Source organism: Lissotriton vulgaris, chromosome 7, assembly GCF_964263255.1.
Source record: "Lissotriton vulgaris chromosome 7, aLisVul1.2, whole genome shotgun sequence".
Classification (NCBI taxonomy): Eukaryota; Metazoa; Chordata; class Amphibia; order Caudata; family Salamandridae; genus Lissotriton; species Lissotriton vulgaris.
Window position 1 is genome coordinate 221,665,884 of NC_141695.1, and position 144,179 is coordinate 221,810,062.

Consider the following 144,179-nt stretch of genomic DNA (forward strand, 5'->3'; position numbering starts at 1 on the left):
ATTAGGAATAGAGCTGCTAGTTGCTACAGATTTATTTGTAGCAATTTCTTTACATGAAGAAATAGTGGGTTTTGGTTTTGTTACAGTATCTGGGACTGAGGTGATCTTAGTTTTTGAAGTTGTAGATTTGCTAATACTTGTCTTGGAACCTACATTAGTTTTTGGGCCAACACTAAAAACTTTTTTACTGTAGGCTGTTAGTTCCTCTAGCTGTTTTTCAATACGGGCAAGCCTGGATTCGATTGGCGACATAAAGATGCTTAGGAGGTCACCAAATCTTTCAATTAGTTGGTCGTTTGCTATGTTTGCATCGGGCTTGTCCACATGCACATGGGGGGTCTCCTGAGAGTCTTCGCTTACTATCTCTACGGATGGACTTATGCTGTTGGCATTTAAGCGCGTATTTGTGCCTTTCCTAAGTTGTCCTTTTTTTGCATTGCGTTTTCTAACAGTAGGGGTGATGGGTTGGGCCGTTTGTTTTGTTTGCTTTCGGATTGCACCCTCTTGCCCGCCTCTTGAGTGTGTCTCACTATTTTCCACTACCTTTTCTGGTGTGAGATCAATGTTTAGTTCTGGGGTCCTTTCTAGTTCTCTGCTTGAATCTGGATCGGAGTCAATTAGGGGATTTGATGCTGATAGGTTAACCTCGTTAGGTATAGTATGGAGGTCAACTCGGGTTTCGCGAGTACAGCCTGTATGTGGATTTTTAGAGCTAACTGGGGTTCTAGCTGATGTAATGCTCCCGAGGGAAGATCGTTTTGCAATTGCTAGGTCTTGCGAGACCCTACGCTCAAGGAGCGAGATGCTAAGTTCAATTGCGTCGTTAGTCCTTGTTATGAAGTTGTCTATTGGTCCAATCACAGGTACCCCTCCAGCGGCTGTCTAACTTCTACTACCTCTGGTAGACATACTGAAATGAATATGATTAACTCAATTGGGACGAATGTTACAGGGACCCAGTGGCCACAGGGCGCTGTGGTACGGGGCCAGCAGCCTTCTGGTATCCCAAAATATAAAATAAGTAAAAACCAAAAAAGCAGTAAGAAGCCCTAAAAGGTGGAGGAATACAGTTGTTATGGGAGTGCACCCGACCCGACCTCTTCGACCTCTGAGGGCCTCAGAGGGCCCGCCCTTTGGCCGGGCTTTGCCCCGGGTGCACCCGCGCGCTCCCCCGCAGCGTGTAGCTGGTGTGATTATATTGTGTTACAAAGGCGACCAAGGGGCGGGGCTAGCAGGGGGCGTAGACCAGCTGACAGGGGTCAGGCAGGGACTCCTGGGAGAGCGAGTCCCTGCAGCGCAACACCCCTGCTACGATGAGTCCTCTCACCCCAGGCACACTCGTGGCCTCAGGCAGTGGTCCTGTGGCAATCCACAAGCCGCGCAGCGGCACTGGCGAAGCGGGTGCGGCAAGTCGTTGTTGCAGAGGCTGCAGAGGGTTTGAAGAAAACAGCGTCCCAAGGCTGCAGAGGGGTCGAAGAAAACAGCATCCCAAGTAAGGTCTCCTCAGCGGTTTTTAGATTCCTGCTTTGGCCAGGGAGTGTAGTTTACTTTGTAGTTAGTGCCGTCCAGGGGGCGGGGCTAGCAAGGTGCGCAGACCAGCTGACAGGGGTCAGGCAGGGACTCCTGGGAGAGCGAGTCCCTGCAGCGCAACACCCCTGCTACGATGAGTCCTCTCACCCCAGGCACACTCGTGGTCTCAGGCAGTGGTCCTGCGGCAATCCACAAGCCGCGCAGTGGCACCCGGAAAGCGGGTGCGGCAAGTCATTGTTGCAGAGGCTGCAGAGGGGTTGAAGAAAACAGCGTCCCAAGGCTGCAGAGGGGTCGAAGAAAACAGCGTCTCTCCTCACTCCCCACGGGGTTTGAGCTGCGACACTCCGAGAGTAGCAGTGCGCGCTACAAATGCCATAACATAACTTAACAGTATAAAACTTGTAAAGCGCACAAATACCACCGGTCTCTTAGCGCTTATATTAGGGTTATGATACCATGTTGCAACAGATATTACTAAATTGAGTAAGTCAAACTCTTCCAAAAGCTTGCTTAAAGAAGAACAATTCCAGTCTCTTCCCAAAGGGGAGGAGAGCAGTTTCTCTACTCAATTTTTCTGGCAAAGCCCTTTGCTGCACAGCTTGCCCTGCACACCTAAAGATGTTAGGAACAATACGCAATTTAACGCGTCCTTTTAAATAAAAACACACACATCAACAGATATGAATCAGTGAATCTGATAGATAAAAATCAATAAAAATACATTGAAAGACCTTTATTACCATTATATGGATAGAGTGTTCTTTGGAATGGGATAATGGGGCAAAAGAGAAAGGATTAAAAGAAGGAGCAGACGATTATGTAATCAGAAGAAAAACACAATAGTAATGCTCAGTCCTCAAATTATTTGCAGTTTGGCCTACTTTCCAATCTTTCCATCTATTGGTTTAGGTTATTCTTAAATTGTCACCCATTAAACCACATATGCCCCAATTGGATTTTAAGAGGTAAGCAGAGTGGCAGAATTAGAAGAATACTAAAAAAGCCTTGAGGTTTCTTCTTCAATTCTCTTTGTTGAATTTTCATTGGAACAGCTTTAATGTATGCATTACTTAATTTATCAGCACTATTACGGTTGTACAGAGAAGCAAATTAATTGGCCATATTTATAAAAATATTGTTTACAGTTGGGCAGTGTTTATTAGGGGGAAAAATCGTTTACAACGAAACTTTTACCAAGCACTACCATTACAACGCAGGAATTACAACGAAAGCTGTTACAACGACTTTCGCTGGAGGGCGCTGTTGGATAGGGAATAGTTTAATTTTCTATCCAACACCTTCCCTACTATCCACGGGGACTGGAGTTGGAATAGAAAATTAAACTATTCCACTATCCAGCGCTCCACAATGCAAGTCGTTGTAATGAATTGCATTGTAATACCTTCGTTGTAAAGGCATGCATGGTAAAAGCATGCCTTGAAACGTCATACAACCGATTAGGGGATACTGCTATTTTTGTCACTATTCAGTCCAGGTTTGACCTATGTCCTTCACTCTTATTCATGGGTGTCAGATTATAATATGCAAGCCTTTGATAGCCCCAGGTGTTGCTACTGGTTTGTGTGTATTCTGTCCAACATGTCTGCTTTTGAGATTAAAGGATTAGACACTTGAACAGTAGAAAGTGTTACCATTGGATAGCTTCTCTGTGAGGTCCTGCTGATGCAGATTTGTTTTGCAGAAAAGCTCTGAGCAGGAGCAACATGAATCTTTGGCTTATCTGCAATGCATCTTCATTGGATCGGCTTGGAAGGTTGGTCCTGGTCCTCTGGAGTTCTTGATACCAAGTCCCAGGTGTCTGGAAATGTTAGGAGAAGTAGATTTTGGTACCAGCCAAGGGTCCAGGGCCTTTAGTACAGAAATTGGAGAGCTAAACTCACTCCAGCAGCAGGGTCCAAGGCAGGTCAAATTGAAGCTGGTTGCCTGGGCAGTTGCATACAAAGGCCTCTTGTAGCTTTTTGTGTCCCTGTAGCTTGAAAAGAAGATCAGGCTTATGACCATTGGAGTCCACTTCTTTATCCTGGTTAAAGAAAGTTTTCTAAGGAGGCTACTGTGGATGCCACACTCCTGGACCCTATTTAATCAATAGAGTAATAGCTCAAAGGGTCAAATGTACTCACTTTTGCACCACTTCCTGTGGTCCGTACTGCAAACAGTCCCTCAATGTGCTTAACTCCAAGATGAAGAAAACATTCTCCCTTTGTGCTAAACCTGTGTACCCATCCCAGGAAAATGGACAATCTATCCTCTGTGGTCATTCCAAACTAGTTCTGAAGGCATCTCTTCTCCCACTGGGATTGGTACCTGCCAGACTGGGGGAACAATGAAGGGACCTAGCCTGGTTTCAGCTATCATCTGCCAGTGACAAGGTAGGACCCTCTGAAGTTAATAACGTTCTTGGGCACAGTCCAAATGGTCATCCTGCCAGAGGAACAAGAAAAGGATAATCTTTAAAAATGCATAACTCGGGTTCTATGTATTCGAATTTAGTCGTTTTGGTCTTTTTTTGTTCAATAAATCAAGCTCTAATCTTCTAACCAGGTGTGGATTATTTTGTGTGGTGCTTTTCACTGTACTACTGTTATAAGTGTTGCACACAAACTTTACACATTGCCTCTTAAGTTGGGCCTACCTGCTCTGTGCCAAGCTACCAGAGGGTAAGCACAGGTTAATTTAGGGAGTGTTTCTGACTTATCCTGACTAGAATGGTGGTCCCTACTTGGGCAAGGTGCATACCTCTGCACACTCAAGACCCCATTTGTAACACCCTTGGTACACTTTTGCACCATATACTAGGGACATATAAATCAGCTGAATATGCCAATTAGGTGTATTCCAATTTCATCATGTTGAAAAGGGGGGGGACAGGCAATTTACCTCTAGTTAGCAGGGGTAAACCACTCAGAATGCTACATCCAACAAAAAAGAGTCAAGGTACAATTCTGGCAGTACACCACACAAAAGGTGGCAATTTCTACATTGTCCCACACCCCCCAGCAGAATCTGGGTAGAACTACCTACCACCACAGGATTTTTCAACGCTAAAGTGGAAAAATCTGAAAAAAACGTCAGCATTGATGTGGTGACTCCCAAGGCGATGTTCAATCGTAAAATCACACCCTGTAGGGAGATGGACCATCTCAAAAGTTTAGAATATTCACCATGAATTTGCATCAGCCATCTGAGGGGTCTGTGCTCCTTCTGAACATGGGCATTAGTCCCAAACAGATACAGTCACAGATACAGTCTCAGGGTCTTCTGTGCCAAGAGAACTACAAATGCTTCCTTTTCAGTTGCACTTCATCTTTGTTTTCTGGGTAGTAGCCACCTGCTGATGAAGGCTACATGTTGGTGTATGCCATCATCATTTAGCTGTGAAATAACAGCCCCAATACCACACTCTGAACTGAAGCATCTATCTTCAAAAGGGATTCTTTGCTGATGTCAGGCGTCTTTACACATGGTTTCAGGGTGTCAATTGCCTTTAGGCACACCTCCATTCAGATCATCTTTTTGGGCTGCTTATTGGAAGTCAGCCAAGTCAAGGGGCAACGATGCCATAAACCTTGACAAAACTTCTGGATTATCCAGTAAAGACTAGAAAGGATTTCACTGGTGTCAGGGTCTTGTGAGGTCCTATGCCATAATAGTCTGGATCTTTGATTGGAGAGATTGTTCATGGCTCCCACCAACTCGGTTAGCCCAAGCACACAAATGAGCCCGGCCCCAGGTGGCACTCACTGGCCTTGATACTCAGGCCTGCCTGTTGCTGAGCCTGGAGTACTTCTTTGAAGCTGTACGGGTAGTTGCCCCAGCTAGAACAGAAGAAAGTAATGTCATCCAAGGTGGCTGCACTGACATTTCCAGCTCAGATAGGGCCCAGTTGACCAAGCCCTGAAAGGTGGCAAGGACATTCTTCAACCCAAATGACATAACTCTGAACTGGAAATACCTCTCTTGTGTGGAGAATACTGACCTCTCCTTGGCCTCTTCGGTTATTGCAGTCTGCCACTACTCTAATGTAAAATCTAAGGTACAGAAGCTACTTAGCTGCCCCAAACTGGTCAATGAGCTCATCACCTCTGGGTATGGGATGAGCAACAGCTTGATGAAAGAACTGAGGTCCTTGCAGTCCACTCAGACTCTAATTTCTGGGATGGTGCCAGGGGTTTGGGGGGTGGGGGGCGGGGGGGCAGACTTTGGGACCAAAACAACCAGCTGGACCAGGGACTACAGACGGTTCAGCTCATTCACCCCCAGCTCCAGCATCATCAAACCCTCATATTTGATACTGGGGTTGACCTTATCAGGATGTCTTATCAGACAGTCATTCTGTCCCCTGTATCAATGTCATGGGCACACCAGATGGTGACCCAAGAGGTAGAAAGAGAAGGGAGCCAAACTGTTGCAGTAACTGGTGACAGTTTCTCTGCTGCTCTGGGGTCAGTGTGGGGAAAAGAACAACTCCCTCGACTGACAAATCCTGCTCCTCGGAGGACAGAAGGACTGGGAGGGGTTCCTTTGCTTCCTCTTCCCCAACATCTGTCACCATGAGCACTGTGAATTCAGATGTCTCAAAGTGTGGTTTCAATCTATTGACATGCAGGACCCCTAAGGGGTTCTTGAGTGTCTAAAGCTCCACTATGTGTGGCCTCACTCTTTTTGTCCTTGATCTTATAGGCCCCTTTCACCAGCACTGTAAAGTTATGGGCTACACTCGGTCTATTATCCACTCTTTTTGGCCAGGTTGGTACTTCACTAGAGTGGCCTGCTGTTCTTACCACTGTTTCATAATTTCCTAGCAGGCCTCTATATTTGCCTCTTTCATGAAGAGCCTCGTCTGAGTTCTGAGGGCTAGCATGTAGCTTACAACATCTTGTGGGGTTTACTTGGGATCTTGCTCCCACCCCTCCTTCACAAGCCTGAGAGGTCATCTAACAAGGTTTCCAAACGGAAGCTTAAAGAGGCAAAAGCCCACTCCCTTCTAGGGTACTTCCCTGTAGGCAAAGAGCATACATGGTAACAGAACGCCCCACTCATGTCTCAGAGGCTCTAATAAGCCCATCATCATACTTGTCGATGTCTTGTTGAATCTTTCAAAAAGCCCATTTGTTTGTAGGTGGTATGGTGTGGAGAACTTGGAGGATACCCCACACTCATCCGACATGGCCTTTATGAAAGCAAACATGAAGTTGATGCCCCTGGCCATCATAGAAGTAGTCACTGACCTCAGGGTTATGGCTTTAGGATTTTGGGTAGCATGACCTAACCAGACCAGGATAAACCTTTTCCCTAAGGCTGTCCTAGGGTCTAGAGGCCCAACAATATCTAAATCGACCCTATCAAAGGGTGTTCCCACCACAGGGGAAGGTTGCTGGGGGAACCTCGTGCTTTACTCCTGACTTACCACCACTAGTGTGGCAGGTGATACAGGATCTGCAGTACATATCTGATTCAGTCCTCCACTGGGGCCAATAAAAGTGGGTCACTCAGCGGTCAAGGTTTTTGGCCTTTTCCAGATGTCCTGCTAGGGTATCCAATGAGCCAACTCCAGTAGGAAGGCCCTATAGCACTGGGGGACCACCAACATTCTGGTTTGCAGTGGCTCAGTGACCTTAGGCTCACTCTACAGCCCATTCTCCAACTAAATGTGGTGAACACCAGAGGTGTCGCCATTGGCCTGGGCCTCGGTCTACCACTGTAAACCTTCAAGATTGGTGCACTCCCTCTTGCAGAATTCTGCCTGGGACTGTTCCTTTCTTTGGCTCCCCCCCTGAGGTGTTGATCCAGAGGGCAGCTTCTTTCCGAGGCTCTCGGGCATAATGAGCCAAGTGTCTAACAAATGCTGGCGCAACTCTGTACAGAAATTACTCAAGATGTGCTTTCTCAACACCAAATTGTATAGCCCATTATAATCATTACTTTGCTGCCTTTACCTACCCATCCAACATTTTACTTGAAGAAACTACAAAGTCTACACATGACACGTGTTAATAGTTCTTACAATCTCTGGACCTCAAGTGATACTTTACAGGGGTGAAACCAAACTTACAGATAAAGGCTTCTTTAGTGGAGGCATACTTCATCTGGTCTGCTACTTCAGAGATTGCAATGTGTCTAACCACTGCCAATCACTCTGGGTAGCATTCCAATCCATCATCATGCAAATCTTCTCTTGAGCATTATTGTGTGCTAGACTGAGGCACACTACACAGATTTCTAGTACCCCCGGGTGCACTTCACCCCATGCTTTCCAGCTGCATTTCACCTTGTGCCCATAGTTGGTCATCACTGTGTGCTCCACTAATGAGTACTAGACACTGCTTCTTTGAGGTACACTTCTGGTACTCCCATGGCACACCTCACCCAGTGCTCTTCTGCTTGCAACACTACACATCCTTGTTGGCCTCATCACATGATCTGCTAAGACACACTACACACAGCTCCTGTGAGGTATATCTCTAGTGCTCCCCTGGTGCAATCTACCCGTGCTCTTCTGATACAATGCACTTTGTGTCCACTGTTGTGCATCATCGGGTGCTCCATTAAAGCTGTCCACTGGCCTGGATCCTGCATCACGTGGTGATTTATGACTGCTGGTCTGTGTGCTTTGCTGTCTATATCTTTGTAGGTTGGTGTGTATTAGGGTATGTTGCTTTGTTAGACCTTGGGTAAATAGGGGGGCTGTAGGTGTGCTGATGTGTGTCCAAATGCGCCTACCTATATGGTGTGTACCTCTTTCTACAAAAGATAAATGCATTGGCTTTGGTTATGCTCGTTATTATTTGAATTTCAAAGAGCTATATTCTCTTGACGTGCATGAATGTGAACTGGAAAGAAAACTATTTCTGAGTAGGTAATGAAGGAATAAGGGACATTTGGAGCATAATAATTGCGTGGCGTGTCAATGCAAACTCTTATTTCATGTAAGTAGGTGTAAGAAATTGGTTTATTGTTTAAGTGGGATCGAAGCCCTGACCAGACAACAACCACAAACCTTGTCAGGGAAACCACAAAAGTCATTAAATTCACCTGTACTTAACCCCTGGCTCAAAAGCAGCCAGGCTTAACTTGTAGGCAACATGTAGTCTTTATGGGGCACCACACAAACAGAAATCAAGGAAAAACTTAACATTAGAAAAATCCCAAACCAGTTTAATTTAGAAAGGTTGAGTACATTTTAATCGATGAAATGGCACCAACATCTATTAAATCCAATCAGTAGAACAGGAGTTATCATAGTTTTAAGTTTTTAGTGCAAAATAGAGTCTACATTATTAAAGCACCAACCGTGGATATCTGGTCGTTCCAGACCGGGGGAAAGTCAATGGTTAAGGCCGACCACAAAGGAGCGTGTGTTCGATACAGTGGGACTGGATTTGGCTTACATTCTGACTTAGAATAGATTTTAAAGAAAAGTTGCTGAGAAGGTAGAAGTTGAATGGGACAAGATACAGCAGCGGCTCCTCAACTATGGCAGAGGAGCGTCACCCCTAACCCCGCAAGCAGCCTCAAAACGTGAAAAATAAAACGATAATAAAAAAAAGGTTTATTATTGTTTTCTTTTTCAAGTTCTAAGGGCTGAGTCTTGGGGGCAGGGCCATCGTGAGACAATCACGGAGAGGAAGTGAGGGGCACTACCGTCTGTGTGCATGTGGGTTTGGCCGACAGTCTCAGGACGGCCAAACTGTCCTCAACATTGAGATGTCTACAACCCGAGCTGCGTTGCCGGGTTGGGGACAGCAGGCACAGGCTCCCAGTATCTCTGGGAGCTCAAATCCAGGGTGCTCAGGCGAATCCTGACGCTGCTGTCATGCTGCCAGCAGTATGAGAGCAGCGTCTGGTTTGGCCGCAGCGCAGGGGAGTTGAGAGCCTGTGCTGCAGTGGAGCTAGAGAGGAGCAGAAGAGCAGCAATGCGGCGTGCGGGCAGGTATGTTATTTTTGTTTCTTTGGGTTTTTGTATCCTTTCTTCGGCCCCCACCACCTGCTACACAGCCCTGACACCAGCCGCTTTTGGCAAGACAGCAGGTGGTGTCTAAGGAGGAGGCTTCTTCATCAGGAAACTACTGGGCTAAGTCAAAATTTCCAGCACAATGAAACTGCAGGCTATAGGGAATGATGGCTGCACGATAGCTCCAGCTAAACAAGATTTGCAGCTGCGGAGTAAAACGTAGTGGGAGCTTTCTCGAAGCTAGGCCGACCAGCAATGCACCTTAGGCAGATTGGATGGTATGAAGGCCCCAGTCTTCTGTCAGTTCTCAGGCCAGTTTTTGGTGAAAATGTTTTTACGTTACAAGTTTTTGGAGGAGTACCACCAACACCACAACCAAGGGCCCTGGACTTGGGGGGCACCACTTAGGAATCACTCCAGCAGGGGCCATGTGCAGGGTTCAAGGCCCTGTGTCTCACAGAGGAAGCCACCAACTAAGGGTGACTTATATGTATTCAAAAGGAAGGATTAGGCCTTGCAAAAGGTTTATTTTACCAGGTCTAATTGGTAGTTTAAAACTGCACTAAAGGCTGCAATGGCAGGCCCGAGACCATTAGTGCTGAGGCCCACTAGTAGCATTTAGTTTATAGGCACTAGGCACATGTAGTACCACTTTACTAGGGGCTTACAAGTAAATTAAGTGTGCCAATCAGGTGTAGGCTAATTATACCATGTTTTAGGAAGAATACACAAACACTTTAGCACTGGTAAGCAGTGGTCAAGTGCACAGAGTCAATTCAATTCATGAAGCTTTATTCGGATCATAGAATACAATGACCATAAAAGCTCATAAGCAAAATGCATGGGACAATACAATACGATTTAAAAAGGTAGATAATAAAAACAAGGCAGGCTAAAAGAAAGAAATTTTTAAAACAGCATGCTATTTCTCATCTGGATTGATTTGGAGATAAAAGTGGCTATATAAAAACATTTATCAGGAGAATTCATATTATAAACTAACTTCATCGCATCCTCCACATTTCTAACACCATATTTTACAAAAATCGGTTTCAGGTAGGCCACCCTAACATGCAAGAAGAGAGTACAAATTAACATTAAGTGCAAAGTGCTTTGCTTGGAATGCCCATCACATGGGCACGGCCCAACAGGTTGCTTCTTAGGTCGGGGAAAAGCAACCAAAACATGAGCCGTACCAAATCTTAGTCTGGTTAAGACAAACCTGTGGGCAGGTCTAGTTACCATACTCAAGTATAGCTGTGGTAAATCACCTTCAATGTATTGTAGAGACGGACTGTAGTGAGGCGGCTGTTAGCTTCCAGGTGTTTCTGTGCTCTGTACTGCAAAAAGATGTTTTTCATGTGTACTTTAGTGATATTCCCTGCAGAACATGGTTCTGCTAGTACATTGAGCCCAAAAATATTCCTGAAGCTGTCTAGAACATACTTAAGCCACGGTATTTTGGTATAATTGTCTAGGTCAAGGCAATCCTTGATGACACTTTGGTTAAAAGCCGTTTCATCTTTCCCCCAGATCGCACGCCATATCATCAGAGGTCTCAACGAGATGAGGTCGCTTAAATAGGGGACATCCAATTCTCTATGAATCAGTTAATTTGGGGCTGAAGTAGGTAGACAAAGGAGTCTTTTGAGGAAATTATTTTCTTCTCTTTGTACTACATCTACATTAGTATAACCCCATATCCCAGCTCCATATAATGCGATTGAGACACTCCTAGCCTTGTAAATTGACAACATATCTCTAATCCGTCTATCGCCGATCTTAGATGCGAACTTGAAGACACCGTGGGCACACTTTACCATTTTGGACCTGACCTTTGAAAGTTCTTCTGACCAGCTATTTTTGTGCGTAAAAGTGACACCCAGGTAACAGAAAGTTTCCACCTGCTGCACTTTCACCCCTTCAATAAAAAAGGCGTTCCTTTTATTACAGTTGGCTCCACAAGTCATGACAAGAGTTTTACTCTTATTATTCATCAGCTTTCTCTCACTGATGAAATCAGAGAACTTGTCCATCAAACGTTGTAGACCTATAGGGGTCCTTGAGAGAAGCACAGCGTCATCTGCATAAAGCAGTACTGACACACTTACTCCATTGACCCGTGGGGCATCAGCTTGGACTTTGTTCAAAACAGCATCCATAGCATTAATGAAAAGGGTAAACAACAGGGGGCAAGGACGCAACCCTGTTGAATACCACGTTTTACGTTAAAATTAGGGGTGCACTCTCCATTTGTCCCATAGCGTATACACGTTTGCATCTTTTCGTAAAGTCTTGCTAAAAAAAAAGATAATGGGTTCCGGTGCACCCATTTCTAATAGGACTGGCCACAAGATTGAATGATTAACTAGATCAAAAGCGCTACTCAAATTGGCAAAACAGAGATACAAAGTACCTTGCTTTGCCGAAGTGTACTTGCCAATTAAAAGTTCTAAAATCAGGCACTGATCTTGTGTCCCTCGGCCCTTCCTAAAACCATACTGTGAGCTTGCGAGGATCCCTTCATCTTCTTCCCAAACTTCCAACCTGGACAATAACACTCTACTTATAACCTTCACCGACGAGTCTAACAGACTGATCGGGCGATAGTTACTAGATACTGACCTATCTCCCTTTTTATAAATTGGGACGATAATAGAGTCAGCCCAGGTGGGTGGAATCATAGTTTCTACAGCCGCATTAAGGACCAGAGTGAGGATAGGTCCCCACATTAGTGGAACGGCCCGATACACATCAATGGGGACTCCGTCAGGCCCTTGTGCCTTGCCCCCCTGGCTGGCCCTGATACACCCTTCAACTTCTCCCAGTGAGATATCCAATGGGAGTATAGGCCAACGGTTATGTTTTTCTACGGTGAGACCATTGGCATTAAATATAGCCGAGAAGTGAGACACCCAGGCCTCACTGCTAACATTGGATACAAGATATGGTGCTTTGTCCTCCTTTAAAAAAGGTGAATTGACAGTTGACCAAAACAGGCAACAATCAGAGGTTTCTGCAGCATGGGATAAGTTATCCCATGCTTCCTGTTGCAGCTCCCTTTTCCTTTTAGAAAGAGCCGTTTTATAGTCCTTTCTCAGGAGTGAAACTTCATTTTGATCCCTCGGTCTTTGTGATGAGGCACGTTTGAGTTGTACATGGAGTGCCGTACATACGTGATCAAACCAGCCCTTATTGCGTGTGGAGTTTCCTGTTCTACATCCTGTAAATATAGTATTAATAATTTTACTGATATTAACAAAATTATTTACAATGGCAACAGGCGCACTACCTGCTGCCAAAATATCCTCAATATCAGTCAAAGATCTAGAGATAATTACAGGTAAGACTACACTGGATTTTTCGTCTCTCCATCTCAACCTTATCCCATTGGGTCTATGCGGCTCAATATTAACTAAAGTTCTTAGCACATCCTGACTTCTGCATTGAAAGGAGTCAATTCTTAATACAATACAATTGTGGTCGCTTAAACTAGAATCCTCAATTACCAGAGTACTACAGTGTGATAAGATATTTGAGGAGACCATTACATGGTCTATGTTTGAATTAGTGTTCCTTCCGGTATACGTAGGTATAATATGGCCACTATTATTCAACGCTGGCTCTATTAGCTCCAAATCAAAAGTCGCCATAATATTATTAATAGTCGCCCCGTAGGTATTATGTGGGAAGTGATAAGTATTTTCGCCATTATTATTTAGCATCCCGCATGCCTTAGTGGACGATAATGGACAGGTAGGGTAATTAAAATCACCTAACCAGATGAAAGTAAAAATGCATTTGGCTTCATTTACAAGCTTCATGAGTGTGTTACCCAATTCCTCAATAACCTTGTGCCGTGAGTTATCAAAAATGTTGTTATAAAAATTAATCAAAAGCAAATCTAAGCCTTCTTTTTGATGTATCCATAGAATTTGAGAATGATTTCCTATGATTATATGTTTGACAACAGTCAACAATAAGTCCACAGATAGTAATAGGAGCAGGCCGCCCTTTGCCCGACCATGCCGTGACTCTAGAGCCTCTAAGCTATAACACACATATCCATCTAGGTTGGGTCTGGTGGTACATCAAGTTTCTTGGAAACATAATATGTCGTATTTCCTAATCAAGTCCAACCAACCCAACTTTTCATTTTTAGAGGCCCAGCCGGCTGTATTCCAACTAATGATAGATGTACCCCCAATAGAACAGCTAATCGGTAGATCCAAGACATTACCAAGATTATCAACAGCCAAACGGGGTGCAGCCACATCAGGACCGGCATTAATAACCTCAATACATTTGGGTAACTGGGCGTTCGCCATACTCTTTACAACAACTGTGGATTCAACCTCATTACGAACGTATATATCACCATTAACTCCTCGTTCCTCCACACATAACCTTATTCCATTGTAACTGTCATCCTGGTTGATTACCGTAGAACAAGGGCAAGGCCTACCATCCTTAGGTAGTCAATCGTTTAGATCCAGTATACTTGATGTGCCCAAAACCTGATATCTGTTCTGGGTCGGGATTTCAAAATTTGGATTACTTGAAGTACCCAGAGCCTGATATCTATTTTGACCTAGGGTTATGGGGAGTGTGCAGTTATTGGTTTTGGGGACCCCGCTGCGATTGATAGAGTGAGGCCCCTTGCTGAGATGGTTGTAAAAATAACCCAAAGGATGCACACAAACACCATTCTCCCCTGGTTTCAAGGAAGCTGCTCTAAGTATTTTTTTGTTTTTTGAAAATCTGTTTATTAGCATAGTAGGTAAAGCAGTTACAGAAATTTCCAGTCCCATTAGGAAGCAGGGTAATACATGCGTGCGCCTGCTTAGAACATATAATTGCATTGTTATCTTGATTTTTCATTTTGTTGATGACCATAACCGTCACAATTTAGACAAACCCCGGTCAATGCAATCCCACCCTCCTCCCTCAAACAACCCACCCGACACTCTCACAACGTGCATATAACTGAATGTTCGTTAAACTAGGTCACCCATGGTGCAGTAACATGTAGCTTCATCTATCTGTACACACAGGTGGAACGAGACAAAGGCCAGTGGTTTAGGTACCCTCGCACCTCATCGTAGCGCACCACAGTCAGTGACAGTGCATGAAAGTCTGGCTAAGGACACATTTATTCTACATTCGGCGAGTCACATGTATCCCCGTCATCCCCAGTTTCAAACGTTCCCAAAGTGGCAAACCAGTCCAGCGAGATTGGCGTTTTCCGCAGACCCCTGTGTTCCTCTAGCTGCAGTGCCTCTCCCTCTGCCTTACCCCACCGTACTACCTCCGCTTTCCACAGTTCAGGGTTGGGAGGTTTGGGTGACTTCCACCTCATCATGATGGCACGCTTCGCCAGCAACAGGGCCAGGTCCGAGAAACGTGTCGCCACGGTTCTGGTGCGTTGTGAGGGTCCCAGCCCCAGTAATGTGTTTTCTAGTGTAGGAGATCGGGACAGCACACCCGCTCTCTCGAGAGATTCATGGACCGTGGTCCAGTAATATCCTAGTTTGGGGCATTGCCACAGCATGTGTATCAGTGATGCGTCTTCGGTGTCACATTGGGGGCAGTTGCTTTTCGCATCAGGGAACATCACATGTATGCGGTGCGGAGTCAGGTAGGCTCTATGTAGCAGCATCAATTGAATGAACTTAAACTTGGGGTTCCTAGCTACCTTTTTGGGAAACTGAAGTATACGCTCCCACTCTTTGTCTCCCAGGGGCCTACCAATATCTCCCTCCCATGTCTCCCGGAGTGGCGACAGAGTGAGTGCCCTACCCTTCTTGATGCTAGCAGTGAGCCATCTTGTCAGGTGGGCGCCCCTTGCCCATTAGGTAGTGCATCGTGATGAGAGGGTTTGTAACAGGCTCCTGGCCCTCAGGTGACCACTTATGTGTTATGTAATGGCGAAGGCCAGCGTGTAGAAGGAATGTACCTCTAGGAACGCCATGGGTGGTTCTAAAGTCTTCAAAGGACAACAGGTGCCCCTCCGCAAACAGGTCATCTACATGCGACACTCCTGCGTCATGCCATTGCGTTAGCGAGTTCGCCGTAAGTGTTCCCGAGCCCAGCGGGATGCCCAAAAGCGGGATCGTGGGGGTATAAGATGATTTAGGGGATGTGTACTTTAATGCCTTCCGCCAGTAAGTTATCGCTAGTCTGAGGAGTGGTGGGGCATCTCTCGGTATATCCGAGTTGGGCAGAAGTAATGTGTGTATTCTCCCCATTTCATGTTCCTCATCCGTCATATTGATCTCCTGAAGATTGTGACCCGCCACCCAGAAGGCCAGCCATTGTAGCTGACACGCATAGTTGTAAGTTCTAAAGTCCGGCAGGCCCATACCGCCGGCGTCAGAGGGGAGCTGCAGCTTGGACAAACCTATACGTCTGCGGCCGTGCCCCCATACAAGTTCGGTGAGTAGAGTGTCAAGAGTCTTAAATGTCGCTGCTGGGATCAGGTACGGTAAATTGGTGAAGTGGTAGAGAAGACGGGGGAGCATCACCATCTTAGATATCGCTGCTCTGCCAGGTATTGAGAGTGGCAGCGTTAGCCAGAATTATATCTGCGATTTCAGTGCTCTGATGGCCCTCCCAAGGTTGCCGTCTATCATCGTGTCAGCTTCCCTATAAATCTGCATCCCCAGGTATCTGAAGGTGGTTTCTGCCATCTGGAATTCGTGGGGGGCGAAGGGTAGGGGGGTAGTCAGGCCCGTGGTTGCAAACGTGAACCCATAGGACTTGGATTCGCTTATGGTCAGGCCAGAGATTGTCCTAAAGTCCTCAAAGACCTGGGAAACAGGGCTCAAGTCGCCCCTCAAGTCTCGGAGATATAATATAATATCATCCGCGTAAGCGGACACAATATGCGCCGTCCCATGCCTTAGAATGCCATGTCGGGGGGCCATCAACCGAAGTTTACAGAGCATAGGCTCGAGGGCGAGGACAAAGAGGAGGGGGGAAAGCGGGCAGCCCTGCCTGGTGCCCCGTGCTATAGCTATAGGAGCTGATATATGGCTGGAGGTGCGCACTCTAGCTGTGGGGATGGTGTACAGCAATCTGACCCAGGCGAGGAATTCGGGTGGAATCCCAAATTTAGACAACGCGGCAAACATATAGTCCCACCTAAGGGAATCAAACGCTTGCTTCAAATCCAGGGATATGCAGCCTTCGGAGCTCGTGTCCTCCCGGTCTCCGAGCATAAGATCGGCCAACCGCCTGAGGTTCATGGCCGTGTTGCGGCCCGGAACAAAACCACATTGATCCGAGTGGATCAGCTGTGGTACGTATTGCACGAGCCTCGATGCCAGCACCTTGCTCAATATCTTGGAGTCAGTATTGAGAAGGGACAGGGGTCTGTAGTCGGCCATCTGAAGCCCTTCTTTAGCAGGCTTCAAGAGGGACGTGATTAATGCCTGCATAGACGATTGTGGCAGGGCGGTTGTCCGCAGTGCTTCCAAATAAACAGTGTGTAACCGTGGGGCCAGAAGGTCTATGTATGATGCATAAAAGTCGGCCGGTAGGCCATCTGTTCCAGGGGTCTTGCCCTTTGGGAGAGCTCGTATTGCCTGCCTGATTTCAGCTATTGTAATGGTACGCTTCAGGTCTTTGGTTTGCCTGTCAGTGAGTTGAGGTAGGTCCAAGTCCCTCGTGAAGGCCTCGAATGCAACCTCGGAAAGGGGCTGTGGGGGGCTGTATAGCGTGGTGTAATATTCCTTGAACGCCGTGTTGATCCCGATTTGGGTGGTAGTTGGGCTGCCCGTCTGGTCTAAGATTTTCAGGATAGGGTGGTTAACTGGGGAATCTCGTAAGAGGCGGGCTAGAAGGGGACCAGCTCTATCTGCTTGTGTATGCTGCCTATTCGTGTATTCTCTATAGTCTAGAAGCCTCAGGTCTTCCAGCAGCTCTGCATGTCTAATGTGAGCCTCCTGCAGTGGTGTGAAGGGTGCATTTGTGCCGGCAGCTTCATTCTCTAGGGACGCTAACGAGCCCTCCACCTCCTTCAGCTGATTGATTACCTCCCGTTTCCTGCCCACTCCAGCGGCCATTGCTGCCCCCCTCAGGCAAACTTTTAAAGCGTCCCATTCCACTTGTCGGGTGCTGGTTGTGTTCACATTTGTGGAGAAGTAGGTTACTATAGCGTCAGACAGGGAGGCCCGGAATACCGAGTCTTCAAGGAGGTCTGGAGATAGTCTCCAAGTTGGGATGGGGCCAGCCGCCTGCCCCACTGCCAGGTGAGTTCTACGTAGCTGTGATCGGATAGGGTTTTCCCCATATGTTGGGTCTGGACAATTGAATCCGCTATGGAGCGGGAGCAGAAAATATGGTCGATTCTGGTGTGAAGCTGGTGTGGTGGGGAGAAAAAAGTATATTCCCTCTCCTGTGAATGTGTGCTGCGCCATGCGTCTGTCAGGTCCCAGCCCTCAGCCCATCTCGTAAGAGCATCCGCCTGTTTCCTACTCTCAGTTGCCTGTAAAGGGGGATGTGACCTATTCAATGTAACATCAAGCACAGCATTGAAATCACCCCCAATGAACCAGCGATGATCAGCCCATTACGCAAGTACCCCGTTCACTGTTAACAAGAACTCCGATTGATTTGAGTTCGGCGAGTACACACATCCAAATACAATAGCATCCCCGTCCAACAGCCCCCGCACAAATACATATTGACCCTCATTATTGATTCTTTGCTCCAACATCTGGAAGGGGACAGAGCCGCGGAACCAGATCGCCGCTTCCCTTGAGAACGCAGAATAGGAGGTAGCAAAGAGTTGCCCCCTCCATTTCTTGCGCAGTTTCACAGTTTCAGCAGCGTTCAAATGTGTCTCTTGCAGGCAAGCAATCTGTGTCCCCCTGCGGTTAAGCTGAGCCAATATTCTATGACGTTTCTGTACTGCTCCCATGCCACGTACGTTCCAGGTGCACAGTTGGTAATTATTAAGCGGCCCCATAACCATCTGTGAGGTGTGGCCTAGTGAAACAACCGGGTACCCATGTTAGTTCTGCTTTCCGATAAGGTGAGAGTGTCGTGAAAACATGTAATCCCTGAACAAGAAGGTCCCCAAGCCAACGTGCCCGGGAGCCAAACCATGGTGCCCAATGTGGGCACAAGTCCGTAACGTTCGTGTGCATACCGGGGGGTGGCAGGCCTCTGTCGACTGTCACTGAACGGCCTGCATGGGCTTGTTAGCCCTCAACAAAGTGCGTCCCCCATGCAACCCACCGTATACGAAAAAAGGGGGGGAGGTTCAGGTATACATTACCACCCGGAGGGGATCATACTCGCAGCAGATCAGAACTCCTCTGCCATCTGGGCTGTAATCTTCGGAAACAGCGGCAAGCTGTCTACTGATCCGGACACCTCCGTGTGGGTGTCGGTGGTGGCTGTGTGTCTGTCTCCAAGTGCTTCCGCGTCGTGAGCTGCCAGTGCCTCTTCTGTTAGCCGCTGTTGCGGAGTTGATGACGAGTGGCCTTCCATTCGATTACTAGGAGGGTGCGCCTTCGCTGGGGTTCCGTGGAAAGAGTGATGTCACGGGCTGGGAGTGTTGTTCCGTCGGTCCGGAGGGTCTCTGTGGTCGCTGTGGTCGCCGCCGTGGCGATCCTCAAACGGGTCCTGTGAGGTCGGTGGCGTCAGAGTGACTTCCATCCACTCCTCTGCCTCCTCCGGTGAGTCGAAGAAGTGAGATTTATTGTCATGCAGAATTTTAAGCCGAGCGGGGAACAGAAGTGCATATTTCATATTCCTGTCTCTTAATTTGCGTTTTACACCCATGAAGGTGGACCTGGCGCGCTGTACAGTGGGCGTGAAATCCGGGTAGACCGAAATGTTCTCATCTTCAAAGCGTATCGGTGCCTTCTCCCTGGCCGCACGCAGGACAGTGTCTCGATCTCTGTAGTGGAGGAGGCGCGCGATCAGGGGACGAGGAGGCGCCCCCGGTTTGGGGGGCCGTGGCGGCATCCTATGCGCCCGTTCCACGCTGTACAGGGTAGTGAGGTCTTCTTGGCCCACTAGTTTCCGTAGCCAGTCCTCCACAAATTGGGTGGGGTCCGTGGGGTCCCTCCCCTCACTTCTCTCCAGAATGCCCAGGATGCGGACGTTGTTGCGGCGCGCTCGTCCTTCGGCATCGTCCACCCTATCCCAGAGTTGTTTAAGCTGTTTCTCCACGCCCTCCAACTTCGTGGAGTGTTCCGTCTGCTGTGGTACTAGGTCATTCAGCGCTATCTTCTGCTCCGCTACCCGTTCCGCCAACTTGTTATGGTCAGCCCTCAATAGTGACAGGCCAGTCGCCATATTGTCTATGCGCGATTCCAGGGCTTCGCGCGTCATGCATATTTCATTGAGGATAAGGTCCAACTTTGCGTCCTGAGATCCTTTTCCAGTCGGTGGAATGATGTCCACATAGGAGGAGGCCAGCGGGTCCTCGGAGCCCATGGACTGCAAGTCCGCCGCAGCGCCCTGGTCCTGAGTCTTGCCCCTGTGTCTGCCCATTGATCTCGTTAGCAGGGTGGCGCTGTAAAGGGCACTGCAGACTGCCGCTGCCCACTCAAGTGTCCACTCAGAATGCCGGACCGTGTCCGTCGAGGGTTCAAGTTGTGGCGGTCAAAGGTGGTAGCTGTGTAGACCCCAGGATTAGCTGTTATTTGGAGGTATGGCGTTCCACCGGGGGGCCCCGCGGGCAGGTGTGACCCCGGCTTTCCAGAGGGCAGATGAAGGGAGACAGTTGGGCCTCGGCAATTACCAAGCGAGTCGTGAATCCCAGCAGGAGCGCGACAGATGACAGGACTGGAGTGTGGTGGCAGGGCTGCAATGCGCGCGTCGCACTCCCTCACCGTTGGTCGGGTCGGCAGCCTGGGTAGTCGGGGTCCGCTGTCCGCTGCGAGGTGCGCTGACCCCAGCTGTGCGCCACCCCATGTCGGGTCTCCGCTCCGCTCCGGATCCGCCAACTGGTAAGTGTGGGGGCAAGCAAGATGCCTCCGTACAGACCCAGGGACACTGTCCGTCCCGGCGTGGAGACAAGATGGCGCCGGCGAAAATGTGCCTCAGGTCCGTGATGCCCGGGGAGGTCCGGGGGAAGCCGGGCCCACAGCGCCGGCGTCAGGTGTCTGGCACCGCCCACCCCGCAGTCCCGGCCAGCGCGAAGGGAACAGGCGTACCGCTGACTTTGCGGGCGGGCGGCGAGCTGGTAAGCCGGTCAGGGGATGCTCTCGTGTACTCCGCAGGCCGCACAGCAGGGTGGCCGGGCAGGGCTCAGCAGAAGAGAGGGAGGCAGCAGGGTCGCAGATGGATTAGGGCGCCTCGTCGTGTTCCGTGATCTCGGCTGGTGTCTGCAACTTCGCTCAGTGTGGGGTCCCGATCGGACCGCGCCAGCAGCTCTGGGCAGGCCGGGTAGGCTATCTACTCGAGCCCAGGGCTTCTCAGCGTCCAGTAGGCCGCGGCCGGCGTCGATGTTGCAATGCTCATGGGAGGCGGGCCGAGTGGAGAAACACCGCTCCGCTTCAAGCAGTACACCCCCGGGGGCCTCCGGCACAGAAATCAGGTGGGTTGCAGATAGGGTTTTCAGGATAACTTGCTAGTATTAAGGGCTACGGACGGAGCTCGAGAACTACACGTCCACCATCTTCGGCTCCAGGCCACGCCCCCGAAGCTGCTCTAAGTAGCACGGTTGTGACATGTTGAGGGTGCTTACAATTAACAATGACGCAATCTCCCGTACAAGTGTTCCTTGCATTTCCTATCCAGGATACCCTTCTAGTTGAAAGTATTTGATCGGAATAGTTTGTAGGGAACCCACAATGCCTGTTTAACCAAGAGACGGTTTTGTTTTTAAGGGAGTCATGTGACTCCTGGGGGGAATAAATGGAATTAGATTCCAGAGGCGGGACATTAGAGAGGACAACAACATAAGGTACACAGTCTGGTGGGAGATTAGTGGAACGTGTTCTTTTAAAGGGTGGGGCTCGACCATGGGCTGAGGCTAGGGGTGGGGGTAAAGCTGGCTCTCCCACTACCCTAGCTGCAGGGACTGCTTTATCTTTAACTTGCTGTCCACCCAGTGAGTGCGATGCACCTGAATTGCAGAAATCAGACCTTCCCTCAGACTGCTTCTGTACAATGCTGCTAGATGGTACACCCCTCTCTGTTACCCTAATGCTCTCATTACAGCAGGTAAGAGTACCCAATAGGCCACCTAATCTAGACACTTCAGCAGTCAATAATTCAATCTTGTCTACTAAAGGCTTAACAACCATGTTAAACTTATCTTCTATCATATTAGCTAATAGGTCATAGTGTTCTAAGTTTATATTAGCTCCGGTATTACTAGACAAAGTCGTAGTCTCCTTATGTGGTGCCAGGCTCTTAGATGCAGTTTCAGATCTTTTCTTATGGGAAGTCCCCCCCCGCTTAATCTGAGCCTTTCTACAGTTCCTTACAGTTCTCTTGACTGGGGAACTCCGTATTGAAGTATCAGAAGGGACATCAACCAAATCCATTGTTAGTACATCCTGGGGTGGGGCCAATACAACTGGTAGATCCTCCACTGGAACATCAGCTACGCAGGGGGTGTCCAGAGACGTAACAGGACAGTCAACAGGCTGCGCAGGTAATGGTGGAAGAGGGCTATCCAGGCCCAGTGACTTCCTTTGGTCATTGTTGATTTTACTTACAACTTTGACGAGGTAATTGTCCATAATGGATTTATTTTTGGACATTGTCCAAGTTCTCCGGATGGTAACAGTGGCCAAATGTACAGGCAACTAACTCAGGCTTATTGCTTAGACTCCACACAAGGCATACATCACCCTAGGTAACTTGAGCGTTTAAAATCGTATGTGTTCAGAGTGTCTTACCCGGAGGGCAGAATTTCAGCAATCAAGGGGGGCAGCCCGCCCCATCCCTGGTTGTCCCCGGACGGCCACAGACGGCCCGCCCTCTTCCCGGGCTCAGCCCGGCGCAGCCCGCGCGCATCCCGCGGGGCGGGAGGCACTCGGTGCTCTTATGGCGCTTCCGGGCGCGGGATGATGTGTCACGCCCTCTCCGGGGCTGCTGGGAGCGGTAGTCCGCTGGCGCTTGGCGGTGGAAATGAGCCTCCGGGCGCGGGAAATGCGATAAGTTTGCCTGGTGCCGTTCCCCTCACTGCGGCGTCAGGCTCTGCAAATGCCCCCAAGAGTGCTCGGTGCTCGGTGCTCTTATGGCGCCTCTGGGCGCAGGATGATGTGTTACGCCCTCTCCGGGGCTGCTGGGAGCGGTAGTCCGCTGGCGCTTGGCGGTGGAAATGCGCCTCCGGGCGCGGGAAATGTGGTAAGTTCGCCTGGTGCCGTTCCCCTCACGGCGGCGTCAGGCTCTGCAAATGCACAGAGTCAAAATGCAAACAAAAACGAATTTCAGGAAATAAGAGGGGTAAAGCTAAACGTTTGAGGGAAGACCACACCAAGTATGTCAGGTCTAACGGTACACATGAGGAGTTAGTGCGCCATATTCAGCTCCATTGGGATTCTGCAATTCTGCAGCGTTTTCTGCATCATTATGGCTTTGCCGCTTTTGCCACATAATCCATCATCTGCTGTGTAATCTTCACATTTCAACCCACATTTTTCATTTCCTGCTCAAGCAGATGAAAAGTTACTAAAATATGATGACGTGCCCCCGCGCAGTGGGAGGTTCTTGGCAAAGGTCGACTGGTCACCTTTCAATTGATTATTGCTATATTTGATTGTTAAACTGATACTTGAGAGGTGAAATATTGCCTAGACAGTGTGGCCATGAGCTAAAATCACACATCAATGACGTACTACTGTCACAAAATGCAACGCATTATATCCATTATTTGCGTTTTCGTGCCATATAATTTGGTCCTCATCTGCAGCATGAATGCAGTGGTCACGGCCATATCAAAGGGAACCCGCATTTCCGCGTTGATCACGTGCACGAGTCGGTGCTGTGAGGTCTCTGGCATGTTTGAAGTTATATGAACCCCCCTTGCAGAATTGTCCTGCTGTTCTTTTTAGCTCAGACGTTTAAAGGGGGTGCTATAAAAAAATGATGTTTGTTCTCAAATATCGACGAGAGGCGTGCAGGCTGCCGAAGATCTGCAGAGGGATCCACCCTCCGTACCCACCTTGGCTACAGCACCGCGAGGCCCCCCGGAAGCTGCCCGCTTCACCCACCTCGGCTGCTGCGGCTCCGAGCTCTCTGCCCCCTCCACGTGTCAGAGGCGGGGGACTTCCAGAGAGCAGCCATGCGGTCTCTTCATAGGCGGAGAGTGCGCAGGAAGAGGGGGTCGCGGAAACTAGAGAGGAAACAAGTTAGTAGGTCAGACGAACAGCAGGCAGGTTGGCGCGTTGCTGCATCTCATGGAGTCCCGGCTCAGCTTGACGCCCCTGTTGCTGCTGCTCTGCGCCGGTAAGTGCCCGGTGGGGTGGTACTTCCGACGGGTGTCTTGAGGTGGGGAAGGGACTGATCTATGACCGCTCTTGGACACCCCTATAACATGCAGACAGACGATGAGAGGTGTTTTCCAGCTCACTCATTTAGCGTCTGATCACGCATCCTTATTTGTAGGGTTACCAACTGAGGCAAATTCTGGACAGGACTGTAAAAAATTCAGGACAAAGGGTCAAAAGTCAGGACAAAAACTCAAGACTAAAAGTCAGTTTTACAGACACATCATACCCCACTATTCTATCAATGCATTTATTTACTACTTTCTATATAGTACTATTTATGCACTATGGTCTTTATGTGATTGCACTGGTTTAAGGGCACATATCTCCTACACACTGTCATAATTTCCCCTCTAAAACACTTTCTTTTAAGCTGTACCAAGTTCATTGCTCCGCTTCCCTATGTTAATAGTTAAAGCAGCTGCAACTGGGCAGGGGCCTGGGGGTGGACAGTTTATTATGGGTTTGTTTGTTACAAAGAACATTTTTCAAATAGTGCGATAACTATTCATAAATAGACCAGTACCGTTCTTCTGTAATTGGATAATGGAATACATACCTGGCTACTATCATGCTATGTCCATCGACTGTGGTTTTTGCATTTGTCACCCCAGTGTGCTGGGTATGCTCAGACGTGAGTCCCAGGCTCTCCACACCACTGGAGTCATGCTATCCAGGCTGATGAAGGCTGATAGCCAGAAACCGGTCCTTGGATGCTTGATTCCGGTCTGGGAAAGACATGGCTTGGCAGTTCGGGCTGGACTGTTCCCATGAGGCACAGTGTCAAGGCTGATTTGCATATGGCCATGTCTGAACTGGGGTGGTGGTGGAGTGCAAAAAAACGATGGATTTAGGCCCAGCTCTCTGTACTGGGGTGAATGTATGACATTGTTCTGCATTCTGTCCATCAACTGTTGTTTTTGCATGTAATCTCTTGTGGATTACAACAATAAAATCTTTTTTTAAAACATATGGTAGTGTTTCATTTTAGTGCATTAGGCCACAGCATTGCATTGGTATTTTATCTGAAATTAAAGTTTCTAAACATGAACCTCAAAACATTTATTAACCCTCCCTCTTGACTACACCAGGAGTGAACTGAGTGAGCCAATTATCTGGTGCCCCTTACATCATGACCAATATTATTGTTATGAATGGTGGAACATTCCAGGCTAATAAAACACACAAGTGATTTTTTTTGTTTGTTCACAGTCCATCTTAAATGGAATTACTTGAACCTGCTCTAAAATGTCACTATTAAGTACATTAGACACATGAAGTAAATTGATTTGACTAAGATCACACAACTTAGCTGTGCAGGAAATCCGGGATTTGAACCCAGGCTTCCTGGTAATACATAGTGCACTTAAGTCACTGACTGAATAATGTATTTTTGCAATCCCCTTTAAAACCAGAAGACAGTGTTTTGTACAATTCTGTAAAATGAATAGAATACTAAGTTAAATAAATACAGTTGACCGATTAATCTGACAAAATATCTAATTAATAAAAGGTCCATAATGAAAATAAGGGAAGGCAGGACACCATATGCTAATGTCACTGACTCTGTAGACATTATATAGCTATTCTAGATATGGCGAACCACTGAAACTTTGAGCCTGAAGCCTGGCTCTAGCTCAGCTCAACGTCCTGTTAGAACCTCAAGCCCATAACGAGCCAGGTTTTCATGTGGCTTCTTCATACCTCCTTCCCTCGACCCAGGATGTGGCATTAGGACCAGGGCTGCCGATTTTGGATCTGGGAAACCAGGTTCAAATCTCAGCATCGGCTCAACGTCTTGTGATTCTGGGCAAATCACTTAATCTCCCCATGCCTATAAACAATGAATGTGACCTCGTGTAATGTAAGCGGTGCTCATGTAAAGTGCTCCAATATCCTTGGTTCAGGTTCACACTATATAAAAACTTCAAAAAAAAAGAAATAAAAAGAAATCCTTAACATAGGGAAAGACAAATACCTGTGTCCTGGCTAATTTTTACAAAGTTACATTTGAATACCGGGCTAAATCACGTATTCCCTACTTAAATTGTATGATCCTAGGCAAATATTTTTCTTCCCCTACATGTTTTCCATTAATGCATATGAAATCAGTTTCAAATGCACGGAATACACGTTGTACAAAAACATTTTATTTCATTTCATATGCTTTAATGTGATGTCTTAAAGTCAGTGCTTAACATGTTAAAGAAATACACTTCTCCCGAATTTTACCATATTAACATGATGTTTGTTATATGATTTACATAGGAAACATATCAAGGCTTGGCTCGTGCACAGGCTCTAAGATACACGCCAGACCCTTTGCTTGACTCAATTTGTTAGTTTGTTGCTCGCCCACCTCAAAGCTATCCAATGCAGCAATTAAAGTGCATTAAAAAAAGTATACATACTGCCATGCGAATGGGGTGAGGGAGCGCAGGGATGGAATCAAAGGCATACCTAAAAAGAGCAAAATATGGTTAACAATTTTATTGCTCTCTCACCATCAGTTAACTACATATAAAATAATGCACACCTTAACTGAAAAATAAATAAAAATGATACTAATCAGTAGAAAATGTTCTATTGTTTGTTATGAAACCTCTATTGGTAAATGCGTTCACTACAGAGGTATACGTGTGCAACCAGAGGTCCACAGAATTGAATCCTGTTTGGTGTAGTAGGGAAAAGTGGCTTGCGTATTCTTAGTGCTAGGAGATCCCTGAAAGTACTGTGAATGTTTAAGTCATTATTTTAAATGATCATTAACACACAATATATTACAGGCTGCCACTAAATGCGCATATAATTTAGGTTAAAGATAAAAAGCGCTACTAAATTATAGATATCAGTAATATACATATTTTACCTAGTGTCATGAAAGTCGATTCACCAAATTGCCAGGGGTAGCGGAAGTGATATCACAATGCCCTTAGACCCCACTGACACCACAGGAAGTGACATCATAAGGCCTTTGATGTCTTCCTGGCAGTGATGCCATGTGGCCTTTGACCCTGGTGATGTTATAAGAAGTACATCACTAAAGATATACATTCTATAATTAGTGCAAGATTAATAAAATAGGTATACTATTCATACCTTTATCAAATCAAATAAAACTTTATTCGGATAAGGGAACTTATCCATAAAAGTACAACAGAATCAAAGCAATTGTACAGAATAAAAAACCATTTTTTTAAAAAGACAACGAATTCCGAAGATTAGTACAAATAAAACAAAGTATAATAGGGACTAAATTTATACATTAAAAAGAAATCTATCCTTGGACAACAAGAGAGAAAGGGTACTAAACACAATAAGGTTTCTAAAACTTAATACACAGTAGAGTAAACAGTACTTTAAATATGGAATTAATCATAATCTTTTCAGAATTTAATGCATGATTTTAAAAAATTGAAAATTCTGTGTCCAAACATTGTAAGGCTTTGAGCGCCGGACGGCATTGGCGCAATCCCATGTATTTTACTAATGGTACAATCCAATTTCTCCGTTGGTAGTAATAGAGACTGTAGAAGAATATTACATGGAGAAGCGTTTGCTCTGACTGCCCACCACATGGACAGGTGGAGAGATTTGCGGACCAATCGTTGGTCTTGGGGAAAGTCACTAAGCGGTGGAAAATACTGATACGAAACCGGGTCAGCAAGAATTTGTCATAATATGTGATGGATGTTAGCAGTAAATAAGGCTGAATCCCCCAAGAGCTTTGTACTGCTAAGAGATGAACATTAGTCGGCCTAGAGATCTCTCTTGCCATTCGGAGCTCACGCAGGTGGGATAAACATAAGTTTTTCAGAGTGGCTCGTGATATGCCCACGATGGTTTCAGGATGGGTAAAATGGGACTCTAAATTTAGATCAGTGAAAAATTTTGAAACATAATCCAGCCATGTTATGCTCTTCCATCTTTCTAGGGCAAGGCAGTCGATAATCAAAGAGCGAGTAAGCTTGCATTCATCTGTTTGCCATATACGCTGCCACAGTAGGATCGGTTGGATGGCGATGATGTCAGATATATAGGGCCCGATGTAGGTAAATCTACATTTACCACTTCATAAATACCGAATCGGTATTTATGAAGTGGTAAATTAGAGGGGGGGAGATGTAGGTATTTCAGATTCGGTAAATACCGAATCTGTAAAATTCGGTATTTACCGATTCTGTAAATACCGATTCGGTATCCCCCATTGCTTCCTATGGGCCTTGAAGCCCATAGGAATCAATGGGGATTACCGAATCGGTACTTACCGATTCGGTAATTACCGATTTGTGCAAGGGTGCAGGGGGTGTCACTTTGACACCCTCCAGCACCCCAAAAAAAGGCATGTGAGCCATGTGGCACACAGACATGCCCTAAGGGCATGTCTGTCTGTCACATGGCATAGGTGTGCATGCACAAATGTGCATGCACACCTGGATTCGGTATTTTAACACCCAATTGGATTGGGTGTTAAAATACCGAATCTGAAGGGCCTGTGGGACTGAAAGTAGTCCCACCTACATCCCAAATTAAAAAAATCGGTAAAATGACCGATTTGGTATTTTTGCGATTCGGTTATTTTACCGAATCGGTAAAATACCGAATCGGACAAAAAAAGGTCCCCTACATCTCAGTAGGCCAAATACCGGTCGGAAACGGCCGAAATCGTCCGTTTCCGACCGGTATTTGGTACCTACATCGGGCCCATTGTCCATACCTAATTCCACGTGGCAGCCATAGATCTGGGAGCTTTTGGGGACCGCTAATAGATACCTTAGAAAACAGTTTGTCACCTTTTGAATACATGCGGTGCGGTAAAGCCCCATATCCCTGCTCCATATAGAGCTACTGAAGAGCATTTAGCATGATAAATCTGGAGCAGTTCGCATGCCGGACGCTGGCCTAGATTCCGGGCAAAAGTTGACAGGGTCATTGTTGTTCTAAGGAATGACAGTTTCCTGCTTTGGATAGTTGGTCGTCAGTTTTGCTTATTATCGATCAGAATTCCCAGATAGGGGTATGTTTTTGTGCAGTCTAACTTGGTGTTGTTTATATATATGCCCTTTGTGTGACTAGTGGCTTTCCCAACATGCATGATGAAGGTTTTCTTGTTATTAACCTTTAGATCTAACCTTTCCATGAATTGGCAGTATCTGTTGACCAGCAATTGTAGTTGGCAGGGAGTCCGCGCCATGATGACCGCCTTGTCTGCATAGAGCAGAGCTGGAATAGGACGACGGCCAATCATGGGGAGATCCTGACTACCCTCTAGCATTGCCACCTCCAGACCGTTAGTGTACAGGTTAAAAAGGAAGGGAGCCAGCACGCAGCCCTGTCTGACTCCCTTCACCACGTCAAAAGACCTGGTTAACTCCCCCCTTGAGCCCTAGCGGACTTTGGCTGATGCCCCTGAGTAGAGGTCTTGCATAAAGCGGATTAAAGGGGGGTATACGCCTATTTTAATGAGCATATTCCACAACTTGCAATGAGACACATAGTTGAACGCCGCCGACAGGTCGACGTATGCCAGATGGAGTTTACCCCTCTTCGCCCCCCCCATATTTACCCGCTAGTAGGGACAAATTTAGTGCTTGTTCTACCGTCCCCATACCCTCACGAAATCCGTACTGTAGGTCTGACAGTATTTGGTTTTCAGCTGCCCAGCTACAAAGTTTTTGGAGGACTAGCTGCCCTGCGACCTTACCCGTTGCGTCTAATAAAGAAATGGGTCGATAACAAGCAGGGTCATTTCGATCCCCTTTCTTGAAGATTGGGAGGATTGAGGATTTCCATGAGGTGATTGGGCCTGTTTCGTTAACTGCATCAAAGACCCTAGTGAGGATAGGGGACCACAAATCTAAATTATGTCTGAATATGTCAAGAGGAACCCCATCAGGGCCAGGGGCTTTCTCATGTTTCGATGACTTTAGCGCAGTAACTACCTCCTCGTGGGAGAAGCTGAGGTTGCTTCCATCTCGAGGTACAACAGGTACCTGTGTGGGTGCAACTGTTCCCCCGAAAATAGCTGAAAAGTGAGTGACCCAAGCGCACTCATCCACTGCCACCTCGATTCTCGGGTTCAAATTAGGATTTGTTAAGAAGGGAGTTTTAACTGTGTAACCACGCCAAAATGTGGTTGAATCCTTTGCAAGGCAGCTTTTGTGCAGTGTCTCCCATAAGGTTTTTTTTTATCTCTAGCTTATACCGCTTTAGGGACTGATTATACTCCCTTCTAAGACAAACTATTTCTGGTTTGTTTCTAATGCTGCATCGGAGTGCCTTCTTCAGACACGAATAGGCTCTCCTAGTGGCAGCGTTGAACCAGCCCTTTTTTGGTTTCTTAGTTCCCTTTGATTTACTTAATAGTTCGTCATTGATTGTTTTAGTAATGATCAGGAAACTATCTAAGATTTTTTCAGGGGGAGAGTCGGCATTGAGGCATGTTTCTACTTGTGGTAGAGTGCGGCTAAGAACTCTACCTGTGATTGCAACAGGATCCACGGTTTCCCACCTTATGGTGAAACCATTTAATTTGCCCATACTCAGTGCATCTTGGGTTAGTAGGGTGGGTGAGTTAGCCAGTTTACAAGAGTCAGGCACTATAATAGTCATAGAGTTTGGGAAATGATCACTGTTTGGGTTAGTGCCCGTCAGGAAACAACCAATTTGGTCTTTCAAGACTTGAGAAACTAGGATAAAGTCAATCAAGGAGGAATAGCCTCTTCTACAAAACGTTGGAGAAAATGCTACTGGGGGGACAACAAGCTCATTTGCAAAGCCAAGTTCTAGAGTGACTAGGATTTCCATTAAGCGGTGGCCTAAACTGGAATGCGGGAAATGGGTTAAATTCAAACCCCCCTCGTCCACCCAACCACATTTTTTGGAGCCACTGTCTTTACAGAGACTAACATTAAAGTCCCCTCCCCAGATAAGATTAAATTGGTTATTCCTTATTTTTTTCCATTCTACCTGTAGGAGACGGAGAATTTTCTCCAGGACAGGGAGTATGTCTTCGGTCCGTAGGTTGTTATAAAAATTGACTACGTAGTAAACCGCTTTTATATTTAATGGTAATTTCAATATTTGGAAGTTTGGCGCACTCACTACAACCTGTATGCTTCTGATAGAAAGATCGTTAGCGATATAAGTTGCTAAACCACCTTTTGATCTGCCAGTAGTAGAGGGTTGGGCAGGGCAAATAAAAGTTTTATACCCTTGAAGATGGAATTGGGTAGTAGACCAGGTTTCCTGAAAACACTTTGCGGATTTCAGAGAGCCAAGAGGGTGAATCTACCTTAGGTCTAAGGCCTGCCACATTCCAAAATATCATGGAGAAATACGTCGAATTCTGCTTTACGGGACCCACGGCCTCACCAGTGCTAGCGCTACCCACTGCTTCGACGGCTAGAACAATACCTGGGGATTTGTCCATCATCTCACGCTGCAGGGGCACTAGAGGAGCCTCTCTACTAGGCATGAGGACTGGATTAGGACTGACATTTTTATTTGGTGGTGATTTATGGCAGGCTAGTGCCCTAGTAGCGGACATGGATGTTACGGGGACCAATTTAGCGCTTAAAGACTTGTTTTTAATAGGCCCCTCAGATGGGCGGGCGATGATTAAATCAGATGGTGCCAGTCATTCATTTTCGTCGAGACCGGACAAGCAGTCAAAAGAATTGTACGTGGGAATGGTCCAGCCACCATATGAGCTGTGTTGATGGAGCCAGCCTAGAGGCGGTACATGCGACCAGCTGGGACGTTGGGGGTGGATAGAAAAGGGGGAGTTTACCAGACCAGATCTTGATACAGGGAAATGCAGTTGAAGCTTTGAGATTAAGGAAGAGTTGGGTCTATGCGCAGGTAAGGAGCAGACAGCATTTTATTGCTTAGTTAATTGAAATCATAACAATTTTACCATAAAATAGACAGAAAACAGCAGGTTTCTCGGTTAAAACAGACTTGATTAGCATCACGCTAAGCATTAATTCCTTATAATGGAACAGTTTGAGCATTTTATATTATTTAAGAACAGAAAATACATTGAGCTAGCCCTAGCTAGAAATATCAGATTGTATTCATAAAATAGATTAAAATACACATTACATCAGAAGTTAGTGATCAATGTACAGCGATAAGGAGTTTATTCAGTGTTCAAAATGAGCAAAGTATACACTGGCCTGGTTAATGAGGAATTTAAAGTGCATTGTGCTATCTAGAACTACAACAAAATGGAGTTCAAGGTGAAAAAATACGAAGTTGATACTGTGTGCAAAATGAGCAAAGTATACACTTGCTTGCTTTGTGAGGGGTATAAAGTGCATTGCGCTATCTAGAATACCACACAGGTTTCCTTCTAGATACCAGCCTGATACTTTCCTTGTCTAAAGGGTAGTTTCATTGTGCAAAGATGAGCAAGGTAAACACACACTCCGTTCTTAGTTTTAAACGTTCTTGGATTGCATGCATTTATTTCACACATAAAGTGCATTTGTGCATTGTGCTGACTAATTATAATAATAATGCTTCTTTGTTGTTTATCTGCAAAACCATTGCAAATACCATACCACAGTATATGGAAAAGACTGTCTGAAATGAAAGTGCAATGTAACAAAAAGCTATAAAACTCATTATATAAATGAACACTTAAAACTGTTGCGGAACACTCAGGTTATTCAGTAGACAAACTTCTTGGCTAGCTATTGTATGGGTGGCCCAGTCTGCAAGGCGAATTAATCAATTAAAGTTTGTCTTTGTTCCTGATGTACTGTAGCCTTTAGTTGCAAGAGCTGCTGGTTTAAAATTTTAACAAATTTAGCGCATCTCCCCATCTGTGATTTTAACTTTGGCACCATTTCACAAATGCAGCTAAAATCTGGCAGACGCTAGCGCCCAGTTCCCAGAGATTTTCCATCAGGTTGCAGCGCTTTTTTGATGCAGACCTGATGCAAAATCCATTTTGGTATAGACAAACCAAGTTAAATGCTGATTTGCTCTGCTTTGTTGAAAAAAAAAAAACTGCGAATTGCAGTACATTTTGCTACTTTGCGTCAGTGGGTCGTTCCATGGGTGGTGCATGGGGTTCCTGTGCTTCCACCCATGGATTCTGACACAAATCCATATTCACAATGAGATATATACATGGGGTCGCACCAAAATTACACTCCTGCTTGAGGTTTGCTTAACCCCTTAATTGCTGCAGTCGGCCAATGGCCGACGGCAACACTACCTGCCCAGTGCTGCCGTCGGCCATTGGCCGACGGCGCCCCACCCGCGAACGGAAACGCCCGCACCACAGCGGAATTACCGCCGCGGTTAACGGGTTAACAAGGAAAAATATCTTGATTTCTCTTAGTTATTTCCTCTTTTCATGTGCACTGCATTCTGCAGCAGACCTAGAGAGTTGAAAACGCCTCCTAGGCTAGTTTTTTGTGCAGGAAGGGACACCTTCCTGCACTTAAACTGTACTGACCATAAAGCAGACACCCTTGTACTATGATGACGGGGGACCTGAATTGGCGCGAGGCAGCAAAAAGTGGTCCAGGCCTAGGAGAGAGCTGAACTGCACCAGTTCTTTGAAGATATGGTTCAGTTCTGTTCTCTTCTGCTCTTCATTGTGGGATGTCTTTAGAAATCTTCACTTAAGGATTTGCAGATTATTATTGGTATTTTCAAATGTGTGCATATCTGTGAAGGGGCGCAAAAGTGATAATTTGCTAATAGTTTTGTATATGTGATGAATATGCATAACATTGGGCAGACGCTTTGTTGGATTATTTTTCTATTGGTATGTCAAGTTTTCTGGCAATCCATAAAATGGGATCTAGATAAAAAGGGGGACGGTAATTACATTTTTTTTTGCTTATAACCCTGACGCTGTTTGGTCAATCTGAGTTCTATATGTCTAGTATTTAGAAAGTGATATCCAATGCAGGTATATTAGACGTCGCAAAATTTCAGTCGCAAGGACAGAATTACAGATAGGGCAAGCAAAATTATTTTTGATTTACTAATAACTTTCTTTGGCATTGTTTGATAGATTAGCACAACATTTGGCAGGGACTTAGCATGCTTAACATTCTTTAAGAATTTGAAGTTTGTGAAACTCTATAGGGGTAAGCAACAAAAGGGGGGCAAAAAGTGTGAATTTGCTAATAACATCTGCACTGTGTGATGAATATACAAAAAATTTGGAAGTTGCTTGGAAAGTTTACATTTGTATTGGGTATCAAGTTTTGTGCCAATCTGTCAAACGGGGGCAAAGTAAAGAGTGGGGCAAAAAAACTGCTTATAACTTTACCACGGTTTAAGGAATCTGCATCAAATGTGGAAGACAGTTAGCAGGGTACGCCTAGTACAGGTATAATATATTTGTGGGGGTGAGGCGTTAAAAAGGCGTAAAAAATATTCGATGTATTAATACTTTGGCACATTCAGATGGATCTGCACGAAATGTGGCAGAGACTTAACACGTTTGGCCTACGGTTGGTTTTCTCAATTTCATGCAGGCCTATGAAAGGGGAGGGGACACCAAGCATGATGAAAGAAGAGCTCATCAGCTAATAAGTTGCCACAGTTGGATGTCTTCACTCAAAAGTTTGCAGACACAGGTTTAGTTTACTGTTGGTTATGTCAAGTTTGGTGCAGATCCGTCAGGAGCCAAAAGATAAATGGGAGGGCAACTACAGAATTATTGACTAATAATTTTTATGTTGTTCTGTTAACATGTGCGAAATTTGTTATCTAGCAAATTAAGCCTGGTGGATGTCCAGGCAAGCCCTGCACCCAAACCATGCTGCATACAGTCGAAGGTTGTTGAGCACAGGGCCTGGGCTGAGGAATGCGCAGAATGTGTACATGGGAAGCTGTGTAGTGAGGTTTGGGTGATAACAGTAGGTTGAGCGCAAGGCCTAGCCCTCCAGCCAGTCCTCGCAGAGCACAGCCAAACGCCATGCATAGCATGGTGTGGGTGGCCATGGCAATTTGGCATATTTCACAATGCATATGGCCAAAGGCCCTGCTCTTAGGCCTCGCAAGGCCATGTGTATCAAGGACTGACAATTATGCAGATCATTATAAAAATAAGACATAAGGAATAACTTGTAATGTGTGTTTTATGCATACTTCACCATAACTGATGAATTTCAGTGGTTTTACATGTTTGAGCTTCAAACATAACTCACTTTTTAACTAAGTTAAAAAAAAAATTAAGTGATTTTTTATTTTTATGTCATGTATAAATGTTCGTATTTGTGATTTGTGAACCGTTAACTTGACAAGAACTAGCTGGAGATTCGAAATAAGTTGGTTTCTGATGAACATTTAATGGATATTACATTTGAAGAGGAGTACTGGCCACGTCTTATGAGAGGGAGCGTTGTATAGAATTACAGACGATGCCTGCGTTTCACATGGCAGTCCAGACGGTTGGCAGTGTCCTGCATCCCAATGTGCCGCACTGCGGATATATATATCTATATATGGAATATATATATATAGATAGATAGATAGATAAATAGATAACTAGATAGATGTGTGTGTATTCACTGGAAAAACAAAGCTGAAGTATTATTCTAATTAAGTGTAATAAAATGAATTGTTTTAGTATAAAAAACTTAAAAATACACTGGAAAAAACAAACATTAAGGTTATGTTATGGTTAGGTGAATTTCTCAGTGACAACATCAATGTATTGAACAAAAAAACAAAAACAAATTCACCAATTATAGTTAGCAGTATTGACTAGAACGTACGCCCTGCCATGCACTGCTTATGATCTCACATACAACATCACTTATGACATGTTCTATGACATCATTTATGATATCACTGATGCATCTCAAATGACATCACTGATGACATCATCCAATTAGTGTGCTAGTTTCTATTATAGTTTACATAGTGACAGGTAGCTGTCATAATACTTTTCTACCAAATTTTCCACAGATTGTATTCAGCCAATGGGTGTAAGTTTTTACAAAATGCATGTGCTCGTAATACACCATTGCTGTGTAGATGTATTTAACATGTTATACTTTTTTTATTTTGAGTGACTCTGTGTGCAGGTGACAGTTGACTCGTGTTCATTATGCTTCAGACAAGTTTTTTGATTTTACAGAAAAAGTTTCCAACAGGAGAAAGATTCTATGTAGTAGATACTAACTTTTGTAAGCTGCCTTGAGTTATTAGACAGAATCTTGTCAGCATGATCATTTATACTTAACCTAGAAGACTGTGTGTACCAGCAACTAAAAAATGCATGTTCACTAGTTTTTCTAGAATAGATGAGCGATCTGTAAAGTTTTCACTACAGAGTGAAGGGTGCAGGTAGATTGTTCTTTAGCACATTCGGAATTTCTTTTTTTTTTAGCAAATAGTGTTTTTTTTTCAGTTGTTGAATACAGTGTAAACTGTTCTTAGTAGATTTTTTAAATACTCTTGGTGCATTTCTCATGAGAGTTTCACTGTCTGCAAACAGTGTGATACAGCGTAAACTCTCTTCATAGAGAAAAAAACAGTGTAAAGTATCGACTTTTTGGCTCATATCAACATATGTTCTCAATGTAGGTTCGGTGAGTGACAAGGGTTTGATACAGATAAAAGCTCTCCATATTAGGACATTTCTTTTTGAACTGACATTTTCTATTTTGGCTTTCTGTCTACAATTATATAGCTATTGAACACTGCATTCAATGACAGTTCCTCATATATCTTTGATCTATGATACCTATAAAGTGTATTCTGTAGGCTCACTGTCGCATATAATGCTTGTTTTCAACATCTAAGTGAGTTGTTTGTGTGGTGGCAGTAGAAGTGGGTAATCTTCTCCTGAGCTACTTTGTACTTACTGTCAGGCCTCTAATGTCATACTAATTTATGTGTCATAGAGAAGTTTGGATGATGTAATCAGTAATATCATCAATGATTTAATTTGAGATCTCATGAGTGATGTCATAAATGATGTCATAGAAGATGTCATAAGTGATTTATGTGAGGTTATAAGCAGGCGGGGCGCACGGTATAAGTAGTGCTGCTAACTATAACTGGTGAATTTCTGTGGTTTTTTTAGTTCAAAATGTTAATGTTGTCACTGAGAAATTCCCCTGACTATAACCTCACTTTAACCTTTGTTCTTTTCAGTGAATTTCTAGTTTTAAAAAAAAAGTAAATTCATTTTTTTCAACTTTATATATGGTAGAATAACTGAATAATATATCCTGTGTGCTGACATTATTCTGAAAGGGAATTGCTTTTGTATTGTAACTTAACAGGAAAGGGTGCAGACTTTGAAAAATGTTTTGAAAACATGATTTTGAGAAAAAAAAGAGTAATGCAACAATATTTGTGTTGAGATTGTCTATCTCCTCTGTTCTTCTGGCTATAATACCTAGTCATTTTACGAGCAAGGTAGTTAGTATTGTAATAGAATACTTTTCATAGCCTTTGTATGTATTTTTACATCAAAGTGATAATTATAATTCAGTTTTTTTTAATATTGTATTGTGTTAAGTTTCATCATATAAATCAATTTTTAAAGTGTGTGGTTAATCAACAGAGTTCTATATTTTATTTTAGTCTAGGGCTTAGAGTAATTTTTCATGTGTTTAGTTATTTAATGTTATTCTGTGAAAAGACAGTCATTAAAATATGTTTATAATATTCAAGACGCTTACAGGAGTCGAACACACAATCTCCTGCGTGGAGTCCAAGAGGGATGTACTTCCTGGTCAGCTCTTGCCTCCCTCTTACGAGTTCATACATTTGGGATTAAGTTATGAACAGTGTTTTCCTGTAATTCTGAATAAATTAACAGATTACAGAAGTTGATTGTATAAGTAAAATTGATTATCATTTGTTTATTGAATATATAAAGCAATAATAGTTTTACGATCTTGCGAGAAGCTCACAGGAGTCGAACACACAATCCCATGCATGGACTCCAAGTGGGCTGTACTTCCTCTTCGGCTCTTGTGATCAACCCACAAGATCATGCATTTGCAATGAAGTTAATAACAGTGGTTTCTTGTAATTCTGAACAAATTCAGATATTAGAGATGTTGATTAGCATGGAAAAATTGATCAAGAATTTTTCCATGAAATATATAAAGCAATAATATTTTTATGATCTCTCGAAACCCTCGCAGCTATCTCGAGAGAAGTACGGGAGAAGAACCACTCCTAAGGAGGGATTGTGATTGGTTCATATGGATGTCTTTAGCAGCGGTAAAGTTCTGAAAGGGTTGGAAACTTTTTATCAGAATGTACTAATATAGTGCATATGAATTCCTCCCATTCTAAAACCATGGTCTTGGATAAAGGCGTGCCACAGGGATCGATTTTGAGCCATACTCTTTTTAACATGTATGTGGCTCCCCTGGCCAGGCTTATAAAGTTGTGTGGTTTTGATACAATTTCATATGCTGATGACACACAACTTGTCATCACATTGGATTCTAATCTGGAGCTTACCAAAATCAAATTCAAAAACTGTATGCAAAAAATGTCATCATGGATAACAGTTAATTTCCTTCAGCTCAACACTAGTAAGACAGAAGTCTTACTTTTTGGGAAGGCTCTTCCAATCTGGTCCACTGATTGGTGGCCATCCGAACTTGGATTGTCCCCAACACTAAAAAAACTCATAAAAACTTTGACGGTCTTTCTGGATGATAATTTCTCTATGAATGAACATGTTAAAACTATTTCTGGAACCTGTTTTGGCCTGATGCGCATGCTTAGGAAAGCTTCTCACTGGTCCTGGCATTAATAGTGAGCTACCTGGACTATCGGAATTCCCTTATGGTCACAATGAATAAAGGCCTTTTATCCACACTTCAGGTGGTACAGAACACGCTAGCGATTCTCGTCTATAATCTTATCCACGATCTCCATCCAAAACGTTTATTAGGTTTCTTTCATTGACTTCCCATAAAAAAGCGTGCACTCTTTAAATGTATGCGTTTAGTCTTCAAATCACTGCATGGAAGGGACCATGTTATCCTAAAAACAAACTGCAGCCATATATTTCAGTACGACGTCTCAGATCAAGTGAGCTACTGCTGCTATGCCCCAAACGTATCTACATAGCCAGATTTGGTTGCTGCTCCTTTTCCTTCTTGGCTCGCAAACACTGGAATCAGCTACCCTTGCCCCTTCATTCCTGCTCAGACTTATTCTCCTTCAAGAAACTCCTGAAAACATGGTTGTTTGATCTATAATCACCGTATGGAAGTGTGACCTGTATCTGATGGCTTCGGAGCCGTGAGATCCCCTAGGGAATGATTTATGCGCCTAATATTTAGAAGAAAAATATTACATTCTTATCGCTGTCTTTCACTATTGGATTTTGGTGATAGAATATATATTTGGCTTGCTCTCCTTTACTGTTTACTTTCTTCACAAAGATGACTTCATCCAAATCAGATCAACAGCCGTGGGCAGCTGCACCAGCTCAGCCATGTCAGCCTCCTAACGAATCCCAGGGGTCGTAATTCTTTGAAATGAGACCAGCTAGCAAGAACGTTTTGGCAAAGTACGTTACCAATAAACTTTCCAGCAAAGAGTTGAGCCTGATGAGCAGAAATAAACAATATAGCATGAGTAACAAAGGAATGTGGAGACACCTGACATCTGTGCACCCACAAAGGCTTGCCTGGGCAGAGCTGGCTCATGCTGCAGAGTTAGGAAACTCGACATTGACTTCAACATAATTTGCTTCAAGAGATACTGTGCCTGCCCAGGTTCTAAGTGCACCAGTGAACAATAACCCTGCTTTATTGAATAAAGCTCTATTTTGCTGCTTGTGTAAGCAGATAATCTTTTCATAATCAAGCAGGGCTGGCGAGGAGAAGCTTTTCCAAAGCACAAATGCCCCCTAGGTAGTAGGTTTTTTTGTAATTTTTTGTATTAAGGAGATCCTGTTGGTATTTGTTTAAAACTTTAGGTTGTATGTTTTTGTAGTACCCTTTAAAAAAAAATACCCCTCAAAAATCAAAACATTTTGAAAACACATTTTTTAAATTGTTCTTGAATGGGGTAGAAATATGGGGCCACGTCAGGACTACCACATTGGGGGTGGGCGAGAGCCAATTTTTACAATTGTTGGCGAATCTTATAACTAGTACCCCACTCCTGCCATTATCGTTGGATCTGGGCCACAGGTCCATCACTCATAAAGCAGCCCTTTGACCTCTGCTCTATTAGAAACGGCTATGAGCCCCTGTGGACCTTGTTCTTTATAGGGGAAGTTTGGAGGAGCTACTCAAGCAGCCTGGAGTTACTAGGATTCCCTGGTATGAGCACATTAAGACTTACTTGGCAAAGTTGGGATGCGTACATCTGTGGACTAGCCCAGGAGCCATTTCTGGTGTGTCTAAGACAGCATTTAATGGGATTTACTGGAGTTACACAGACAGAGAATTGAGCAGGAACAGGAGTTTGATTACCCTGAGACTAATTTTAATGGAATTCAAAGATTCTTTCCTCATGGAAGAATATATGGAATTCCATCGAGCCCCCTTTGGGAAACAACCCTGTCCATTAAATTTCAATTTGGGACCCTGTTGTTGCCCCCCTTTCCTGCTAAATGGGGCAACATAATACTAACCTAGACTTTACCTGCCCCAGATCAAGGAATGTATCAATCACATATTGTTCTTTTGTCAGCACGATCATAATCATAGGAAGAAGTAGATATTACAGCCAAGTCGGAGCCTGGGGATTAGAGATTTTAGGGTTGTCTCCAGAATCCTCAGATCCAATACATCACCGCTTCTTAAAGGTGGTATGGGGAATCATACAGGGCAGTGTAGGATCCTGAATACTGTATTTCACTACACTGACCACCATTGATGTTGGCAGTCTAACCCAGAAAATGCTCTAATTACAACTTTAAACCCAATGGCCTTCTTTAATGAGGTGCTAATTCAGCACTAAAATCCAGAAGTATAAGGCATTGCTATAGCATGTCTTATGAAATCCTACGACTAGCAATGTCTATTGATTAAGCATTGTTCAAAATGGCCTTATGACAGCTTTTTTAATGTATTGTATTGATTTTACTGTTTTTAAAGTTTTTATGTCAATTGTATTTATGCAAACTTTTATGGCAGCATTTGCCGAATAAAGAAATAAAAGAGAAAACTGTTAAACAGCTCTTTTCAGAGCTACCTGATCGTTTCATGATCTAAGTTGTTTATACTATGTTTCCCTTTTTTTCTTTACACCAAAGTTCTTTTAAGAGCCAGAGGGGCAATCTCGCTCATGCAGCTCAAGGGGGCAGTGCTACCCGGTGTACTTTCCCGAGCCTCTCATGAGATTGTTCTTTTTATAATGGGCTTTACCTTTACACTGAATATATCCTGATGACAGTATGTATTATTTATATACACCAGAATAGTGACAGTGTGTTTAGTTTAATAAAATGCATTCATTATATAATTGTGGGGAAAAGGAAATCACTTACATTTAAAAAAACAAACACGTTTTATTTGCATGATACCAACATTGGTGCATAGAACACATTGATACTCTAAGTACTGGTGCTTTACTATATATACCCCTGTACCCCAAAACCCAAACCTAGCCCTGAATCCTAAAAATACCCCTGTGCCCCAAAACCCAAACCTACCTCTGAACCCTAAAATACCCCTGTACCCCAAAACCCAAACCTAGCCCTGAACCCTTAAAATGCCCATGTACCCATGTACCCCAAAACCCAAACCTACCCCTCAACCCTAAAAATACCCCTCTACCCCAAAACCCAAACCTAGCCCTGAACCCTAAAAAAACCCTGTACCCCAAAACCCAAACCTACCCCAGAACCCTAAAATACCCCTATACCCCAAAACCCAAACCTACCCCTATACCCTAAAAATACCCCTATACCCCAAAACCCATACCTATCCCTAAACCCTAAAACTACCCCTGTACCCCATAACCCAAAACTATATCTGAACCCTTAAAGTACCCAAACACCCCAAAACATATACCTCAGTACCCCAAAACATATACCCCTATACCCATACTTACCTTATCCAAACATTAAAAAAACATGCTTTTACCATTCATGCATTTACAACGAATTTCGTTGTAAATATATGCGTGGTAAAAGCATATAAAATGTAATACCATGCGTTATAATGGTACAGCGGAGTTATGGTACTTTCTTAATGAAAGTATGCGGAGTGATAGTATGCGGAAAGAAAGTTGCGGATTAATGGGTGTTTACCCTCCCCCGATAAGTACATTGGTAGCACGTCTGCCGACATCTCCAGCAACATACTCATATTTTTTCACCACCCATTTGAAAAATACACAGGTCTCTCTCATTGATGGCCAGCACCGATATACACTTTTAGACACACCTCCCGCCACAAGTTCTAGAATTGCAAACTTTAGAGCTGGGGAGCTACGTTTGAATCTCGGCATCAGCTCAACATCCTGTGATTCCAGGCAAATCGCTTTGTCTCCCCGTGCCTACCACAAATAAATGTGTTCTTCTGTAATGTAAATTGTGCTCATGCCATGTTGTCGAGTTTGCGCTATGTAATATTGCAAGGAAATATAAAGTAGGGAAACTCGATTTCACACACTGCTGAACGCGCACTCTTAAGTGCATCAGCAGTGCACTGTGAATCGGAGCATTTCACAGGCCTGTCACTGATAAGAAATGCTATCAAAACGAATTCCTACAAAACAATATACTACTGGCCGGCAGCAATTCATACCCGGACAACGTCGGGAGGGGCTGCTAGTATATATATATATATTGGAGTGCGGGAATGCATTTGACTGTTCTGTCACAACTCTCCCCAGCATGGCTCACATGTAAATTAATGTATAGGGAAACACTGTCTTCTCCACTAACACCAATCTCTAAGACAACATGGATGTACAGTACAGTGTGGGCAACCAAAGGCCTCTCTACTGACACCTCTCCCTTCAGCATCTGCGATATGCAGTGCTATCTGTGAATGAAGTGAGCTGTCTACTAACACATCTTACCAGAGTGAACATTTTTTATCTCTCTGCTCATACTTCTTGGGGAGGACACATTTTTCTTCCATGATAAGGCTCCATTGTACAGTGTGGAGAGAGACTGGCCCCTCTTCAGTGATCTGAGTTTGGAGGATGGGAGTGCAAAATAGGCTGTGAAAACGAGCTTACCTCTCTGGTTACAGCTATCCCAAGGATGATGGGGGAGAGGAGGTGGCCTAACGGCTAGGGCGCTCGACCTCAGACCTGGGGATCTGGGTTCGAGTCTCGGTAACGACGCCAAACATCCTGTGATTCTGGGCAAATCACTTAATCTCCCTTTGCCTAACAAAAATGAATGTGTGTCCTCATGCAATGTACCTGGTGCTATGTAAAGCGCTCTGATACCCGATTCGGGTCAAGTTTGCGCTATATAAAACTCTGCAAAAAAAAAATAGATGCACAAGTAGGGTGTGGGGATGAAATTACCCTATGCTGAAAAATCTTGCATAACAACTATAGAGATTATGATGTGTAACCATACTACCCTCATCCGAGACATCTCCCCAGAGTAATAGCTGTGCAACGTATGCTATGGGTAGTGGGTATAGAAATAGAATATCCTCTCTGCTAAGACCTGTGTCTTGGTTGATTGGTGTGGATAGTTGAATGTGGGGATACACTCACTTCTCCCTAAGACCTTTCCCCATTGGCATAATGAGCCATGGTAGGGTGTGGATAGGGACAGACATATCAGCTGAAACTTCTCTCCACGGTCAGAAGCATATATAGTAACATGTGCAAAAGAGCTGCCCTCTTCACAATCACATCTCCACCAGCTAACACCAGTGCATAATAGAATATGAGGATGCACTGGCCTTTGTTCAAAAGCGTCTCTCTAGTATGAGAGTTCTGTATGCTACATTTAGCACAAGGACCGATCTCTCTAGTGAGACCTCACTGTTACATGAGAAGTCAACATTGTTGGATATTCAAATAATTAGCTTCTCCAATAACAATTATCTGTAGCATAAAAGATGTGCACAGTACCTTATAAATATATACATACATGTAGGAACACGTCTGTATTCTTTGAAGATGCAACTGCCAATTTTAGTCAACATTGTAAAACTGTAATAATATTGAAATCTATAACCACTATTAAGCAAACAAAGAAGTAACTTAAAACTTTTTTTATTACAAAAACATCCATTGTTCCACATTACAAAACTATAACTACATTAACAAAGTATATCATAACAATAATAAAACAAACAAAACAACAAACTTTACTAATTTATAATGTCTTCATCACATTATGATGAGCAGCCTGGTGTGGCTGTACCACTTCTGCCCCCTCAGCCTGGAAAAGAGTCTTTGGTATGGCAGGTTTTAGTTTTGACACCAGCTAGCAAAAAATGTCTCAGCAAAGTTTCTCATGCGTACAGTTTTTTTAAAAGAAGTTCACAAAGGCTAGCTCGAGCAGAGGTAGCTCAAGCTGCTGAACTGCAGATCTCTTCATGTGCATCCACAACTTTTTAACCTGGGTAGACTATTCCTGCTCAGGTACTCACTGCTAAACAAGACAATAATTGTGTTTTCTTAACAAAGCTCTCTTTCGCTGCTTATGTAAGCAGATACATATTTGCTGAGACTCCTCAGATCACAAATGTCCCCATATGCAATACAGAACTTCCCCAATTAATATTTGTTTCCTTGCTTTACACAGAGTAATTATTTCAATTTTTTTCAAAAGTGAACAAGACTTCTTTTTCGCCGCCATCCATTTTCTCACATGGTAGTTTTCTTGTTCACAACTTCTGATTTCCATTTCCCTCCTATAAAAAGAGAAAATAATAAAAAAAAGGGTAAAAGTTATACTAGTAACAGTCATTCTTCCCTATATTCTGTAAAGTTTTCTATATCTTTTAACCACAATCACATATTTATATGTAGTGTACCACTAACTTGTTATTCCTTTCCCTAGAAAAATTCAAAATCCTCGCCCAGTGTATTTTTTGAGCAAATGAATAATAACATGCCACCAAACCTGATTTCATAAAAGTTTATAAAGTAAAAAATTCCTCTTGGGGCACCTTTGCCAATACTGAGCATGGTGTTTCACTCTAGAAATAGCAATGTCACCACTCAAACATCTCATAAGGCTAAAGTTTATGTACACTAAGATTTTTTTTAAAACTAGGGCTTATATTAACACATTCCAGATTCTTTGTTAAATAATTTGAGAAACACTGAAGCTTGCACTTTTCTCTTGTGAGATTGCAACACAATTGGTGGGAGATAGTAGTATATGTGAAGCACCACCCTTGCCACTAAAAAACATTTGTTGGAAAATGGCTGTGAAACTGCATACTGGAGAATGAGGAGGGACAACCCTCATCTTTCAAACTTCTCTCTCAAATAACTACGCATAGTAAGGCGTGTGCAGGACTGACTAAGCTGAGTTGCCTCTCTTGCATAACTGGTGTATATAGTAGGGTGTGTAGTGGGACTGACATCTCCTTTGATAAGCGTGGCTCAAATCCACCCGAGTGACTTACCGCACTCACCTATAGTCACTATATAGGAAGTCAGCCGGACAGTGGAGAAGAATAAACAAAAGTCTTTATTAGGCCAAACACACTCATATGAGAGGGCCCTGTCCGACCTCACTCCTAGGAGTGCGAACGAGAGGACTGACTCTCTGCATCACAGCAATACATTATAATGCAATACAGTAGCGAGGGGTACGCCCCTTGTGGAAAGTTACCGAGCCTCAGACCAGTGAACAATGCTCTCATAGAGCAGGCATCTGCACCTGCGAGGGATACATTATTATCTCTACTCAAGGCCATGGAGCTAGGCTTCAGCGTCTCTGGGTATGAGAACATTACTGATAAAGAGACTTGTTAGTTTCGGCCACAGTAAGCTGAGAAACGAAAACTGCTGTCTTAGTACATTTCTGTATTCCTGCGGGAGGGGCATATGAGCGAGCAGGGCCCGCAGGCACAGAGGGTTACACAAAATGGTGGCACACAGGCTAAGCTAAGAAGCTAATATGATCACACGTACATTTGAATATAAGTAAAAGCAAGAGTAATAATTCAGCATAGGTGCATATACGAATCTCATTAGTTAGTCATATGATGCTAACTCACACATCATCAAAGGATAATTAGGGCATCGAAAAGTGAATTCTATCAGACCCTCCTTTTAGCATCATTGGCTAACTATAGCCTCATTTATTTGCAAAAAGGTAGTGCCGACATCCATTCTATGGGCAGGACTTTATGTCTTCAGTCTAGAACATCTTCTGCAATGAACATCAACCAACTTACATCAGCAGGAATTTCAGTAATCATAGAAGTGGTATATTGACCAGGTAACTTCTTTTTCGGACGTATATTCGCAGCACACATGGAACAACATGGAGGGAGGCAGTATATGCAAAGGCAGCAAGTCAGTATTACACTCACCACACCAACCAAACCCATTAGTATTTTCCAGCCCCAGGAAGAAAAGGCACCCCAAAGCCACCCCTGCAGGGACCATGTCCCGTTATCCTGATGCAGTTCAGTCGCTAGTCTATGTAATTTTTGTACTGCCAAGTTAACTGTCGGGGCGGAGTCAGGGATGTAAACGCAGCAAGACGTCCCGATGACGCGGCAGGCCCCGCCCCTATCAGCTAGTATGACGTCAAGGACCATCCTGTTCTGGATCGTGAATAATCTCATAGCCTGAATCTCAACAGATATATTAGTCGTAATGTCGGCTTCAGTTAGAACTACCTTCTCCATTACCCTAGACAGTCGTCTAATAGCTCTGCTGTTAAATATCGGGCCCCAGAAAGGCAGTAAACCCTTAGAGAAATCAGTCCATTGCTGATACGAAGTGTCCGTCTTGTCGACGTCATCTACCTGGAGTTCCCTCCTTTTGCGCTGCTCTAGCGGCTGTTCCTGAGGACTGGGAAATCGACGATGAGTTTTGTGGTAATCAGAGGGAGCCACATACACAGGGGGAATCATGTAGGCTAAATAGCACACCCCACCCCAACCCTCAGGTAACCATAAGTATCCATTATCGCCGCAAATGAAATAGATACTTGGTGGGGCAATCAAAGAGGGGCTCAGGGGCAGGCGAATAGAAGCAGTCACATTACAAGAGCTATTACCAACCTTTATGGGACCCCTTCCCTCTATACAGAAAAATGGAGGAGGACCCACCACAGCCAGAGGTATCAAGGACTTGGAACTGTCGTTACTCTTTGGAGGGTGTCTGTAAGATAGAGTGGCGTTCAATTTCAGGAAACTGTCCCTCAGTCTGTCAGTATCATTTGGTATCAAGAATCGGCCCAACCTTTTCTCACATGTCTCTATGAAAGTCTGGTCAAAACGTCCATCAGTATATATTCGTCCAAGGGAAGCTGGGGGCAGAGGGCGTACTCGCATTGTCATTGTCCACCCTCTATTCTGTAGTCGAGGAGTCAGGGAATCTGGCTGCTGGAAGTATTTAACAAGACCTATAAGAGTATACCACCCCACACAACTATTCACTGGCGTCAAAGGAAGAGCAAGGAATCTGTCTTTCTTATAGGCAGCAGAGGGTAAAAGCCCGCAAACCCAACAATCAGTCAAGTTGGTAGTGGCATGTGCATGGTGCAAAGTCTTAATAAAAACATTGTCTTTGTAGCTTTTACGCAACATTCTTTCACCATAATCAACAGTAATCATATTGTGTTCCGGAACAGCAGTGGGTGTGGGTGCGAAAACATGGACGGGGTAAGCCTTGTCTAGAAAAAACAATATTCCAAGAGTCACTAAAAAGGCAATCAAAACAATTATTATGACCACAATCTTTCCTTTCCGGGGAAGGGCCAACCAAGGGGAATCAGGCACAGGTCTCGGAGGAGCCGCAAAAGGCTGCTCCTCATCAGGAATGGGACGCCCAAAGGGATACATTGTAGAATAATCCTTCAAAAATATCAAAAATCAAAAATTAAAAATCACACTACTACTAGAAAAATAGTCCCAGACAATCCTCAACCGGCCAGAGGGGTTCTTCAACCCTTAAAAGGGATCTTCTCCCTGTGTCCTTCAAAGCCTCACAGGCAGGCTTTTACCGTCCATACCTGACTCCAACGATGTTATTCAATCATTTTAGAAACAAGGGAAGCACTTAATTCGGGCCCCGCACCACTCTATAGTCTCAAAGAACACAGTCTTCGGCTAAACACCAGGGCTCTTATAAGTCCATCCCTACCACTAAATCTTCTTATTCAGGAAATCCACTAAGCCCTTCTTCCGGTGTCTAGTCCATCCTTTTCAGCACTGTTACTTGTTAATTTTTTTCCGGGGCCTCAAATTATAGCGAGTGCTCCCTGGCACTTCAGGATCCGTGAACAAAACAGGCGTATCTGTGGCAGACGCTGTACTTTCTGATGTCTCTTCACTAGTAGCAAGGGGAGTAGTAGAGCTCTCTGAATTCTCTGTTCCGCTACGCTCTTCTCCAATCAGTGAAGCATCCGAGAAAGGAGCATACCTCGGTATAGACTCGTGCTCTTGGTCAGCGATGCCATCCTGTACCCATTGGTCATAGGGCAACGGGAGCGGGACTCTTTTTACATGGGAGGCGTGAGTCCACGCTTTCCTGCCGTCGATCCGAAGTGCAGTGCGGGTGGTGAGGAGCACCTGGCGCGGCTCCGACCACCTTGGCTCCAGACAAGACTTCCGCTGATATCGTCGCACCACAACCCAGTCCCCTGGGTGGATGGAATGTCCAGGCCCCTCCGGCAACGGCTTCAGAGTGTCTTCTACCTGCTGATGAATAGAACGGAGATCTTTAGTCAAAGCATACAGGTAATCTGTCAACAGAGGGTATGGCACTTCAGTAAAGCATTTAGGTCTGGGCACTCCCCAAATATTGGCCGGTCGGCCGAATACCACTTCGTGGGGGGAGACGCCCATTTTTGCGTTTACAGTGACTCTTGTTGAAAGCAAAGCTAAGGGAAGTGCGTCTGGCCAACGGAGACCTGTACTCTCACATATTTTGGCCATCTTCAGCTTGAGCGTGCCGTTAAACCGCTCCACTAGTCCTGCTGCCTGAGGATGTAAAGCTGAATGAAACTTCTGGGATATGTGCAAACCTTTACATATTTGTTTCACTAATTCTGCATTGAAGGATGTGCCATTATCACTCCAGATCACCCTAGGTAATCCGAAGCGGGAGAAATACTCCTTTATCAACATTTTAGCAGTAGAAATGGCGGTACAATCTTTCGTAGGGTACGCCTCCACCCACCTACTGAAAGCACATACGACTACAAGGACGTACTTCAAGTTGTTGACCCTTTCCATTTCAATGTAATCCATCTGGATCACCTCGAAAGGGAAAGAAGGGGGTGCAAAATTTCCAGTTGGGACAGGAGTACCTTTTCCAGGATTGTGTCTCAAACACACCATACACTGGCGAACCAAATTAGTGGCCATTTTAGAGATATTTTTATTACTCCACACCGGGTCTAACAGCTTGCAGATACCCTTGGCACTCACATGGGCAGGTCCATGCGCCATCGTCACCACTGGAAGAACATACGCATTCGGTAGCAGCCATCGTCTCTTGTCTGTCGCATCTGTCCAACATTCATCCGCATCCAGTCGTCCCTGCCCATCCTTCCATGCTCTCAATTCCTCGTCTGTCGCTTTTCCCTGTATGTTCTTGACACTCTGTACAGTGTCCGCGAACATATGAACATCTGGGACCCATCTGGCTGGTCCAGCCACAAACATTCGTGGTAATTTTTCTCTAGCAGTCTCTTTTGCTGTTTCATCGGCGAAAGCATTGCCTCGCCCTACATCATCCACTATCGTCTTGTGTGCGCTACATTTTATCACCGCCAATCTTTTGGGTAGTGTCAGTGCCGTTAGCAGTCGTAATATCAATGGACCATGTTGTATACGCTGTCCGTAGGAAGTCAAAAATCCCCGTTCTGCCCAAAGTCGCCCATAATTATGAGCCACGCCAAAGGCGTATTGGCTATCGGTATAAATGTTCACATCCAACCCCTCACTCAACTCACATGCTCTCATTAGGGCAATAATCTCGGCAGCCTGGGCAGAATTGTAAGGTATTCTAGAAGTCTCCACCACCGTTTGTAATGTCGTTATTGCATATGCTGCCGTCGATGTACCGTCTGGTAATTTAAAACAGGACCCATCCACATACAACTCCCCGTCTGGTTCGTCCAAGGGCCTGTCTGTCAGATCCACCCTCCCCTTTGTCTCCTCTTCCGTCCTGAACAGACAATCATGTATGTCATTGTCTTTGGTATTTGTATCTGTGTCTGTGGGGATAGGTAACAAGGTGGCAGGGTTCAGTGTAGCACACCTTTTAATCGTAACATGGGGTGCAAAAAGAGTCATCTCATAACCCGTAAGACGAGCACTAGTTAAGTGCTGCGTCTGTGTCCTGTTCAGCAAAATGTCCACAGCATGCGGTACCATTACTGTGAGGTCTGATCCCAATACGAGCCCTGCCGATTGTCTTATAGAGACCGCAGCAGCCGCCGTGGCTCTCAGACAGCTCGGCAGCGCTCTTGCCACATTATCGAGCATGGCAGAGAAGTAAGCGCAAGGTCTCTGCTTCCCCCCGAAACACTGAGTTAAGACAGACAACGCGCAACCTTCCGCCTCGTGCACGTAGAGAACAAAAGGCTTCTGGTAATCAGGTGTTCCAAGAACTGGCGCAGAACACAAAGACGTTTTTAGTGACTCAAACGCTTCTTGACATGCGGGGGTCCAAGGTAGGGGCTCGCGCACTTCTTTGGTAGTCAGATACAATAGGGGTTTTGTTAGTAACGCATAGTTAGGTATCCACTGACGACAATACAATGTTATGCCTAAGAACGCGCGCACCTCTCGCTGCGTGTTAGGGACCTGCATGTTAGTGATCGCTTTTATGCGCTCTGGCGTCAATCTCCTCCCCACTTTCGAAAGGAGGTGACCGAGATAGGTGACCTCCGTTCGACAGTATTGAAATTTCGGAAGGGACACTTTATGCCCCCTTTTTGCCAAATGGTGTAACAATTTCACAGTAGCATCCCGACAACCCTGCTCGTCGTCCGATGCTATTAGGATATCATCCACATATTGCAACATGACGTTGCCAGGTGGAAGTTCCAGGTCATCCAATTGCGCCTTTAGGGCCTGACTGTATATGCTCGGACTCTCCGTGTACCCCTGAGGAATTCTCTTGAAGCGGAAGCTTCGGCCAGCCAATGAGAATCCGAATAAATATCGGCTGTCCTCATGTACTGGAATACTGAAGAAAGCATTTTTCAAGTCTAGGACAGAGAAATATTTGGCCGAAGGGGGAATCATGGTCAATATTGTAGTGATGTCCGAGACCACCGGATACTGTGGCTCCACTACTCTATTTACTTGCCGTAAATCAATCACAAATCTATAAACATCAGGAGTATTATCAGTGGCATCAGGTGACCGTCTTTTAAGGATAGGCAAAATAGGACTGTTACATATGTTCGAATCAGTCTCTTCCACTACTCCAGACCGTATTAAATCTTGTATTATTTGTAACAAGGCCTTCTCTCCCTCCCTAGGAATTCTGTATTGTGGAACTCTGGGCAATTTGGCTCCCACTTTCACTCTTATTGTCACCGGGGCAATATCCATTTTTCCTACATCATTATCACTGACAGCCCACAAGCTGTCGGGTATGCCTCGGAACTCAGGTGGCAACGGGTCATCTTTTGAAAAACACTGTAGTGGGCGGGCAACATTCGGGCCTAGAGTAAGGTACACGCCATCCGGAGAACAATAGATGGTGGCATGCAATCTCTTCAATAAATCTAAACCCAGCAAATTTTCTCCACAATTTGATGTCAATAAAAACGGTGAATCAACAGTAAAAGGGCCAATCGTTAACGTGAGAGGTTTAGAAATGGGGCTAATCACCGGAGTTCCTGCGAAACCCACGGATATGTTATTCTTGCCAGACAGAGCCGCCCCTGGGACCCGAGAACGAGCCACTGAACTTTTCATTGCACCCGTATCCACTAGAAATTTTTGTTGAGACCCCATTAAGTCGGCTTCGACGTAAGGTCCCCTCTGATCAACTTCCATAAGTACTGGTCCCAGGCTCTGTCCTACGCTGTCCTAGTTGTGGGAGAACCCTGTCAAATCGTCGACTGAGTAATCATCGTTATAGTACTGGCCACCACCTCTCTGCAACTGTTGCCTATTTGTAGTATTGTCAAAATAATTTCCACCCGGTCTCCCGCCTCCTTCCGACCGTGCCACCTGTCTCCCGGGATCACCACCACCTCTTCCTCGCCCGCGCCCCACACCAGTACTTGACTGAAGCAGCGGGCAATCCCTCCACCAGTGCCCCTCCTGCTTGCACTTCGCGCACTGATTCGGTCCCAGCCGTTCCCTGCTCTCACCTCTCCCAAATCCGCCTCCGCGACTCGGCGCCGCACCCCTGCCTCTGCCTCTCGCCACCTGCTGCAACAAAACCCTTGTCTTTAAATCCTTAGCATTCTTTTCCTGCTTGTCCTTGTTCTCATTTTCCCTATGCTCGTAATATTGCGCCATACTGAGTATTCCCGAAGGAGAGGACGTTGTCCACGTGCTCTCCGACGCTTGCAGTCTAGCTGATATTTCAGGCAATAAGTTCATGACAAACCTGTTGACAAAAAGCCGTAACCCTCCATCCTGTGACACATCCTGCCCACTAAAATCCATAAACGTTTCCTCAAACCTCGTAAAGAAATCAGAGACCGCCTCATCCTTTTTCTGCTTACAAGCTGTTAACTTGTCCCAATCTACCTTTTTCGGGGGAATGAGAGAATGCATATACTTTATAATGCGCCCTGGCAATGCTAGTATCTCAGCCTTCGGCTTCTCCCCTGGCTTACGCTCCTTGTCCCAATCCTGCAACTCCTGCCATGTACCTCCTAACTCTTCCACATGGTCAGTACCTTTCACTTGCCGCCACACATCAACCGGGACCAAAAGCCCGAAAAACAATTCAACATCTGCCAACGTCATCACAGTGGAAGACGCCGCTTCTGTAAGCTCTTTGTAATAGGCAGTCGGGTTCTTTCGAGAATCCGGTAGCTGGGCCTTCAATGATAACACCTCACTTCTCTTCCATGGCGTATACACCCATTGCTCCTGGAAATGTGCATCAATCCTGTTCCTAGTAACAGCCTTCGTTACTGGATCTAACAACTCGGGGACCTCGGGATGAAAAATAGGGTGCACCTCGTGCATTGGGTGGAGACCTGGGAAATGGGGTGTGCCAGCAGAGGGTAATTCATTCCTGTATTGTAAAAGTGCACGTAAAGTACTCATCACTTCCCTCACCCCAGTATTCGTTCTATAGGCTCCAGTCTGTATATCTCGTAAAGTCGCCGGAGCCACACCTCCATACCCCTGCTCCCAAAGTGGTATTAATACATTGGACATATGCCACAAAGCGTGCTGCTGCATCAAAGGCTCAAAATCTTTCATGGTGGACCAAATATCTTCAAACGAATAAATATTATTCCTGGCCCACTGACATGCCTGATTAGCCACCATGCTCTTTTCATCTAAACCAACCGTAGAACGCGTAAGCAACTTCCGTACCTGTGAGAGTAGTCCACTACCTGCGCCTCGACTCGGTGTTAGCATTTCCTGACCGGGGGTAGTACTAGCTGAAACAGTAGGAAGTGCTAAAGAAAATTGGGAGGGGGCGGGTGAAGTGGTCTGGAGTAATGAAACAATTGATGTCGAGGGCGAGGATTGTTGGGGGGCACTCGCTGAAGGACCTGGAACTCCACTAGCGGGGGCTGAAATTGGCAGGGAGGGATACAAGGACTGTGGGGCATAAGGGGGAGGGGGTCGGGTATTCAAAACGTCTTCCATCTCATCCGGATCGTCCTCGCGCACTACATAACTTTTATTTTCTTTCAACCTACAAAGTCTATCTGAGCGCTCCATGCGTAGCGCATTCTCATTTCCGACCTGTTCTCTCGCCTTCTGCGCCATAGTCTGGGTAGATTTCTTATACTCCTCTTTCTCCTCTCGTATCTTGCGTTTCCTGGCCTCTTTCTGCCACACTCGCAAAGAGTCGAACATACTCTGACGGCTACGCTTAGCAAACAATTTGTCCTGCAAGTAATCCAACTTAGCTTCATCAAAAGAACCCGTCAAAGGCCATTGTAAATCCACATTATCAGCAGTGTACCGGTGCCACAAAGTACCAAACAAAAGCGGGACTAGTCCATGTTTGACATACATATCAAAGCTCGGAGTCCCTTCAGGGGGTGCAGGTTGGCTCTCGGCCAGTCTAGTATCTGAGGGTCGACAACAGCATCCGAAACATCGTAACTTACTAAAACACGGCATCTTTACTTCGGTGTGAAAGAAAACGCTTCACCACACTAGCTCGAGCTCGTTCATACACACATATAAACATACATTAGAAAACCACATACACGCATACACAATATCTCCAAACACGTGTTACCAAAATGGGACAAGGCCCGTCGACCAAGTCCTGGGGAACCTGGACTCTACCGCAGACCGAACAGTACACTAACCGTTCTGAGGACGGGGAACAGATCCGCTACCCGTGCGGCACTATGGATCGCTGCGCGCTTTACCGCGGGAAACCCAGATCACACCTCCACCGAACCACCACACTAGGTGTTCAGGGTAAGCGCACCAGAGTCTGCCCACAATGAGCCACGCCTTCACCACAGTACCACCCGGTCGGATCGCTACCGACAATTACATTTAATACGTCCCCAACCTCGTCAAGTCTGTCAGAGCACCGACTCGTACTCTGAGTTCCCCGGAGCACACTAGCCCCAGGAGCTCACCGGCTCCTCAAACCGCTGGAGACACCCTAGTCTCCCGGAACACTCCCGTTCCTTAAACAATCACAGGTGGACCACTCACCTTCCGTAGGCGGCACCGACCTCTACCGTTCTCCACCTCCGGCTGCCAAGACCAACACGGTCAGCTTCAAGTTCCGCCTTCTGGACCCCGGCGTAAGATCCGAACCGGGACCTCTCCCGATCAGCAGGGTGGGGCAGCGCTGCGAGAACCAAGCTCGGCATCAGATGGGTACCCGGGCCCACCGTGCCGACCAGCGGGTCCCCGGTCTTCTGCTACCCACTTACGGGTGAGAAAGATCCTTATCGCGGGGTCCCTATTCGGGCACCATCTGATAAGCGTGGCTCAAATCCACCCGAGTGACTTACCGCACTCACCTATAGTCACTATATAGGAAGTCAGCCGGACAGTGGAGAAGAATAAACAAAAGTCTTTATTAGGCCAAACACACTCACATGAGAGGGCCCTGTCCGACCTCACTCCTAGGAGTGCGAACGAGAGGACTGACTCTCTGCATCACAGCAATACATTATAATGCAATACAGTAGCGAGGGGTACGCCCCTTGTGGAAAGTTACCGAACCTCAGACCAGTGAACAATGCTCTCATAGAGCAGGCATCTGCACCTGCGAGGGATACATTATTATCTCTACTCAAGGCCATGGAGCTAGGCTTCAGCGTCTCTGGGTATGAGAACATTACTGATAAAGAGACTTGTTAGTTTCGGCCACAGTAAGCTGAGAAACGAAAACTGCTGTCTTAGTACATTTCTGTATTCCTGCGGGAGGGGCATATGAGCGAGCAGGGCCCGCAGGCACAGAGGGTTACACAAAATGGTGGCACACAGGCTAAGCTAAGAAGCTAATATGATCACACGTACATTTGAATATAAGTAAAAGCAAGAGTAATAATTCAGCATAGGTGCATATACGAATCTCATTAGTTAGTCATATGATGCTAACTCACACATCATCAAAGGATAATTAGGGCATCGAAAAGTGAATTCTATCACCTTTCAGACCTCTCTTCCAGATAACGGATATGCATATTAGTCTGTAGAGAGGGACTGACTTCTCCTTTCAGACCTCTTTCTCAAATGACATGTGTTTGTAGTAGGGTGTGCTGATGGAGTTAACTCTCCTTTTAGACCTCTCGCTGAGATGACAGTAGTGAGTGGAGAAGGACAGCACTCTCCTTCCAAACCTCCCTCTCAGACAACAGTTGTGCATGGTAGGGTGTGTGGAGATCTGGCCTCTCCACTGAGACCTCTCTCTCAGATGATGGGTTTGCGTAGTAGGGTGTGTGGTTGGAATTATCTTTCCTTTTAGAGCGCTGTCTAGGATGATGGGTGTGCGTTGTAGTGATTTGAGAATAACAGGCCTGTCCTTTCACACCTCTCTCTAGGATGACATGGTGTGTGTAGTAGTGCATCAGGAGGGACTGGCTGTCATATCTGTTCTCAGATGACAGATGTGCGCAATAGGGTGTAGGGAGGGATGACCGCTCCTTTCAGACCTCTCTCGGATGACAGGTGTGCGTGGTAGGGTATGCAGATGGACTGGCCTTTCCTTTCAGACCTCTGTCTCAAATGACAGGTGTGCGTAGTAGTGTGTGGAGAATTACAGCCCTTTGATTTTAGACCACTCTCTCAGATGATCTGTGTACATAGTGGTATGTGGGGAAGGACTTGCCTGTCCTGTCAGACCTATCTTTCAGATGATGGGTGTGCATAGTAGGGTGTGTTGAAAGAGACTGACCTCTCTGCTGACACCTCTCTCTCAGACAACAGGTGTGTGTAGTACTGAGTGGACAGGGACTGTCTGCCCTGCTAACACTCCTCTTTCTGATAACAGGTATGCACATTAGGGTGTGGGATGAGACTGTACTCTACTCACAACTCTTGCCAAGATGATAGGCGTAAATAGTATTTATATTCAAATCGCCGAAGTGTTTTGAACCCAGGTAGTTACAGGTTCTTTTCAGGACAAGGGCTGGTGATACAATTCTATCTTGGATAATCTCCGCTGGACACGGTCAATGGAAAAAAATCAAGTTGCAATAACTGTTACAAAGTTCAATTTCTTTGTTGCTATGAAAGCATATCCCGCATCCTGGCGCTCTCCCTCGACAAACACAGCCCCCCCATCTCAGCAAGCAAATCACTGGGTGTTCGTCTGCGTTTGTTGACATGCGCCCAGTGATCCGTGCCGGCGATTTGAATGACGTGGGATTCCATATTACTTGCATCATTATGGACAATATTTAAGACTTTATTTGAATTAATATTTGTGGTGCCATATTAGATGGTTTTAGAACCCCACTGTTCATCCCAAGAGGGCTAGGAAACACAAATCCCTCTGTGTATTACTTTTAGAACTGGTTAAATAAGTGTCACAATATTGTTTTAGGTCTTTCGTGGTTATGTTAAGTACTTTCAATATTTTTTAGATATTTTATTTGAGCACAATGTTTTGAATATAAGAATCATGAATAAGAGTGGAGATGTCCTCCCTTTTCACGCTTATGAAATTTTGTAAATCTATGTAGCAATATGAAAAATAAATTCAAAGGTCATGGTTATTGAATAATGTGATATGTTTTCAAAGTAAAGTGTATTTAAAATCACGCAGCAACCTATCTTTTTGTTGGTTCGACTTTTCAAAAGTTGGAATTTTCTTGCCTTAGCCATTTGGCACCTGCAGCCTGTCTCTGATCACCGGGCTGGGTATCGTTTACAATTGGACTTTGTGTTCCTCCTAGACAGCCACACTCAATGGGAGCTTAGGTGTGAATGGTATTGCTATCACTAGCAGGATGGGAGGGAGGAGTGGGATCAGGCCTCACTTACACTTGAAATGTCTGTGTCCTGTCTTCATATAAAGGGCCTAATAACCCTGCGTTGTCACTTCCGCCAGCTGGAGCCAGGACAAGGGAGGTAGAGAATCCCATGCAAATCAAAGACACTGTCTAGAAGCTTCTCCCACCTTCCAGTATCAGGGCACCTGTATATAAAAGAATGACCTCAGGCACTAACTCTTCATGACCTGTGGTTACTCTGCCAGGAAGATAGACTACTGTGCTGCTAAAAGGACTCTGACTCTGAAGGAGCTGCTGCACTGTTGTGCTGATCTGCTGCCCTCTTGCTTAAAGAGGAAGAACTGAACTTGTACCCCATCTTGAATCCAGGACTCTCAGAGTGACTTAGAGGGCTAGCCTGCTGGCCTCCTGAGGGACATAAAAGGCTCCCCAACAGCTCCTGAAGTCGTCTTCATTATTATTATTATTATTATTATTATTATGCTGTTTTATAACGCGCTCAATTACTGCCGGAGTATCCTGGCGCGCAGAAGAAGAAACAGATTAAACAGCCTACACTACACAGAACAGAAGACTAAAAGGCTTGCCGAAACAGATGGGTTTTCAACCCTTTTTTAAAAGAAATAAAATTCACAGTAGCTCGCAAGGATAGAGGGAGCTCATTCCAGGCCAAAGCTGCCTACACCGCCACTGATTGCCCTCCCAGCCGAGAAAGCCGGAAGTACGGCACCTGCAGCAGATGTTGAGCGGCAGAGCGCAAAAGTCGCTTAGGAGAGTAGCGACTAAATCGTTTCATCAGGTAGGCGGGTCTTTGTCCATTGATAGCTTTGTGGGCCAGGGTCATCAAGTTGCTGACACCCTAGTGGTGCCTCTTAAATCCTGTACCTTTGGTGTGGCTCAGCGGGCTCTTAAATGAAGCTTTTGGGATCTTCGAAACTGCAAGTGGTTTCATTCGCATCAGAACTGCACCACTCGCACCGAAAATCAGTGCAAGTCGCTACCAGCCCATCTTTTCCCACAGCAAGCATCGATTGCCACAGGGACTGCCATTGAGCAGCGCCAGCCCACCTGTCTGCGAAGTTCTCCTTGCTCCCTGCAGCCCTCTCAACGCAAAAGGGGATCTTGTTTTGTACAGCAGAAATGCTGAACTCACATATTTGAAGGTGTACTCCTATTTGAGAATGAACAAAAAGGCAACTCTATAAAATAATATATTTGCCAAAGATCCCACAATTTGAGACCCGTTTACAGGTCTAGCACATTACTGTTAGATCAAGTAGGTTTTTCAAGTTACTCGACCTGTAGGCCCAGTAAACTTTTTATGATTTTTCGAGGCCTGATGTTTTACTGAATCGCATTTTGCATTTGCACATCTGTACTTGAAAGGAGTGTTTTAAGTGGGTCCCTTCCAGATACAGAACCGGTAAGGTATATGTTACTGTTTTGTGACTCAATTCTGGTTGTAAAACAGTAATACTTAACAACCAGTTAAAGCTGGTGGTGGTAACCCATTCGCAAAAGGGAAAGGGGTCTCCTGTGAGAATGCAAATAAAAATATTTTTTAAGAGCAGGCAGTGCCCCCAGGGACCACTGCCTACTCTTAAAAAATGAAACTTCAAGGTTTAAATTGTTTCTTTTTAAACACGTGTCATTTTTCTTTAAGGATAAAGGGCTGCATTTTCAACAACAATATTTTTTTAATTATAAGGTAATCACAGCAATGGTGGTCGGCTGACCTTAGCAGGCCACCAGCCCTGTGATGGCTGTCATTCCTAATGGATCGCAAACTGCAACCTACCTCATTAATACTCATGAGTTTCATACAGTAAGAATACCGATTTCGTAATTGGGATTCTGAGAGAATCGCAATCAGGAAATTGGTATTCCCAAAGTTTGTACATCTGGCCCTAAATCTCTTTCCTAAACATATCCTTAAACCAAGTTTTATAGGTGACAAACACACCAGAGACCTGCCGTTGATTATGAGCTCTACAAATCCCAATTAACATAACATACCACTCATTTTGCACTAAAATCTGGTGAATGTCCAGGTGGAGGGCTGTTGATGACATAACATTCACACGAGCAAGCCTCGTCTGACAAAGGGCTAATGTCAACATTTCGGTTTCAGGCCCTAGCTCCCTATAAGAACCCTGGTGCATCCACCCACCCAAAAAGCAGATGATGTGGTTGTGTGATCAGGTGGATCATCACAATATCACAACCTCAGAATGAGAGGGAGAACATGTCGGTGAATCTCCTACCTTGTTCTCCAAAGCAGTTTCTGGTGGTCCCTGGTTCCAGCTGCTTTTCTACTACTACATTACTACCACTGCTCCTACTAGTGTCATTCGTGGTCCTGCAGTCGTAAGTAGCCTCTCATAATAAGTGATAGATTCTGCGGGGAATGAGATTTTAATATCTTTTATGATCAATTTGATAACTTATCTCATTCGTCAATTTTGGACCGCTTGATTTCTGTCATTGAGTAAAAGACAAACCCCGCATAGGTTAGATAAACCCCATTAACTGACGCCACTCTGAAGAACCACTTACAACTGATAAAGATTAAAAGGTTTAATATAAAATTAAGAAAAGTTGCATATACAATCCTCTCAGGATCAAATTCATCAAATATACAGGAACTAATAGGAACATATATTCCCTAAAGAACCTCAGTCTACAAACGAATACAATTAAAGTCAGTTCCAAAATCAGCAAATTAAAAAGCATCGATATGAAGTGGTTCTTCTGCGTCATCTACAGAAAGAGAAAAATAATCAAGTTAAATCTGTCCCTACTCTATACTAGGTGACATCCCTACTTCGCAAGTTTCTGAAACCCTAAAAAGGTGTCAGCAGTTTGACTCCCTAAGAAGTTCAAACTCTCTTAGCCTCTAAAGGTAACTTAAGTTTAAGAAGCAGTACCCTCTCTCTGCCTACCCATTCGCTCTTCTAAGGGTCCTCGGCCTACTGCTCCCTTGCGCTCTGATCTCTCTCAGCGCATCTGCTCAAGTCATCTGCTCTTTCTAACTTGCCTTCCGCTCTGAGCAATTCGCTAAGCTCTTGCTATCTTCTCCCCGGGGTGCTGTCCCTAAAATACACAATCACAGTGTGGGTGGAACGCCCCTTCGACGCCCACCACGGACTTTCCCCCATGATGTCATTTTCTCGCTCTTTCCATGGCCTCGTCTCTTCACGTCGTCCGTTAAGTTGACCCTTCTCCTTAGATGTCATCTTCATCTTCTTGTTGGCGACTTCAACTGACACTTTTCGGATCAAAAGTCAAATGAACTTAAACAAGACTTTAACTTACAACTATGATTCTTGACCTTACTAGATCTTGCGAATGGTCATTCAAAACAAAGCTCACATTCCAAGAGTCTCTTCTCACGTCTAAGCAATAAACTCCGTCCGGCATTGTCACCTTAAATCTAACAAGTGCTAGACTCCTTGGCTCTCATGTCCACATCAAACTATTCACGACTCCTGTGAGCCCACTAAATTATATACATTGGACTACGCTCCTGCGAACCTTTGGTCAGTCAGGTTATAATCACAAATGACCTAAACTCTTCTAACATTTCTACAAACTTCTTCTACACGGCATAACCTTTAACATACATTTATATACAATCGCATTTTAGCAAATCTCTTGCTCATGTGTGAATACATTTTACATAGCATACAATTACATAGAATATAAACCTTAATACACAGGATATAATTCTCATACATAGAATATAAATCTCATACATAGAATATAAAGTTATATTCTCATTGGTTATATCGTTATGTGTATGCTCCTTGCACATTTCTCCATGTTACATTTCTCGCCGTTTCTGCATTTAAAGTTACACACGTACATGAATTTCACTTTGCACGTTCTACGTTTCATAAACATTCCTACACATTTCTACATTAGCCCACTATGTATACGGGCCTTCTAAATCTAATACATTCTAAAGTGAATACAGTTATTTCCTATATTACTTTGGTCACATCTGTTAACTTTATGGTATAAGCGTCAACTTCACGTCTTGATATACATTTCATTCCTACGTTATATGATATACGTCTAAATATGACTCGGATATACATTTTATTCAAATTGCGCTCTCTCAGTTCCCCCCTTTGATGACTTTTAGGAGTCATCACTAAATGCAATTTGAATAACACTTTTAAACCGAACTAGTTACATCATTTCCTCTTTTCATCATTTCAAGTGCTCTCAAGCTTTTATACTGTTGATCTTGTAAAGCAGCTAATCTCCTTTCTTGTTCTCTCATAGATCTTTGTAACCGGTTCGTCCTATACCATTTATATAGTTTTACTAATCCTAATAATGTAATTATACAAATTAATACTATTAATACAGGTTTTAATATGTACCACACTATACTTTTGCCAAGGTTAGCAAACCAACTTCCAACCTTTCCTACTCCATTACCTACTTTTTCCCAAACATTTATTTTTGTCAAATCTTCAATTTCTTGATGAATCTGTGTAATGTTTCTTATGACCTTCTCAAGTGGTTTTGAATTATCAGGAATATAAGTACAACATTCCTGAACCTTCAAAGCCTTACAAACTCCGCCTTCTTTTGCTAATATCACATCAAGAGCAAGTCGATTCTGAAGAACCATTGCTCTAATCGATTGCATCTCACCTTCTATTAGCATTAATGACCTTGCAGTACTTGAAGATAATCTATCTACAACTGTAGCTAATCTCCTGATCTTAACATCGTTAAGTATTAAACCTAACATAGGAAACATCGCTCCAAATACGTCTCCTACTACTTCTGCATCTCCTACTTCTCTTTTCGTTCTTATCGAAGCCTTTCCTTCTATGATCGCTAAATCCTTTGCATGATATATTTTGGGGAAGACAATTGCCAAGTAACACGAACCATACCAATTGTCAGGCAGTTTTACATAGGCATTTCTCCCACATACAAAATATACATTAGGAATCACTTGCATTTCCTTCATGAAATCCTTCGTATAGTACTCTAATCGAAAAGCATGTTCGCAATTTACTTCACCTACAAATACACTCTCATAATATGTCTTGCTTCGAGTTAAACATAACTTTCCTTTCTGCGTTCTATCCAATGCTATTGGACCATTGCTACCTTTCCTTTTATGTGCCTTCTCTTCTTCGGTCCAATCAGTTTTCCACTGTCCTGACATTTTTAGAATCTTCTGTCTTCTGTATCGGTCATCTACTTGTCCTATGAACTTTTTCTCAATCTCTGACACTTTGCAAGTCAAATTATTGCTACGTGCGTATGATGTATCTAATGTATCCCAAGGAAGAAAGAATTTGGCTAGTCTATCCTCCTTTTTGTAATAGTCCCACTTATTCATTTGCTTATAATTCGGAACTTCAGGCAGTACCGAATCATAATTTGAAAAGTAGTACTCAAATCCTTCTCTACCATAAAATATACTAAGCAGTAAACTACATGTTATCCCATAAGTTAATGGGAGATGATGATATCGGATGCCTTCATCTACAGAAGCCGGCAATTGCATACATACATAGCAATCCTTGGCCTCCATGGCATCGATATATTCATATAACAGTTTAGCATATGCGTTTGACCTAAAGTTTCCCTGTGACTCGTCTACGTGTAATCTACGAGCTTCATCTGCTAGTAACGCCTTTTCACGTATAACATTGCTCTCCTCCTTCTTTCCCACCAGAGCAGGTTTCAAAGTCGTTACAAGTTTTACATCTGCTATTTCCTTATCGGTTTCATGTCCTATTATGTATGATATTGTCACTACTGTAATTATGAGAAATATTACTACAGCTATAAGTGTACCTATTATACATCTAGCTTTTCTGTTTGGGTTGCCGTTCTCCATGTTGTCAAAACAGCGCAGCTCTTTCTTTTGCGAAAAAGTTTTTCAGTTCAGTCTTTGGGTTGCTTTATTTTCTTCTCAGTTTGTAAAGTGCTCTTTATCAACAAAAGTCTCTTTTTCGCAACAATGTCTTTTCCTTCTTTAGCAGCAGACAACCCTAGCCCTTCTCCGTCCTCTAAATGTCATCCCTAATTTTGTTCTTCTTTCCACTCGGCGCTAGGTTATCTTCTTCTTTATAACTTATATACAAAAGTCTTTATGCATCAACAATTATTCTCGTTCCTGCAGCTCTTGCAACAAGTTCCAATAATTCAAAACGAATGATTTTGTCTTCCTCTTCCGGAATTTGATGACCAAATGTTGGAAATTGTAATCTGTTTAGCACTAAATCTTTAATCTGACTCAAGTATGGGGGTATGGGAAGTGTGAAAGTCAGTAATCCCTCAGTCTCGAGTCCAGGCGTCAACATCCATATTTCCACTGCCAAAAAAGGATCGAGATCGATTACTTTCACGTTCTTCACTCTCCCAGATTTCTGTCCCCAAGACATCTGCTAGATAAGTCCACTCTGGGGTGGCGTACCTTCTGCAGGGCACACGTACCCTTCTCGATCTTCTTGGACTCTCAGTTCCTGAGTCTGTCGTTTCTTCCTCCTGATCCGATTCTTCAGCAATCGGGACAAGAGTTCTTTCTTGCTTTCCTTCCGAACTTGGCCTTTTCCTTCTCTCCGGCCAACTGGCTTCGTCACTCCTTGTCCTCCTGCTCCTTGTTCTGGGACTTGTCTCCTTGTCACTCTCAGCTTGTTCAGTATCCCATTCAGTCTCCCAGTTACTTTCTTCTCCTGAGGCGACTTCGGTCTCACTAGCGTCCTGACCTTCGTCGTCCTGTTCCAACACAGTCTCAGCCTCTTCGATCACCTCTACAGCTTGGCTTTCCCCCTCTATGGCTTCTCCGCTTTCCGCTGTATTCTCATCCGAGAGAGGAGCTGTTTCTTCTAAAGGTGCTGGCACTCTTCGAGTGTGTGAAGCATGTATCCAATTTGGCAGGCCTCCACACTTCACTGCAGTGTTCGTGACAAGTATGACTTGAAATGGTCCTCGCCAACGCACGTCTAAGCAGTTCTTCCTGACATGCTTTTTCACCAAAACCCAGTCCCCCGGACTCAGGTCATGGCACAAGTCTTGTGCTGATGGAACCTCTGCAGCCTGGACCTGGAGGGACACAGAATTAATGGCATCAGATAGTCCCTTGCAGTAATCCAAGATCAAGTCGTCTGTGATGTTCAATAACGCTGCAGTCGGAACCGATGGCAATCTCATAGCTCTCCCCATTAGCACTTCATGTGGAGAGAGACCTGTTTTTCTATCTGGAGTACTACGTATGCTCATAAGAACCACTGGAAGTGCGTCTGGCCAACTCAGGGATGTTGATGAACAAACTTTAGCCAGTCTGGACTTGATTGTACTGTTGATTTGCTCTACAATCCCTGAAGCTTCTGGTCGATAGCTGCAGTGTAACTTCTGATCAATATTCAAAGCTGAGCACAACATCTTCACTATTTCGCTGTTAAAATGAGTTCCTCTGTCCGATTCCAAAGAGGATGGCACCCCAAACCTCGGTATTAACTCTCTAAGTAACAATTTTGCTACTGTAAGTGTATCGCACCTACGTGTAGGGTAAGCCTCAACCCATCTAGAGAATATGCAGACAATCACTAAAACGTATCTGAGTCTGTTGCATGGAGGCATTTCTATAAAATCAAGCTGCATTCTATTGAAAGGCCCCCCAGACCTCCCAATGTGACTCAATGTAACTGGTGTTCTTTTTCCCACGTTTAGTTGCTGACAGATCGCACATCGCTGACATACTGCTTCTGCCGCTACTCTAAATTTAGGATTAAACCACGTTTGTCTGAATACTCTCACCATGGCATCTCTACCTATGTGTGCTGATCCATGCAATTTCCTTGCCATTGGACTAACAAGTTCATTTGGTAAAACTGCTCTCCCATCGGTGGAGACCCAAAAATTCATCTCGCTTTTCGTACAACCCGCTGTTTCCCAACTCTTTTTCTCATCATCTGGAGCATTTTCCTGTACACATCTCAATTCATCCCACGTATCTACAGTATCTAACAACATTGTCAATTCAGTCCTTTCTTGGACTCCCCCCACTTTTGCATCAGTGTGAGAATATCCCTGCTCTGCGCAATAACGCGCTACTTCATCCGCATAGCGGTTACCTTGTGACACAAAATCCACGCCTTTTGTATGCGCAGCACATTTGACTACTGCGATAGCTGTCGGGCCTTGCAATGCCTCTAACAATAATCTCACGAATTCTCCATTCCTGATGGGAGAACCCGAGGAGGTCATGTAACCTCTCTGAGACCATAACTGCCCGTAATCGTGAACTACCCCGAAACCGTACTGGCTATCGGTGTATATGGTGACTCGAATTTTGTTACCTGCTAAACAGGCACGCGTCAAAGCAATAATTTCAGCTACCTGAGCGGAGTGTACTCCTTCCAGGCAAGCGGCTTCTACAACTCTGGTAATTGTACAAACTGCATAAGCTGCTCTCAGCTGACCAATATCGTCTCTTACGCATGAACCATCAACAAAGAAAATTTCATCGGGGTCAGTCAATGGCTCATCTACGATATCGGGTCTCGGTTTGGTGCATAGTTCAGTCACATCAAGGCAGTCATGATCTGTACAGATTTCATCATCCACATCATTTGGAAGTGGCATCAAAGTTGCAGGATTCAAGACGGAGCATCTTTTTAGGGTCACATTCTCGGCAGCCAATATGACTTGCTCGTAGCGTGTGAGCCTGCTATTCGTCAGATGCTGAGTCTTAGTCCTGGCCATTAACAATTCCACAGAATGCGGTACGTACACCACTAACTGATGTCCCATCACCACACTTTCAGAACGTTCAATGCTGACACCCGTTGCAGCTACGGATTTGAGACATCCGGGCAACGCTGCGGCTACTGGATCTAATGTAGCCGAAAAATACGCTACTGGCCTACGCGCATCTCCATGAATCTGGGCCAAAACTGCTAAAGCGCATCCCTCTCTTTCGCAGCAGTAAAGCAAAAATGGTTTTGTGTAATCAGGCATTCCCAAAGCCGGGGCGCGACATAAGTCCTCCCTCAGCTGCAAAAACGCCATCAAACAGTCTTTGTCCCATGGTACCGGATCACTCACTCCTTTGTGCGTCAGTTGTAATAACGGCTTTGCCTTCAGTGAGAAGTTAGCTATCCACTGCCGACAAAAACCGACCATGCCTAGAAACATCCTGACCTCTCTTTGTGTTGTAGGCGCATTCATTTTCATAATCGCCTCTATTCTGTCTGGAGACACCTTCCGTTTCCCCTTTTCAATCCTGTGGCCCAAGTATTGCACTTCGGTAACACAATATTGCAATTTACTTGGAGACACCTTATGCCCGTTCTCGGCCAAGTGATTTAACAAGGTTATGGTGTCTTCTCTGCAAGCTTCCTCTGTTTCTGACGCAACTAGGAGGTCGTCTATGTACTGGACTAGAACTGAGTTCTTGGGCAGTACTAGACTTTCAAGATTTCTCTTTAAAAGCTGGTTAAAGATCGATGGGCTTTCTGTATACCCCTGAGGGATACGACACCATGTTAAAACGCGATCTTCCAGCTTAAAAGCGAAAAGATACTGGCTCTCTTCATCTAAAGGAATCGAAAAGAAAGCCTGGCACAAATCTATCACTGTAAACCATTCAGCTTGGAACGGTATCTGAAATAATATCACTGATGGATTCGGTACCACTGGACAACATGAGACAACAATATTATTAATCTTTCGAAGATCCTGCACTATTCTGTATTTTCCACTAGGCTTCTGCAAACCCATAATCGGGGAGTTACATGGACTACCCACGATCTCCTTCAGTATTCCCTGTTTGATCATGGATTCGATCACAGGCTTTATTCCTGCAATCGTCTCCGGTGTCAACTTATATTGTGGTGTTCTTGGGTACTCGGCATTGGGTCTTACCATGATCTTTACTGGTTCTACCCCTTTGATCAGTCCTATTTCTTCTCCAGTAAAATCCCACACCTCAGCTGACACTTTCTCCCTCAAATCCTGTGGAAGCTCCTCCACTGTTAAGGTAGGATATAGTTCCACGCATTCCCGCGAATTTACAACTTTAAAATCGGCATCTTCATCATTGGTCTGCACTTCTACTCCTTCAGGTGTGCAATGTATTGTGCAATTCAGTTTACACAACAGATCTCTTCCTAGCAAACACACCGGGCTAGAATCACAGATCACAAACTGATGTTCGTCACTGTAGTTCCCTATCTTTACTGACACTGGTTCTGTCAGAGGATTCATCATCCTCTTGTTTGCGACTCCTACCACCTGAATCATCTCTCCTGATATCGGCAGACCTGGGACTACCGCTGATCTCAACGTGGATCTAGTGGCTCCCGTATCCACCAAAAAGGTCGTAGGACATCCAGCTACTTCAGCTTCTACGTATGGTCCTCTCTGATCTACTTCCAGGGCTGCTCCTAAAGTACAATCTCCTTCCTTATTCACCCGTTGCCCTGTAAGAGGATCGACGTAGTAGCATTCTTCTCCTCCTACGAACAATGGCATTTGTCTATAGGTTTTCCCTCCATTCGTAATGCGAGGCGGTTGAGGAAACGGGGCTCGAGGAGTCTGAGTCCCCCCTTTGATAAACTTTCCCTTCGGGACTGTTGCTCCCTTAACCACGTTGTTCTGTACCTCTTCCTCCTCCTGTTCTAATTCCCCTGTCTCAATATTATAAGGACACTCGCGTCTCCAATGTCCCACCTCGTTACACTGATGACACCTGGTTGTCCTTTTCAGTGTCGCGATATCTATTCTCGGTCTCGGTCTTTCTTCCTCTATTCTGCTCTGATTATTCTGTTTCTTTGCTTGCGTTCCTGTTCCCTGCTGCCGCTGTCCACTCTTTCCGGCTGCTTGCATCTGTACTAACATCAGCTTTTCCTTGAGCTTCTTTGCCTTCGAGTCTATCTCATCGCTACAGTATCTGGCATACCTCAGAATTTCGTCTAAAGGTTTGTTCTGCCAACAGATCAAGTGCTGTTGAATCATTAGGCTTATGTCTGGTCTCAATCCGAGAACAAACTTTGACACAAACTGTCCTATGTCTTTAGGATCCATTACGTCTAACCCACTGTACTGCTTGAATGCTTTCAGTAACCTCTCATAGAACTCGTGAACTGTCTCTTTAGGCTCCTGAGTTGTTCGATCTATCTTAACCCAGTCTATGTCTTGCACCGGTACTTTCTCTTTTAGCCATGTTATTACTCTCTCGTATTTTTCCATGACCCTGTCTGATGGACCGCCTGTCTGTGTATCTCTCTGAGGCTCACAGGTGGGCCATTCAATACTAAGTTTGCATGCCGTCCACAAATCTCCGGGTACTACGATATCGAACAAAGTGTTCAAATCGATCCACAGTACCTTAGAGATCTTCACGAATCTCTCTACCTGCTTGTACCACTCTACGGGATTTTCTCTCAGCTTCGGGAAGGAATTAGTGAATGCCGCTAAATCCCCCCTACTCCATGGTACATGCACGTAGTTTCCGTTCGCGATTTCTCGCAAAGGGAAAGCTTCCATTCGCATTAGGTCTGTATCCTGAGACTTCACAAGTGTACTCCGTCTGACAGATCCCTTCTTGGACCATCTTTCCTCCCATCTATCCAGATCTCTCCATATTCTAATACACATGACCAATTCCCTTATGTGTACTCTCAGCCCAATCGTTCTGCGCTCATCTAAATCTAGATCCGTGCAATTCAGCCTATGATTGGCCTGTAAAGCCTTAGTTCGCGATATGTCTATCATGTACCTTCCTGCCAATTCAGATAACTTTTCATGAGCTGCTCTCGCTTTCCGAGTAACATCTTTGGATAAAAACAGTATCTCATCTGGTGCGTACAGCTCTAACCTCTCGATTGCCACTGTGCCGTCAATTATTTCGTCTAAGTCTGACTTTAAACTCATTACATCTATGCGTCTTGCTTTTATTTCAGCTTTCAGTACGTCAGTCCTAGGTTGTCCTCTCATATCCCTCTCTCCTCCACTATGCGCCCTACGCCTGAGCACAGGTGAGTTATGAGGAATTTTTCTTCCATCTCTTTGTTCCCACCTCTCTAGATCCCAAGCCTTTCCATCTTCCCTTGGGGTGTGGTGGAACAATGCTCCATCTCTTAACCCTACATTCCGTCTTTTCGACTCGGTTTCTCCAGATACGAGATAGGATCCTCCGTGCTGTTCTAGACCACTGTGACTCGCTTGCTGTCTGGTATCACTCAACAAACGATAAGGACCTTCATGGCTCTCCATGCTCCCGCGATCTCGTTCGTGATCACCGGATGTATGGCGAGACGTTTCGCGACTCCCTATATTCTCGTGACTTCGTTCTTGTTCACCGGACGCATGGCGAGACGTTTCACGACTCTCCATGTTCCCGTGATTCCAATGTTGCACATTTTCATCCGGAGCATGGTGTGTGCATCTGAAAGTGTTTCGGTATTCCTGCGTCCTTCGTTCTCCCTCACTGAAAGTGACGCGAGGCACTTCGCCACACCCTGCACTCCTGTCGTCGCACATTTGCCTATTGCCGCTAATGGTAGGGCACGTATCCCTTCTGCTTTCTTGACTCCCTCTCTCCCACTCGGGGCTGCTCTCGCCAGCTCCACAATGAGAGAGAATCCTATTATCTTGGTCTCTCCATTCAGCTCCTGTTTCTAAACTTTTATTCCGAGCTTCTTCGGCCGTATCCCATTCTCTTAGATATTCCCTTAATTCCTTATAGGATTTTGGTTTCGGTCCCCTCAAATCCATTGATCCTCTTTGACCCCCTTGTTCTATCCAGGGACCCGTTGCGGAATCTAATGGGGTACTCCGACTCACTGGTGCTAGTATCTGCCTCCGAGGATTTATCGCGTTGTTCCTATTCTCCATCTCTGCCCTTTCCCTGTCCCATCGTGCCTGTTCCTCCTGCTGGACCCCCTCTGGGTTGTAGATTGACACTATAGGGCCTATGGTGACAGGTACTTGTAAAGCGTCTGGCATTTGGTACGACCTTGCACATTGCGTCTCTGGCACCTTCTGGACCACGAATCTTCCCACTACTCTCTGTTCAGAGCTAGCTTGGGGTACTTCCTCGCTCTTGTTGGAGTCCCACTCCGTTACTGGGATCGATTTATATTCTCCCCATCTAGCTCCGTCCCCTTGCTGTAATATGGGACTTGCGGTTTCGCCGCTATATGGAGGTGGTCTATCTGTTAACAGCCTCTCTATCAGATCCTCCTCCGTCTCGCTTTCCTCATCTTCCTCCTCTAGAGGTTTCTTTTCTCCCGTGGCTTCTATCATTGTGAACAGTTTGTCTGCTTCTATCTTTTGTACTCTCCACTTCTTAGCTTCCTCATCCCATTTGGCATCCTGTACTGCCTTTACTGATCGTCTCACTCTTTCTTGGCGCCTCTTTAAACTCTTCTCGTGTGCTGCTCTAAACCATGCACTAAGAGCTTCGAATTGTGTTGGCCTCGGTAGAGGTCTTGTTGCAAGCATTACCGCTTTCAGTTGGTTCAACACTTCTAACTTAAACGTTCCGAATCTCGGAAACGTCAGTTCCTTTTCCCCTTCAGTTAGCCTATTCCACTCGGAGATCCACATTATTGAGTGTAAGCCGACATTTACTGCCATATGATAAGCTGGTGTGCCTTCTGGTGGAGCTTCTTCTCCGGCATATAAGTTTCTTCTATTCCTCCTAAAGATTTTTCTTAAACCCTTAAAGCACTTCATTTTTGATAATCTACGATTTTCTCTTATTAATTCTCTTCCTTGTTTATGTCTTGATGACAACTCCCAATCCCTATGCGACTCTCGCTAATCGGCCTATCCCAACGCTGTTCTGTGCTAACCGACCGATCTCAGCGCGGCTCTACGCTGACGTCACTTGTCCTCTCTGCAGCAGTTTCCTTCGTTTCTCAACTCGTCTCGCGGTCTCACATGCGTTTCATTCATACGCCGAAAAATGACTACTTCCGTCCAAGCGATCACTTTTCTCTGACTGTACGGCCACAGTCTAACTGTAATTGCTACCTCAACTGGCGAAACGTCTTCCTCTTACGGTCAGACGTTCACCTCAACTGATAGGTTACTTACACACAGTAAACGTACGACCAGCATGCGTTTACTCATACACTCACTCAAACGCTCCCCCTATCATCGGTCTGCGGGTGATCAATGGTACCTCATGACCCCCTTTAAATGGTAGACAAATTACTCTGGGTGTTCGATACACCCGAACCACTTAAGCCCTTTCTGGACATAAGATTTTTTATCCGGTTGCGCGCGCTCACAACCTTCCCTCAATCACACTACAGGCATTCAACTCCGCTTGACATTACAACACAGGAACAACATAAAACACCGCAATCTTTACAACGCATGACCCTTATACTCACTCTCGACCGACTCTGCTGCTTTTCTCTCGACGCACCGTCAGCACCTTCTTCGGCAGGGATTCTTCTTCTGGTCGTCGATGACTAGGGACCTTGGGGTAACTAAACCTGACCTAGGTTGTCTTCCTCAAGAAGAAAACCATCTTTCTCTGCTACCAACTGCGGGGAATGAGATTTTAATATCTTTTATGATCAATTTGATAACTTATCTCATTCGTCAATTTTGGACCGCTTGATTTCTGTCATTGAGTAAAAGACAAATCCCGCATAGGTTAGATAAACCCCATTAACTGACGCCACTCTGAAGAACCACTTACAACTGATAAAGATTAAAAGGTTTAATATAAAATTAAGAAAAGTTGCATATACAATCCTCTCAGGATCAAATTCATCAAATATACAGGAACTAATAGGAACATATATTCCCTAAAGAACCTCAGTCTACAAACGAATACAATTAAAGTCAGTTCCAAAATCAGCAAATTAAAAAGCATCGATATGAAGTGGTTCTTCTGCGTCATCTACAGAAAGAGAAAAATAATCAAGTTAAATCTGTCCCTACTCTATACTAGGTGACATCCCTACTTCGCAAGTTTCTGAAACCCTAAAAAGGTGTCAGCAGTTTGACTCCCTAAGAAGTTCAAACTCTCTTAGCCTCTAAAGGTAACTTAAGTTTAAGAAGCAGTACCCTCTCTCTGCCTACCCATTCGCTCTTCTAAGGGTCCTCGGCCTACTGCTCCCTTGCGCTCTGATCTCTCTCAGCGCATCTGCTCAAGTCATCTGCTCTTTCTAACTTGCCTTCCGCTCTGAGCAATTCGCTAAGCTCTTGCTATCTTCTCCCCGGGGTGCTGTCCCTAAAATACACAATCACAGTGTGGGTGGAACGCCCCTTCGACGCCCACCACGGACTTTCCCCCATGATGTCATTTTCTCGCTCTTTCCATGGCCTCGTCTCTTCACGTCGTCCGTTAAGTTGACCCTTCTCCTTAGATGTCATCTTCATCTTCTTGTTGGCGACTTCAACTGACACTTTTCGGATCAAAAGTCAAATGAACTTAAACAAGACTTTAACTTACAACTATGATTCTTGACCTTACTAGATCTTGCGAATGGTCATTCAAAACAAAGCTCACATTCCAAGAGTCTCTTCTCACGTCTAAGCAATAAACTCCGTCCGGCATTGTCACCTTAAATCTAACAAGTGCTAGACTCCTTGGCTCTCATGTCCACATCAAACTATTCACGACTCCTGTGAGCCCACTAAATTATATACATTGGACTAAGCTCCTGCGAACCTTTGGTCAGTCAGGTTATAATCACAAATGACCTAAACTCTTCTAACATTTCTACAAACTTCTTCTACACGGCATAACCTTTAACATACATTTATATACAATCGCATTTTAGCAAATCTCTTGCTCATGTGTGAATACATTTTACATAGCATACAATTACATAGAATATAAACCTTAATACACAGGATATAATTCTCATACATAGAATATAAAGTTATATTCTCATTGGTTATATTGTTATGTGTATGCTCCTTGCACATTTCTCCATGTTACATTTCTCGCCGTTTCTGCATTTAAAGTTACACACGTACATGAATTTCACTTTGCACGTTCTACGTTTCATAAACATTCCTACACATTTCTACATTAGCCCACTATGTATACGGGCCTTCTAAATCTAATACATTCTAAAGTGAATGCAGTTATTTCCTATATTACTTTGGTCACATCTGTTAACTTTATGGTATAAGCGTCAACTTCACGTCTTGATATACATTTCATTCCTACGTTATATGATATACGTCTAAATATGACTCGGATATACATTTTATTCAAATTGCGCTCTCTCAATTCCAACAACTGTTAACCATTGCGAAGAAACAGTGCCTGCTGTCTTGCAGGTTTTTTGCCTGAAAGGTAGTAACTGGTGTGCTGCACCAATCTGAAGTCATGAATATTTGTTTCACATTGTATTTTTAGGGCTGCGAGGATTTAGTAAACAGTACTACACTACATATTTGCCTTTTTGTAAAAAATATATTTTGAGTGTGTATAGATTGTAAATTGGTGACAGTAATATGATCTTTTCCAGTGCCCTGGTGATTCATGAACTGTAAATCTCCCACATCCCCCAGTTTAGCAACTTCCTAATTTTGATTCTCAAAACCTCTGATCTCATTGGAAAGTTTTGCACTTCCGTAATTTGTTGCAACTAGTGTTCCACGTTCTGAAACCTGTCTCCTTTTGTGTTGCAGTGGGACCCGTCTTCCCCGAGCAAGGTGAGTGTTCTCTTCCTGGTCTTGTCGTGAGCATTCCTTCCTGCCTCCCTGCCTTCTTCACCCTTCACTTCCGGTCTACCTCGCCTTCATTTCCTCCCACTGTTCTCTTCTTTCTTTCTCCTCCACCGCTTATCTAAGGCCGCTTCATGGCATTCCCTTGTCGTTTTCTCCCCCATGCTTCACAACGTGTCTTTCAACTCACACCTTCTGAAACTTTAGTGAATGGAGGGTATCAGGAGGGCTGGCTTTAGAACGGTGCGACAGGTGCAGCCGCACTTGGCACTGACCTTGGTTTACACCGGGTTTAGAAATTACTTATGCATTTAAAAGACAGAGCTCATTGTTTTACCAGCAGTTTTCAGGCAACAATAAAAATGGCGCGATAATGCTGGTGATTCATTTTCCTGCTGAGAAGGAATCGGAGTTTTGTCTAGTGGAAGGTTTGACTCAAAATACAGTAGCACAGGGGGTTAATGTGCCTGCTGTAAAGAACGTGCACGTTTATTGTACACAATTGATAGAGACCTTACTCTTGGAACCCTATGTATATACAGTGGATCTTAAATAACTAGGGGGCATATTATCAAGACAGGAGATAAAATTATCGCCGCTTTCTCTGTAGAAAACTGCTGATAAAGCGGTGATAATGGGCTTGATAATATGCTTTATGGAATTCCAATCGAAGCCCATGTTAGATGTTAAGACATCTAACATGGGCTTCAATTGGAAGTTTTCTTCTGATAAAGCGGCGATTATTTTATCTCCTGTCTTGATAATATGCCCCTAGGATCCTTACTGTAATGACACCCTCTTCAGATCTCTCCATCGCAGCTCTCTGATACCTTGAAGGTCATGTTCATGCTTTAGAAAACACTAAAAATAAATAATTACATGCAGATCACAGAATTGTATCTTGTGTGGATGTCTCAGTGCATTACTGCTCACAATCCTAATTTAACACTTTATGATCTTTCCCCAGTCTCTAATTATCCTAATGCTGCTAAAAAGGATTTGTTGGGGTATAAATAAATTCTTAGAAAAGCCAACCCCAACCAGCGTGTTATTTTTAAATCCTGAGATTGTGCTTTTCCTGAACTTACACTCTTAAAATATACTGCCTAGCTGTATGGATGACAAGTGACTCCTACACCTTGTAGCTCTCTTTGTCTTGTGTAACATTCCCATACACTGATATGGTTCAGTGTCTCTCTATAATGTGTGTTTGATGTAAAGTGCTCTGACACCCTACACTTGTATGAGAGGCGTTATAAAACAAATTAAATACATCTGAGAGGTGCTATGGAGAGATGAAGGGCCCCGTTGGAGAGTTGTAGTGCGGGAATCTGTGAATAAGCAAATCATTGCAGGTGGGGTGGGAGGGGTGGCGCGGGGTGGCCATGTTGTCGCACCAGGCGCTACCAATGCTAAAGCCAGTTGTGTGTATGCAAAAGTCGATGTAACCTTGTCCTGTGATGTTGTAAAGGAGGGGGGGGGGCATGTGTTTTCGCTTCCCCTTGGCAGGTAGAAATGTTATAGCATAACAATCCCCAGCACCGAAGTCGACTGCTCTAGACATAAGGCTACATCCGCTCCCCTGTTGTATGGCTATACCATTAGTTGTTAGTTGAGCCCTTGGCACAAGTATGAGTTAGAGGGTCATTTAAAGTTCAACAGACCAGCTGCCCAATGGCCAGGCTTCGAAGGCACTGCCTCAGAGGAAACGGCCTTTACAACGCGGTCGAAAACACGCATGCCTTTACAACGCATTACTCTTTATCACGCATGCTTTTACCAACAAAACTTTTACAACGAATATGCCTCTACCACGAAAATGTACTTATTTTTCAGGTAGGTATAAAGCCATTTTATATGTGTGCATGTGTATTATATACGGGCATGGGCGTTTTTAGGGTTTTGGGTGGGTGAAGGTATTTGGGTGTCAAGGAGTATTGTTTTAGAGTTTAGAGTGGGTGAAGGTTTATGAGTGGTGAGAATTGTTTTAAGATTTACGGTGGGTACGGGTATTTGGGTGGAAAATGTATTTTAAGGGTTTAGGGTGGGAAAGGGTATTTGGGTGGCAAGGGTGCTTTTATGGTTTAGGTTAGGTAAGGGTATTTGGGTGTCAAGTAGATTGTTTTTAATGTAGGGTGGGTAGGGGTATTTGGGTGACAAGGGGGGTTTTAGGGTTAGGGTGCGTATGGGAATTTGGGTGGCAAGGGGATTTTTTAAGGTATAGTGTGGGTGAGGGTATTTGGGTGGCAAGGGGCTTTTTAGAGTTTATAGTGGGTAAGGGTATTTGGGTGACAAAGGAATTTTTGGGGTTTAGGGTGGGTACAGGTAATTGGGTGGCAAGGGTGTTTTTAGGCCTAAGGGTATTTGGGTGGCTATGAGATTTTTAGGGTGTACAGTAGGTTGAGGTATCTGGGTGGGATGGGCATTTTGGGGGTTTCGGAGGGGTAAGGGTATTTGGGTGGAAAATGTATTGTTATGGTGAGAAAGGGTATTTGGGTGGCAGGAGAGTTGTAGGGTTTAGGCTGGATAAGAGCTTTTGGATGGTAAGGGTGTTTTTAGGGTTTAGGTTGGGTAAAGGTATTTGGGTGGCATGGGGATTTATAGAGTTTAGGGTGGGTAGGGGTATTTGGGTGGCAAGGGGATTTTTAAGGTATAGAGAGAGTAAGGGTATTTGTTTGGCAAGGGGATTTTTAGGGTTTAGGGCAGGTGAAGGTATTTGGGTGGCAAGGGTTTTTTTTAGGGTTTAGAGTGCGTAAGGGTATTTGGGTGACAAATGAATTTTTAGGGTTTAGGGTGGGTAGGGGTACCTGAGAGGCAAGGATGTTTTTAGGGCTAAAGGTGGGTAAGGGTATTTGGGTGGTTATGGGATTGTCATTTTTTAAAACAATTTTTATTTTCAACAAATTATGAGATTTTTAGGGTTTAGAGTGGGTAGAGGTATCTGGGTGGCAAGGGTGTTTTGGGGGTTTCGGAGGGGTAAGGGTATTTGGGTGGAAAATGTATTTTTAGGGTTTAGGGTGGTAAAGGGTATTTGGGTGCAGGAGAGTTGTAGGGTTTAGGATGGGTAAGAGTATTTGGGTGGTAAGAGTGTTTTTAAGGTTTTGGTTGGGTAAAAGTATTTGGGTGGCAAAGGGATTTTTAGAGTTTAGGGTGGGTAGAGGTATTTGGGTGGCAAAGGGATTTTCTAAGGTTTAGAGTGGTTAAGGTTATTTTGTTGGCGTTGGGATTTTTAGGGTTGAGGGTGGGTGAGGGTATTGGGTGGCAAGGGGCTTTTTAGGGTTTAGAGGGGTTAATGGTTTTTGGGTGACAAGGAAATTTTTAGTGTTTAGGGTGGGTTGGGTATTTGGGTGACAGAAGATTTTTAAAGTTTAGGGTGGGTGGGGTTTGGAGTTGGGTTTGATAAGGTAAAATATATATATGCAGGTATCTTTACATATATATATATATATGTATGTATGTATATATATATATATATATATATATATATATATTTTTTTTTTTTTTTCAAAGCGTGCAAAATTGGTAAAAATCTCAAATCAATAACAGATCCAAAAGGCCAACCCTTTGAAATACGGACAAAGATCACTTGTGAATCCCATTATGTTGTCTATCTCTTGGAGTGTGATTGTGGAAAGAGATATATTGGATCAACCATATGTGCCCTAAAGAAAAGGATGTTAGAACATATTAGGGCCATGCAAAACAAGGACCAAACGTACGCCATGGCAAAACACCTCACAACTCACAAAAATAAAACCTGGCTGAATGTGAGATATTCAGGACTGGCAATGATACCTGACAATGAGAGAGGAGGAAATCGCCTGCAAAAACTCAGACGTTTGGAATCAAAACTAATAATAAAATTCAAAACCAAGACCCCGCAAGGATTGAACGGGGACGAGGAACTTTATGTACATTTATGAATGATACCAATATTCTAAACAATCACATGACATTAAGTATGAAGATCTCCACTGAACTATGACATATTTTTCGTATAAAAAACTGTTTGAATCCAAAGTACAACAATCGTATGAAATGTTAGCTTGACACTTGAACCAAACGTATTGATTCCTTTTAGTACATAATGCTCACAATTCGGAAATGTATAGGGTTTAACTGAGACCATATGTAAAAATATGGAGAAAAAACTTTGTGTTTGTTATTAACAGCGTTTATTTTAAATATTGTCAGTGTCATGGAACAAGTTACAAGTCAATGACTTTTACAATTAGCACTCAGCTATCACCCACTATGTGCAATATTAGTACATAGATGCAGCAAGCGAGATAACAACTCGTTTTGCTTTGAATTGGTTTTAATTTCATTAAAGCCAGGCACTTAGCCGCCAAATGCCATCCTAAAAAGTCACCAAAAAAGACGTTGATAACTTGTAAAAGTGACCTGACATGGTTTGTTTTCACCTAAAACTACCCCTCCAATAATGCATCCTAATGGCCACATGGGCAGAAGGGTATAAATAGTAAAAAGAAAAAATGGACTTGTAACTACCGTGAGCAAGAACAGTAATCTGTTTGAAACGCGTAGGTGAGGAAGTTTTTTCCTTGATGGATTAAAAAGCTTAATCAAATCCTAGAAGAGTGCGGTGATTTATTTCAAATTGCTTTGAAAAAGTCTAAACGAATCTTGTCCTTGACTCGGCACCGGCACCAGCTGAATGGCCGCTCCTCCTCCAGCAAGGGACATTTGCTTGAATATATATATATATATATATATATATATATATATATATATATATATATATATATATAATATATATATATATATATATATATATATATATATATATAATGTATGTATATATATATACATATATGTATATATATATATTCCAGCTCCAAAACACCAGCCAGTTGCACTCCAGAACGGGTGCACGCGAAGCAGGGGTGTTCCCGCTTCTACATTCAGCTCCAAACTCCATCGGGTAATCGTACCCGTAACAGAAGACAGGACTCGCGGGGGAGAGTTCAGGGAATTTTATTCATGAACTCCGGGCATACAAGACGCATTTCGGCGCTTAGCCTTTGTCAATTTCTGCAGAAATCTGCTGACGACAGTACTGGCATTTTGTTTTACAAATTAAGCACTGTAAATTATTAATATTTGCTACCTTCTAATTCTGTGATAGTGATCTGATACAATGACATGTGATTCTTATGGTGGCAGGGAATGCACTGAGAGCTCAATGATCACCATTAATACCAAAGCATGTTTGGTTGGGGCCTTCTCCTCTGGCTCCAGGTCACATCAGAAATAAATCCACAGCGGTCCAGGTTGTAAAGATCCTGCCAGACTGAGTTTGTTACAGTTACAAAATGCAACTCTAAAGCACTACCAAAGGTGTAATTTAAGGTTTGGTTAAGCGTGAACACCACCTTGAATCGGCTCATGTCCTGGCGTATTTTGTGGTGTTTTTGTCCACACTAGTTAGTTTCCTGGTCAGATATGCCAGATTCTTGTGTCTGATGGCCTGGTAGGTGATTCATCAATCAGTTGTGTTGGTCCAGCTAAATAGATCACTGTTTACAACATAGTGAATTCTTTCCTGTTACTGGATGGTAAGTTGGTTTCAATTTCTGATCAGAGCTTACCGAATCAGTTCAGAAATTCCTTTGGTTTTGAACACAAATGTTTTTCATGCATGTGTGAACTGATAAATCCATCTCATGACTTTTCATTGGAACCACAGGAGTGTTTCTTAGTGGCACCAATCCACATGAATTTATTACAGATTTCTTTAAAAGGCAGGTCCCATGGGTTTCAAACCCACTGATTTGTGATTGCACTGTCCCCTGTAATTTCAAGCAGAAGCATGTTGGAGCATCCATCACCTGGACCACATGGGTGGCTGCTATCTTACTCTACAATGATGGTATTGTGCCCTGTAATTGGCCGTCTCCGTAAATAATGTCATGACTGAATCCTATGTGACTTCTGCTTTTTTCATCCCTCTTCCTCCAGTTATGGACTGTGGCAATTGCTACCGAATAGACACAGGAACTTTGGTGGGTGTGGTGGCTGGAGACGTCGTTCTAACCATCATCATCATGTTTGTGGTGTATTTCTGTGCGAGGCAGAAGAACAAAGGTGGGTCTAGTCCTGGTAAGTGCAGGATTCTTGCCAACTCACTGGTGCTCAACTACTAACTCAGTGGAGATGGCTGTCCCTGGTCCAGAATTCCTGTGGGAAGTCTCGACCACTCTATAGCTCTCTGTAGTGCAGGATTTATGTGCTAATGTGCTATCTTTAACACAGAAATACAGTGTGAAGATTCTAAATGTAGCGCCCGTAGTGCATTGTTCCTGTTGGAATAACCTACATCTTGTGAATACTGTAAATTGACACGCCACCGGATATCTGTTGTGATGTTGTGATGCGGACAGCAGACCACCATGCAGCCTGTTTTCATTATAGCAAATTGGGATGCATCTTAAAAAGACACATTAAACGTTTCTGTTTAATTTTTTTAAGGGTAGGCTGCGATCCGTGGGGCCATGGCCTGCTCTTAAAAAACGTTTTCGGTACCATTAACAAAGGTGAAGGTGCCCCCTTGGGAACCCATTTCTGTTTGCGGCTGGCTTACCACCTTCTTGAAGTAGGTGGCAACCTGCAAATGTTTTGCGACTGCAATCCGGTCGCAATGCAATCGTACATCCCCTGTAACTTGTTATTGGAAAGGGACACCCTTGGCATGCCCCTTTCCGACTTGCAAACCCTATTTTCAGAGTCAGTAAAAGGTTAGCAACTCCCAAAATAGAGTTGGTGCATTCCTAAATGGCGTTTTTTTTTGTTATAATTTTTATTTTATTAAAGAAAAAGAACTTATACACAAGGCAATAAGACAATACATTCGGACATGTGTTCAAGGAGGAGGGCAACTGCAGTACAGTGTAATACAAACATCATTGCTGCAAGGGGGGGCAGTGAGGAAACAAAATCAGTGATCATAAAAGCTACACAAGACTTGGAATGCCGGATCAGGGGGAAAGGGGAACCTCTGGGGTCTCCACGAATGGAGGCGTGCATACATTGCCACGGTAGGAGTTCCACTGGCTCCAAATTGTATTCCATTTCCTTGGTCTACCCCATGCCACATACACCGTCTTCTCCCTGAATATACACCAGTCCATGTTCTCCTTCCATGCCAAAAACCGTGGGCGACCGCTGGGAGCCCCACAACTGCGCGATGTCTCTCTTAGCAATCATATTCCCAAGGGTCGCCCACTGCATCTGTGCCACTTCATAGTCATTTGGTTCCCAGACATTCAACAGGCAATGCCTAGCTTCGGGCAATAATGCCACCCCGTGACTCTTTCCATCACAGCATGTACACGATTCCAGAACACCACCACCTCCGGACACTCCCAAATTATATGGAGGAAGGTTCCAACCAGTCCACAACCACACTTACATAACCCATCCACTGAGTAACCCATATGAATCAAGCACGGACCAGTGAAATATATCCGATGTAGGATTTTAAGTTGAACGAGTCGGAGACGGGCCGGAATCGCGACCTCCTTAGGCGAGGATAGCACCGACTGCCAGTCCTCGTCATCCAACTCTAAACCGTCGCTGGTCCAAACCTCCCTGAGCCGCACCAACAGATCCGTTCGATTATTAATCAATTTCTTATATATCAAGGAAATAGTGCTGTCGGGCACGTAGCCGTCAAGCACCCGATCTTCTAGTGGGGAGGATTCGGGGATGTCAGTACCCCCAGGAAAAACCGAACTCAATGCGTGGGTAATCTGTGCATAACGGAAGAACTCCCTATCACTCTGCTCATACTCTACCTTCAGTGCCTCGAAGGTCTTGTTTTTACCCTTGACCCACAGATCACTCACCCTACTAATACCAATCATATCCCACTTTTCAAATCCTTTCGTCTTCCACAGGCAACCCAGTCTTTCAGACGCGTAAAGCGGAGTTGCACGGGTCAGTCGATCCCTCCATCCCGTTGCCGCATTCGCATCATGCTACACTCGTACCGCTATCTTGGTGGGTCCCGAGAGTTCCCTTCCCGCTGCTTTGGAATAAAGGGCCCTGTCATAGTCCCCACCCGGTAAAAAGTACTTATCCATCTCGAATGCAGGGTTAGAGGCTGGTCCATACATTCCATGGTTAATCGCTCCCAACTGAGAGGCCAAATATTATCGCCTGATATCCGGAAGTGCTATAGCTCCGTCGTACCAGGGAAGTGTGAGCTTGGAGAGGGCAATACGCGAGCGTCCATCCCAGATCAATCATCTCTGCAGACTCTCCACCTCCCAAAAATAACTCGCCGGAATAACATCAAACGTATTCTGGAGCGCGTATAGAAATCGCGGTAAGGACATAATTTTGAAAAGAGCTGCGCGCCCAAGTGGTGAAAGCGGTAGCCTGAGCCAACCCGCCACGTCAGATTTTAACCTCTGAAGAGGAGGGAGCAGATTATGATCGTAACGAGCCACGGGATCCAAAGTTATAAAAATCCCCAAGTACTTAAATCCCGTCTGTTACACCTGGATGGGACATCCGCGCGGCAAAGGGGGGGTATCACCCGAAAGCACATACACACAGGACTTGGTCCAATTGATCACAAGGCCAGAGTTCCTTCCAAACGAGGTGAGCACATCAAACAGCACATTCAACGACTTACGAGGGGACGTGAGGTACAAAATATCGTCTGCATAGAGAGATATGCGATCCTCGAATTCCGGGGTCCACTGAATACCCTTCATCGAAGGCTCCCATCGCAGCCAGGCAGCCAGAGGCTCCAGGGCAAGGGTGAAAAGAAGTGGGGACAATGGACAGCCCTGCCGCGTACCCCTCCCAAGAACAAAAGGCTTAGACATTCGACCATTCACTACCACCTGCGCCAATGGCTCCTCATACAAAAGTTTCACCCAGCCAATAAAACCAGGACGGCAAACAAATTTCGCAAGAGCGGCTCAGAGGTACGGCCACTCCACCGTATCAAAGGAAGCCAAAATGGCCGGCTCACGCAGCGACGCCGCCCTCGTGAGAACATCGTGCAAGCGCCTCAGGTTAAGTGCTGTATTGCGGTGTGGGATGAAACCGAATTGATCCGGGTGAATCAAGTCACTAATTACTTTTATCAAGTGGTTTGCCAGCAACTTAGCGAGAATCTTTGGTTCGGCGTTTAAGAGTGAAATGGGCCTGTAGGACGCACAGCGATCCCGCAGTTTCCCCTCCTTATGTATCACCACGATGGTAGCAAGACGCTGATCACGAGGAAGGGAGCCGATGTCTCGCAACTCTAGAAAGATATCACGGAGATACGGCACCATTTTGTCAGGACGCAACTTGTAGAGTTCGATGGGAATACCATTAAGGCCCATAGCTTTGCCCGAGCGCACAGAGCGAATAGCGAGGGCCACCTTGTCAGCTGAGAATGCCACGTCTATTAGGTCCCTATCTGAATCCGACAGGCGAGGCAATGCAATGTCACGCAGCAACAGGTGGGAGTCTTCCTCCGGTCTATCGGAGACTGGGGAATACACATTTTGGAAATGTTCCGCGAAACACTCGACAATCTCAGTCGGGTCAGTCACACACACTCCATCAAGTTTCTCAATCACAGGAACCACACGACTCGACCTCTCCTTTTTATCCAGTCAAGCAATCAGTTTCCCTGCCTTATCTCCCACATCATACAGTCTGCCCTGCTGCTCTCTACTCATGACTTTAGCGGCATCCGTCACCAGGGCCCTATAATCCAGTTGTTTGAGCTGAGGGCATAAAGCTTGTTACTAGTGACACCTAATTCCAAATCCCTTTCTAGCTCAGTTATTTCAGTCTCTAAACGGACTACCTCCTCATTTTTACTTTTCTTGGCACCAGCGATTACCAATAATGCCTGTCCTCAGATGACCGTCTTAAATGCCTTCCACAGTGACACAGAAGAGGACACGGACCCCTCATTCTCAGCAAAGTACTGATCCAAGGACTTAGTCAACTCAGCACGAGTTTTGGGGTTGCGAAGATACCAGGGATTGAACGGGGCAACCCGTCCCTCGACACCCATACTAGTGCCGATCTGGAGCCACAATGGGGAGTGATCTGATATACCCCGGGCCAGATGCTTAATCTCCGTGACAGAGGAGGTCTGCACCGCCGGCATCAAAACATAGTCAAGTCTAGAGAGACTTCCGTGGGCCCCAGAGTGGAAGGTGTATTGTACCTGTCCCGGATGCATCAACCTCCACAAATCTACCAAACCCAGTGTCTCCAAAAACCCACTTAACCAAGTCTGTGACCTAGTGAGGTCTCTGGGGGGTAGCGATCTACACTACCGGAGACAACTGAGTTGAAATCTCCGCCCATCACCAGGATACTATCCGGAAGCCCCAGTACCACACGCCCAAGATCAGCAAAAGTCGAGGTCTGTAGACCAGGCGGGACATATACAGAAATCAGCGAGACAGTCTTCCCCTCCCACCTCCCTGTGAGAGCAGCGTAGCGCCCCCTGTCATCAAGGATCATGTTGTCTATTTCCAAGGGGAGAGAGTTCTTGACTAGGATGCCCACGCCCCTAGAACCAGTAGTGAACCCAGAGTGTACTGCAAGATGATATCCTCGCCGATTCATGGCGTGACAAGTGTTTCCAATCAAGTGCGTCTCTTGCAACAACACAACATCAGGGGAGAAGCGTCTCAGCAGTTGTAACACCACTCCCTGCTTTATCCTATCCCCCAACCCGTTGACATTCCAACACAGTAGTTTCAACCCACTACCCCCCATCCCGGATATGAATGCAGAATCCACCCCACAGCGAACACAGTACCCAGATCCAAAAATAAAACAATACGTTGCCTTGAGAAAAAATGAAACTTACCCAAACTACCCCCTCCACCCCCCAACATGAACCTGTTACAATACCCCCCACCCTGCACCCCTCCCGTTAGACTCAAAAGCCACCCCAACTTGCAGTGTGCCTGTCGCCCTAACATTAAACTAGTCTACAAAAAGAAACCCAGAGGAGGAAAAAGTCCCACTCCCCCCGCCACCCTCGGGTATGCCACCATAAATCACATAAGTATGAAAGACATCAAACCGAGCTGTATGGTATGTTAATTGTTCGGAAATCAGGAACCGCATTGTCATTCTTGCTCCGGCACGCCACCCTCTGCTCCACCCGAGTGTTCCGTTTGATCGCTCCGCATTGGTAATGTATCCAGCCAGTCACTCACTCTCTCGGGACGATCAAAGAAAAATGTCCGGTCCTCATATTCGACACGGAGCCTGGTTGGAAATAGCATCGCATATTTCAAGCCCATGTCTCTCAACCGTCGCTTCACCCCCTGAAACCCCATCCTCTGCCTCTGAACGAACTGGGTAAAGTCTGGGTAGAAGCTTACCGTTGTGTTTTCAAACTTCACGGGGCTGCCCACCCGCGATGCCTGCAGGATAGTGTCTCAGTCTCTAAAGTTGAAAATTCTGGCGATAATCGGCCTCGGAGGGGCACCCGGCTTCGGCTTCCCACTCGGCACTCGGTGCGCGCGCTCCACAGCAAAGAATTTACTTAGGCCTTTGGGGGCGAGGTAATTTAGGAGATCAGCAGCGGGATTTTCCGATTTTTCAGGGACCCCAATAATACATACATTATTGCATCTGGCTCTATTTTTTAAATCCTCCAGTCGATGAGCCATGAGATCATTGGAGGATCGCAGATTTCCGACTCCGTCTGTAAGTCGGACACGTCGGTCGTGAGGCTGGAGGTCTTCAGATCTAAGGATTTGACCTTCTCATTAGTCTTTGATAAGTCCGCTCTAATCAAATTGACGTTAATGGCTATGGTGTCAAGCTTAATGGCGAGAGCTTCATATTGCTGGCCAATGGAAGTCTTAATACCAGCAATGGTGCCCATGACATCCTGTAGAGTCAACTCGATTGACGCAGCTGGGTCTTCCTTTGCCTCTTCCAGGGTCCTATTCGTACCACCGGGGGACCCCTTCGGATGGGTATATCGATCCATAACATTCGTTTGAATGGTTCCCCCCCGAAGAGGCGTCTTGGTTTTTCGCTTCTCGTTGTCGGGCCTGCCCGGCATGATGGGCAATATGTCCCGGAGGGGCCTGTGAGACCTGGTGAAAATGGCCCTTTGCGGTCAACCCACCAGAGTCTTAAAAATCAGGCGCCGGCAGCTGTAGCTCAGCACACAGACACTCGCGACCGTTGGCACACAGTGGATTCACAGAGTACGACTAGACCTCGGGCAACCAGATCGATCTTGAGATAGGATAAGGCCAAAGACCCAAAAGCGAAACCGAAAGTTAACTCCAAGGAAATGAGCAGAGCCCCGCGGGCCATTGTTGTTCAACTACTGCCTGGGCGTCTCAACGACTCGAGCCCCAGGCGTCGCCATGGGGTGGGCCTCAAAAGTTCAGGTTGTCATAGTAGCTGTTCCCGAAGTCCGAATCAATTTTTGAAAGCAGCTAATCTATCAGCTGAGCTTCATCTCCAATAACCTGTCTTCGTAATCAGGATACCGTTCAGGATATATGCGGGAGGCGGCGAGGGTCTCGGGAGTCCTGTGCTCACGCGGCCATCTCTGATGCGCGAAGCTCCCCCCCCCCCATGGCGTTTTAGTGGTCACAAATGGCTCAGATCTCCATTTGTGACCTCTAAAAACATTCATACATCTGTCCCAGAATGATATGCTTGTGCACGCTGAATGCACCTAGCATTGTATAATGGTGCAGTAATTTATATGGCTTTTATACTTGCGGTATACCCTTCAGTACATTTGTTTTTATAGATGGATAACTACCCATGGTTAAAGTGTGTTATATATGTGCCTCTTTTACTACCCGTACTTAGCAGTTACACTTAGTACGCATCTAAATCCATGCAATGGTGGCCTCCATCTTTTGACTATTGTTAGCCCTTGCTTTGATCAGGGAGTATGATTCGGCATACTCATGTGTGTCTCTTTAGTAAGAATGGGTTTGTGTTGACTCCTCTTGGTGGTTGCACAGTTACCACCCTCTAACGCCCTTTCTGAATCAGGATTTTACACTATGCAGAACAATGACATTGAACACAACGCTTGTTGAGACATTCAGTGCAAAATACATTTCACGGAAAAAAGTTGATCAGTGCCATCATTCCTGCTGCTTTTTGTAGCATGAGCATCCTTGTACAACGTTAGTAAATCTTGGCCACATCCTTTCATGCAGGCTTTCAAACGTTTGAATAAGGTGTTGTTAGGTTCTCCAGGATTTTGACATTTAGAGTTGAAAATTCATCTTTCGTAGACTGAGAATCTACCTAACATATATGGCACCTTCATCTTCCCCAAATACAAACATGGTGTCCCTTGTATTCGAATTTACTCGGTGCATACAGACTTTTCTTTGCTTTCCTTTTCTCTAATGGCCTTTGTCACTTTGAAGACACCACAGTCATTCATCTGTGCTGGCCTCTATCCCACAGAATGCTTGCTCTAAATGTTTCAATCAATCAATCAGGAGATTTGTAGAGAGCACTACTCACCCATGAGGGTCTCAAGGCGCAAGGGGGAGGGGGGAATATGCCACTGCTCGAATAGCCAGGTCTTGATTAGCCTCCTGAAGGTAAGTAGGTATTGGGTCTGCCGTAGGAGTGTGTTCCAGGTCTTGGCGACGAGGTAGGAGAATGATCTGCCGCCGGAGGTCGCTATTCGGATGCAGGGGTCGGTAGCGAGGGTTCTACACTAACATTTATGCATGAATGGTGGTACGAAGGAGCTCAGTCTAAGTGAGGACATTTCACACACATCACAATGACGTCCTACCACGTCTTCATGAGGAGCTCCCCACTGGAGAACAATAACACCAGAGAAATTGTGCCATATTCTGCCTTCCATCTAGAAGAAGGCATCCATGGCTTGCAGGCAAATTTAGCAATACACTCCTCAACACTGAGGACTTCAGATTGTCCTCTAGAGGTTGTTGAAAGCCAGTTGGCTAATATTTATTAGTAACCTAATGCTTCCTGCTATGTTATCGAGAATTTATAGAGCGCACGTTCACCATAAGGTCTCATGGTGCTTCCTCTGAGACAGATCAATGCTGCTTAGTCTCTTTAATCTCAAGGTAGAGCAAATTCATATGGTTTGAGCAGAATTTGGTTAGGAGGCTGAAGGCAGGCTCTATTTTCACGTAGGTGGTGAATATTTGTTTTAGATGGTGAGGAGCTTCGAGGGTGGAAAATTCCCTAGTCGAAAGCATTTGATATCCTGTGAAAATAATTCTAAAGTGAAGAAAACATTTCAAATGAAATTGAGTTGAGGGGAGCACTTATCCCTGTACTATTATGTAAGGAGCCAGGTTGGCAGGCCGGGTCAAATGGCAAAAATGTGTGATCTCATCATTCAGGCCTTTTTTCTATCCACCTGTCCTGACATCTGAATTTCCAAACTTTTTTTTTTTATTCAATCACTCAATCAAACACGGTTCATAGAGTGCAGCTAATCACCCATGATGGTATCCAGGCGCTGTATTTGGCTTTGCAAATCTGGCCCATCTAGTTCAGATATTAACTACCCTCTTTTAAAACCACAAAAAGAGTAACAAAATGTTGAAATCGGGCACATCATACTTCTGCCACAAAAATATTCACAGACACAGATGGCCAGTCACACACGAAACAACAGCACCCAGGACCCGATCCTCAATGGAAGTAGGCAGCCAAAACCAGCACATTTCTGGAAAACATTCTTTACATCATCAGCTTGCTCAACTCCCTGTTCTTCAGCCAATTATTCACCGCCCTGAAAGGCACCAATCTACTCCAAAGACACTGCAGCAATGACTTAAACTTCCGTCTCTCCTACTCTTCGCATTCAGTCCATGCTGGTGACTAGTAGCGGCCTAGTCCAACCTGCCTCTTATTATTTATTTATTGAATTTATAAGGCGCCACAGTTACCCAAAAAGGGTTTTCCGGTGCCGGAGCAGATCAGAGACTGTGTAACAATTTACAGGATTACTGGTTAAAGAGCCAAGTGTTCAATGATTTGCGAAAATTGGGCATACACCGTTTTGTTCTGAATAGCTGTGGGAAGGGCATTCCGGTGTGAGGGACCAAGGTATGCAAACGAATTACCACCCATCCGAGATAGTCTGATTCTGAGCACAGAGAACTTCCCTTGAGTGGATGAGCAAAGACATCGGGGGGGGGCACATAGGGGCAGACCAAAGACTGCAGGTACTGAGAGGCAGCACTTATTTTGATTTTGAACATGTAGCTCTGGGCTTTGAACTTGATTTGGTTCTCCACCCTGAGCCAATGCAGTTCCCGTAGGTGGCTAGAGATAGAGGTGTAGCAATCAAAAAGAGGGAGAAGGAATGCTAGTGATAGAGGTGGCCCTGGGAACCCGGAAAAGTAGTCTTGCAGCAGAGTTCTGAACCATCTGCAGCCTACGAGTCACCTCCTTGTTGGATCCTAGGTAGAGAATATAACCGTAGTCCAGTCTTGAGGTGATTAATTCCTGGACTACAGTTCTGTGGGTGGGCTCAGGTAGCATCCAGATGATCTTTTTTAGCCACTTCAGGATGGTTAAGTATGTAGCAGCCACCATGACAGCTTGATGATGCATAGTAGGCGAACCATCGATGATGACACCCAAGTTACAGACTTGACAGGAGGGTAAAGGAAGGACACCCATCTCACTGGGCCAATGTTGTGGGCCTCAGAGATCCTTATTTTTCCAAGTATCAAGACCTCGATTTTCTCTCCATTGAGCTTAAGGTAATTTGTCTGCATCAATGATGCAATTTTACTCAAGCCCAGCTGAAGGAGAGACTACCCAGCCACACTCTCCATAGAGAGAGAGAAGATAATCTGGGAGTCATCCACGTAAGAAAACAGGGACAACCCGGCACATTCCGCAGCATCAGCTAGTGCTCTGACGTATAAGTTGAAAAGTAAAGGGCTGAGAATGGAGCCCTGAGGTACCCCATAGGGCGGTGGATCTTAAACTGTGCGCCGCGGGACGCCGGTGCACCAACAAAAACAGCCAGGGGCACATTTGTGGGGAAGAATCCATTAGGAATTCCCTCGGCTGATGGTATGTAGGCCAGGTGCACTGCACCTGGCGCCCATTAGGTGGTGCACTTGCTTGTCCAATCCAGGTTGTTTCTTAGGTCCTAAGCGAAGTTGTAATAGACCGCTGAAAAGTCCTCTCATTCCTACCTGTCAAGTGAAACATCACTTAAGATAGCTTCAAAACATCAAAAGGTCCCTTTTTGAAAGACATTTGCTTAAGAATGCACAAGTTACATTGAAGCTTCCTGGTGGTGGCAGTCGGCTCGAGTGATCCATGAGACAAATGACTTAAAAATCGAGTAATCAGTCCGTTAGTTACCCCAGGGAATTGTTTGTCAGAGCTGGGGGCCCCACTTACTCTACCCACTCACGACTGGCATGAGCGGACAGTAATGATATCAAATTATCTGATCTTTGTGCTCGGACTCTGGTGCCTTGCCTTGGCACACACCTTGCCTGCCAGCTGCCATAGCTTGGTACAGGCCAGCAGCCACATCATTTATTATCATAGGCGACTCGAGCACAGTCAGAAAATGAACAGCAGTTTCGCGTAATTACAGTCATCCATGTACTATTTTATTATTGCCGTTTTGTTAATATTTGAACGTAAGATTTATTAGGCCCTGACGACAAGACGGCTCAGTGAGTTGAACGCTTACTAATGTTATCTTTAGTATTTTGCGGCTCACACACTCGAAGGCCTACAAAGCCAACTCTGGCTTCTATCCTACTGATGTTGTGAACTTGATGTCTATTTGGGCTTTTGTTTAAACTTCTTAGAAACAGCATGCTGCATGAACTCCAGCTCTCACACCTGGCGTTTGGGCGCTATTATCACTATCCGGGAGCCGGCGTCCCCTTCAATGGGGGAGAGGTCAGACTCTAAGGCTAATACGAAGAATGAGCTGCAGTGTGCTAGCAGCTGCTAGTGAGTAATGGGCAGGAAGTGAGTGGGTATGTGTAACATGTATAATATACAAAGCCCTGGCATCGTGGGGGCGTCTTCTGTGGTCGTGCCACCCTGGCAGCACGTTTCTAACCACTGCATCTTTTGTGCGCAGAAACCCAGTCACTGTGCCAGGGATTCACTTTAATTATGGGCTGAGCACTGTATGTTCATACTTTGTACAAATATCTTTAGTACCTATGCACCGTCTGTGCTAAAGTGCGCAACATGATTTGAGTGTTTTACAAGAGGTGAATGACAGTTATTGCTCTGTATATGATTATGGTTGGCGTAATATACACTTCTGAGGGTAAACATGGCGCATGACGCTGGCTGAGCGACAAGATCCTGTGGAAACCTCAGATTCAGTGCATCAGCTGTGCAAACCCTTCCTTGTGTGTAAAATTATGGCCATGGCCACCAAATTACCCATGTAGAAAGGGCAAGTTTAGCAGCATATTTTGCCGCCTTTCCAGTTGTGTGAGTTTAGAGCAAATGAATAATGCCTGGAACAAAGTTTCAGCCTTAGTACACGTTTAACGCCTGATTACATCAGTAACTGGAAGGTGACATATTAACCTTTACATGGGGTCTGTCACTGCACATCGCCCTTAAGTAGCGGCTTGAAACACAACTAGAATTGACCCCCCCGAATGTCAGGGTCAGCACCAGCCTCACAAGCTCTACAGCACACTTAGACACATGCTCTCACTCATGCTCATTTAAACTCACTCACTCACACTATTTCTCACTTCTATACTCACACTGATTCAGTACAATGCACTTTCACTCACTTGCCCTCATTCTCAGTCTCATTCGTTCTAAGTCACAATTGCAGTCACTCACTCCTGCCTCTCGCTCACTTTCACACAAATGCTCACACACAAACACACACTCATCTGCATGCACACAACGTTTTGCGGATCATTTTTGCACTTCCATGTAGCTGCCTGCCCTGGTTCTCTCCAGCTCCTCTCTTGCTAGTGGTGAATGATTTCTGAAGCCAGGCACATAGCTTTGTCCGCATAGGCCTGCGCGGACCAGCGTCGAGAAGCCTTTGCACCTGTACTGAGATGCATAGTCCTGCAACTAGATGCGTCATTCTGGGTTGGTGTTGGTGAAGATGGGGAACCACTGCCAACTGCCGATTAGGTCAAGGGAGCCACAGGTCAAAAAAGTTTGGGAACCACTGCCATAGCGTGAAGAATGAATATCGGAGCTGGCTGTTGGGGAAACGACTTGGAAAGTGTGATTGGCAGGAAAAGAAATGAGATAATTCAAAGCGGAGCCACAGATGCCTAATGATCTTAACGTTTTTGTTAACACAGTGTGAGACACCGTGTCAAATGCTGTGCTTAAGTCCAGCAAAATAAGGGCCACTGTGTCTTCGGCATCCAGATGACGACTCAGTCTTTCCGTTACCCCAAGTAGGGTTGTTTCCATTGAGAAGCCAGCTCTAAAGCCTGATTGGGATGGATGAAGGAACCTTTGGCTTTTAACAAAATTAGAGAGCTGAGCGTGGGTATGTTTCTGTGAGATTTTTGAGAAGCAAAGAAATGGCCCGATAGTTGGAGGGTAAATCGGGGTCAGCGTTGCCTTTTTCAGAAGGGGGAGCACCATGACGTGCTTCCAATCTGGTGGAACTGTGGCTTACTGTAAGGAGACATTTAACATAAAAACAATCAATCAATCAATCAATCACGGCAATTATAAAGCGCGCTACTCACCCAGGAGGGTCTCAAGGCGCTGGGGGAGAGGGCTATGTTACTGCTCGAACAGCCAGGTCTTGAGCTGCTTCCTGAAGGAGAGATGGTCTTGGGTTCATCGAAGGTGGGTGGGGAGGGAGTTCCAAGTCTAGGCTGCCAGGTAGGAGAAGGATCTTCCTCCGGCGGTGGCTCTGCGGATGCGTGATACGGTGGCGAGTGCGTGGCTGGTCGATCGTAGCTGGCGGGTGGGCATGTAGAAGGTCATGCGGTCGTTGAGGTACTTGGGGCCCAGGTCGTGGAGAGCCTTGTGTGCGTGGGTGAGGAGTCTGAACATGATTCTCTTGCTGACGGGGAGCCAGTGCAGGTCTCTCAGGTGTCCGGTGATGTGGCTGTGTCGGGGAATGTCCAGGATGAGTCATGCGGAGGCGTTCTGGATGCGTTGGAGTCTTCTCTGGAGTTTGGCTGTGGTTCCGGCGTAGGGGCGTTCCCGTAGTCCAGTCGGCTGGTGACGAGTGCCTGGGTGATGGTCTTCCTGGTTTCGGTGGGGATCCATCTGAAGATCTTGCGGAGCATGCGCAGGGTGTTGAAGCACGAGGAAGAGACGGCGTTGACTTGTCTGGTCATTGACAGGGTGGAATCCAGGATGAAGCCCAGGTTGCGTGCGTGGTCCGTTGGTTTGGGAGCGGTGCCCGGGGCCGGGGGCCACCAGGAGTCGTCCCAGGCGGAGGGTGATGATCCTAGGATGAGGACTTCCGTCTTGTCTGAGTTCAGTTTAAGGTGGCTGTTCCTCATCCAGTCGGCGACGTCTTTCATCGCTTTGTGTAGGTTGGCTCTGGCGGTGGTGGGTTCGTTGGTGAGGGAGAAGATCAGCTGGGTGTCGTCGGCGTAGGAGATGATGTTGTGTTGGCGTGCGATGGCTGCGAGGGGGCTCATGTAGACGTTGAAGAGGGTCGGGCTGAGAGAAGATCCTTGTGGTCAATCAATCAATAAATCAAAACATTTATATAGCGCGCTACTCACCCAGAGGGTCTCAAGGCGCTAGGGGAGGGGGGGTCTGCTACTGCTCGAACAGCCAGGTCTTGAGCTGCTTCCTGAAGGCGACGTGGTCCTGGGTCAGGCGGAGGTGGGTCGGGAGGGAGTTCCATGTCTTGGCGGCGAGGTAGGAGAAGGACCGTCCCCCTGTGGTGGCTCTTCGGATGCGGGGGACGGCGGCGAGGGCATGGCCGGTCGATCGAAGCTGGCGTTTGGGAGCGTAGAAGTTGAGGCAGCTGTTGAGGTATCCTGGTCCTTGGTTGTGTAGGGCTTTGTGTGCGTGGGTGAGGAGACGGAAGGTGATTCTCTTGTTGACCGGGAGCCAGTGCAGGTCTCTCAGGTGTCCGGAGATGTGGCTGCGACGTGGGATGTCCAGGATGAGTCGTGCTGAGGCGTTCTGGATCCGCTGGAGTCTCTTCTGGAGTTTGGCGGTGGTTCCGGCGTAGAGGGAGTTGCCGTAGTCCAGACGGCTGGTGACGAGGGCCCGGGTGACCGTCTTCCTGGTCTCGGTGGGGATCCACCGGAAGATCTTACGTAGCATGCGCAGGATGTTGAAGCACGACGAGGAGACGGCATTGACTTGTCTGGTCATGGAGAGGGAGGAGTCCAGGATGAAGCCCAGGTTGCGTGCGTGGTTTGTTGGTTTGGGTGCGCTGCCTAGGGCGGGGGGCCACCAGGAGTCGTCCCAGGTGGAGGGTGAAGATCCCAGGATGAGGACTTCCGTCTTGTCCGAGTTCAGTTTCAGGCGGCTGTTCTTCATCCATTCGGCTACCTCTTTCATCCCTTCGTGAAGGTTGGCTCTGGCGGTGGCGGGGTCGTTGGTGAGGGAGAGGATCAGCTGGGTGTCGTCTGCGTAGGAGATGATGTTGAGGTTGTGCTGGCGTGCGATGTCTGCAAGGGGGCTCATGTAGAGGGTTGGACTGAGCGAGGAGCCTTGAGGAACGCCGCAGATGACTTCGGTGGCTTCCGATCTGAACGGGGGGAGGCAGACTCTCTGTTTCCTTCCGGCAAGGAAGGAGATGATCCACTCCAGTACCTTCTCCTGGATTCCGACGTTGCTGAGGTGCTGCACTAGTGTACGGTGGCAGACAGTGTCGAAGGCCCGCAGAGGTCTAGGAGGATGAGGGCTGCTGTTTCTCCGTTGTCAAGCAGGGCTCGGATGTCATCGGTGGCTGCGATCAGGGCGGTCTCGGTGCTGTGGTTGGCCCAGAAGCCAGACTGCAAGCGGTCGAGGGATCCGTTCGTCTCGAGGAAGGCGGCCAGCTGCTTGTTGACGGTCTTCTCGATGACTTTTGCAGGGAACGGGAGCAGCGAGATGAGGCGGTAGTTCTTGAGGTTGGTGGGGTCGGCTGATGGCTTCTTTAGTAGAGCGCTGAGTTCGGCGTGCTTCCAGCTCTCCGGGAAGGTAGCGGTTTCGAAGGAGGTGTTGATGATGTCCCGCAGGTGGGGTGCGATGAAAGCGTCGGCCTTGTTGAAGACGTGGTGAGGGCAGGGGTCGGTCGGAGATCCGGAGTGGATGGAGTTTATCGTGCGGACGGTGTCTTCGGTGCTGATTGGGGTCCATGCGCGGAGGGTGGTGGTGGGGGGCGGAGGTTCGGTCGTGGCGTGCGTCGGTTGAGTGCTGAAGCTGCTGTGTATGTCCACGATCTTGTTGTGGAAGTAGGAGGCGAAGGAGTTGCAGAGGTCTTGCGAAGGGGTGATGTCGTTGTTTCCGGCGTTGGGGTTGGAGAGCTCTTTAACGATGTTGAAGAGTTCCTTGCTGTTGTGTGCGTTGTTGTCCAGTCATTCCTTGAATGCGGTTTTCTTGGTGGCGTGGATCAGTTGGTGGTGTTTTCGTTTGGCGAGATTGAGGGCGGTCATGTTGTCCGGTGTAGGGTCTCTGCGCCAGGTTCTCTTGAGGGCTCGGCAGTTCTTCTTGGAGCTCTTGAGTTCGTCGGTGAACCATGGGGCTTTCTTGCTGCCGGGTCTGCTAGGCGGGTTCCTCAGGGGGGCGAGGTCATCTGCGCAGTCGTTGATCCACTTCGTGAGGTTGGTGGCCGCTTGGCTGGGGTTTGTTGCGCTGGTGGGTGGGTTCTTGCTCAGGGAAGTCGCGAGCTGGTCGGCTGTGATCTTGTTCCAGCTTCTGCGTGCAACCTGTTGCTGGTGGTGGTGGATCGTGGTCCTTCTGAAGCTGAAGTGGACGCAGCTGTGGTCCGTCCAGTGGAGTCCGGTGGCGTGGCTGAAGATGATGTCCTTGCTGGATGAGAAGACGGGGTCGAGTGTGTGTCCGGCGTAGTGGGTGGTGGTGGTCACCAGCTGCTTGAGTCCGAGGTTTGCGAGGTTGTCCAGCAGGGTGGTGGTGTTGCGGTCGTTGTTGTTCTCCAGGTGGAAGTTGAGGTCCCCGAGGAGGATGTAGTCAGCGGAGGGGAGGGCGTGCGGGCTGATGAAGTCGGTGATGTCTTCGCTGAATTGAGTGCGTGGTCCCGGAGGTCTGTAAATGAGGGTGCCTCTGAGGGTGGTCTTGGGGTTGATGTGGTCCTGGAAGTGCAGGTGCTCGGCGGGTGCGAGGGTGTCGTCGATGTTGGTCGTGATGCGGATGGTGTTCTTGTGGATGATGGCGATGCCTCCTCCAGTCTGGTTGATGCGGTCCCTTCGGATGATCTTGTAGCCGTCTGGGATGGCGATGTCGGTGTCGGGCGCTGAAGAGGCGTTCATCCAGGTTTCCGTGAGGAAGGCGACGTCTGGTGAAGTTGTGTCGAGCAGGTTCCAGAGCTCGACGGCGTGTCTGTGGACGGAGCGGGTGTTGAGCAGGATGCATTTCAGGTGGCTGCTGCCGTTGCTCATCTTGGTCCTGGTCAGTGCTGGAGTAGTGCAGGTCCGGATGCAGGTGAACTTGCAGGAGTGGCAGCAGAAGGGTCCGTGGGTGCGTCTCGGGGTGTCTCGGTAGCAGGCAGGGTTCCGGCCAGTGTTGAGTGCATTGCGGCATCGTAGGTCCGTCGGATCGTCGTGCATCGGCGGGGGCCAGGGGTCCTGGCACTGGGCGCGGTCCAAGCTTACCTTTGGCGCACCTTCGGCGCTCAGTCGGTGCTCCCGCTGCACGGTCGCTCTGGGGGCGTCATAAGTAAGGAGCCGGGAGGGCGGGTCAGCTGGGTGGCGGGAGCGGGGCGGCCAATGAGCTGCTGGTGGGCGGGGCCGCAGGGAGGCAGCGGCGGGACCTCTGGATGGCGGGCGGCTGGGTCGAGAACCAGGGTCAAGCGTGGGAGGCAGGGGGAGATCCGGGCGGCCCAGCGGCGGCTGGGTCGCACAAGGCACAGGAGGCAGGCAGCGGCAGTCGAGAACGGGAGGAGAGGTCCGGGCGGCCCAGCGGCGGCTGGGTCGCTCGAGCACAGGAGGCAGGCAGCGGCAGGCGTGGGAAGCAAAGGGGGTGACCCGGCCTCGGTAAAGGCGCAGTGGTCACTCCCTAGCTGACCCCGCGGACCCCTGGTACGCCGCAGATGACTTCAGTGGCCTCGGATCTGAACGGAGGGAGGCGGACTCTCTGGGTTCTTCTGGTGAGGAACGAGATGATCCATTCCAGCGCTTTCTCTCAGATTCCGATGTTGCTGAGGCGCTTCACTAGGGTGCGGTGGTAGACCGTGTCAAACGCTGCGGAGAGGTCCAGGAGGATGAGGGCCGCTGTTTCCCCGTTGTTGATCAGGGTTCTGATGTCGTCAGTGGCTGCGATCAGGGCGGTCTCGGTGCTGTGGTTGGCCCGAAATCTGGACTGCGAGGGGTCGAGGGATCCGTTCGTCTCGAGGAAGGCGGCAAGCTGTTTGTTGACGGTCTTCTCGATGACTTTGGCCGGAAAAGGAAGGAGCGAGATGGGACGGTAGTTCTTGAGGTCGGTGGGGTCCGCCGTTGGTTTCTTCAGGAGGGCGGTCAACTCGGCGTGCTTCCAGCTCTCCGGGAAGGTGGCGGTGTGGAAGGAGGAGTTGATGGTGTCTCGGAGATGAGGTGCGATGATGGCGTCAGCTTTGTTGAAGACGTGGTGTGGGCACGGGTCGGTTGGTGATCCTGAGTGAATGGAGTTCATCGTCCGGGTTGTGTCTTCGGTGCTGATCGGGGTCCAGTTGCAGAGGGTGGTGGTGGCGGGCGTTGGTTCGGTGGTAGGGTGCATGATCTGTGCGTCGAAGCTGCTGAGTATGTCGGCGATCTTGCGGTGGAAGAACGAGGCGAGTGAGTCGCAGAGGTCTTGCGAGGGAGTGATGTCGTTGATTCCGGCGCTGGGGTTGGAGAACTCTTTGACGTTGCCGAAGAGTTCCTTGCTGTCGTGGGCGTTGTTGTCCAGTCATTCTTTGAGTGCCGTCTTCTTGGTGGCGCGGATCAGCTGATGGTGTTTGCGGGTGGCGTGCTTGAGGGCGGTCCTGTTGTCTGTGGTGTGGTGGAGCTGCCAGGCTTTCTCGAGGGTGCGGCAGTTCTTCTTGGATTTCTTGAGTTCGTCGGTGAACCAGGGGTTTTTCTTGTTGCCGGGTCTGCTGGGAGGGTTCTTTAGTGGTGCGAGGTCATCGGCGCAGGCGGTCAGCCACTTGGTGAGGTTGCTGGCTGCTTCGTTGGGGTCCGTTGTGCTGGTGGGAGTGTTCTGGCTGAGGGAGGCGGTGAGCTGCTCGGCGGTGACCTTGCTCCAGCTGCGGCGGGGGACCCGTTGCAGATGGTGGTGGGTCGTAGTTCTGCTGAAGCTGAAGTGGATGCAGCTGTGGTCGGTCCAGTGGAGTCCGGTGGCGTGGCTGAAGGAGACGTGCTTGCTGGATGAGAAGACGGGGTCAAGCGTTTGGCCGGCGTAGTGGGTGGGTGTGTTCACCAGTTGCTTGAGTCCGAGGTTGGCGAGGTTGTCCAGCAGGGCGGTGGTGTTTCTGTCGTTGTTGTTCTCCAGGTGGAAGTTGAGGTCCCCTAGGAGGATGTAGTCGGCGGAGGGAAGGGCATGCGGGCTGATGAAGTCTGCGATGTCTTCGCTGAACTGTGTGCGTGGTCCCGGTGGTCTGTAGATGAGGGTGCCTCGGAGGGTGGTCTTGGGGTCGGTGTGTATCTGGAAGTGCAGGTGTTCGGCGGCGGAGAAGGTTTCGTTGGAGTTAGTCGAGATGCGGATGGTGTTCTTGTGTACGATGCCGATGCCTCCTCCCGTCTGGTTGACGCGGTCCTTCCGGGTGATCTTGTATCCGTCCGGGATGGCTGTGGCGATGTCGGGCATTGAGGAAGCGTTCATCCAGGTTTCGGTGAGGAAGGCGACGTCCGGTGCTGTCGCGTCGAGCGGGTCCCAGAGTTCCACGGCGTGCCTGTGGACGGAGCGGGTGTTCAGCAGGATGCACTTCAGGTGTTTGCTGTTTGTGTTGGACTTGCCGAGGGCGGTGCAGGTCTGGTAGCAGGTGAAATGGCAGGCTTTGCAGGCGAAGGGTCCGGTGGTGCGTCTAGGGGTGGCTCGGTAGCAGGCAGGGTTCCGGCCGGCATTGAATGCGTTGAGAGTGGTGGCGTTGTAGGTCTGTCGTGTAGTCTTGCATCGGCAGTGGGGGCCAGGGGTCCTGGCACTGGGCGCGGTCCAGGCGCGGACGGGCGCAGATGGGCTTGCCTTTGGCGCACAATCGGCGCGCCCGCTGCGCGTGTGTGAGGGCAGCATAAGTAGGGAGCCGGTTGGGCGGAGCAGCTGGTTGGCGGGAGCGGGCGGCGAATGGGCTGGCGGGGGGCGGGGCCGCAGGGAGGCAGCTGCGGGAAGAAGCTGGTGCGGGCGGGCGGCTCAACGGCGGCTGGGTCGCCCGAGCACGAAGAACACAGGAAGCGGCAGCAGGCAGGAAGCGGCAGCAGGCAGGCAGTAGGAGCAGCACAGGAGCGTGGGGGCGACCAGGCCTGAGGACAGGCACTGTAGTCGCAGAGATGGTGGCTCAAGCAGCTTGAGCACAGAGCTAGGTAAAGGGTCCCTAGGTGATCCTGTTTTGACACTGTCTAAAAGTCCTTTAAAGGAGGCTATGTTTAGTAAGGGCCATGTGTCCAGATTGTTAGATGGTGCGCAAAGCACCTTATCCTGGTCAAAATAATTAATTGTCGGCTGAGGGTGGTGCAGATACTAGTTGGAGGGCTTTAGTAACTTGCAATGGAGGGGGGTTGTCCCACTGCATGCTCACTATTACCAAGTATATTTTCTCGACTTTCTGGACAAAAAAGTTAGCCAAATCCTCACACTGCCATTTATTAAGTGAGGAGGCCCTAGATTGGGTTTTGGATCCAGCAAGCTCCATGACCATACTAAAAAGTGTTTTGGAGCAGTTCAGAGCACCAGAGATGGTAGTTGATACATATTCAGTGCGGGCTGATCTGCAGTGATTATGATATACGTTTTTTTGCCTTTTTATAAATAGTTCTGGAGTAGGAAGCATAGTTCCTTCATTCCATTGCATTACATTTGCCCTTCACTGTTTTCAGCGCATCAGTAAACCAGGGCGCTGGAGGACAATGATTTTCGCCGTTTTTTGGGAAAGAGGGAGACAGGTGTCAATGGCTTTGAGAAGCCATTTTTGCACGGAATCAGAGAGCGTATTGACCATTTCTTTAGAGATGGGCATATGAGAGCACAAAATATTGTTTAAAGCAGTCGTGTCTAGTTTTTTCTAATCTCCAGTTAATGTCCTTAAGGTGGGACTAGCAGATACAGAGTTATCTGGAGGTTCCAAACGGAACCTAGTGATAAAATGGTAAGACCAGCATAGGGGGAGTGCTTGGGAACAGTAAATGCTAGATAAACTGTAGAAAATACGATCAAGTAAGTGGCCAGCCTCATGCCTGGGTCCAGAATAATGTAAGTTAATGTTTAAGGCTGCCAAATCAGAGATGAGATAGTGCTGATTTTACATGTCGGATCATCCAGGTGTAAGTTAAAGTCACCCAAATTTGAGAAATTGGCAGTGCTCATAAGCAGAGAGGTTATCAGGCCGGGGAATGATGAGGCCCAAGGAAAGGGAGGCCCAGCAGGACGGTACACACTAGAGAGGGTGAATTTTGGGGCCAGGGCCAGCTTGAATAAAGCTATCTCACAATTCATGAACGGTAAATTTTCGAATTTACACTGGTAGTCCTTTTTAAAAATTATGGGAATACCCCCGCCAAATTTAGAGCCCTTATCTTTCCTAACTATAGCGTAGTTAGGTGGTAAGGTGGCAGCAACATCAGGGCCTCAACTCCCATGCAACCATGTCTCTGTGAGAAATTCAGTATCCGGTTGTTCGGCTTTATGCTTCGGGAGAGAGCAGCAGTTCGTGTTGAAGGAAGGAAAATTCCTTGCTAATTGGGGCGGCATGGTTAGTATTATTATTTTTGTTACCCTTTGGAATAGTTGTATGCCCCTGGGTTATCTCAAAGAAGAAACCGCAACATAAGCATTTTTCTCCCTGTTTTCTAGACGTAGCAGGGTACAGTCGGGAAGCAGTGGATTGCGGTAAGCCATTAGTTGGCTAGTTGAATAGTGAAGTCTAAGTGCCCTATTTGGACCAGGGGTCATAGCCTCCTCATTTATATCATTAAGCTGGGGCTCTTTATTCCTGACTTCTTGTGTACGGCGAAGTGCTTTGATCTTCTGCTCCGGTGGACATTTAAAATCACATGGGCAGGCTGAGCTGTTTTCAGATGTCACTAAATGTACACAATGAGGTTCAGCTCCCTCACGGTTAAAGTTAAGAAGTTCTTCCTTGGAGTAAAGCAGACCATGGATAGGGGAAGTACCAGAGGTTTTGGCACTAGGCCTGGGCCAGGCGCGGACGGGCGCAGACTGGCTTGCCGTAGGCGCGCCAGCAGTGAGCACGGCGCACTCGTCTGCTGCGCATCCATGGCATTGGCACCCAAGTAGTTGTAGTGTCGCGGGCAGTTGGAGTGTACCACTGCCGCACACGCCCCCTCCCACTGTTTCTAAGTGTTATACCCCTGGAGCGTAAAGGGGCGTTGGTTTGCTCCAAGCGTGCACATGCATACGCGAGTTATGTAATAAAAAGCCCGGGGCTCCGGGCGTGGTCAGGTAGTTTGCCGCCACCAACCATACCGCATGTGTCCTGTGTCTTGTCTATCTAGGCCCCAACCCAGGACACTACACTGGCGACGAGGTGGTCAACGTCCCACCACCCCTCGTGCTCTGCTGCACCACGACACCGCGTCCCATTCGCGGCGCTCTGCCCAGCATTCCTGCGCACTGACAGCCTACTGGGCCTGCTTCGCACCGCTTCCCGGGGCCCCGTGACGTCCACGGCCTGCCTCCTGCCTCCCAGTCGACGGCGTCCCAGCCCTCATGGCCACCGTGCCGCACCTCAAGCGGTTTGAGGTCTCGGGCCCTCCCCCATCACAGGCCACCCGTTGGAAAAAGTGGGTGGAGCGGCTGGAGAACTACTTCATTGCGGCTGACATTGCGGTGGGGCGACGCCGCGCCATGCTATTACATCTAGGCGGTGAGGCCATCCACGACATCTCCAAAGACATCACGGAAGGCGACCCACCACACACCTACGCCACCCTCCGCGATGCCATCACCAGGTACTTTGAGCCGTTTGCCAGTGCTGACTATGAACGCTTCCTGCTGCGCCAAGCGCGCCAACTCCCGGAGGAGTCCGTCGACGTTTTCTACGCTCGGCCCAAGAAATTAGCCAGCACATGCACCCTCCCCGATGCGGAAGATGAAATTCGCTCCCAATTCATTCAAGGGTGCGCCTCGCTAAAGCTACGAGAGAGAGTTCTTGAAACAGACGCCATGTCCATGCGCCACATCCTGGCCCTGGGGCGGTCTAAAGAACTTTCGAAGGCCCGTGCCGCCCATATGGAGCCGAAGTCACCAGTCCCGGTCAAGACGGTGCCCGTGTGGGCCATCAAGTCTCACCCGACGGACAAAAAGGCGAGGACACCCAGAAAAGGGCGCACGAAACAAGGACAATCCACCCAAGACCAGTCCTGCATCTGGTGCGGAGGCCCCACCCCCCACAAGGGTGCCTGCCCGGCACAAGGCAAGATCTGCAGCGTGTGTGGAAAAGCAAACACTTTGCAAGTGTCTGTTTAACGTCCCAAAGGAAACAACAGAGTGGCCCACCCAGGAGAGTGCGACAGGTGGCGCTGCAGCAAGACACGTCGACCAGCAGCGACATGGACGACGACGGAGATGACGCAGCATCCGTCCACGTGGTGCGCATGCTCAACACCCTGGCAGCAGCGTCTTCGACCGAACCCATGTGCTCCATACAAGTACATGGCCAGGCGATCCAGGCCCTCATCGACACAGGTGCCACGATAAACCTCATGGCCGCCAGCGTGTACCAAAGCCTCGAGGATGGCCCCGCACTCCACCCCACCAGAGTGCAAGTGTTCGCCTATGGAACCCGGCGCCCCCTGCGCCTGTGCGGAGTGTTCCGGACAACCCTGTCCCACGACTCGACCCGTATACAAACGAAGATCTACGTGTCCCAAGAGGGGTCAGGATTCCTTCTTGGCTGCAGGACCGCGAGGGAGCTGGGACTCATACATTTTGCCCCAACTGTGCAAGCCCAAGGACTAGACCATCTAGTGGCAGAATATTCCTCGCTGTTCGAGGGCATCGGGTGCCTACGTGGACCCCCTGTCCGACTTCACATCGATCGGTCGGTCGCCCCAGTGGCCCTCCGGCACAGGCGAATCGCCTTCTACCTCCGGCCCAAGGTCGAGGCTGAATTAAAAATGCTAGAACAAGTAGGCATCATCGAACGGGTCACAGGACCCACACCATGGGTATCACCCATAGTAGTGGCCAAAAAGCCGAAGCAACCCGATGCAGTGAGAATATGCGTAGATATGCGCATCCCCAACCTAGCCATCAAAAGGGAGCGTCACTTGACACCGACCATTGATGACATCATCGGGGAGCTCGCAGGGTCCAAGTGGTTCTCCAAAATGGACCTGCGGTCAGGGTACCATCAGATCCCTCTCCACCCAGACTCGCGCGCAATCACAACCTTCTCCACCCATGCGGGCCTGTGGAGATATACCAGGCTAAACTTCGGCATCTCAAGTGCGGCAGAAGTCTTTCAAAATATCGTACACAACGTCCTCCAAGGCCTGGACGGCGTGCTCAACGTGAGTGACGATATCCTTGTACACGCCCCAACCCTGGAAGAGCACATCAGAAGGGTCCAAGCGGTGTTCAGCCGGTTACAAGAGAAGGGACTAACACTCCACAAAGACAAGTGCGAATTCCTGCCCAGAGACATCAGCTTTTTTGGATACAAATTCTCCGACCAAGGAGTGGGCCCCGACCCTGAGAAAGTTAAAGACATACACAATGCTCCAGCCCCCTCGTCGGTAACAGCCGTCCGCAGCTTCCTAGGCATGGTGACCTACTGCGGGCGCTTCATCAAAAACCTATCTGATCTCACAGGGCCCCTCCGCGACCTCACCAATTCTAATGCCACCTGGAAGTGGGGCCCGGAGCAGCAAGAGTCGTTCATCAACACCAAAGCGGCCCTGTCAGCGGAAACGACACTAGCCTATTTCGATCCACGACACGAGTCCCAACTGATAGTGGATGCCAGCCCCACCGGTCTTTGAGCAGTCCTGTCGCAGCGCCAACCATGCGGGGAGTGGGCCCCAGTAGCATACGCCAGCCGCATGCTGACCCCCACCGAACAGCGCTACTCACAAATTGAACGAGAGGCAATCGCCATCTTATGGGGGTGCCGCCACTTCCATATCTACCTTTATGGACACCCTTTTTCCGTGATCACTGATCACAAGCCCCTGGTACCTCTCTTCCAAGGATCATCATCTCGACCACCACCAAGAATCGAAAAGTGGGTACTTCAGCTGCAGGAGTTCCGGTTCACAGTGGAATACTGGCCGGGCACCCGAAACCCAGCGGACTATCTTTCGAGACACGCCCGTCCGGTCACAGACGCAGAAGCGGCGGAAGCTGCCGCCACGGAAGAGTACGTCCGGCTCATTGTCGAGCGGTCGAAACCACGCCCCATGTCCCTGGAGGAAGTAGCGAGGGCCACCGAAGACGACGACTGCCTCCAGATCGCAATCCAGGCCCTGAAGTCCGGCGACTGGAAGGCTCTGCAAAGCCCGGCGTCCTTCCGCACCCAAGCCGCCCTAGCAGTCCTTAAGGCCCTATATCAAGTCAAGGACGAACTATCAGTGTCTACCGAAGGGTGTCTCCTGAGAGGCCCACGCCTCGTGTTGCCCAGCAGCCTCACCCAGCAAGCCGCCCTGTTAGCACATGGATCACACCAAGGGATCGTCAAGTCAAAAAGCAGACTCCGAAGCAAGTTGTGGTTCCCTGGACTCGACAGGGCCGTCGAGGAGGTCGTCCACAGCTGTCCTGTATGCCTGGCGACCAGCTTGCCAAATCCCCCGGCACCGGTAATCACCGAAGAGGGGCCAACCTCCCCGTGGGCCCGAGTAAGCGCAGACTTTGGTAGCCTCCCGGGGGGCAAGTACATGCTTGTCGTGGTAGACGACTTCTCCCGCTACCCCGAGGTGGAAATTGTAACATCGACTGCAGCCGCAGAGGTGATCCCGAAGTTCGAAAAGATCATCGCCCCCCATGGGATCATGAAAGGTCCGCACAGACAATGGACCCCCGTTCAATGGCAGCGAATTCACAGAATATCTGCTGAGCCACAGCGTCAAACACAAACGGATAACACCAAGGTGGCCGCAGGCGAACGGGGAAGTCGAAAGGTTGATGAGAACTTTAAACAAAGTCATCCAAATCGCAGTCGCCGACGGCCACTGTCTAGAACTAGCAATCTACCAATTCCTCCGGGAATATCGCCAGTCTCCACACTGCACCACCGGAGTCGCCCCAAACCGCCTGTCCTTTAACCGAGCCGTGGTGGACACCCTCCCGCACCATCCCAGGTGAGAGACGGCTCCAACTCCCAGCAATCGGTCCATGGAACAACGCTCCAAAAACAACCAAGAAGCGTCCCGGAGGCGAAGGGCCACAGACAGCCCCATTCAAGTGGGTGACGCAGTTTTGGTGACAGACCACCAACCCAGCGGGAAATTCCGCCTGCCGTTCGAACTAGACCCCTGGAGGGTCACCGAAGTGCAAGGAACGATGGTCACCGCCGTAAGGAATGGAGAAGTAGTCACAAGAAATGTTTCGTTCTTCAAACAAGTACGTGAAAGAGGAGAAGACCTAGAACCGGACGACTGGCACATAAACCGCCCGGAACCAGAGGCTGGACACCGAAGCCCACCGCACAGGCCAGCGGAACCACCCGAAACAAGCACCCCAGCACGGCAGCCCGAAGACACCGCCCCGAGCAGAGGAGATCCGGCGGGACCAGCGGAAACCCCCAGCAGCGCTGGCACCAGTGAAGCGGAAGAACCTTCCCAAGTCACAGCGGAAGGCCGCAGCCAATCGAGGTACAGTCTACGTCCCTGCCCCAGACCTTCCCAGAGGTACCGAGACTTTGTAGCCCAGTGCTGGCGTTGAACTGATCCAGACGACGGACCCCGCCGAGACCGAAGTAAGACTGTTAAATTTTACGTTTGATATTCTGGGTTTGTCAAAGTGATTTCAGGGACTGCACCTTAGACTGTCGAGCTATTGGTTGTGAACTTTACGGCCAGTGGAGACTGCTGCTCCACCACTCAGAGACATGTGTGTATTTTGCTTCTGCCATTTTTGTTTCATCCCTAGGTAAAGGAGGAATGTAGTGTCGCGGGCAGTTGGAGTGTACCACTGCCGCACACGCCCCCTCCCACTGTTTCTAAGTGTTATACCCCTGGAGCGTAAAGGGGCATTGGTTTACTCCAAGCGTGTACGTGCGTACGCGAGTTATGTAATAAAAAGCCCGGGGCTCCGGGCGTGGTCAGGTAGTTTGCCGCCACCAACCATTCCGCATGTGTCCTGTGTCTTGTCTATCTGGGCCCCAACCCAGGACACTACAGTAGTCTCCGCCTGCCACCTTCCGTGTGACGTAACAGGGGGTGTGCAGGTCCACCCTCCACTCAAACAGCAACAGCTGCGGTGGACTGGGGTCGGAGCGCACAAGATTGTGAGTGGAGTGACCTAATGTCCCAAAGTGTTAGATTTGAAACCAGAGTGAGGGAGGGATGAAAAACAACAAAGAATCATTGAAACACAAGTTAAAAGAGCTGTCTAATGTGCTAGCAGAACTTACAGCAGTCCGCTGTGCGTGCGTGTCATCGGCATCTAAGTAGTCCCCGCCTGCTGCCTTGCGTATGATGTAAAAGGGGGTGTGTTGTGCTGTGCAGGTCAGCTCTCCACTCAAACAGCAACAGCTGCGGTGGACTGGGGTCGGAGCGCACAAGCATGTGAGTGGAGCGACCTAATGCCCCAAAGTGCTAGATTTGAAACCAGAGTGAGGGAGGGATTAAAAACAACAAAGAATCATTGAAAACATAAGTTAACATTGATGTCTATTGTACTAGCAGAACTTACAGCAGTCCGCTGCGTGTCCGTGGCATCGGCACCTAAATAGTCCCCACCTGCCGCCTTGCGTGTGACATAACAGGGGGTGTGTCATGCTGTGCAGGTCAGCTCTCCACTCAAACAGCAACAGCTGCGGTGGACTGGGGTCGGAGCGCACAAGCATGTGAGTGGAGCGACCTAATGCCCCAAAGTGCTAGATTTGAAACCAGAGTGAGGGAGGGATTAAAAACAACAAAGAATCATTGAAAACATAAGTTAACATTGATGTCTATTGTACTAGCAGAACTTACAGCAGTCCGCTGCGTGTCCGTGGCATCGGCACCTAAATAGTCCCCACCTGCCGCCTTGCGTGTGACATAACAGGGGGTGTGTCATGCTGTGCAGGTCTGCCCTCCACTCAAACAGCAACAGCTGTGGTGGACCGGGATCGGAGCGTACAAGCATGTGAGTGGAGCGACCTAATGCCCCAAAGCGCTAGATTTAAAACCTGAGTGAGGGAGGGATTAAAAACAACAAAGAATCATTGAAACACAAGTTAAAAGAGCTGCCTAATGTGCTAGCAGAACTTACAGCAGTCTCTCACAGGCAAGTGAGTCCAGACAAACTGGCTACTACAAAGAGGCAAGTGACGGTGGCTGTCAGAAAACATCTACACCATAACCTACTGTACTGAAACCACAAATATTCTCCACCAAACAACTCTCAGTGGAAAAACTGCCTTTTAGGTCTGCCTCAACGGGTAGCTCCAGAATCTGCGATTTGCTTAAAGTCAAGCTCTGAGAAGTGGAAATCTTGTCCATCTTCCCAGCGATATATAGCATCCTTTTCAGAAACAGAAAAATGCAGTTTGCAAGGACTAGTTCATCTCCAAGCTAATCGATGGCCCACAATGTGCCTTCTTTGAAAATATGTTAATAAGATGTTTCACCAGCTCACATATAGCCATCATGTGTGTGTTTAGATATACCCCTTAAATGGATCCATTCTTCTTTCTCAAAGAACATCCCTAATCTTGCACTCTGTTTATCCACACTCTTGAATAGTCTTCACATATAAAAGATATAATAAATGGGTTGAAGACCTACACAGAAACTATGCTCAGCATGTCAAGGAGGGCTTGGACATTCTTTGCTTTGAACAATGCAGGAGTTGACAAACCATTTCTAGGAATCATTGACTAGACCTCCTGTGCACCTGTATCGCCATCACCCAGGTCTCCCACCTATTGTTAACCACATTATTGTCACATGTGACCCAGATCCACACCAATCCATGTAGTAAAGGTGTAGTATTATTTGTTTGAGTCACACAACCAGATGTCGATCTCTCTTCCTACATATGGCAGGCCAACATCCTATGTCACCAGAACAGTCTTCCTTCTGATATGTGGGAGAAAGTTGGTTCTGGGCGCAGACAGTGGTTTGGTTAAGCTGTCGCTGAGGTGTAGATAGAGCAGCGTGGTTCTTACCTTGTTGGAGATCTGTGTTCTTACAAACATTTTTTGCTGGGATGAGTACAATTTTAAGATATTTACCCCAGCACTCTGTGTTTTTGGATTGTATGTCAATAGGTGTCTTTTAAGTAAAACTACTCTCATGGAAGTACTCTCATAGAAGTAATCCTAAAGGAACGGTTGAGATGTAGATCTGATTTTGCTTAAGTTCATTTCCTGATCCATATTATGTGAAATTGAAAGAGGAGCCATGCAGTTTTGTTGGCTTTGGAAAATTATGCAGCCACTAAAATAGGTAGAGATTGTGGGGTGGAGCGCTTCAGAGCAACACAGGTCACTTTGTTTTGGTAGTCGCTGCCAGGTATGGGCCACCTTTCCTATCCCCAATCTCCTCTTGACATACTGACACATGGCACGTCTGCATGGGGGCTAAATTCGAAAATTGGGACCACGTCTATTGCTGCTAGTATATTTGTGTTTTTTATGTTACACAATGTCATCTCACTAGAACTATTGGCATCAGGTCAAACCTGATAGAGTACATCTTTGTACAACTATTGACATGATTGAGCGTTGGGTCACAGCCTATTAAATTTAATAGACTTGTTGTGACTTTATTGCATATATCTTCTACTTTAGGCTCATTTAGTCATTGTTAATCAATGGAGCAGCCATCTTTGACACTTGGGGCCTGATGTAGGTAAGTTAATTTTACCATTTCTTAAATACCGAATCATACCGATTCGGTATTTAAGAAGTGGTAAAATGGAGGGGGGGATGTAGGTATTTCAGATTCGGTAAAAACCGAATCGTTAAGATTCGGTATTTACCGATTCTGTAAATACCGAATCGGTAAAGCCCATTGATTCCTATGGGCATTGAAGCCCATAGGAATCAATGGTCATTACCAAATCGGTATTTACCGATTCGGTAATTACCGATTTTTGCAAGGGTGCAGGGGGTGTCACTTTGACACCCTCTAGCACCCCAATTCCGGACTTGTGTGCCATGTGGCACACAGACATGCCCTAAGGGCATGTCTGTGTGTCACATTGCACAGGTGTGCATGCACAGATGTGCATGCACACCTGTATTCAGTATTTTACCACCCAATTGGATTGGGTGGTAAAATACCGATTCGTAAAGCCCTGTGGCACTCTAACATGTGCCAACTACATCTGCATTTACAGAATCGGTATTTTACCGAGTCTGTATTTACCGATTCGGTAATTTTACTGAATCAGTAAATACAGAATCGGTAAAATACCGATTCTGTAAATGCATGCCCTACATCTAAAAACCCTAATACCGGTCGGAAACGGCCGAATTCGGCCGTTTCCGACCGGTATTAGGGCACCTACATTGGGCCCTTGGTACATACAGCCATATTCATGAACCTGAATAGCGCTCGCAAATGGCCAGATTCTGAGAATCTGGCCGTTTGCGAGTGCGATTTTTGCATTTGGGATTCATCATCCCAAATGCAAAAATCGCTATTTGCGAACTCGCATATTTGCGAGGAATTGGATTTAAGGAATCTCTAACAGAGATTCCTTAAATGCAATTCATCACCCTATTAGAAATTGCGAATTCGCAATATTTGGTCGCAATTTACCACGAATTCTGACTTCGTGGTAAATTGCGATAATTGATTAAAAAGCACTTTTGTGCATTTTTTTCTTTTGCATGTTGCACACACACATGTCCTCTGGACATGTGTGTGCTCAACACCTGTTCAAATGTACATTTGAGGTGTGCTACAGGGTGTCCTTTGGACACCCCTGGCACCCTTCAAATCGCAATCTTATTTGCGATTAGCAAATTGCTAATCGCAAATAAGGAATACTCCCCATTCATTCCTATGGGCCTTTTGGCCCATAGGAATGAATGGGGAGTTTTTCCTTATTTGCGATTAGCAATTTGCTAATCGCAAATAAGGAATCAGTAGGAATCGCAATAATTTTTGCTAATCCTACATGAATCCCGTTTTGCGAGTCCTTAATAGCGAATCGCTATAATTCGCTATTAGGGCCTCGCAAAACGGGAGATTGATGAATATGGCAGATAGTTTCCTTTATCTTAAGCTGTTTACAGTGATGACTTGTATTCTTAAGCGAACATACAGAAGTTACTTAACATTATATGAGCTGAGCTTTGAATAAAGTGGTAGACAGAGTACATTTATTTGCATACAGATATCAGATGTTGGTTGATTTTGACTTTGTAACAAACCTCAGAAGCAGTTTAAGTTGGTGAACAATTATAAGACAAAAGAAAACTTACCTTCCTCCTTTATAAAGTAGGTTGGTGTGTTTTTTTATTATGAAGCCCCCCCACTAAAATGCAGAACGTGACATCACCTCCACTTTTCTTAACTTATCCACGACCACCACCTCTGAAATATGCAAAGTGGAGGAAGGTGCAAGAGTTTGTGGCAGCAGCTTTAGCGTGGAGTGAAAACATGCACTTAGATGCATACTCTGAGGGCTGAAGGAGAAGAAACACCGGATAACTTACCTGAGTTTAGTCAGGAAATAGCACACGTTCTTATTGAGTATGAAATTGTTATTAAAAACATGATCTTCATTGCTTTCCTGAAATGAGTGGAATGCTAGAAAGATATCATTTTGACTGACGAGTGCCAAACCATAGTTCATCTATTGTCCATAGATGATTATGTCATTGATCTGAGGAAGTTGGAGTTACACCTAAATAGTGAAAATGGTTGATCCCTCACATGTAGATGGCAGCTCCATCACTTTTTCCTTTCTATTGGTTTGACTTGATGAGGAGACAGTGGAACAAGTGGTGAAAAACACAACTTGGGTGGGCAATGAGCCTTCCTTCTTTACTCATTTAAACATAGTCAATGAGAGGGCGTTTCAACTTTTGAGACAACTATGTGAGGCCTTCTTCTTCTCCAGTTCCACCACCAAATTTCTGTGGCTCACACTACAGTCAACACTGGACTGAACTATTGACATGGCTTCTAATCTGTACCACCATTTAAGGATATTTTGAAGGCCCAAAGAAGTCAGACTAGTACTGCCCGGCATCACACCTGGTTGGAAAGCTATGCACTAAATTCCAATTAAAGAGAAATCTCAGGTAGCAGTGTGTTGTGTTTCTTTCTTTGAAAAGCTCTTAGAGACCAGTGGTGATTTGCGCTATACAAAACTATTGTAACATAACATAACATAACATAACAAGTCATGACTGCATATTGTGTAAAAGGCACTTGATGCCTCCTATCCTGCCTTCCTTTTCACAGGCTTAGTTCTCAATCTGGAGACAAAGGTGACTTTCCAGAACTTACTGGCCTTCTGCCCGGCCAGGCACTGAACGTGTGACTGATGGCCCATGCACAACCAATGTTCATCTGTAGGAAGCTCCTTCCCCAGCACATCTACAGGAAACCTTCACTTCACTTGCAGTCCATCTGATAAAGTAGTACTTTTGAGTTTCTCAATGTTCCATCTAACGCTTTCCAGGTGTGTAATTAAAAGTTTTTTGAGAGCTGGCCTAGACAAATTTTCTAGAGACTCTGGGTCATCAAAATATTCGGGATGTCCAATTTTAGAGAACATCAGCTGGACGTATCGTAGCCATTTGATTTTGGATGCACCATCCAAGTTCATACAGTCCGTGATGAGTTCTCTGTTAAATTGGCATTCCACAGTGGTCCAGATTTTGTGCCAAAGCAAACACGGTGATAACTTTATAGTGTCGCTAAGGTATTTGAGGCCAGTCTCAATGTGAGTAATAAAAGTCGAAGTAGATTTACTCACACCTAGTAAATAGCGGATAAAAAGATTCTCACAAATTTGAAGTGAGGACACATTTTCGAAGCCCCATAGGCCTGCTCCATAAGTGACTGTCGCTACACATTTGGCTTGATAGATCTGTAACATCTCAACAATCGGTTTGCCCCCAATTTTAGCTGCGAAAGTTCTCAGGGCCCCAATGGCACGGGTAAAGGCAAGTTTCCTAGCAGATACTGCATGTTTCCAACCTCCTTTCCTCTCAAAGACAACACCCAGGTAGCAAAAGGTGTCCGTACTCTCAATTCTTTGCTCGTCAAGATATATCGAACATTGTGGCCTTTTGTTTTTTTGGGTGCATGACATGGAGAAAGTTTTAGAGATGTTCACTTTCAGGTTTCTTTTCCCCATGTAAGATGAGAATTCACTTACGGCTCTCTGCAACCCTACCTTAGTCCTAGACATGATTGCCGCGTCGTCGGCATATAAGATACAGGTAAGGTACAGGCCTACCATTGACGGATGGATAGTCACTTGGCAGATTTGTTAGGTGCTCTACGATGGAGTTAATATAAAAACTAAATAGAAGGGGCGCAAGTATGCAGCCTTGCCTAACCCCTCAATTTATGGCAAATTTCTGTGTGCATTGCCCCTGGGTCCCAAACCTCACTCTGGCACCGGCATCTCTGTACAGTTCTTTGATGATGATAGGATCCACCCCAGTATGTTCCAATGTTGACCAGAGCTGCAGATGATCCACACAATCAAATGCTGAGCTAAGGTCAACAAAGGTGACAAACAGGTCCCCTTTTTTGGCCTCAGTGTATTTGGAGATCAATAAGGACAGGTTTAAACATTGTTCCTGGGTACCCAATCCCTTTCGGAACCCATATTGGAGTTCCGAGATGACCTTTTTTTCTGTCTCCCAGTGCTGAATTCTCTTAAGGACGATCCTTCCTGCGATTTTCATGAGGCCGTCCAATAACGATATAGGACGGTAGCAAGCAGGATCGTCCCTGTTTCCCTTTTTAAAGATGGGCACTACAATTGCGTCTGACCAGGTATTAATTAAGCCACATTTGTTTCCCATATTTAAAACGTTAGTTAACAGGGGAGCCCAGAATTCCAGGTTTGTTTTGTAGACATCCACTGGGGTGTGGTCGGGGCCAGGGGCTTTCCCTGGCGGGCTTTCCCTGATGGCATTTTCCACTTCTAGGGTGGTAAAAACCAAATCAATTGGATAGGGGGATACTGGGGGGTCACTTAACTGGTAATCCTGAGTTGATTCATTCAAGGATGAGGTTGCCTTTTGTTGATTCTGGGTGTCCCCCTGACTATTGCTGTAAAGTTTGCCGTAATGTTCTACCCAGAGCTCTGCCGTGATTGCTACGTCTATGCAGTTGTCACTATCTTTTGTGTTGTATACTGATCTTATAACTTTCCAAAAGAGGTTAGTGTCCTTATTCCTGGCAGCTTCCCCCAAAGCTTCCCAGGCCTCCCTTTTCATTGTTGCCTTCCGGTGGTTAATTTCCCTCTTATACTCTCGTCTGGCCTGGGAAATTTGAACCCTGTCTTTGGGAATGGTGTTTAAAACTTTCTTCAAATTCTTTAGGGCAGCTGTACACCTGGAGTCAAACCACCCACGTGTGTGTTTCCCATTCTTTTTGTGGCTCCTAGTTAAGATATCTTTTATGTACAGCTGGATATTAGCGAAGGCTGCCATAATCGCCTTGGGATCAATATCTTCTTCTAAACAGACAAATATGTCTGTAGAGCAAGATGATATGAGGTTGTGGAAGAAGATTGTGGGGTTCAATTTCTCCCACTTTATCACATAGCCGTTTATCTTTGTTAAGGTGACCTCAAGTGGATAAAGAGGCCCGCTAGATTCCTTTGCTTTCCCCTCTGCGAGCCTTACCCCAAAGGTAATAGGATAATGATCGCTCATGGGGTCATCCCCGATCTCCCAAAAAGTTATAAATTTGGGTTTAGTGGGTGATATTAGTGCAAAGTCGATTGTAGTTTCACAGCCTCTTCCATTATATGTTGGGGCAAAGGGAACTGGGGGGGAGCATGCCTGATTAATGAAAGTAAGATCAAAAGAGCAGTCCATCTGATGTTTGTACCAGCATCCAGCCATACAGAATCTTAGGTTCACCTTTCTTCTGTTACCCACTGAGACCGTAAACTTTCCCACCACAGAGGCTTTACCTTGTTCTTAGAATGCAAGCGTCTTGTAAATAAAAGCGACTTTGGCTATCCTGTCCCCATGATTACCATCACTTCTATTGTTTTCCCTTCCCACATGAGCTCTGACATGGCTTAAAAACTGCACCTGATGCTTTACAAAACCCATAAATAAATGTCTTAATTTGTGCCATTTAAAGTTAATTGCTCTAGTGAATCATTGGCTCCTAGCAGAATATATCAGGGCATCTAATTCTGCCTGTCTGCTCTGAAGTCTTGTGGGAGTTTTTGCTTTACAGCACATTGTCACACAAAATAATTAATATAGATGTATCCACTATCCTTCTCAATCCAAATAACTGACTAACATAACCATCACTCAAATTACTTTCATATTTTACTATACTAATTCACCACTAATCCTTTCTGAGTTCCAGAGTAGCATGTTTCTAGCCGAAAAAGCGCATCAGCGCCTCATCAGGGGTAGTTAGTGCTATATAAATGCAATTACAATACAATAAAATAGTGCAGTGCATGTGCCACTCCTGGCTACTGCATCACTGACCATGCTTCAGGTTTGGTAGACCAGAGCACTACTATAGCTAAGGCCATACTATGCATTGAACCCAATATAGCGCCACCAGATTTAAGGTAATCCATGGATTTGGTACAGCAGAGCTCTGCTACATCTAGGAGCTTGTGGTGGAGATGGCATGCTGGCGTTCTACCACACTGTAGACTTATACACAGCTAGGCCCCCATTAGGATGGCGGGCGGACTTTGCCCGCCTGCCATCCTCGTGCAAAACGGGACTACCCGCCATAGGAGCGCCGGTCCCGCCTTGGCAATTAGGGTGTGCCCGCCACACTGGCGGGCGCATCCTGTATTTTTTCCATTGTGGCAGGCGGTGCTGAAAGTGCCACCCGCCGCAATGGTAAAAATGCACATTGTGCATTTGAAAGCACAACATGACAGGCACCGCGTGGTGCCTGCCATGTTGCACTGTGAAATGTGGGGGGGTACCATAGGTACCCCCCACATGCACCCCCCGGAGTCCCAGGGGGCCCGCAACGGGCCCCCGCAGGGAGTCTCCGCATATCTGCATGTCTGAAGGCCCATCATATTATGGCTGGCGGTGTCTAATAGACACCGCCACCATATGAAACATTTTCCGCCCCGGCCGCAAGGCAACCGGGCGGAAAAGCGGCGGACGGTGTTTACGTCTACCGCGGTCCCCCCGCCATAGTAATATGGCAGGGGGAAATGGGTGGTGGGCGAGCATGAATGTCGGGTGGATCGCCACCGCCCGACATCATAATGCACCCCTTAGTGTTCAATAATATGACAGTGACGTGCACTATAGATTTAATCTAATAGTTTTGCTATAGTTTTCTATGTTAACTTTGTTTTGACAGCATGCTTATGATGCTGCGAGGATCTTAAAGGTTTGGCATATGATAGTGCAACGCTGTTGTGTAATAAGGCTGTTCACATTTTAGTGTAGTACTGAGGTGGAAATGCAATGGATTTGGTTCATGGTAATGTAGTAATATGCATTTTGTGTAATTTTCTTTGTGAGAGTGCTCTTCTGTGCATTATTTAAATGACAGCTTGGTGAATGCACAGATTTTGTAATCGACAAATACAAATCTTTCCATTCGTTCGTCTGAAGATGCCATAGATCTGATGCATGGTAATGTATCACCATGGATTTTATGTGGTTTTAGATACAGTGTTCTAGCAATATTGATATGGTAACTTAGTAAGAGTGCACATTTTGTGATACACATCTTATGTTTTTTTTCTTATTTTGCTTTTTCTAGAATAGTGCAATGAAATATTTATACACAACAGATGCTTAATTTTGAAAATTAACACATTCTTTCTTTCATCTTCAGAAGACAACAAGGTGTACATGAACATGCCAAACAGATAATCAAAAATGCCTGAATAACTCCATCTGAGGTCTGAAGTACCACAGGAAGCACCTCCCATGAAAAGCACCACATCAGTAATGCAACACCAGAGCATCACAGATTCCTCCACTTTGAGACCTCCGGTACGTGAGGAAGAACATCTACTCTTCAGCTGCAGACGTAAATACCAATTCCTCCGCTCTCAAACTTCAGATATACGAAGCAGCTCTAGCCTCCTTCAATTTCACTCTTGATATTGATGAAGCAGCACAGCTCCCTGCTGATCTCAGTTAAAGGAAGAAGCACCAGTCTTCTACTGCTTGAAGCCATGGCCCATGAAGCATCACAGGCCTCAATAGTTGCAAAAGTGAGCTTAGATGATTTGTCCTGATCCATCCAAAGCCTGAAATAGCACACAGCACTCAGCAAGCAACACCGAGTCGAGTAGCACGCAGACCTCATATAACTGAGACTTCAATCGATGACATGAAATATTGCCAGCAGACATTCTGATCTAGGTCTAGGAATAACAGAAGCACCCTACAATTTTCCAGTGAAAGACTGAATCAGGATCAGCCCTACTGATCTAAGACATTAACACAACCCCACTGATCTAAGTTTGGAGATAACTGAAAAAACATCAGTCACACCAATATAAGATTGTAGATAACCAGCGCAGCTTCAACCAGTCCAACCTAGGAGTGGGTATTAGTCCTGCACACCAATCCTTTATATAGACAACTAGAGATACAGCATCAGTCCTGCTAATCGAGGAGTTGCATTAGCCCTTCTGATCTAAGATTATAGCATAGCTAAAGGAAACATCAGCCATTCTGATCAAAGACTGCACCTTGACTAACAGAAGCAGCATGAGGCCTACCAATAGATGAATGTACACCAGATAATTGAAACAGCACCATAGCATGTGTTCTAGTGATGGTATTATTAAAACAAGCATCCCCTCCTAATCAGTGACTCTTGACAACTGAAACAGCCTTTCCTACCTAAACTGTGGATTATTAAAGCTGCATCAACCCGCCCACCCTAAGACTGGAGATCATACAAGCAGCAATCAACATCTAAGAATGTGTGTAACAGACATACATACAAAGTATTAACAACTTTTGCAAAGTAAGTCTATAAATAAACACAAGAAACTTTAACCATTTTGATCCAGGATTGTAGATAACTAAAGCGACATCCACCACCCTGATGTTATACTGTAGATAAACGACTCAGCGTTAGCACTTCCAACCTGACACTGAAGATACTACAATGAACATTCATCATTCAAAGGCTGTGGATGCCCCCGGTAGTACTGACTCTTCCAGTATATGACTCCAGACAATACAATCCAAAACATCCACAACCAGAATAAACCCTAACAATTTAAATCTGGAGACGACTGCAGTAGCATGGACCCTTATAATATATAACCTGAGATAAGTGAAGGAGAAACAATCCTTCCCCTCTGCCTCCAGAAAAAGGTTAATCCTCAAAACTTCTCATCAAAGACTGTAAATGAATCAGCATCAACCCATCCACATTAATTCTAGACATATTGTAAGCATGTCAATCAATTCTGGAAATATGTGAAGCTTTACTCTATGACACAGTTAAAAGGGGATTTACACATGCTCTAGTCCCTTGCTTTCATCACTCAGCAGATGAAAACAGCATATGTGGAACTAAAGTTATGACAAAATAAATCAAAGGGGGAGGTAGAAGTGTGTGAAGGGTTCACTAAGCTTCCACCAACATCCGTAATCAAAGGAGAGTAAACTCTGCTGGTTTCAGGAGTCTATGCGCCTCAAGTGTCGACTCAAAACCCTCAACCAAACATTGTCACTGGTGGTGTAAGTAATCACCATTATAGTGTCTTAACCGCATTGCTGCGGCGGTTATTTTACCCTGCGTAGCTTTTTTCTAAAAGCTGCGTAAGATGACGAGCTCACGTCATCCGCACACGCCCCCCGTGGTTGATGACGAGCTGAGCTCGCCATCAGCATCGAAGGGGTTAATGGGCGGCATCATCATTGGTTTTCGTACCTATGTACTCGCTTCACTAGGTGAGTGTTGCCTCCTTCCGAGGGAAAGTATTGATGGCCCTTATGGAGGTACGTAAAATTACCTCCTTTATCTAAAAATTGGCATTTAATATAGGTTTTGACGGCACCTCCCTGGTCTTAATCAAATGCTTCAGCACATGTAAAACTGACAATGCTTTTGGAATTGCATCTGAAATTTGAAAATATGCCAAATAAAATGTATTTGAAATCCAAGTGTTTACATAAAGTCAGAGAAGTGTATAGGAATCTTGGAGTAACCGCAAATGGCCATTTTATCAACGTTCAACACGTTACATTGTGTATTCATTCACGTTGCATAGGTTGGCAGGGGTCCAATGCATTTGGCAATGCAGAAAAATAAAAATATTCTGTTCAGTCACATATTTCTCTATCTATTTTTTCCAGCTCCTCTCCGTCCACCAGTGTCCAGCCAACTCTTTTTTTCTTCTGTGGCCAGTCTCATCTGGAGGCTCTGTACTTGTATGACTTAAATGAGATGAATTACATCCCATGCCCACCCACAGCTATATAGTGTCAAAAACATAAGTCTATGGAGGAAGTAGCGATCTCAGTCACAGAACTCATGTGTTTGGAGATCCCAAATAATAAAAAGGTATTAACCTTACTATAATAAAAAGGTATCAACCTTTCTATGGAAATTGCCCATGAATTGGGATACTCAGCTCCTCAAAATTAAACGTGTCCCTTCCTTTCCAAATTTAAAGAAGACCCTTAAAATTTATATATTTTATGATCCTGAAATCTGACTACTAAAGCCATCATTCTAGTTAGTATGTTATTTCAGGTGCACATTGAGATTCAAGTAATTACATATTCTGCAGGTTTTGGTAATTACTGGTCGATCCATGGACGTTATTTAGTGATCACCATGGGTCGCAGCTGCAACCTCTGGGTTGCCTCTTGTGACCCCTGGCACTGCCTTGGCACCCCTGGCCTTAGAAGTTGCAAAGCCTGTGTCAAGAACACAGGGGCAGCTCCACATTCTGTTTTCTGCCTGTTTTTCATTATAGTTATAGTAAATAATATTACATTATTATATTATATTATTCACTATTAGAGTCATAAAAAATGGATCACATTTAGTTGGAACAGAAACTTTGGCAGCTGTCATGAATATTAATGGTTTTAAAGGTAAATTGTGTGCATGCTTGAGGGTGAGAGTGTCTTTATGTGTTAACACGTGGACTCACCGGGAGCATTCCCAGTGTCTGGAGGGTTGAAGAGGATACAAATCGGAGTATATCCTCCCAATAGATTATATAACACAAAAAATACTCCAAAAAACTAACCAATGTTCAGAATAGATGGTATGTCACCTGTACCTTCGTGCAGGGAAAAAAAAGCAAGAGAGAGACCGGAACTTCTCTAGTGAAGAGTTGTGCTACTCACAACTGTGAGTTGGGGAAAAAACACTTTTTGTTTTTAATTACCCCACATAATCTGGTGGTGTCATGCTTCATCATTGGGTCACCTCGATCCCTAAAAGTCAGGGTGGGCTCAACCACAGTGTTGGGAGCTCTTCAGATAGACGAAGATCAAGGGGCTTAAGGATAAAAAACCTCAGTCAGACCCCGGGATTCCCTTTATTATTGGGTCTGGCTGGGTCAATAAAAAATCTAAAAATAGGTCTTGTTGGTGTTTAATGGTCCTAAGACCCTAGTGCTGGCATGTTTCAGTCCAAGGTGGCCGTAAAGGTCTAGGACTTTCTTCAGGGCAAGAGGAGTGACCCTTCTCTATCTGTAAGGAATTGTAGGATTAGAAGTCTCTATCCTAAGCGACGACTGCACGACCACCATTCATCATGGGACCATACTAGGACCTGTACTTATGCTTAAAGCAGCAGTGGCTTCTTTAATGAAGTGCCCTTTGCATTAAAATATCATTTTCACTTATGAGGACATATGAACTGCCTTGTGTCCATATTTTTTCTAAAAATAGAAAACAAAAGGTCATACAATTGGCACAGCATTAGAGCAGACACTCCTTCCCTCAAATGGGCACTGCTGAGGTAGGCATAGCTTTTAGGTAACAGAGATGTGGCCTGAAAACTACCGGGCGAGTCAATACTGCAAACTGAAGACCCCGGCCAAAGCGTTTTCAATGATTTAAACCCAAACCAATACACAAAAAATACAGAAACAAGCATTCATCAAACAAATACACACGTGGTGAAATATTGTATTTAATTCACAAACAAATGAAAAGAAAACTCAAAATTTTATCAGGAAGGTTGGCACTTTCTAAATGTATTTGAGGCCACTTAGCTGCTGCTGTACATTATATTTAAAAAAAAAAGCGAGAGTGAAGCAAAATGAGGGGGAGGGAGCAGCAATAAGAGACAGCAGGAGGAGGGGGTATAGAGAAAACAAAAGAAGGGAAGTTCCCGGGGGGATGAAGGAGGGAGTACCAGACAGGGCAGGGAGAGGAAGAAGAAATAGTACATCCATCATGTCAGAAGCAGTCAATCCATCATGTCAGGAGCAGTACACCGTAACTGATTAAGTTGAACCACTATGTGCTAGGTTCATTCTCCACAGAAAGGAACACAGGTGAGGCTTGACCTGCACTGGGCAAATAGGAGGCTGCAAAAAAGAGTGACACTGAGGCCAACAAATGGTAAGCAAAGGGCGGGCTCCAAGCCCTTTAATGAAAACAATAGTGTATTTTCAAGTGGAGCACATTCACACGCTGTTACCGTCTTGACCTAAAAGAGACCTAAAAGGAGCCTTTTCACTTCTCCTGCCTCCCCTGGATCATTGGACTGAAGCTCCCAACAGGCATTTTCTCTGCCTTTTGGAAAAACACTTGTTCCTGGCTCCCCTCCCCTGGGCCACAAGAAGTGGATGACAGATTGAGAAGAATGTTTGTAATACGTTGCTGATGCTCAGGAAACGTGAGAGGTTGAATGGTGTTTGGGGCTCTAAAGGATAAGCATACATTTAGCACTGAATGCTGTAGAGCTCAAACAGCTCTCAATTACCCCCAAACTGTTTTCTTTTCCTATACAAAATAAACTTGAGTAAGGAAGTGCTTGAAATGGTTAGGGGTCTTGGTAGATGTATCAAAATACGTATTTGAGATTCTCAAATAGCGATTTTTTGAGAATCTCTATTTGAGAATTGCAAAATGGTACCAGCATTCAATGCACACACGCCCACATGGGCGGGGACATTTAAAGGTGTGCGAGGGGTCCTGCGGCTGCTGTTCCCATCTACCAGTGATCAAGGGCAGTTGATGCCCGAAATGCGTCTGGTGCCTATTATGCCGATTTCAAGCTGAATACATCCTCCGAATAAAAGGATTAAAGCACGCTGTGTGTGGCCTCATCGTTTGGTGGCAACTCCTGGTTTTTGTATGTTACGGCTAGCCTCGGCCGTGATGAGGCCCCACTGCTTACGATGCAGGTCTGCAGTGTTGGTGACAATGTTACACTGTGGAATAACGTGCCCAGTCGGAGAATGGAGCTACTTTTCATGCCTGAGATCGACACACCCACTTGGGGAAGACTTTACATTTTGATGGCATGGCAGCACCCACAAGAGTTGACGAGCCGGACTTCACTTACCAGCATTCAATGCACACACGCCCACATGGGCGGGGACATTTAAAGGTGTGCGAGGGGTCCTGCGGCTGCTGTTCCCATCTACCAGTGATCAAGGGCAGTTGATGCCCGAAACGCGTCTGGTGCCTATTATGCCGATTTCAAGCTGAATACATCCTCCGAATAAAAGGAATAAAAGGATTAAAGCACGCTGTGTGTGGCCTCATCGTTTGGTGGCAACTCCTGGTTAGTATATATATATATTCACTGAAAAAACCATAGGTTATAGGCCATATATAGTTAGGAATTTGCATTTACAAAACCTTGAAAATTCAATGAAAAAACCATTGGTTATAGAACATATATAGTTAGGAATTTGCATTTACAAAACCTTATTTTACTCGCATAAAACCATTGAAATTCCATATATAGTTAGATGCGCTAACTATATATCGCGCACCCGCAATCCACTGCTGATGATGTCACATATTACATCATTCATGACATGGTCAGTGACATCACTGATGACATCACTGATGACATCTCAAATGACATCACTGATGACATCACTGATGACATATCAAATGACATCACTGATGATATCATTCATGTGATAATACGATGAACCTCTTCAGACTCTAATATAACCTTAGATACAATCAGTGTAAACAGACACTCACAGACTGTCACTCATTCATGGAGTTACTCACACAACTAGTCAGTCATGCAAACAATCAATCACACCTCCATTTCCTCAACTATACAGTTATACAAACTTTACTTATTCAAACATATACTAACACATATTTTATCTCTTATACAATAACTGATACAAGTTGTCAATGATCCATGCAACCACTGACACATTCACTAGCTCTTATACAGTTATTTATAAATGTCAACTCTCACATGCACTGTGTTTTACATATGTACTTACTTTGACATGTAGCACTGAGATATCCATTCACTCACCAATACACTCATGCACACAGTCAACCACCCATACAGCTGTTTCCACATGCAATTTTGAACCCATACATCTAGTGAATCAGCTGTTCACACATCTATGCACAGAGTCACACACCTCCCAGCCACTCACACACATACTCAGTCTCCCATACAAATACTTGGGCAACCAATCAATAACCCATATAGTTACTCATATAGCTACTGATCAACACATGCAGCAGTTTACAGAACAACAGATATAATGATGCACAAATTAATACAGTTTAATCACTAACCCATGCACTCAGTGAGACACATTTAATCACTCCCTCATACAATCAGTCATGCACCTACTAAATCCTTCATTCAGACATTTATACATCCACTCATTCTTCAATATGTAAGACATATTTTAACTTTACAGAAACATACAGTCACTGGATGTTGTCATCAGTGATGTCATTTGAGATGTCATCAGTGATGTCATCAGTGATGTCACTGACCATGTCATGAATGATGTAATATGTGACATCATCAGCAGTGGATTGCGGGTGCGCGATATATAGTTAGCGCATCTAACTATATATGGAATTTCAATGGTTTTATGCGAGTAAAATAAGGTTTTGTAAATGCAAATTCCTAACTATATATGTTCTATAACCAATGGTTTTTTCATTGAATTTTCAAGGTTTTGTAAATGCAAATTCCTAACTATATATGGCCTATAACCTATGGTTTTTTCAGTGAATTTCATTGGTTTTTTAATAGCAAATATCAAAAGCTGTAAAATGTCAAGTACGTGATAGGTAAAAACGTTTTCGTGTTTATGCACGCTGATGTGCTTTGAACGCTGCCCCCCCCCCTCTTTTCTCTTAGTAGTACTCTCTCTTTGCAGATAGTGAAGAGTAGTTAACGCAGGCCTTTACCCCCATTGTAATCCGTCGTGCCTGCTTGTCTCTCCATTTGATTGATTGTTATCCAAGCATTTACTGTTTTACAATTGATTCTCTTTGGTTCATTCTCTATTTACAAACAAGCACAAAGTCGCAATACTCTGTTTAGTCTTTGCAGATAGTGAAAAATCGTGAAAAATCGTGTAAAAAAATAAAAGTAATCGAGCAAAATCAGTAGGCCACTAATTGGATCTCTTTTTGACCTCGCTAAAATAGAAATATTAGGAACAACCCTTCATGAGAAATACGAAAATAGTGAGATGAACTGAGCTCCACACCATGAGGGCTGCAAGACAGCTCGGCTCCGTCACCCACCCCGCCCAAAATAACGACAAACCCTATGCAAATATTAAAAATATAGACAACACACCAGCAAAGAAACAGGGTAAAACATTTTATTAAATAACTATTTACATTACGTTGGTTTATGAGATGATGTCAGTAGTGGACCGATGTGTGAATAGGTCGGAAGCAGCACAAGGCGCCAAGATCCGGATGGCAAGTCCTGGATGTTGGGTGCCATAGTTCAGAGTTCTGAGTTTGAGCCTTTTTCAATGCCTGTGCTTTGTTGTTTCCCCTCCATCAAAAACAAAAAAAATATATAAAACTGTGCAAAAATACAAAAAAATCAAAAAATGTTTAGAAAAGCAGTGCTTGTAAGACTGTCTGAAGCTTATTTCCACCTACTGCAGCTTCACTATTCTCAAAGTAAGTGAGGGTCGTTTGTGGACCTGACTGCATTTGAAAACAATGTTATATGGTACCTCCCTAAACAGCTTGACGGAGGCCCCCGAGGGGCGGTGTGATGGCACGGACTCGGAGAAGACGCTTGGCTCCGACCCCCTCCCCAAGTCTTATAGCACTGGTGTAGCCTGAGATCGCCCCCGACATAGGCGGCCGGCTCCCGGGGTCCGGCGGAACTTTTTGCCTTTTGATGACTCTTCTATTCTGGACTTTGTCCCACAATCCGTTTGACCTGAAGACACGCTGTAGTGGGGCGCCCCTTTACCGTTTTAGTTGCCATTCTGCCCGCTTTTGCTACACTGTGCCTCTTCCGCCATTCAGCTGTTTACCGCCCGCTCTTGCGACTACAGCGTCTCGCTCACCATGTAGTTGAGTTGCTCCCGCTCTTGCGGTGCAGCGATAGGCGGGTGCCACAGGACTCTCAAAATGGCGGCCGGCTCTTCGGTTTTGGGCCTGGTCCACTAAAATGGCCCTGGGACACCTTGGAACTCGGACGCTTCCCTGATAGGGCTTGGGTCCCATTCTCGAAAGCGTCCCCTCAGCCGTGAAGATTCTACAAAAGTCTTGGGGGCCCCCCGACTCCCGCAGGCTTCTGGTGGGGAGCGGCTGCCATGTCTGCTCGTGGAATGGCCACGACGGAGCTACGAGATGGTAGTGCTCTCATGCTGACGCCAGCTTTAGTCTGAAACATCCAGAAACACTGTAGACTACCAATTCGATCAGTTCCGGTAGCGCCCCAACATGACCCGGTAGAGAAGAACTTGCCCTCCCCTCTTTGACTGATGGTTCTTGTTGCCTGTCCCCTCTGTTGTCATTTAACAGAACTTTTTGGACTGCTGAAAGGGGTTGTGTTCCGAACGCTGGTTGGTGGAGACATTTTGACTATATTCTTGACCTACGTTGTCGCGTAATGCGTTATATGACACGCCGCGTTAGCGCACCCGGAAGTGATCCGGGGCGCGGCGCGCAGCGCGTAACGTAAGCATAACAGGTCATGTGACTTGTTAATAAAACTTTTCATTGGTTCATTTTACTTTTGTTATTTTAATGATGAAAAGCTTGGTCATATGACCTAAAAATTACGCTTTTTATTGGTTTCGAACTTTTTTTTTTATAACATATATGTTATAATATTCCAGGCTAATGTACTTTCCCGGAAAATTTACAACTGTCCTGCAAATAAAATATATTCCTTTTTCGAGAAAAAGGGCATTTCTTCGTTCCATGATGGAGCCGTTGAGTAAAAGAGACTCGGCCTCCTGTCTTAGTCGCCGATACGCCTGATTATCAGATTCTTATCGATCACTTTATGTTGCAGCAGAGGAAAACACAACTGCCCTTGACCATTTATCTTTACTGCGTTCCTACATATTATACCTTTTATCCGTCATGTAATTGGACTGCTTTATTTCACTTGCCTTTTATTGATTCGAAAACAGTGACTAAAAGTAAAAACTTTACCAATGTAAATACTACTACCATGTTTTGTTTTAAAAACCTTTATTGTGAAAATGTCAGCATACAAATACGGGCCTATAACCACGTAGGCCGGCCACGGAGCAAACTGAAATTCGAACTTTCAATAGTACAGTAATCAATAACACATCAGAACTTAATATCAATAGGGATGTCGAAATATTCAATCAATTCTCGTCCCCGCCCGCCATGAGCATCAAAACTGCATTCATATCTCGTGATATCAAGGTTGTTCAACCAGTACACAACAATGAGTTACGAGTCCCATTTATACCGGCGCCATTTTGGGCGAGGCCGGGCAGGTCCAAGATATAGTCAAAATGTCTCCACCAACAATCGGCCAGACCAGAACCCCTTTCGGCCCTTTATGCTACAAGATGGTGTCTTCCATTCAGAAAATATTGTTGGCAGCATTTTGAAAGGAAACATAAACAGCCGTTCTCCTAGTGAGTCTCACATTGTTACATTTAGGAAGAATGTTGAAGAGTAGTATGTGGAAAATCTGAAGCCATTTTTCTACAAACTCTCAATCAGCCTTGGATGGAAAAAAAAATCCTGAAGAATGTACAAACTGAAAACCAATTTTTGTCTGTATAGCATCAACAGCAACGCTTGAGTCAGCTTTGTGTCAAGCCGCCATTTTGATTCAATCAATAACGTCCCCCTGCACACATTCAGGGACCTGGTCATGTCTTCAGATGAAACGGATTGTGGGACAAGAAGCAAAAAGGAAAAGGAAAAAAGTTCCGTCGGACCTCGGGAGCCGGCCGCCTATGTCATGTGCGACCTTTGGCCACACCAGGGCAATAGTGAAGCTGCAGCAGGTGCAAATAAGCTTCAGACAGTCTTACAAGCACTGCTCAGAACTCTCAACTATGGCACTCAACATCCAGGACTTGCCATTCGGATCTTGGCGCCTTGTGCTGGTTCCGACCTATTCACACATCGGTCCACTACTGACATCACCTCATAAGCCAACGGGGCACCCCACGCCGACTTTCGGCGCAGCATTGTAGGATGGCCACACCAGTGCGGCAACTTGCTGGACACCACCTCGGTGCCATCCGGATCTCGGCGCGTTCGAGTCACTGTACCGCAAGAGTGACCGGAACTCAGCTGGACACGCCGTCTTTCGGCGCAGCATTGTAGGATGGCCACACCAGTGCGGCAATTTGCTGGACACCACCTCGGTGCCATCCGGATCTCTGCGCGTTCGAGTCACTGTACCGCAAGAGTGACCGCAACTCAGCTGGACACGCCGTCTTTCGGCGCAGCATTGTAGGATGGCCACACCAGTGCGGCAATTTGCTGGACACCACCTCGGTGCCATCCGGATCTCGGCGCGTTGTGCTGCCTTTGGCCTACTGTAGCCGCAAGTGCGGACGCAACTCAGTTGGACGGCGAGTGAAACGCTAAGGGGCGCCGCACTGCAGCCGAGGAGCCTCCATCTTGGGGGAGACGCACAGCCCCCACTGACTGACGCGACCTCACAGGCCAACGGGGCGCCCCACGCCGACTTTCGGCGCAGCATTGTAGGATAGCCACACCAGTGCAGCAACTTGCTGGACACTAACTCGGTGCCATCCGGATCTCGGCGCGTTGTGCTGCCTTCGGCCTATTCGCACATCGGTCCGCTACTGACGCCGCCTCACGTGCCAACGGATTTTCTACGCTTTTTGTAGCCCTATGCCGCATAACAGGTCATGTGACTTGTTTATAAAACTTTTCATTGGTTCATTTTACTTTTGGTTTCCTAAAGATGGAAGGCTTGGTCATATGACCTAAAAATAACACTTTTCATTGGTTTAGAACATTTTTTTTTCCCAAACGATGAAAGCCCCACCTTGTTTCTGGATGATTCAGACTGAAGCTGGCGTCAGCATGAGAGCACCACCATCTCGTGGCTCCGTCGTGGTCATTCCGCGAGCAATCATGGCAGCCGCTCCCCACCGGAAGCCTGCAGGAGTCGAGGGCCCCCAAGACTTTTGTAGAATCTTCACGGCTGAGGGGACGCTTTCGAGAATGGAGCCCAAGCCCTAGCAGGCAAGCGTCCGAGTTCCAAGGTGTCCCAGGGCCATTTTAGTGGACCAGGCCCAAAACCGAAGAGCCGTCCGCCATTTTAAGAGTCATGTGGCAGCCGCCTATCGCTGCACTGCAAGAGTGGGAGCAACTCAACAACATGGTGAGCGAGACGCTGTAGCCGCAAGAGCGGGCGCAACTCAGCTGGATGGCCGCCACCTGGGGAGGCCCGTTCACGCCGCCTCCTCCACGCCCCCCCCCCCCGGGCCGCCCCACGCCAATTTTCGGAGCAGCATTGTAGGATACCAAAACCAGTGCAGCAGTTTACTGGACATCACCTGGGTGCCATCAACATCTCAGCGCGTTCTGCTGCCTTGGAACTATTCGCACAACAGACCGCTACTGACGAGGCCTCCTCCGCACCACCCGGGACGCCCCACGCTGTTTTTCTTTGCTGCATTGTAGGATCCCAAAAACCAGTGCGGCACCCAGGTGACATCACCTGGGTGCCGTCCAGAACTCAGCACGTTGTGCTGCCTTGGGACTATTCGCACAAAAGACAGCTTCTGACCATTGTTGCTTTTTTTGTCAAAAATGTTTAAATGTTTGTTACAGTTTTTGTTCCGTTCGTTATATTTAAAAGTTAATAAAGTTTTATAATCCCACTTTATTGGAGTGCTATATATTTTTAAAAAATCGGGTGAATGGGGCCTTGAATCGGGTTATTGTCATGTGTGGGCTTTGCAAGTGTACTGCTACAGGATCGGACATTTCAAACTCAAATGCACGTTCTTTTTCTTACCTTTCCGAAGCATGGAGCGCAATAGCAGGCAGAGAAAGGGTGATGCAAGTGTTGAACACTGCCTGGCCTGGCAAGTTGCTGGCAGTGCCCCCCCCCCCCCGCCCGCTCCTGAAAGAGGACACACACACACCGCCGCCCCGAGTACTTCACAGATCATTAAAAGACCATGCGCTTGTTCATGAGGCTTAAATGGTTTATCACCCCTTCTAGAACCCCTGCATCGACCCTCTGACGTTTCCTGGAAAAATTACCACGTAACACAATACCAAGCCCTGTCAGCTGAAACCCCCGAGGAATCGTGGGGCATATTATCAAGGGGGTTTATCTCCGCTTTTTTGGCTTTAAAAGCCAAGAAAGCGGAGATAAAATTATCTCCCTATTACCAAGCTGTCGCTAACACCAGTTAGTGACAGCTAAAAGGAGATAGCGACCATCTTGGGCCCCGCTTTGCATGTCAGTGATATTTATCACTAATGACATGCAAAGTGGGCGTGCCAAGATGTTACCGACTGGAAACAGTCCCTAACATCGCTATCTCCTATTACCAACTTTTGGAGATATTCGCGCTAAGCGCGAATATCTCCAAAAGCTAACACCTGACCTGAGCAGTTCTTAGCCATGTTATCCAATGGGAGGTGGATAACATGGCTAAGAGCATTTGCTCGATAATGCATGAATATCGCTGACTTTTCAGCGATATTCATGCATTGCGGCCGTTTTTTATCGCATTTGCGATAAACCTTGCTAATAGCAAGGTTTATCTGCGATAAAAATCGCCGATGTGCGGCGATAATTTTTGTCTCTAAACAAGTTACAGACAAAAATTATCGCTAGTTGTTGGTAATATGCCCCCGGGTTTTTGCTTGCAGAAATCGGGAGGCGGGAGACTAGCACTGAAATCAGTAGTCTCACGCCTGAATCGGGAGGGTTGGTATGTCTGGATTCTCTACAGCTGGGGCCATAAACTACATCCGCAGGGCTAGGTGATAGCCTGGGTCCGGCCTGGACAATCGGACACAGAGGAAGAGGAGTGTCAGAGGGTGCGGTAGTGAATAGGGTGAAAGGGAGGTGTCGGGCGGGCACAGGGTGTGATTCTCAGGGAAGAGCAGCGCAGATGGGGAGAAGTATATGGCCCATGCATGAGAGAGAGAGCGGGGGTGACCAGTGCGTGGGGGAGATGCTTGCGAGGGTGGGGAGCCGTAATGAGAATCGACAGCGTGCAGAGAGTGGGTCTGGTCAAGGCATCTAAAATGGCTGCCGTGCACGACAAAATTGTGGCATTGGACAAAAAGGCAAGATGGCGCAGACAATGTTTATCAATAAGGATTCATTTATAACAAAATATTTACTCGAAGTGACAAAATGGTGGTCAACACTTCCTGATTTCCATCGAATCGAACGTTAACAGACGTCACGCAGCAAAAAAAAAAAAAAAAGCTCACGCACAGCCGCTGGAAGACATGTATCAACATATATGAGCCTCCTCAGCCACCCTCAGAAAACATAAGGGGTCAGGATACGTCTCCCGCACCCCCTTATACCTAGTAATTTAATTAAAACGAAACACAAAATGGCGAATTCCCGTTTCGCTACCAGTTTGCGGCCCAGTTCGCGGCCTGGGAAGCGCTTCTACCGTGAAAAATATATATTTTTTTATTTTCCCCACGGGACCCTTTAATAACCCCAACATCATTCCTAGGGGGTCAAGAGAGGTATACCTTGCCCCCTTTCATTAAATTCCCCCTTCGTTTTTCACCTCTTCTTCTCTCTCGATCCTACCGAGAGATAAGATGGCGGCCGCTCCGGACTGTTTAGAATGTTGACAGACACCGGAGAGCCAATCAGCTTTCTGCGCGCAAAGTTCCGTTTCGCGAAAAGTAAGCAGACCGGAGCGCAGCCCGGAGCGCTGTTACAGATATATATCTTGTTTTGAACGTTAATTTCTCAAAATCCACTGGAGCACATATATTGAGACCTAGCAAAGGCACATCGGGCTAACAGTCCCTACAATTTTGCCAAGTTTCGTGCAAATCCATTCAGCCGTTCGAGCTAAAAGTGAGGCCAAAGGCCCTATGGAAATTAACATGGGAAAAACGCGTTTTGGGACCCCCCTTTTTTCTCGGCCCCCCCTTGACAAAACCCCCCCAAATTTTCGGGGGCTGCTCAGAAACAAAATTTGCCATTGTCCTGAAAATTTCAGCCGATTCCGTCCACAAACGCCAAAGTTATTAGACATAGAATTTTCAAAAGTTCCATAGACAAATAATCCTAACTATATATACCTACTGGCGATAGCCAGTAGGTAATATATATATATATATATATATTACCTACTGGCGATAGCCAGTAGGTATATATAGTTAGGACCTAGTTACCATAGGAAATGCCGAACATTCTATTGGGAATAACTTTTGCGCCGATTGAGGGATCTGCCTGTAAATTTCCTTAAATTTGCCTCGCTGCACTCCGCTCCTTCCCTGAAAATTTCGGGGGGATTCATCAAGCGGGGGCTGAGAAAAAACATGTTTTCCCCATGTTAATTTCCATAGGGACATTCTGACAAGGCTACAGCTCGAGCGGCTGAACGGAATTACACCAGATTTGGCAAAATGGTAGGGACTGGTATGGAGCAGTGCCTTTTGTATGTTTGGTGTAAATCCCTCCAGTAGTTTATGAGAAAATTGAATGTGAAATTGAGTCCAATGCAATTTTCCATAGGACCTTTAGACACAGCTACAGCCCGAACGGCTGAATGGAATTACTGCAAACTTGGCAAAATGGTAGAGCCTGGTATGCAGAAGTGCCTTTTGTATATTTGGTGAAAATCCCTTCAGTAATTTTTGAGAAAATCGTCTTTTTTCAAATTATATATCTATAGGCGGGACACGGTGCGCGCCCGTGCACGCACCGTCCTTGCACTGTCCTTGCACGTGCGCGGACCTTAGCGTGCGCAAGCTGCATGCTGATTGGCTGCCAATGTCTGTCAAAACAGAAATTGTTGGCAGCCATCTTGTGCCTCGGTAGACTGAGGCACAGGAAAGCAGAAAAACAAACGTGTAGAACTCAAAAAGGGGGCAGGGTAGAAGTACCCTGACCCCCTAGGCCTGCTCAGGTGGTCCCAGAAGGATATTTACATATTTAAACGTTATCCGCTAATAGAATTAGCATTTAGAAAACCTTTGAAATTTATTGAAAAAAACTATAGGTTTCACGCCTGACATATTTAGGAATTAGCATTTAAAAAGTGGTCCCAGAAGGATATTAACATATTTAAACGTTATCCGCTAATAAAATTAGCATTTAAAAAACCTTGCAAATTCACTTAAAAAAACATAGGTTTCAGGTCATATATAGTTAGGAGTTAGCATTTAAAAAACCTTTGAAATTCACTGAAAAAACCATAGGTTTCAGGCCTTATATAGTTAGGAATTAGCATTTTAAAAACCATTGAAATTGCTCCTATATAGTTAGTTGTACTAACTATATTTCGCCTACCCGAAATCTACTGCTGATGATGTCACATATTACATCAGTCATGACATGGTCAGTGACATCACTGATGACATCTCAAATTTCATCAATGATGACATCACTATTGACATCATTCACATGACAATCACATACACCTTTTCAGACACTAGTAAAATCTTTCATCACTCTTTGTAAAATACAGAGTATCATATTTGAATCCATTGACACAGCAATACAAGTATCTAAAAACCCACTCATTGATTCCTAGATGTATACACACATCTAATCACTTACCTGTAGATTCACTCATACATGCTGTCAATGATCAATAGAACACTATCAAACATACTTATACACCTATATCGACATTACACACCAAAACACAACCTATTCACATATGAAGTTATCCTACTCACTTATGCAAACAATGGATCATACTTACATACTTACTTAGCTACAAGTATACAGTTATCCATACAGTCATACACACAATCATTGAGTCTTATGTATACTTATTTATATACAACAATTGACACATACACTGCCTTTTATTTTTCCAGTTTATCTACTGAATCAGCTATTCACACATCTTTGGGCAGTCACACACACTCCACCGAACCACACACACATTCACTCTCCCATACAAATACTCAGTTAACTAATCAATAACTAACATAGACTTACACATAGCTAATAACCAACTGGAGAACTAGTTTACACAACAACTGACAAAGTGATACAGATATTCACACAGTTTAGTCACTATCCACTATATTTAGTGAGACAATATAAATTATTAAAGTCCTCCATCTAAATATTTATTTTTATATATCCACTCATACTTCAATGCAAATTGCAATATATATAATGCATATTTAAATAACGAAGCAAACGACATTCACTGGATGATGTCATCAGTGATGTCATCATTGATGTCATTTGAGATGTCATCTGTAATGTCACTGACCATGTCATGAATGATGTAATATGTGACATCATCAGCAGTGGATTGCGGGTGTGCGAAATATAGTTAGTACAAGTAACTATATAGGCGCAATTTCAATGGTTTTTAAAATGCTAATACCTAACTATATAAGGCCTGAAACCTATGGTTTTTTCAGTGAATATATATATATATAGATATATATATATATATATATATATATTTTTTTTTTTATTTATATATTTTTTTTTTTCGACACTGAGGAAGCCCTAACTGTGAAACGCGTCTGTTGTCTTGGGGGCAGGGGGGTCTGCCAATAAATCACTTTTTTTCATCGAGCTCAGAGTGCCTTCTACTTTAGTCAACTAGAAATGAACGTGTGTTACTATATATATATATATATATATATATATATATATATATATATATATATATATATATATATATATATATATATATATATATATATATATATATATATATATATATATCCCAACATAGTTTTGGCAGAAAACCAAGCCACAATCACGGCGGGCAACACGGCAGGGAATGCCACTCCCACAAATTCCAACGAAACCCACTTTAAGGAAGATAAATAAATCCACTGGTGCCGTGGCCACGTTTCATAAACAATCTTTATTTCAGCCTGAAATAAAGATCGTTTATGAAACGTGGCCACGGCACCAGTGGATTTATTTATCTTCCTTAAACTGGGTTTCGTTGGAATATATATATATATATATATATATATTCCTCAACGCACTTTCACCAGTCGTTGCTCCGCTTGTTACGGGTGCTTCCTCGGCGCGTGGTGGGACGCGCAGTTACACTCCCAACCCTGGTCTGTAGTTCCAGCAAACCAATTTACTCGAGTGCATGCAAAAAAGCCACCCATCAGGGTTTTTAAGCAGTTTCAAATTATTTATTTTGCGCTTCTGCAGCCAGTTTGACAAACGCGTTTCAGCGTTTCCGCCTTCGTCAGTATCAACTCGTAACTTTACTCATACCAGTTTAAATAAACAAATAAATTACCATGTTAATCAACATAGAAGATGTCTCGAGCATAATATACAAGTGAAAACATGAAAATAAACAGTGGACTTATCATGTATTTACAAGCGGCGGCCATCTTAGAGGTATTCTTACCCTCTTATTCTTATCGTTTGATCCAATCTGTTTATGTACTTATATGCATTGCAAGATACCAAAGCACAGATGATCGTATACAATATGAGGCCCCATCATTAATGAGTGTTGCTCAATACATTTGATCAATTTTGTATCATAGAGAAAAAATGTTGGTAACGCTTTTTTCTGTACAAAAAACGAAACTGTTCCACTGTTTTTGTAATGATGCCCTGAATGGGCTTTTGGAAACATCATTTTATCAGCAGCGTTGCACTTTTCATAGGAGATAGATGTTAACTGAGGGACTTCGAATACAGGCAAGGTCACTAGAAGTTTACACAGTTCCTAGCGACCTACATGAACCCACATTTCTTCTTCGTTATTAAGACCCATAGGGGCCTTTGTCTGTAGCTTTATAATGTACTTGGACTCTAGCGTGCGGAGTTTCTTGATGTTGTCACCTCCTCGTTCTGATTTAACCAATTGGTCCAAGCAGTAGAAGGTTAAGAGATTACAGTTACCACTATGTTCTTTCTCAAAGTGGCGAGCCAGCGGATACACTTGATCTTTATCAGTGATCGCTCTTTGATGTTCTAATATTCCCTTTTTGGCAGGGTGGATTGAGCTCCCCACATACCGTTTTCCACAGGGACATGTTAGACAGTAAACTGTATATTCCGAATTGCAATTCAGCAATGTGGTGATAGGCAAACTCTTCTGAATTCCAGGCACTGCATAGCTTTTGATCTTACTGCTATGCTTCCATGCCTTACATTTCATACAGGGGAAGAATGCAATCACATTTTTGGACCTTTTTCTTTTTGGATCATAATGGCTGTCAACCAATTGGTCCTTTAAGGAATTTCCTCTCCTGTATGTGATTAAGGGATTATTAGGTAGCTTTCCTCCCACTACATTGTCGGATTTAAGCACTTTCCAGTTTCTTCTCAGAATCAGGTATACCTCTGAAGATTTCTCAGTGAAATTGCTTATTAATCTGACATTATTGTCTTCTTTCTTGGCTTTGTCTCTTAATAGGCTGTCTCTAACTGTTTCATTACATATTTTTCTGCTTTTTCCAAGAAGCCCCTACAGTATCCTCTTTTCCTGAACCTTTCTTTAGCTAAGGTTATTGCCTTGCTGCACTCTGTGGGTGTTGAGCAATTACGCTTCATTCTTAAGAATTCTCCCACTGGAATATTTTTCACCACCCTTTAGTAAAGTCTGCAGAGTACAAAGCCCAGAGAAAACCATGTCAGCAAAATCTAAAAAGTTTGAGTCCTTATTTCCATTAGTTTCTACGGGAGGTTGTTACAGTATCAGTGGTTGGCCATGTGTGGTGCTGGAATTACAATCATTATATTTGCTCCTTCCCCTTTCCAGAGGGTAAAGACATGTAAGCCTATGCTTTTGAGCAACTTTGTATTCAAATTTTGTGACTAGCCCAGAGTAGTAAAGTTAACTCAAAAGGGCAATAAAAAATAACAAGTATTCTCAGACTACACTCGCTTGAAATGCACTCACTTGAAATGTAGACAAGGACACCTTCAGCATTCTCCTATGCCTCAGCACATGTCATGAATTTATCTAGAAAAAAGGCCTAATGGCATTACCACAGAAACAATATGCTATGCACACTGTACTATTGCATCCTTTGTAGAGAGTGATTGTCACACAGCCTTCTATTAGCATGGTGGTAAGGTGAAATACCAATGGACTCATGACAAATGCCATGTCACCTTTCCCTGAACACCACTGCAAATAAACTGCAAATAAAACATGCATAAGGGAATTGCTACCAAATTAGCGATGTCCTTCTATTTTTCAATTCAAAAGTAAGTTTATTGAAGAGATAGTAAAACATCAATACTTAATACAATAAAACATGAGGGAGCACATAAGGAACAGCATTAATTTAAATATGTTGTCCAGGAGAAAAGAAATAGTACACATCAGAAAGTACAAAGAGCTGGTTTGTACAAGCAAAAACGTAATGTAATATAAATATACAATTGCTTGAATGGTAAAAAAGAAACATGCTAAACAGTATTAACATCAATGAAAGGAAAGTCAAGGAGGCTGAAGGACTTCTTGTTGAGAGGATACAGAAACAAATGAAAGTTTTGCACAATCATCTAAGAACCGTGTAACAGTAGACCATACATGTAACTGCTTCACAGCAAGAGATAGAGCATATACAAATGTATTATCTACGGCAATGACAGACAGCATACAACCACGTTTTAAAAGATAATTTAGACATATCTTTCCAATTCTTTGTGGTGTGCTGAAATGCACCTACTAGCAGTAAAATCTACTATCTGTATCTGAGATTGACCCATGTATAATCTGAGTCCTAATTTGCTTCTAAAACTTGAGCACAAATGGACATGTGAAAAGTAAATGATTTAAGGCAGCATGTTCAAAGGAACACGACCAGCAAGTCTCAAGGAGTTCAGAAATCATTTTATGCAAGGTCATAGGAGATAGCAAGACTCTGTTATAAATGAATAAAATAGCTTGTGTGGTGTTTGTTGCCCTGGAGGATTTGCTAAATTTTGTCCAGATCTTATTCCAATCAACCAATCAATCAAAAAAAAAGCTTTATTCGACCATAATGATAACAGTCATAAACGCACAAAAGTATACAATAACAATGACATTTCATGATAAAATTCAGAAATTAATACAGCACTAAAACTGCAGATTCACAAAACATAAACATTTTACACGTTAAATGAATAAATACAGAGTTAATATCCCACTACCCCTCATTAAAAATACCCTACGAAACCTCAAATGTCATACTTTTCCTTTGCTGAAGGACCTTTTTCAAGAACTTTTCTACCCTCCAGGCCCATGGCCATTCTCTAATAATTGTAGGCTAATAAAGGCATTGCCTAAGACCTTGCTGTTTTAAAAATGGCAATAACCAAACTTTTCTTAACTCCGAATACAGCTTACAGAAGAGAGTTAAATGGATAGTAGACTGCTCGGAGTAGGTATCGCAGGGACATGAGGGAAAGGGTCTTGACCAGTCATTCATTTTAGGTATGGTCACTTATCTGTGAACGGTGCCCAATCTAAATCTTATCAGGAGCAGCCTATCATAGCCACTTGGTACAAATTGTGGATATGGTTCTATGCCCAAGCAGGTGAGCCTTATCTGATGTTGCATAACAGTGGATTTAGAGACTTCACCTGCTGTTCTTAATGAGCCCAACAGTTCCAGGCCCTCTTTCTTCAATGCTTTTCTAGAAATCCGAGACATAGAACTGGGGTTTGTAAAATTGTCTGGGTGTTCAAGGTCATTCATAAAACAGCGGATAAACCTAACCCTGGAGATCCTTAAAGCCCCCTCCAGACTAAGTCTATCAAGTAGGATCTCTCTATTTAGGTGAGTCTGTTCATTGGCCCATATCCTGTGCCAACGGAGAATTGGCTTCAATTTAATGAGGTCCGCTATATAAGGAAGACCTAATTCCTCATGGCACACAAAGGAGGACGTGCCGCGGGGGACTGAGAGGATGTACTGCAGGAAAGTATTTTCCACGTATTGTAGGGGGAGGGTGTTGGCAAAACCCCACACCCCTGCCCCTTACATCGCGGCTATGATGCATTGAGCTTTATAGATTTGCAAGAGTTCCCCAGGCGGCTTCCTGCCCAACTTCTTCGCGAAGGTAGCAAGGGCACTAGTTGATCTCCTAAATATACGTTTTTTCATTGCTATGGTGTGTGTCTAAGTATCATTCTGATTGAAAAGGACACCAAGATAGGTAAAATTCTAGTTGAAGCTAGCTTCCTGCCATCCAGACGTATGTCTCTGCTCATCTCCCTCCAAACCCCTAGGCCACAGCTCATGACAAAGGTCTTTGAGATGTTAATACTTAAACCCAGATCAAGCATAAATCAACTGGGACCCCATTGGGGCCGAGGGCCTTACACCCTGGCTCCGGGCAAGGGCTCTATCTACTTCATCCAACGTTATTTGCAGTCTGCCTTGATTACATTGCACAGAATAGGCACCCAGGAATTGCTGGTTAGGAAGGACAGGCCCATTATAAACTTTAGAGAATTGACTGACCCAAATATTTTCCGGTATTGCAATCTTGATAGAAGGGCCTTCCCCCCCAAACAGGGGAGGGGCCCTTAGCACCTTCCAAAAGGCCACAGAGTCCTTCCGTTGGGCGGCAGAGTAAAGAGATTCCCAGGCTTCCTCCCTCAGGGTTTGTTTTCTATCAGCAATGACCCTCCAATAGTCTGCTCTAGCCTGCCTTACCCCCAAGGGAGATCTAGGTTGCTTGTGCAATTCGGCTTTCAATTTAGAGTGTGCTTTAGTGCAGGCGTTATTAAACCAACTTAAAGTTTTAGGCTTATTACGGCATTGGACACATAATACATTCCTAACCTCATTAGTTATTTCAAGGAAGTAGTGTACCATGCCATCCGATGAGGAAAGCTCACTCAGGCAGATATCAAAGGCAGGTTTACACTTCAAAATGAGCTGTTTTATCAATGCCTCAGGGGCCACTTTGGACACTTGCAGAGAATAGCCATGATTATTTTTCAAATCTAGGCTACCTATAACCTGGTTAGTCTGTTGCTTCCTCTTAAATCTTGGGGGAGGCAAATTTAGCTTTAAACAGAGCAGATAGTGTTCGCCCAAGGAAATATCCCCTATCTTGAAGGAGAGCAACCTCGGTGCAAACGTTCATGAGGCTAGCATGAAGTCAATGGTAGATGCAAGACATCTACCGTAAAAAGTAGAAGACATAGACTCTGGATGGGTACAAGATCATTAACAAAACCCAAGTCCTACCGAAACAAACGTTCATTAAAAAGTTACCCAGTCTTCATATGAGAAAAATGAGTATTAAAATTCCCCTCATCATTAGGAAGTCTGCATGTTCTACAATCAACTGATTTACACAATGAACAATTAAAATCCCCCATCAGAATTATCATACAGTCCTTTGAGCTCATATTACAGATGGCATTCAGTGCCTCACCAATTTTTGTAAGCACAAGCCTAAGTTCCCGCACTGGAACGTTGTTATAATAATTTACCAGAACCATACACTGTGAGGGATTATTGACTAGTTCAATAATATGATAATAACAATCCCCTGCACAAAATACAATCTTATCCACCACTAGCTTATTTGTGATCTACGTGCACAAACCAATCAATCAATCAATCAATCAATCAATCAATCAATCAATCATGACATTTGTATAGCGCGCTACTCACCTGGAAGGGTCTCAAAGCGCTAGGGGAGAGGGGTATGTTACTGCTCGAAGAGCCAGGTCTTGAGTCGCTTCCTGAAGGAGAGGTGGTCCTGGGTTAGCCGAAGGTGGATGGGGAGGGAGTTCCATGTCTTGGCTGCCAGGTAAGAGAAGGATCTTCCTCTGGCGGTGGCTCTGCGGATGCGTGGGACGGCGGCGAGGGCGAGGCTGGTCGACCGTAGCTGGCGGGTGGGCATGTAGAAGGTCAGGCGGTTGTTGAGGTATGTGGGGCCCAAGTCGTGGAGAGCCTTGCGTGCGTGGGTGAGGAGTCTGAAAGTGATCCTCTTGCTGACGGGGAGCCAGTGCAGGTCTCTCAGGTGTCCGGAGATGTGGCTGTGGAGGGGGATGTCCAGGACAAGTCGTGCGGAGGCGTTCTGGATGCGTTGGAGTCTTTTCTGAAGTTTGGCTGTGGTTCCGGTGTAGAGGGTGTTTCCGTAGTCCAGTCGGCTGGTGACGAGTGCCTGGGTGACCGTCATCCTGGTTTCGGTGGGGTTAGGCCTGCCTCCCAGACCCTTCTCCGCCAGGGTATTAAAAGTCCTGTAGCCATTAATACGTATTGGATCTAAGCCCCATGTTTCCTGCAGACACAAGATATCAATGCTTTCAATGAACTCACAACACACCAGGTTTTCGATTTTCAAGCGTAACCCTGCAATGTTCCAAGAGGTGATACTACATGTAGATATTGCAGCTATAGATGTTAAACTCTCTTGCATTGAGGAGGGAAGGTGGCTAGTGCAATGTTGGAACCCTGCACTGGGGCAGTGCTCATTGCAGTTTGACTGCGAGAGTGATGAAGAGTTACTGCCTCAGTTTCCCTGAGATTAGGCAAAGTCGGTGGGGGAGATAAGTTGTTCAAAGTAATCGGACAATCTGACTTGCTGTACTGAACTATAGGACTGACCCCTGGCAATTCGGCCCCCCTTGTACTGTAACAAAGGGCTGTGAGGGGGTCATCAGTCAGTCAATATCATCCAGATTGTAAGGAGGTTCAAAAAAGTTATTTATGGGAACAGAGTAACTATGATGAGTGGAACCTAAGCGGGGTCCCTCTAAAGGAGGCTGAAGGGATCTGGAAGGTTGATAGAAAGATGCTTAACCCCTTACTTCTAACCGGCCAGTTACCCACACTGGTCAAGATGGTTCGAACCAGGGCTTGAGATGCAAAGGAAAGCACTACACTATCTCCAGGCAGTGTCTTGTTAGATGCACACACCCACTCTATCCAACGTGACATCTTAAAATCAGAGAAAAGCTCTGTTGTCAGGCCTGTTTTCCCACTTAGATAGTGCATGGATTTGTTACGTAATGTGGACCAATGTTCGAACTCTCCTTGTGGCAGCGGGGGGACGTTCACCCATTATTCCAGTCAGAGATGGACCATTTTGTGTCTAAGTTAAATTCCCAGGAAAGTTCTGCCTTTGTTTTAACTCTATCAGTCAAAGAGGATGCCAAATGAGAGTATATTGTAGATGCTTTGGGATTTATACAAAGGAGGTTATACCAAACAGAATCAACCAAGGAAGAAGAAGGGGAAGAAGATTGGAAGTGAGTGTAGGCATGGAGTAGTGCGGTTCGTAGAATCAAGAATTTATTTTGAAATGAAAAGGGGAGGTGAAAAAGATAGCATGCTTGTGAAAATAAAGGGTACACTTCAAAGAGGAGTTGGCCTAACGGCTAGGGCGCTCTACCTCGGACCTGGGGATCTGGGTTCGAGTCTCGGTAACGACGCAAAACATCTTGTGATTCTGGGCAAATCAGTTAATCTCCCTGTGCCTAACAAAAATGAATGTGCGTTTTCATGTCACATAACTGGTGCTTTGTAAAGCGCTCTGATACCCGATTCGGGTCAAGTTCGCGCTATATAAAACTCCGCAAAAAAAACCCTGCAGCTCCACTGTAACTCTCCTATAGCATCTTCAAAACGGGTAGTGCTTCAGGAAGTCTAAGCAGCAGGCATTTGCTAACACAAGTGTTCATTGAATTTGTAAAGGGAGCCTTTTCACCATCCCCCACTCACACCAGTGTTTGCATCCCCTGTCCTCAGCCACTGGACCGCAGGTAATAGACTTCTACTGTGTGGACATTTAAATGTATCTCATTCTGTTGCATAATTAATTCTCTGAGTCGCACCAATAAAAGTTACCAACCCCAAGAAACTAACATAACACTAATTCTGGGGAGTGAACTCTGCTCCGCTCGTAGAGTTTGCAGAGTTTTCTGCACGCTCGTTCCTCAACGTCAGGAAAATCCACCTCCCGGAGCGATTTTTCCTCATTCCCGATTGTCAACATCAAGTTGGCGAGCGCGACCATGGAAAATCAACCTCCCTGTGAGATTTCTCAACACGGGTTGTCAGATTTCTCATTGCGAGTGGTCGTGTATGCTCGCGACGGCTCGCGTTGCGAAACCACCCGCTCGCATTGAGTAAGCTGCTGCTCGAGTAAAAATCTACTCGAGTGGCAGAAAAGAAACAGCGCCCACTTGCGCTGTGCATGATGCCATTCGAGATGAATGCACTGTGCGGACAAGCACCTGGCACTGAAAATCACAGCAATCTGCATTTATCTAAAGAAACTCCACCGCTCACAGAGCTCAGCATAGTTAGGTAGAGTTTTTTGGGACTTTGCCCAGGCTTACATGGTAACTGGTTCACCGTAGAAGTGAAAACCCTGAAACGTTACTGCAGACAGAAGGAAAGAAAATTGCAGTCCAGTAGGAACCTAAAGGACTGTAAAAGTTTCAAAGATGCATTCAACCGATACCACCACCTCCTGAAAATACCAAGAAGACAGCCCCAGGCACCTGCATCAACGACAGCTCCAACAACAGCAAGGAACTTTTCAACATAGTCAAGGAGTTCACCTACTCCTCAGCAAGCGAAAACATCATGACACCATTGCAAGCTCTCTGTAACACCCTATTGGACTGTTTGTTACAACAAAATCAGCGCCATCAACCTAGACTTCACACCCCAACCACCCGCAGAGGACAACCTCCTCACTTTGATCAGCACGTATCAACACCAGTTCCCTCCTAGAATACCCTCGCTGAGAAAGAATCAAGTCCACCATGAGATCCATCCACTCAGGAGCCCCAGCTGATCACTGCCACCACAACATTTTCAAGCTCGGCACTCAACCCATCAGCAAAGAACTCAGCAAGGTCCTCAACTCCTCGACCAACATGACCCACTTACCCTAGAAATGGAAACATTGGATCCCAGGAACTACCGACCTATCTCCCTGCTCTCCTTCCCAGCCAAGATAATCAAAAAATCTATCATCATCCAGCTAACCAGACATCTGGAGAACACAACTTGCTGGCCCCCTCCCAAGCTGGTTTCAGGGCAAACCACAGCACCAGGACAGCTCTAGTCGCAGCCATGGACGACATCAGAATGATGGTATACCACATGGAAACAGCAGCCTTCATCCTTCTCGACCTCTCAGCAGCCTTCAACACCGTATTCCACCACACATTAGTCAACTGACTCCACCAGATCGGAATCCAAGGAGTAGCCCTCAAGTGTAGTGTATCCTACCTCACAGGAAGAGCACAGAAGATCATCCTTCCTCCCTACTCCTCGCTCCCTAAAAGCGTTAACTGCGGTGTACCTCAAGACTCTTCCCTCTGCCCAACCCTCTTCAATTTATACATAACACCGTTAGCTATAATCTTCAGGAACCACAAACTCAACATCTTCTCCTATGCCGACGACACCCAACTCATCCTCTCCCTGACTAACAACCCTACAACCATCAAATACAAGTTCCAAAGATGCATGAAGGACATGGCCATCTGTATGAACTAATTTTCGGGAAAGGCAAGGACACCCTATGGAACAGCGATTGGTGGCCAACCGAATTGGGCCGTACCCACAAACCCACCAAACACACCCACAACCTCAGTATCATCCACGACAGCCAGCTATCCATGAAGAAGCAGGTCAGCGCCATCTCCTCAG

At 45.7% G+C, this 144,179-nt stretch overlaps 1 protein-coding gene across 2 annotated transcripts; it reads left to right on the forward strand.

The window, feature by feature from the left end:
* Positions 1 to 23,435: 23,435 nt before the first annotated feature.
* LOC147701252 (hematopoietic cell signal transducer-like) lies at positions 23,436 to 119,259 on the forward strand. 2 transcript variants are annotated; one of them, XM_086929996.1, is made up of 4 exons: positions 23,436 to 23,923; positions 74,309 to 74,332; positions 80,327 to 80,467; positions 116,794 to 119,259. In XM_086929996.1, the coding sequence occupies exons 1-4, from the start codon at positions 23,875 to 23,877 to the stop codon at positions 116,829 to 116,831; spliced, it is 252 nt and encodes an 83-aa protein (XP_086786122.1). In that variant the 5' UTR covers positions 23,436 to 23,874; the 3' UTR covers positions 116,832 to 119,259. The 2 variants fall into 2 exon arrangements, with proteins under 2 accessions (XP_086786122.1, XP_086786123.1); XM_086929997.1 differs by having other exon boundaries at positions 23,742 to 23,923; positions 80,327 to 80,452.
* Positions 119,260 to 144,179: the final 24,920 nt, after the last annotated feature.

Excerpts from the sequence above, each read along its gene's own strand:
- LOC147701252 (XM_086929996.1), top strand. The coding sequence starts at position 23,875 with ATGGAGTCCCGGCTCAGCTTGACGCCCCTGTTGCTGCTGCTCTGCGCC. Across the intron at positions 23,924-74,308 it reads GTTGCTGCTGCTCTGCGCCG|TGGGACCCGTCTTCCCCGAG; the intron begins GTAAGTGCCCGG and ends TTTGTGTTGCAG. Across the intron at positions 74,333-80,326 it reads ACCCGTCTTCCCCGAGCAAG|TTATGGACTGTGGCAATTGC; the intron begins GTGAGTGTTCTC and ends CTCTTCCTCCAG.